General features: G+C 41.5%; 2 protein-coding genes across 4 annotated transcripts; both read left to right on the top strand.

Moving 5' to 3' along the window:
- The first annotated feature begins 378 nt into the window (after positions 1-378).
- LOC141770575 (thrombopoietin-like) lies at positions 379-9,873 on the top strand. 2 transcript variants are annotated; one of them, XM_074640252.1, is made up of 5 exons: positions 379-635; positions 2,597-2,730; positions 2,959-3,045; positions 5,204-5,368; positions 6,239-9,873. In XM_074640252.1, exons 1-5 carry the CDS (start codon positions 623-625, stop codon positions 6,422-6,424), a joined length of 585 nt encoding a protein of 194 aa, XP_074496353.1. In that variant the 5' UTR covers positions 379-622; the 3' UTR covers positions 6,425-9,873. The 2 variants fall into 2 exon arrangements, with proteins under 2 accessions (XP_074496353.1, XP_074496352.1); XM_074640251.1 differs by having other exon boundaries at positions 5,171-5,368.
- A 2,430-nt stretch (positions 9,874-12,303) lies between these two features.
- On the top strand, positions 12,304-106,690 carry LOC141770562 (solute carrier family 12 member 9). Of its 2 annotated transcripts, XR_012594590.1 has the most exons (14): positions 12,304-12,928; positions 16,783-16,917; positions 18,194-18,331; positions 19,144-19,470; positions 21,842-21,949; positions 22,034-22,145; positions 43,460-43,617; positions 57,177-57,259; positions 69,594-69,718; positions 87,961-88,153; positions 95,611-95,785; positions 99,359-99,505; positions 101,618-105,117; positions 105,161-106,690. XR_012594590.1 is itself a non-coding variant. In XM_074640223.1 (13 exons), exons 1-13 carry the CDS (start codon positions 12,709-12,711, stop codon positions 102,568-102,570), a joined length of 2,874 nt encoding a protein of 957 aa, XP_074496324.1. In that variant the 5' UTR covers positions 12,304-12,708; the 3' UTR covers positions 102,571-106,690. The 2 variants fall into 2 exon arrangements, 1 of the variants encoding a protein (XP_074496324.1); XM_074640223.1 differs by having other exon boundaries at positions 101,618-106,690.
- Positions 106,691-121,896: the final 15,206 nt, after the last annotated feature.

Genomic DNA, 121,896 nt, shown 5'->3' with positions numbered 1-121,896 from the left:
TGACCAGCTCATTAAAAAATGCACCACCAAGTGCTGAAATATAGAGAAACCCCTCTTCTTTATGCATCATATGTCATATTGATTTTTACTTTAATATTAGTTATTTCAAGCCTATCTTTAGTCTAGCATGATATGGACCAACAAATACAGATATGTGACAGATGAACCAACAGATATAAACTACACTAACTTATCAAAAGCATTATGACAGTGAGTACTACATGTCTGCATCATCATGTTAAATCTGGGTTAGTACTGTCTGGGTCTACGTGGTGCCTCTCTTGTCTTATTTGCGTTGAGGATCCAGTCAAACATTAACTTTGAGCTAAATCAAATATAAAGCCTTGCTTGCTCCAAAGCTCGCACTGCATGTCACGGTTTTGTGTGTGACCACACGTCACTCAGTGACACACCGGTTTATTATATTGACAAACCATTCAAAGAGAAAGCAGCTGAGTGGCGTTCTCACCAGACCTGGGACCTGTGATTCAGGACTTTGCTTGAGCTTTGTGCACGGAAATGGATACAGAATGATTTTTGAGTGTTCTGAGCTTATTTTTGTGAAGAAGGATGCAGGTTGCCAGACCACAGCTGAGGGACACCATGCACCCAGGAACGGGTTATGGCTTATAGCAGTAAGTTGACTGCTTGGATTTGCATTCCCTGTATTACGACTCTTATTTACAAACGGGGAAATGGTGTCACTGTGGTTTTATACCAGGGGTTCTCAGTCTTTTTAGATGCCTGAAATAAGGTCTGTGGTTAACACAAGCTTAAGAGATTTTAACATTTTGTTCTACGATATAAAATATGTCAGTAAATACCCCACTTGTGAATTTTGAAGCCTTTATGTGTCTTAAAAAAAGTGGTTGCTAACAAGTGGCTAAATGAGACTACTACTGTAAATGTCATCACGCCGACTCGTCCGCCTTTACAGCCTCGTTGTGTATACTCGCGCTCATGCGACTGTGGTGTTTTTTGTGTATAGCCTAATTTCAAGTAATTGATCTTTAAAGATTTCAGAAAATAAACAGTAGCAAGACATTGTCCTAATAAATCCTGAGGTTTAAATTTACCAGTCTAAATCTGACTTTCAGTAAGTGCTTCAACTTAAAAATAATGAACTTATTGCTGCGTGTCACAATCATATCAAGAGTTTCAGTTGGCCCAAAGCTAACGTGGGTGGGAGTAATGGACACAATATGCTGGTTTTATTGGCGCAAATGATCCCCATCTGTAGATATGCACTTCATAATGATACAGCACAATTTTATAATTTATAGCAAATTATTTGCGGTCCCCGGCCCCCACTTTTGAGAATCACTACAATACAGTAGTGTAAATGTGTCACTTAGATGTCAAATAGGATGTTACACACTCTAAAGAACATGTTAATATTAGGACTATGGCTGTGATATAATGCCTCAAACTATTAGGATATTCCACACTCTATTAAGAGCACAGAGTGACTCTTATATGACGTCATATTCTCCAGTAAAGGCTAATCAAGGACAGCTAACGTTTTATTTCTATTTTAGGACTGTCAAAGTTAAAGTGATAATAACGCCTTGACGCAAATTTGTTTTAATGGCACTAATTTCTTTAATGCATGAACGCAACTTGCAATTATTAATTGACCCCTTCAAAATCTGTGGCGGGCTCAGTTGTAAAGCTAGAAAAATTAAGATATTGGCATCATATTCAACTACAAACCCTAAGGGATCCACTGGTACCAACCATGTCATACTAGATTATCGCGAAGGAGGTTAAATAATGCTCCAAATTTACACCAAATTTTGGCGAGGAAAAACTGGCATGGCCACGAGCCTCCCCTTTACAGACATGCCCACTTTATGATAATCACATGCAGTTTGGGGCAAGTCATAGTCAAGTCAGCACACTGACACACTGACAGCTGTTGTTGCCTGTTGGGCTGCAGTTTGCAATGTTATGATTTGAGCATATTTTTTAGGGTGTCTGGACAATATTTATCATTGTTTTGTGTTGTTAACTGATTTCCAATAATAAATATATACATACATTTTGCATAAAGCAGCATATTTACCCACTCCCATGCTGATAAGAGTAAAGAGTAAATACTTGACAATTATCCCTTAAAAGTACATTTCAAACAGATAAAAGATGTGAGATTAATTTGCAATTAACTATTTTAATCAATTGACAGCCCTATTCTATTTATTTCTTTAAATTCATACCCTTATTTCCCTGTAACAATATTTTTTTCAATTAAAAAAAAAAGAGGACAGTTAACCTTTCCCTGCAACACTTTTCATTCACTAAGTTCCAATTTTCACACTTTAAAAACATCTGTGTTGATTATGTGAACATGAAATGATTAAGAGATACTTGTCAGGGCAAAACGTGGGTGGGGATTTTGGCAAGATAAGAGTGGAGCAGCAAAGAGGTGAAATACAGAACATACAGTTGACTCCATTGAGCAGGAGTTGGATCGAGGCCAATAAAAGGAGGAGGCAGACATAAAAAACCCAGACAAATACAGGTAAAAGTCTGTCTGCTGCCACAAACAAAAGCTAGATGGCAGCTGGTAAGTCATCTCCGCTGTGTGCTCCCGTAGGACTCCTGCTGCTGCTGATTGGAGTGATTTCCTCCCATCTACCTGAAGTCCAGGCCAGGCCCACTGACTTTTGGTGCAACCGTCAAGCCAGGAAAAATATGGAGGAAAGGATTGAGATGCTGAAGACAGACATGGTAAGGCATTATGCATTCATATTGATTTAAGAAAGAATTAACAAATAACCAAATAAAAACATTTAGTATCATATCACATGGGATTTCCTAATAAATCTTTACTTTTGTTAAGCAAAAGTAAATAAAAAAAATAAAAAAGAGTAGTTGAATCTCTAGTGATTGGGCTTGAACTTGTTGATTTATGTGTGATTTCCTGTGCACGTGACATAACTTTGTTGATGTACTCAGGCTGGCTGTGTGGGCGCAGACACGCTGCCCTCTCCTGTGCAGCTGCCATGTGTTTCTGTACACACCGCAGAATGGGCAAATAAAACTGTAAGTACTACTGACATCCACTGAAGCACGTACGCACACCTTCCGTTTGTCTGTCATTTATGAATTTGGCTGTCAGTTGCAAAAACAGATGGCATGTATCATTTTTTTCCCCCTTTCCTCTTCTTTCTTGGTCCACTACTTATCAATTAATACAGAAAACTGTGCAATGAACGGGTGGGCTTTTTCAATAACTTATTTTACAGTGTAATGCTTGGTTGGCATTTTACATATAAAAAAAGTGGTTTGAGAAGCAAAACATATCACATCTCATTTTCTGTTAAAAAGCTACTTTGTAACTGATCAACATGTTCTCGTCCCAACTAGTCACATACTGAGGCTTTCTCAGACCCTTTGGCGTCACTTTACTGTCACAGTAAACACATGCTTAACGTTGCATATTTAAACAAAAACACTGCTAAGGTTTAGGCAATAAAACTACTTAGTTAGGTTTAGGGAAAAAAAATTATGGTTGGGCTTAAAATGACTACATTTGTAAAGTGAAAATGAAACAACTGCGGTCCCCTGGATTAAAGCCCTGTATGTATATATATATATATATATATATATATATATATATATATATATAAACTGGAAAAACAAAGTTTGGAAACTTGTGTTTGGTGGATTATTTCTCTGTTGTTACAATGCTAATTGGCATTGTATTTTACATGGTTGGAAAGCCTGTTTATTTACCTTCGCAATGATGTCCAACTTGTAAGGATCATGCATTTGTGGGATGCGCAGCACAGCTGATTATGTCGGTAGCGCCCAAGAAAAATTTGCCAAAATGCTCCGTCAATGGTAAACAGTGTATTCTCCTGTTGGTATTGACTCTTGTTTTGAGTTGTTTGGTGGATTGGATGATTGAACTCTCTATCAGTAACAAGGAACAAACAAGACATATTGTCAATTTTACACTTTATTCATTTAATCCACCGTCAGGAGCCTCAGTAGCGGTGGAAGATCCATACGCAGCCACAACAGCCTGGCACCTCCTCCTCATGCTGGTCACCAACCTGGTCACACGTTGCTGTGGGATGGCGTTCCATTCCTCAACCAGGATTCGTTGCAGGTCAGCCAGCGTGGTTGTGTTGGTCACTCTAACACCTACAAGCTGATCCTACAAGTGTTCAGTTGGGTTGAGGTCTAGACTCTTGGTAGGCCGTTCCATTCTCTCTACTCCCACATTGTGGAGGTAGTCTGTGATAACCCTGGCTCTGTGTGGGCGAGCGTTGTCATCTTGGAGGATTGAGTTAGGTCCCAGATTGTGGAGATATGGGATCGCCACTGGCTGCAGAATCTCATCCCGATATCTCACTGCATTGAGATGGCCTTCAATGATGACAAGGCTTGTTTTGCCAGTGAGGGAGATGCCGCCCCACACCATGACACAGCCCCCACCAAAAGCTGTTACTCCATCGGTTCAACAATCAGCATAGCGTTCTCCGCGTCGTCTCCATACTTTGACCCTGCCATCCAACTTTTGCAGACAGAACCTGGACTCATCACTGAACATGACATTCCCCCACATGTTCAGGTTTCATTGTCTGTGTTGTCGACACCAGCGCAAATGGGCCTGACGGTGAAGGGCAGTCATTGCAGGCTTCCTGGTAGCCTTATGAGAATACACTGTTTACCATTGACAGAGCATTTTGGCAAATTTTTCTTGGGCGCTACCCACACAATAAGGTGTGCTGCTCATCCCACAAATGCATGATCCTTACAAGTTGGACATCATTGCGAAGGTAAATAAACAGGCTTTCCAACGATGTAAAATACAATGCCAATTAGCATTGTAACAACAGAGAAATAATCCACCAAACACAAGTTTATGAACTTTGTTTTTCCAGTATATATATATATATATATATATGCACGCACAATAGCTGCCTTATTTGCTTGCCAACTAACAGAGGGTACTCATAATAGCAGGTACTGTGAGCATGTTAGTATGCTGATGTTAGCATTTAGCTCAAGTTCAGCCTCACAGAGACACTAGCATGGCTGTAGAGTCTTGTTAATGAAGTAACTGACCATGGACTTGAACTGCCCCATGAAATACTAATCATTTGTAGTACTAAAATACTTTGTCGCACCTATTAAATCAGTCAATTTCATTTCACAGAAACATTGTGACAGTGTGTGTGTGCTTGTCCAGCTCCATCAGAAGCGTTCAGAGGTGGTTGGGGCGCTCCAGGTGTTTCGAGATGGAGTACAGGGTGCGAGGAATCAGACCACATTGGACTGTCAGACCTCATTGTTGGAGAAACTGGGGCATCACATCGCAAATTATCTGGCTATCGTCAACAGACTTCAGATACAGGTAATACATATGAACGTGAATACCTCAAAACACAAAAAGATCTACTAAAAAACTAAAACTATATTTATCCATATGATAAAAGAGAGAAATAAAAAGCGATAATTAGAGAATGAATACAAAGAGTTTGGATAAACAAATAAACAATATGACATTTTACTTAACACTAATTAACATATTCGTGTAAATACATTCAATAATTATAGATCAATGACAATTCAGCATTTGTTTCACATAATATTAACTCACTATTTTTACTACAATTGTTCTTATTAGACCTGATGATGAGACTTCTCTGAGTCTCCAACACAATTGGCGAAAGTTATACTTTCTGCATACGCAAGTATGTGAGGGTCTGTGAGGGTCCGCTAGGGTCCGCGTGACGTAAATTTCATCATCAGAGGGTGTGTGCTTAGGCTCTGTGCGGATGTACCACCAATTTGTTGTGACCGCGCAGACCTGTCCAGAACTTTCCGGACTTGTCCGTGTGGCCACTACGCTACAAGTGGTATAGTACATTTCCAAAGGACATGTACGTGGATGCGGCAAGCATAAATCACGCTTTGTACTTTTTGCAACTTAAATTTCATCGTCAAAGGGTGTATGCATAGGCTCTGTGCGGACGTCAGCATACCACCATTTGTTGTGGTGTGGAACGCGTCCTCAAAGCAGACAGTATAAACGGAACTACTACGCGTCCGTGGTGTCTGCAGCTGTCTGTGTGCTTATCCGTTTGGGAGTATAAACGAAACTTAATCTAACAACATAGACATGCTATCAGCAGCCTTAATTCACTAATGTCTGTATTGGTTCTGAAACGCACATGTTTGTCTCGTGTATATTAAATTAATTTTTACTTTTGGGCCCTTACAGAATGGCACAGTGACACCACCTCATTTTGCAGTTCAGAACTGTTCCAGCCGGAACAGTACCAGTGAAGTGCTAAAACAGTACGGAAACCTACTCAAGGGAAAACTAGAACGCCTTGCTATTGACCTCCAAGATGGTATCTGCAAAGTGGAACACAGGACAACCAATACTAAAGGACCTTGCAGCTGATTTAACGGCTGGAGAGTAGCTTATTTGTGCCGCTGAGCTGTGCAACCTCACACTGGATATCAGGAGAGGACCAGCACGTTGTGGACTGAGAGGGTCCCAAGAAGAAAGAACTGGGATTGGACTGGTGGATAGAACAGTACGGTGGTGGAAATGATCTGTGGTTTTGCCATTTACACTGGAAACAAGGATGGATACGGGCATCAACCAGGGAGTTGTTTTGAAGGCCAAAGGAGATAGCAATAGTTTTGAGTTGAATGTCATAAAAACTCACAAGGAGTGATAGTTTCTTGCAGATCTTTTCAGTGTGGGAAAGCATCTAAAAGGCAATACAAGCACTTGAAACTAAAAAGTCTTCAATGGAATAAACATAAAGGAGTTTTTAAAATAAGTTAGTGGCTTCTTAAAGGGACCGTTTATAGCTTTTTACACGTATAAATCTACCGGGTCGGTGTCCCATGCGCGCTCGCATATGAGCGCACGTGTGTGGCTACGCTGTTCAGACCGCTCCTCTGCCTGCTTGTCTTCACTCACACAACGCGCGCGTTCTCGCTCCACCTCACGTTCATGCGCGCTCACTACACACTGCAGAAGAGTTAGTTTAGCTCGGAGAATATCTAGTGAATGTAGAGTGGACGTTTGTGCAGAAATAAATGCTGCAGCTCCTCCAGACCAACAGAGGTTTTCTGTGTCTTGTGAAGTGACGGGGCTCCGCAGCGAGAAACGTTATCGTTTTCGACTGCCTGAATTGAGCTTATTTGGGGCATGACCAGAACATATGTGTCAGATCACAGGGGGCTTGTGAGCACCTATCACATCTATCATCTAATCTGTCTGGGTAAAACTTGGAGAGTTTAGCCTTACTATAATGGAGTCTGTGTGTCACCTTAAACTGTATAAAGCTGAGCCTGGCACAGCTGGAGGATGAGTTGACAGCTCTGAGGGCTTTTTCCTAGAAATTTTCCGAAAAGGTCATTTGCAGTTCCTTCTCCCAGTCGGTTCTGATCCTGTTGATGATAGACTCATCTGCTGGTGATAAGAGGTCATAGAAGTAGGAGATTTGGCCCTCGGGTAAGGTTCTGGCTTTAAGCACTATGTCCCCCCCACCCCCCAAGTCTATGCCTGTGGGGGGTGGGATCTGGGGAAACTGGGGGGAGTGAGTTCTAGCAAAATTACGTAGCTGAAAGTATCTAAAAAAGTCGGAGCTACCTAAACTGAAAGCAACGCGTAATTGATCGAAGCTGGTAAACAGGTTGTCTGTATACAAGTTTTCCAGGCAGTGGATGCCTTTCCTCTCCAGCGAGGTAAATCTAGGATCAATTGCAGCTGGTAAGAACAGATGATTATTGCAAATAGGGGTCGCCCGAGGAAGAGTAAGCCATCTAAAGCGCCGCCTAATCTGTTCCCAAATTTTTAGAGTGCCGATAACGATGGGGTTAGACGTGTATTGCGAAGGGGAGAGGGGCAGGGTGCTGCAAGCCATGGCTTGAAGTGAGGAGGAAGTGTCGGCCTCAATCTGATACCAACTACCATGAGATAGAGTGAACCAAAGCATGATCTTGTGCACGTTGGTGGCCCAGTAGTAACCAAGGAGGTTAGGTAAACCGAGCCCGCCCAGCGACCTGTTCCTCTGTAGCAGTGCTCTACCAATTCTCACGTGCCTACTGGCCCAGATGAATGAAGATATAAGACTGTCAACAGAGTTAAAAAACGATCTGGGTAGACAGATAGGAAGTACCTAGGTAAGATGTTCATTTTGATAGTCTGTACCCTTCCAGCTAAAGAGAGCGGTAGACGGCTCCACCTCTGTAAATCAGATTTGACTGTCGCCGTGAGTGCTGTGAGGTTAAGTTCCTGTAGCGAGCGGATAGATCTAGTGATAGCGATGCCTAGATATTTAAATCCTGGCTTAGATAGTTTAAAAGGTATTGACGGCGATGGTAAATCAGCAGCCAATCAGTTAATAGGAAAACATTTTTTTTTTTATATTGCCATGTTATGATTTGAGCATATCTTTTTATGCTAAATGCAGTATACCTGTGAGGGTTTCTGGACAATATTTGTCATTGTTTTGTGTTGTTAACTGATTTCAAATAATAAACATTTGCATAAAGCAAGCATATACGGTATGTTCATTCCCATGTTGATAAGAGTATTAAATACTTGACAAATCTCCCTTTAAAATACATTTTGAAAAGACAAAAAATATGCTATTAATTATTTGCGATTAAGCATGAATAACTATGGATGATCATGCGATTAAACATGATTAAATATTTGAAACGATTGACAGCCCTAGTAAAAAAAAAAGCTTACTAGCAAGAAAACAGCTACATCAAACCTGTATATCAACGCCATTTGCTTGTCAGTAAGGTTGGTCTTGTCATTAGTTGCACTAAAGATATGTTTTGCTAAATAGCCAACATTAGATGTTACTTACTCTACTAATCTCAAAGAAACATTGCGAGTTCAGCATCAAACCTCATCTCTTTACACGCCAACAGCTTTGTCCAGCGGTGGAAAGCCACGCCAATGTTTCACTTCTTTTCTTTACCGCCGAACATGGTGTCTTGCCCGCAGCGGGTGGTTGGGATGGTGATAAAGGTTGTTTGCCAAGAGCTTCAGCCATTTACTGTGTCACTAACCAGGGGCTGTACCTTCAACGTGATTGACAGGCCCTCAGGCCCTACTTCTTCGTCCTCTCATGTTGGATTGGTTGCCAGAACATTTCACAAATCTGAGTTTGTCTTTCAAGTGAAACGAATCCGACTGGAATGCAGTCTGTCTAATATTATGATGAACATCGCTTTGTAAACCACACTGCCTGTACCAGTGTTTAGTGTGGCAGTGCACTTTGTTGGTTATGCTTGCAGTGTGTAACTGTAGCGCCCTCTGTGGGTGCTGGATGAGAGGTGCTCTATGTCGAGTTCTGCAGGAGGAAAATGGGCTTCTATTTTCTTCCCCTCTTTAAAGCATTTGATGATGATTTTAATAGCTCATTTTTGAAAAGATGAAGAAAAGAAGGAATAACAACATTTGTGTGCAAATAAGATCTTCAAACATGAAACTGATACAGTTAAAGATGCTGTTAAATATTTTGTCACAGTGCCCCAAATGGCAAAATGTCCTCACAGTTCACTGTTGATGATGTGAAAGTCAACCGTGTGAAGTATTTAGATTTTCAAAACAGGGATCCGATTGTGTGCTATAACAAAATCACTGAGTGCATATTTACGTTTATCATGTTTTATTTGAGATCTTTGAGGAAATATCAGTGTTGAAAATCCAATGATGTTATAATGTATATAGTCTATGTATATATGTCTGATATTTGTTAATTTGTCTGCATTATTTTTTTTATAGATTTTGTAAATATGTATGCATTCACTTTTTTTTACGTATATGTATCAATATGTATAATATGTAATAAAGCTGCAGTATTTTTTCAATAATGTGTCATTCTTGCTAAATCACTGTAGTGTCTAAGGAAGATGTTCAGACTCTGCTAGTCAGACTGTGTTATTAGTGTTAATATATTATTTATTTACTGGAGAGGACTTTAAATTGTTTTGGGGGGGCCATAACAGCATTGCACTATTCTGTATTATTTGGAACACTTTTATCATTAGTGTTAAACCAGTCAAAACTTTCAAAATGAAAGCACTAAAAGCAATTGCATCATTCTCTGAGAATACAGAGGTGAAAGAAGATGAGGAAAATGTTTGTTTTGCTGTGATATTTTTTTCACAGTACACTGTATTTTCACAGCCACATTGATCCGTGCAATATGCCATTGTTGCCAAAAAGGAAAAAAATACAGACTTTTTTTACACTTTTTTTTTCATTAAACAAATAAAATGCATATATTGATAATAATTAAAATGGCAGTAGGCAGAATGTTTTTGGCATCATGGGGCAAAAAATTCATAATAAGCTTTCAGCATATTGTAATTCAAGTGTGACATCTGCACCTCCTCATGGCTCTTTTTCAGGCTTTAGAAAATCTAGCCCGTGACGGGAGACTTTGGCCAATCACAGGTCATTTCAGAGAGAGAGCGTTCCAATTGGCTGTTCATTCAATGGAGACAGCTGTCAATCACTTGCGAACTCTCATGAAACGGTCAAACTACGCAGCGCTGACCAAATAGTCAATATTCTGTTACTCGAATGCCCATTTCTCGCATAAAATGTTGTTTTCAGAGTCATCTTGTAGTGTACTGTTTAGCTGTAAAATTAGAAAGTTTGCTCCGGCTGGTGGGCGGTGCTTGGTTTTTCCTCAACTGATCTCAACATGGCGGCTGGGTCACAAACGTTCTCATTTTATAGCTAAACAGTACACTACAAGATGTTTCTGAAAACATTTTATGGGAGAAATAGCCATTACAGTAACAGAATATTGATTCATATTTGATCAGCGCTGCCTAGTTTGACCGTTTGATCGGAGTTTGCGAGCGATTGACAGCTGCTCAGAGACGGCAAGGCTCCAGCTCGACTCTGATTGGTTGTTTTCCTCCAGGCTGTGAAATCTTGCAGATGCCATTAGGAGCACCGGAGGACACAGAGGCACATGATTTTTTAAGATTACCTGTCTCATGCACTACTGTCAGGATATAGTGACCGTTTTATAAAAATAACTTTTATCAATCATATTTACTGCTGCTTTAAACAAATATATATTGCATGTATCAATAATAATTAAATGCATTTCACATTTAAACTTCTTTTTTTCAAGGGAAAATCACATAAAATTCCAGATTTGAAATGGTCAAGTGTGTGTGTCTCACATGATGGAGTTCCTCTCAGCAGGTGGCTGAAAGAATGCAGTGCTCTGATTGGCCCAGCCAACTTCATCACATGACTCAAAGCAACAGGCTGGCAGTAAGCGGGCTGGAAGGCTAGAAAACACAGGAAAAATCGATTTGTCAAGTTAAATACTGACAAACAGGACACAACCGGAAACTGCTGGATTTGTCTTTAAAAACAGAAAAGTAAATATTTCCCATATGTAAGTATTGTGTCTCAAGTACTGGAATGTCTCTTGTTTGTCTTGGTGAATTATTCTGATTGACTTGACTGACCAGGCAATGTCTCTTAATTATGATGAGTAGTTTGGTAGATGTTTATGGTAACTTTACATTTTTTTTTTTTTTATCCTAGCCTTTTCCATAGATCATGATTTGTATTCTATAGTAGGATGGACATATATATGAGCTAGTCAAGATGAGGAGCACCTTCAGCCACAGACTCATCCCCCCTTGGCACAACACAAAGCGCCTGGGTCAGTCCTTCATGCTGGTAGCCATCAGGCTCCACAACCAAGACTGACCCCCATATGACAACTATGAGGACTTTAAGAACTTTAAACATGCACTATCTGCAACCATCTTGGACTCTAACCACTGGCACACTTTACACTTACTTTACACTACACATCCTATTTACCACTTTATTGACTGCACATATGTACATACTACATTTATTTATTGTACATACTACATTTATTTATTGATGGACTGTACACACTATGTTCACCCATTCACTCTGTATCTTTTATATCTCTATTTATTGTTTTTATAATTTTTGTATACCTTTACCTCTCCTGTGTTTCACTCTGTTTGCTGATGTTTGCTGATGTTGCTGCTTTGACACCTGCATTTCCCTCCGGGGATTAATAAAGGTTCATCTTATCTTATCTTATATATCATGGCAAGAGGAAGAATTGAATTTGAGTTTGCTGTATATTCCTGTTGAAATACATTCTTTCTTTCCAATTTGTCTTGTAGTATTAATTGCACACATTGTTCTAGCTTCTCGTTGGCTTTTATACTGAAAGACATAACCGGAAGTTCTACTCATGATAGTGGAGAATTGACGCTCGTACATCACATGATACTCTGCTCGGTAGAGCTGCTGCTAGACTAGAAACACCCACAGAAGATAGACATGGGCACCTTGTGTGGACTTTTAACTGACTTTTTAATACTCTGCAAGGACTGCTTATTTTAATATAGAAGTTTAGTACGTTAAGTACTGTTTAATGATAATAAAAGCACCTATTTCATGCTTTGCTATGTGACGTTAGCGAGGTAAGGTAACGGTTCTAGCTACAAGTGAGCAATCAGGACGCCTCTCTAACTTCTCTAACTTCCGAGAAGAAACCATCGGAAACGTTTCTGCAAGTGTCGGAGACAGAGTCAGTGTTCATGAGATGGAGTGACAACTCGCTCTGACATTATCCGGAGCACTTTATAAAGTTTTGCAGCTTGTAAAAGAGGCAGGTTTTCACCATGACAGAGCGGACTCCTCTCCTCCACTACCGCCTCTCCACCAGCGTCAATGAGTCCGAGCCGCGGTCGCCTCCGCCAGGGCAGGTCCTGGTGGAGCACCCGGGCAGCCCCCGGCAGAGGTCCAGCCAGCAGCGACAGCCACAGAAACTCTCCATCTTCGTCGGTGTGGTGATCCCCACCTTGCTGTCGATGTTCAGCGTGGTGGTGTTTCTCAGAATAGGTGAGTGCTGATGACAACAGATGGACACTTAAATCACTGCATACCGCTTTGTGATGTCCAAATAACGGATGTACGCCAAACCCCATTCACAATATGTGAGATTTTAATGTTGCCTTGCTTGTAAGTAAAGGTTCGTGGTATATAACATGACTATGACCTTTTTAGGAGGCACTGGTGAATTCGGCATGCAAGTCATCCATCAAATCTGACTTGTTTCAGTAATATCAACTTTTAAAGTACTCACTGTTCTTCTATATAAATGACCATTGAGGGCAATATTGAATAGTGTGAACCAATACAATAAGTTGAGGTGACATTGACATTCAAACTGATATGATGAATCCATTAAAATCTTTTATCCCTTATCATTTCCTCCATAATCCAGTAGGCCAATAAAGGAGATTAAAGCACATTAAATTACAGAGGGATTTTTAAGCTTTAATATAGTCACTTTGAGTTTCATACGCACCTGCACTCAAAACCATGGTCCTATTTCCTGTGGTACCAGTGTGAGAGCTAGTCCAAATGCTACCTTTTTTGATTTGATGGGGATTCAATCACAAGTTAAAAGCAAAGTGAGTGCACTATTCTATGTCATTAAATCTAGCAGTGCATTTAGTTCAGTGACAGTATGACATGCAGACATCTTTATTATACTTATTACTAGCTTTTTACATTAAAACCCTCAACATCTCACACAGTTTTGCATGTAACCTGCAAGGTGGATGACTTGCCCCAGTGAGCAGGAGAGCTTTTCCCTCCATATTTACATTTATTGGGTAAGAATAAAATGTTTGACCAGACTTTTCTTTAGTTTTGAAAGTCATGCACAACCTATACTTTCTCTTGCAAAATTGTTCTAACCTTAACAAAAGTTTGTTCACAGCAAAAATGTGCAATTTTCGAAAAGCGCTGTACTTGCTTCTTGAGGTTTAGGTAATGATTTGATGGATGAAAAGCTTCAGACACCCAGGGTTTCAATATTTAAGTAATATAGAGTGGTTGTAACGTTTTCCTCAAAGTTTTCTTATCTGTCGGAAAGTGTAACATATTGGTTTCCACAGAGAAACTTTTTATTTTTGTGGGGTCAATAGGCTACCTTCATTTAGAGGAAGGTTTTCTGCTTTTCATCTGGAGTAATGTGTAGGTTCAAGGCTAAAATAGCTGAAATAAGTCAGTTTGTTCCACGTCAAGAGCGTAACATTTCCGTTTGCCTTTGAAAAAAAGTGCTTGTGAAGCAGAGTAATCACGATATGTCATGCAATCCACAGTTTCACATTTCTGTTGTCAAAGCATAAACCAGAGGCTGCTGACAACTGGGAAGTACCAAAACCCAGCCTTTGACATAACGTAACTCCTTCTTCTCTTCTCTCTTATCTCGTTCCAGTAGTTGTTTCTCTCCTTGTTATACCTCCAAGTTGTTTTCTTACTTTCTCTCAGCCCCCCTCCCCAGCCCCAGTCTCGTGAGATGTCAGCTGCTGTGCAGAGGACACACATAGTGTATACACACCACACATACAAGCACAGACTTCACATGCACACACATAGTACATGTCTGTGTAGGACTTAAGAACTGCTATTCTCATACAGTAACATGCCACCCTAGACAGGAACTAACTGTAGTTTCACAGTGGAATTGAAACTATCAGCTGTGAAAGCCTCAACATAGAGGAGGATAAAGACACCTGTGTGTTGTTAGGTAAAATTTTTTTAAAAATCAAACCCTCATCATACATGTAATACCATGGCTTAACATATCCCAGTAAATAAACTGATATTATTTTAGTATTTAAAATAATAAAATAAAATACTAAAAATAAAATGATAAAAACCATAAAATTTGCCATTAGAGCTAAACAAAGTAAAGCCTTTAAAAAAAATCTTTTTCTTGCCTTTACCACACTCAGCAGTCCTGTAGATGAAAGCAGATCATGATAACAGCAGCATTATGCTGTTAGTCACCGTGTATAATCAAAGATCACAGTAGTAGAAAGTGGTGGTGATGAGGAAAATGTGTGTCTAACACGGTGTAAATATCTTCTCTCACACTTTGATGACAAGCACGAGACTTTTCTTATGAAGATGTGATATTTTAGTTATTTTAATCAACCGTTTGCTAGCATCGCGACTAGTTTTGTTACAACACTTTTCCTTTTTGGTCTTTGATAAATAGCTCCTGATGTTAAAGCCAGGGTTGTTAATCATCTTCAAAAACATTTTGTTACATTTGTTGACATTTGTATTGCCTCAACGCGCCCTTGTGGTTAGACGTTTTTCTCTTGCTGGCGGAGCAGCAGGTTGAAGGTGGCAGCGAGGCTGGATCTGGGTCTGTCTGTTGAGGAATAGTTCCTTTTACAAACAATACAATGTGGTGTGCAGTTATTGTAACTGTGTATACCTGCCATGCTCTATATATTTAAACCCCAGATTTAAGGTGTTAGGAGCCTTGAGCCACGCTGGACTGGGTAGCTGTGATAACTGCACCTTTTAATATATTTTATGTATTAATCACAGTAATATTTTCCCTTTTTGTATAAATAAAATTGTGCATTTTTTGATTAGTCATGTCTCCAAAGCATCCTACAGTTGCTCTTCAATTCCTCCATAGGATTATCTCAGGCATAGCTGTTTCCCTAGATAAAATAGAAAATGTTATTTTAACTGAAATACTTTAATTTTACATAATTTTGCCTATTTTTTTATCTTATAGCCAACAGTTCTCTAACCCTTTAGCTTTAACATACTAGGAACTTTTAACTGGTTATGAAACAGTCTCAATTTAACACTGATGCCTCAACATGACCTACGTCAGTAAACGAGACCATCAGCGAGAAGATTGGCTATTTCTATATAGTGATTCTTAATGCTTGTCATCGGTGCCGCCGGGTCGGATTCCACCGCGGACAGACCCAAATCCTGCCTCACTGCCGCATTCAGCCTGCTCGATGGCGATGGAGAGCTCTGCGCCAGGCAGCAGCGGCTCGTCCTCCGGCCTGAAGCCAAGCTTTGCCTCGCTGCTTGAAGAGAAAAACATCTAATCACAGAGGCACGTTGAAGCAACGCGTAATAGCCAATCACAGCGCTGTAGGGCGGGACTATGCGGACATTTCGCTCGGGGCGAATAAAATGATTGGACGGGCTACCTGCCGGTCTGCCCGTGCACTCATTGGAGTCTTCCACAAACTGCTAGCTTGACAGCTGTTTGTAATGATAATTTTGGGGGCGTGGCTTCGGAGGGAGGCCTGAAGTGACGGACTGTCAGTGTTGTCGACTTGGTGACTTTCTCGCTAGATTTAGCGACTTTTGGAGCTAGTGCCGCTAGCTACTTTCATTGGAAAAGAGTTGGCAACACCAGGCTGGGTTTTTCAGTTGGATCATTTTTACAATCTAGCGTTCTTAAGATTACTGACTGAACCACAGACTACAGCATCACACTAAAGACACGGAGAGGAAACTGGAATCACTTTCAACATGTGATTGCAGTTTCATTGAGGATGATGAGGATGGAAATGTTGGGATGAGTCATTTTCTACAACAGTCCCTTTCATTTTGGATTTCTTATAAATGATTTTCAGAAATGTATTCATCATAAGCTACAAGCACAATTCTTCTACGTATGTCTATATCATCCACACATACTGGATGATGGTATCGGTGTGTATTAACGAGGTTCTCGTGCCACATTGAATGCTCACATCCTCTGCACTGTGACTGTGGGAGCTTCCCTGGAAAGTTTAAAATCTCCCTCTTCAGCCACACTGACGTTACTCCCAAGGCAAACTTCTGCTTTCAGCCTGCTGACCGAAGGAGTCAGGGTTTCATTCTGACTGTGTCTCTGTGTTCTGTGTGATTAGGATTCATGGTGGGCCAGTCCGGATTGTACCAAGCTATCGCCATGCTCCTGGTGGCCTACATCATCATCTGCATGACTGTGCTGTCGGTGTGTGCCATCTCCACCAACGGAGCCCTGGATGCTGGCGGGGCATATTGTATCCTTTTCACATACACACACACACACACACACACACACCATCACATGACATTTGCACGTAATAGTCAGCGTAATATCAGTAACCACATCGAGATATCAAGAGCACACACTTGTAGAACTCTTTTCTACACTAAACGAAGACAAAGTGTGTCTTTATTTGTGGTGGTGTGATGTAGCGTTGTCTGTGACACTGAATGGGAGCCTGACTCGTTCATTATCTGCACTATAAGACACTGTTTGCTCCTTTAGAGAGAGGCCAGTGTGTTTCGCTGCCAGGAATTTGGTAAATTACCCCAATCAGTGGTGTTTATCAGTCAGGACAGGTCATCTCCGTCATTGTCTTTAGTTGAAATACTACATGCATTACGTGCCTACATTAAAGAGCGTTGTCTGCTTGGCATTCAGCCTGTGCAGTAGTGGCTTATCTGCAGACGATTATATAAAAGTAATTCATTAAACGTGGATCATCTGCAGTTATATATTTACACACAGGACTTTGGAAGGACTTTGTTTTGACTGTTTTTCCTTCATTCAGGGAAGTTTCCCTTAGAGAAAGCCAGGGCCGGCTCTAGCCCCCTTAATCTAGGGTTTAGTTTGTCCGTTCTGGGCTACTGTAGCGGAGCAACATGGCGGACTCCGTGGAGAGGACCCGCTCCCTATGTAGATATGAAGGGCTCATTATAAGCTAACAAAAACACCACGATTCTTAGTTTCAGGTGATTATACACTAATGAAAACATAGTTATGAATATTATATTCTATCTTTGCTAATACATCCCCCGAAATGCTACACACTGGCCCTTTAAATCACTCAACTTTTCTCTCCTTCTCTGGCCAAATGTTAAACAAATTCCCCTACCAGCACCTGTAAAGCTCACCAATCAGCATGTTATATTTGTTTAATCCACAGAAAAACAAGTGTAAAAACTATAAGTTATGGTTTGTGGTTGTAGGTTATGTAGGGGTTAAGTCCTATAGACAGAGCCAGGCTAGATGTCCCCCCTGATTCCAGTCTTTATGCTAAACTAAGCTAACAGTCTCCTGGCTGTGGATGTAGATATTTACCGTACAGATATGAGAGTGGCGTCTTTGCATCTAACTCTCAGCAAAAAAAACAAATATTGTGTTCAACAAAATGTCAAACTATTCCTTTAACTTTGTTTGTTAAGGTCATAAACACTAATTGTTAATTGATTAATAAATAGAAATACAAACGCACACCTGTTTCACAGCGTATCCACCAAACGAGTGCACTTTTCCTGAACTTCACTCAGACATGATCAGCCGTGCGTTGGGCCCAGAGTTCGGTGGCAGTATCGGCATCATGTTCTTCTTCGCCAATGTGTGCAGCAGCGCTTTCTTCGTGCTCGGTCTGGTTGAAGCCATTGTGGCCACCTTCGGAGTGCCAGAAGGTGAGTTCAATTTTTAAACACCCTGTAAAATACTGCCAGGTCAGCATTTGTCATTGTGTTAGTGAAGAAAAAATATTTTTATATACATTTAACTTACAACATGTAACACGCATCATAACAAAGAGACGCAACATTAGGGCTGTTAATAGCCGCAATATTGCAACATCTTGCTACTGACAAGCCAACCGCCGGGGATGGTAAGCAACCGCCCTAACCGCTATGTTCACATTAATTTTGGAATATAGCTTAATACATTTTCTTACTTCTTTAGTTAGTTTACCAGGTTTTGTTCTTTAGGTTAAGTAGTGGTTTTCCATCTTAAAAAAAACAGAAGGTTCACTCCTTTAGCCAACCAGAAGGATTTAGGTCATGGAGACACTAAAGTAGTTATGGAAAGTTATGGAAAATCACGTGACCGTCCGATTTTACAGCAGGGCCCTGGTGAGAACTATGGAAACATTCATAGGGATACCATATAGGAAATGCTTTCTATGTTCAGTAACTGACTGGTGAAATAGTGAGAACATCTGAGGTGTGACTGTGAATATAAAGCAGAGAGTGTCTAGATAAAGTGGTGGCGGTAAAATAAAGCTTTAAAAATGGCCAGTTAGACTGAGGGCACAGCCATTATTGTTTATTCCTGTGAAAAGCTGTTTGTGTCTTTCAAAGCTTTTTAAATGCACCACTTCATATTGACATTCTGCTATTGAACACATTCTGTCAATCAATTATAAGCATTAACACATCTTCCCCCTTATCTTTTCCCTCATGACCTCCTGCCTCGACACCTTCACCATCTCATCCACCGCTAGACGGGTCTCTGGCCACTTCTGCCTACCAGATCCTGCCTTCGGGCTACTGGTGGTCTCTGCTTTACGCCACAGGCATCCTCCTGCTGTGCCTGCTGGTGTGCCTGGTGGGAGCCTCCATCTACGCCAAGGCCACCTTACTCATCTTCATTGTGGTCATGTTTGTCCTGGGCACCATCTTCATCAGCTTCTTTGCCGTACACCCTCGCACCATAGTCCTGCCCAGTTCCGCCGCATTTAACCCGGCAGCCAACAGAACGGGCCCCCCGTTTCCCACTACAGCCAACTTCACTGGCTTCAAGTTGGACACGCTGCTCGGGAACCTGTGGGGTGAGTTGGATGAGGCTGGAGACAGAAATAGTTCTCTCAGGATGTTTTCATACCAAGCAAGCTTGGAGTGCTTTATTTGATCTGTGGTGTGTTTACTTTTTTTTGTTCATTTTGCCGTATGACAACAATACTATTTAAACTTCAGGAATTTGCAAAATACTTGCATGTGCTGGACTGATGTATGAAACCAGAGCCTATATGATGCTTTTTCCTGTTGCCACCCATGTGCCCTTTTTTTTTTTTTTTTTTTTTAAATCAAAAGTACATCATTTTTTCCTGCAGTGTTGGCAGAGGACAGACGTTTTGATGGATCTGTAATTAGATATTGTACACGTTTTTCGGTTCTTAACGTCCATGGAAATCTATCCAAGCACTCCACACTGTTTGCAGGGATTTATATCCAAGCACATGATTTCTAAGCTAATTGGTGTAACTCGGGCATGCACCCAGGCGCATGTGAGAACTATTACACATTCAAGCTTTGACTAATCCCAAGCTCCGACTAAAGAGAAGCACACACACACACACACACACACACACACACACACACACACACACACACACACACACACACACACACACACACACAGAGACAGAGACATGTAAAATCATGATTTTACATGTGAATATTTTAAAGTCCAGAGAAAAAGGGTAATCACATGTTTACAATTAAAACTTCCAATGATGTATGAATAAGTGTTAATATTAGCTGTTAGATTATTTTCCTTCTTACTATACAATACTTTTACTTTCATTACTCAAAGAAGCACAGTAGTTTATATGATCTTTGTTCTTGTTGGAACTCCCCCAGGGAAAAATGCTACTCATTGATAGAACAAGACTTGACTATATGTCTGGACTGTATGGTCAGTCTGTGAATTTGTGGCTAAATTAGACTTAGACTGCTTTTATTGTCATTCCCGCATATGCATGAGTCTCACATACAGGGGGACGAAATTGCGTTTCACAGGGACCACAGTGCCACAAATTGTTAAACAAACAGTCAGTGGTCATGTCTATAATGTTAAATCCAGCGGTACATGTCCACCAGGTCCGGCAAGGACACTAGGGGACGTACACGATCATGGAATGCACCTGATTGGTGGGTGGTTTTCTGCTTGTCGTTTCAAACAGGAAACAACGCGGCGGCCTGCTCGTAAACTTTCTGTTATTCCGTCTAAACAATCGACCAAAATCTACTTCTGAAAACATTTAAAGCGAGAAATAGGCGATGCCACCGCTGAATCTGGTTTCATTTTAATACTAGATCGCCTTGTTTGACAGCTTGGTCCAAGTTTCGCGAGCCGGACGCGTCGCACTAGATGGGCTCATTTGCTTTAAAAAGGACTGTTCCCGCCTTTTCATTATGAAAGAGCAACGACCAATGAGGAAACTCCAACACTCGGCCGACCAATCGTGTAACTTCATCTCTCAGTCAGTCACTCACTCATGGTACATGTCCACAGCCTCCGTCCTTTCCACACTTCCCATTCATTGTCTATATAAGCAGTGGTGCAATGCATTATGGTAGCGCGGTGGCGCGATTCGAGAGACGGGGTGTCACATGCAAATCAGGGGGCGTACAGTGCGACTCGCCGCCTCTGGAAACTCCCTAGAAACTTTTAAACTAACCGTTGTTGATCCAAAATAAAGACAGATTCAGCAACTGCATGGCTTATTTTTAACATAAAACGCTTTCAGAAACACATTTCGGTGAACTATTTTCGTGATATAAGAGAATAAAGTTTCCAAACGAGCCATCATGTTGCTTCCGGTTTGAAAGCTGGGGGCAGCAGCCCACGAGGGAAAGCGTTCGTCCAATCAGGTGCCAAGTGCCTTGTGTCTAGTGGCAGCCCATCAAGCATCCAGTGCTGGGAGGTGAGGTGATCCCTCGTGATAAAAAAACGCCCCTGTGCACATGCACCATCAGTCAGTCACTCAGTGACAGACTTTTGTAGGGCTGGCCCTCTGCGGTCCAGCCAAAAACAAGAGCAGAAAGTTCTAAAGTGTTAGTTGAAGTTAAAGTATTAGTCGTGATCCATGTTATACATGTCTGGGAATGGTGATCAAAAGTCTCTTCAGTAGATCTGATATTTATTTCCAATTATACACATACAGCCATAAATACCTCAAAGCAGATTTGCTTTTTATAAATGGATCCAACATGCTGTGATTGAGTAGAAGCTGCTCTGTAAACAGCAGAAAGGATGTGCAGAGAATGGTTCTCTCAAACGCTGTAAAACATGATGAGGTTCGGTGGCGAGCAGGTGCAGAGGAGCCAACAAACCAAATTGAACTTTCCGTTGGAAGACTGATGGTGCTGATAAAAGCACAACTACAGTGACTTATCTGTTGTTATCTCTTCCCACAGCCGACTACACTGTGGATTACACGACAGGGAATATGATGACATTTGCCACAGTTTTCGCTGTTATATTTAATGGCTGCACCGGCATCATGGCCGGTTCCAATATGTCAGGTAGGTGAAGGCAACTTGTGTGCGTGTGCGTGTGTGACCTGATTACCTGTGTATGAACACACAGTAAACTTGTCTATCTACCAGGTGACCTGAAGAATCCCAGCTACTCCATCCCCCGCGGCACCATCACGGCCGTCATCTTCACCTTCATCATCTACAACCTGCTCAGCGTGCTGGTGGCCTGCTCCTGCGACCGGTCAGTAACACACACACACACACATGTTTCCATTTTCATCTAAGTGTCTTGGCTTTATACTACTTCCTGTAACACATTCAGTTCTATCATTTACATCTACAAACAAACAAAAAAGCGGTGAAACGGCCCATAATTGAATATTAATCCAGGTAATTAAACCGTCGGGTTTTAGATAAGAGTACAAGTGCTGCGCGGTGCGGTGCTGTAAGTAATAGATGTTTGCATGTTTTGTTTTCAGCAGCTGAAATCCAATACTTAGTGACAATCAGATAATGCAAACAGGGTTAATTTTCTGCTTCACCAAACTGAATTGGAGCATGAGAGTAGCCCGATTTCAAAAGCATCTATTCCGAGTGGATGTTATCCGACAACAGGTGCCGGTTAATCAATTCAAACAGCTGCAGCGTGCATGAATGGAAGTGGACAAAATAATGGAAACACACTATAGTGACCAGTGTGCCTCCTTTTTAAGCCCATTGTTGACACTGGATCACTGATGGATGAATCATTATTATATCCCCGCGACAATGTAGTCGGGGGTATATAGCGCTCCGTGTGTCCGTCCTTCTGTCCGTCCGTCCGTCCATCTGTCACACTTTCGTTTTTGGAGCAGAACTCAAAAACTATTGAACATAGGAACTTTAAATTTGGTATGATGTCTGATAGTTTGGTCTAGTTGTGCCTTTTGGGGTTAAGCTTGTGTTAACCACAGACCGTAGTTCAGGAATCTACCTAAAAACCCATTCAAAAAACCCCATTGACTTCCAGACGAGGGAACCGAAAGTGCTAAAATGCTAACTCCTTTCCGAGTTTTAGGATTCATTCCTGTAACACTTTAACGGCTCATTCTGAGGTAATAAAAACACAATTCTCATTTTCAGGTGATTTATAAACTACAGGAAACATACAGTACTTATGCTACACACTGTGCCTTTAAGTATAATATTAGCATCTAGCTTCTAGTGACATTTCTTATTTTTGAGTTGTTACTAGAGGCCTACTGCCACTCAACACTCAACACTGTGTACTTTTAATGGTATATTCCACTCGAACTCTATATTTTGAATAACAGATACTTGCTACCCCTCGGCTTGAAAAGTGGCTGTGAAAAGTGTGTTGCTTGCTCCTTTGAGGAGGATGCTAGCTGTACTCCGCTTGGATTTACGACAATTACAAAGTAATTCTATGTCGACCCGAAAAAACATGTCCAAACACATCAAAATGTCGATAGAAACGACTCATGCAGCGTAATCCACAAGCCTGTGTGACACTCAAGTATTCCTTTAATCAAGCGTTGGTGTGCAACTAACAATCTATCAGGGACACATGGATAACTTCGGTGTCTGTGTCCTCACCTTACTTCGCTCTTAAGGTTAGGACAGTCAAGTCTTTTACCTTGATGTTGCGGTTGGTATTTACTTCTTTCTATTTATTTGTCCTCCTTCCCCCGCCCTCTGTCTGTCTCTTTCTATCTGTCTTTTGCTGAGTGCCAGAGTTCAGTATCGATGTAGCTCTAAAGCGAGTGTTGCCAAGGTGCTAAACTGACATGACAGGGCTATAAAAGAGCATCAGAGATCAATACTGCCATCATTTACCCTGCCGCACCGTCTTCCCTCTGTCCACCCACCACACACACACACACACACACACACACACACACACACACACTCCCTGATAAGAGACAGTTTATTAACACACTTTCTCCACCTCTGCAGTACTCTATCTTTGTCCCTGGAGTCACACATATTACTTGTACTTTACGTTGGTGTGTTTACATATGGTTTTCATCTGTTGTAGATATCTAAAGTAGGTTCCCTTGTAGAAAATGACTTATGTCGGTTATTAATGAAGGCTAGAGGCAGTGTCAGCCCCCACTCACATGACCCAACAAAGAGGCCACAAATGTCCCTCACATGACCTGTGTGTGTGTGTGTGTGTGTGTGTGTGTGTGTGTGTGTGTGTGTGGGGCATTAAAATGTGTCTTGGTCACAAATGCAGTGGAATCTGGTCACTCAGGACACATCAAGTGATCAGTGATTCCAAACCAAAGGCACTTGTACCCAAGGGGATACTTCTGCAGTAGTCATAAGGTACATAAAAAGATTGTAGAGCAGCTCTACTAATTTGAAAACAAAATAAAATTGAAAAAGTGGGTCACTTGTAACACCTGCGCGTTGCGATTAAAGGCCTTTACACGACAAATAAATGACACGAAAATGTGAAATACTCGCCTGCGAATATTATATATGTCTAGGGCTTTTATTGTGAAAAGTAAGAACGGAAGAAGTGGATCTGGTCTGCACTGCCTTTGTCTACCTGAGTTTGCCCAAGTAGATGACCCCTCAACTTTATCAAAGGAGATTTGTTCTGTTGTGCAACATTTTTTTTACTAATATCAGTAACGGCATGTGACATCACGCCATGTGCATTATGCACGTGAGAGAGAGAGAGAGAGCTTATCGATCAGTGCACACAAGGTTGCTGTAGAAATCTGGTCATGTGTCGTAATGACTTACTGTAGAAAGGACATGTAAATTATTACTGTTAATGGACAGGATAGAAAGTGAAACATGAAGTTCCTCAAAGCTGTTTCATTATGAAACATGGAAGGAGTATTATTGGTTTCATGTCCGGGCCGTCCCTCCCTCCCCTGTCTTATCTACAGTAAGCTCTGAGTCATTTGGTTTATTGAGGCTGACCAGAATTGAGCTGATACTGTATGTTATCTTGCTGGAGGAAATGTATAATTTCTCAGAAGCGCTATGAAAGCAGACGGGGTATTTCCTTATTGTGCACTTGTTTCTGTTCATCCTCACAAAGTCCAGATGTCTGGCTTTGTGATTTTTTTTTTTTTTTTTTTTTTTTTAAACAGCTGGTTAAAGCACCAGTAGGCAAGTTTTTTTATGTGTAAAATACAAACCAAAGTAGCATATTAGGCATTACAGTAACAGAATATTAATTCATATTTGATCAGCGCTCCCTAGTTTGACCGTCTGATTGGAGTTTGCGATTGATTGTCTGCTCCTTCTGTTGAATGAACAGCCAATAGGAACGCTCTCTCTCTCTCTGAAATGACCTGTTATTGATTCCCGTCACGGGCTAGATTTTTTAAAGCCTGAAATCAGAGTCATGAGGAGGTGCAGAAGTCTAGTTTTCTCTCAGAACACTTGAATTACAATATGCTGAAAGGTTATTATGGAATTTTTGCCCAATGATGCCAATAAATATTCTGCCTACTGAAGCTTTAATGTGAGAAAACAAGAAGAATATTTAAAAGTCAAACCAGTTATTTTAAATTTGGTAGGTAGCATCATATTTCCCACAATGTGTTTCTCATCTTACTTTTAGAAGTTTATGCGGAATTTTCAGTGTTTCGTAAATCAGTCTCACTATGTGGTAATTTCTCCTCTGCATTGCAATAGCTGGCATTTTTACTGCTTTCACTTCCCTGGATTTACACAATGGTCTGAATGTGCACTGTGGGGAAAAAAAAAAAAAAAAGTCTACAGACAATATTTGACACCTAACTCACAAGAATGCAGCCATTGACTGGCCAGCAGCCACTATCAGGAGATGATAAGTGGGCCGACGGTGACAGTGACAGGTCCCACCGGTGAACAATCTATTTTAATCTTCCAGCTTTCATTTTCCAACGGAGGATTGAAGCTTCTACCTGTTTGTAAGCAGCATGCTGCAGCGCTCTTCATCTTCTGCATGTGGAAAAAAACATTTCCATTCACCGCTATTTCTGCCTCATTAAGTCGGCTCAATCCAAGAAAAAATATTACCAACAATACCTAAAGTGCATCATAAAACTTTATTGATTTTCTGTAAGGAAATTAGAGAAAGACCGGCATTTATGATGGCACAATAATTTATAAAAAAACATCCATTTACCAAGTGCAAATTGTTCCATCCATTATACGTACGAGATCACATACCTATTCAAAGAAAGCATTTTTGTGGTAATTACTCTGAGATATCTGTATATGAATAGAAGAAGCATTATGTGTTGATTTAACAAAAACACAAGCATGAGGGGAAACCATAACCTTGAAGCAAAAAAAAAAACATCTTACATTTATCTCACACGACCAATTGTACATCCTAACTCCAAAATAACACACACTGACACACAAGCATGTGTTGGGCATTAAATTATTCAGACAGACAGGCTAACCAAATGATCATGGATTAAAATATGACTGCTTCTATTAAAGTCATTCGCCACGTTACGGCGCTGCAGCACTACATGTCAGTGAAGCCCTAACGCCTGAGATGAGACTATAGGGTAACTGTGAGGATGGCAGTATCTGATTATTATGGGATGTCGCTGTGGGATGTGGTAGGTAGGCTTATGTTTGTGTGTGAATCTCTGTGATTTAACTGGAAGATAGGTAACCCTAAACCTTTACTTAAACCCCCATTATTTAGCATTTATAAGCAGTATAAAAATACTTAAAGATGACCTATTATGCTTTTGTGCTTTTGTCCCTTTCCTTTAGTGCGTTATATAGTTTTTTATGCATGTAAAAGGTCTGCAAAGTTACAAAGCCCAAAGTCCACGCCAAAGGGAGTTACTCTCTACAGAAACACTGCTCCTGAACTGCCTGAAACGCCTTGCTCGAAGTCCTGCTTTTTCTTCCGTAACGTGGTGATGTCACCAAGTAACACATTTGCACAATACCTTCCTAGCAGCCAGTTTGTCACGTCCTCAAATCAAACTAGTTAGAATGGAGCTGGAGCGGAGTCCGAAGCGTTTTTAGCGTGTGTTTTGTGGTGAGTGTTCAAACCGAGCATGTTCTAGTCCAAAACCCAAAATACAAGTATGCACCTGAAAATGAGCATAATAGGTCGTCTTTAATGAATTGTTTATAACACACTATAATGTAGTTGTAAGCAGATATAAGAATATTTTAAGTATTTATTTATATGTATGCAAGTAAGTATGTCCTAACCTCTTATCATGTATCTGAATTGGTTTATAAACAGATAATGAATGATTGATGACACAGTAAAACACATCTGTAATCATATTTAATATATATACGATTCACACATGAACACAACCATACAGTGTTAGAAAGCATTTACTGTTTATACACGTGCACAAGACATTCCACAGGTGGGCCCACTTACTAGATTTCTCCCTGATCTCAAGGCCTTCATCAGATGGTAGAGTTCGCCCTGTTGTCATGAGAACAAAGAAGTATTATTTATATATACTTCCATAAATATAATAAGCATAATGAGCATGATGAAATAATGAATGCTTATTATTTCGTAGCCATATTATAATATAATTATTGCTTGCGGCTTCACAGAAGGAGATATAGTTACAAATAGAAATTAATCAACACATAAATATGTAGCATTTCTTGAAAATTACTCAGAAATATCTTCATATGAATACAATATATATATATAAACACCTAAAGATATCTGCTTACAACTACATTATATTGTCTTAGAAAACAATGAATGGGTTACACTTTATAATAACCATAATAATCATTTAATCTATAGTTGGGATTGACTGTTAACAAACAATGAAATGATAATTAATAATGTTTACTAATTATTCATAATGCTATCATTTCTGTTATTTTATCATTAATTTGTGTAATATGAAATAATTTATAAATTCTATATTGTATCATAGCTGATGAGAGACCATAACAATTAAATTCTGAATACATTAGTAAACTATTATCAGTTTAATGTTGCACATATTATAACATGTTTTTTGCACTATATGAAGTATTTGTTAAAAATTACCAAATGATTTGTAAACCTTTAATAAATTGTTGTAAAACATCTATAAACATGACATAGAAAGATGGACCAGAAACCAATTATTAACAAGTATTAACTATCTATCTAAATATTTTTCATAGAGACTTTACAAAGTATTTATTAACCATTTAACAAGGTATTAAAATCATCAGTTGCAACTTTATAATAGCATCCAAATAATGTTTATAGATGGTTTATAAACCAATTATTAACCATTAACAAAGTGTTACAAATATGTGTTATGTTTACAGATAGATAGAAATGATATCTTAATCATTAACAAATACTTATATATAATTATATATATACTGTATATATATATATCAAATTTTATAATGTGTGGAACAATATACTGTTTAAATAACCTAAATTATACGATACTAATATTTAGTAAACATTATTACTTACCATTTTGTTGTTTGTTAACCGTAAAATAACTATTAACTAAGTTTGATTGACTATCAACTTACCATTTATAAATTATGGTTATTAAAAAGTGTTACCCATATATGAATTGTTTATATACAGCTTATAAATGCTAAATGGAAGGGTTCAAATAAAGTGTCCTTTACGACGGAAGATGGTTAAAGGTCGCAGTTTTATGACCGAATGAGTTCAGCATGTTACTAATGCTGTCAGGGTTACAGGTGTCATTCCAACCGGGCGTCTCTATGCTGAAACAATATCCATTTTCTGTTGTAGTCGCGGGAGTTGTCCAAAAGGTGGCAGTCCAACTCTCTTACCAACCAGCCATGCTCCCTTTTACAAAGGGAAGATTTAGAGTGACAAGCTAACCTTTGCATAAGGCTCTTCTAAATTGCTACCATCGGCAAATTGTAGTTCTGCATCATAGCTTTAAAAGGCAAAGCGGTTAAGATTGTATGTAAAAGTGAATGTCAGGGAGGTGGGAGGGCGGCCACTGAAAATGGTACCGCACGGTAAGGGTACCTCTTTATAACCGCCTACCTGTGTCAGCGTGTGTGCCGATGTCACAGCATCAGTGTCCTCTCTCAGTTGTGAGACGGGGAGCCGGGGACTGTCAGTGTGTGCTCATTATAACGAGGGATGAGGTCCTTTTAACCCGGGGCTGACGGCTTCAGACTGTCCACACTTGGATTTAACATGAACTATTACATACTTTAACTGAATTTTGTTAAGTCAGACAATGTGGTCTGGTGATTTTTATCACACATTTAATAAAGCATTGAAGGGGACATTCACGTTTTCAGTGTTTGTTCACCTCCATCTGGGTATCTGGAGTGCCTACCGACCCACGAACTGTGAAAAAAGACAACCCAGTCGTTTTTTTTGGGCTGCCAAGATCAGAAAACATGTGTTTCAACAAGCCAATCAGATTTGGCTCCCCTTCCTATGTCATATGCAGAATCATTAGAATATACCGCCCACAGCTTGAGAACTACCTTTGTAAAGGTGCACCATATTTTTCCTGTTAGCCAATCAGAGCAGACTGGGCATTCTCGGGAGGGAGGGTGGGGGGGGGCTTAAAGAGACAGAGGGTGAATTATACAGGTATATTCAGACTGACAGTATGATAAAAATAATGTGTTTTCTGAACATTACAGCATGTAAATATGTTCTAGTACAGTGGTTCCCAACCTATTTTCCTTGACGGCCCTCCTTACTTGATGTCATCACCCTAAAAAAATCACCCTCAAACAAATCCTCAATTTTAATAAAGTGATTAAGTGTATTAAATGTATTTATTAAATCAACTTCTTTTATGAATAGAACTTGTCAGTTTCTTCAACAAAAATAAAGTGGTGACGTCTTGACAGATTTGCCAAATGAATGCAGATCATTTATATACACAGTATATGTGATCTATAATTTAAATGAATTTGCTATAATGGTGTTAGAGCGGAAATAGATTTTTTGTTATTGTGGTTAAATAAATGTAATTTAGATTTCTGCTAGACTGCCCCGTTAATACGGGTGCGAGTAGGAGCGCAAACATTTTTTTTTTAATCGCAGTGAAAATGTTGTTTTTGAAAGGCTAACCACCAACAAATATATTGATTGAAGCAGAATATTTCATTAGATAAAAACATGTTGTGACTTTGGAAAATGATTACATCTATCTTTTTTTCAATACATTTAGACTTTTGGACTTCACAACGCTCTGGAGTTATCGGGAATGTTCGGATCACACGAGTCGGAAGCAATGCTACGCAGCCACCACTGGAATCTATTCTATAAATAGTATAATACCATAAATATTAGTGTAGCCTGATCTTTATCTGCAACTGTGAACAAATACCAGGTTTAAACAGAATGAGGCCTACTAAGTAGCAAAAGAATATATCTTTTTAAATTTTTATATACAGACTTTTGTGTACATTATCCAGTACGTGTGTTATGATTTTAGTTATACATGTGCAAAATTTAATTTTGACAACCTCAGAGCAGACGAATCCTGGTGCACCCCCTGTGATCTTTGGTACCCCCCTAAGGGTGGCCCTGACCCCAGGTTGGGAACCACTGTTCTAGTAGAAACCTAAAATGAAAATGAGCATAATACTTTAAGTTTTCAGAAGCTTTCCAGCTATAATGCAACTTCATTATGGAACTTTACTCCGGCTCCACAGTGGGGAACCCTGCGATCGATTTTGCAGATGCACTGACAGTACTGAATGTTTGCGTTTTTTTTCTTCTTTTATACAGCCGCATGAGCACATTTTCTGCTTCACAGCTATTAGTGTTGCAAAGAAAAACGTAGCTCATTTGGATGTGAAAGCTGTACAACTGGTTTCCAGGTCACTGTTAATAGAGCTGCCTTATATTTTGTCTGTTTTGAGATTATCGCTGATGATATGCCACTATGGTAAGAGGGCTGCTGATGATGGTGATGAAGGCTGAGGGGATGTGAGACAGAGGGGAATCTATTAACCTTACGCGACCAGCTAGCCAGCCATGACAGATTGCCCTGTCGCTACTTTATCAAGCTCTTTTGGTAGTGTGTGTGTGTGTGCGTGTGCGTGTGCGTGCGTGCGTGTGTGTGTGTGTGTGTGTGTGTACTGTATTAGGAATTTAAATCTACACAGAATGAGCATGACGACTCACTCTGTTGCTCCACAGTCTTTTTTAAATTTTAGAACTGGTTTCATGCCTGAATATTAACTAACTGGTTTAGTGTGTGTGTGTGTGTGTGGGGGGGCCTTGGCTTGATTGACTTCTTTGTGTGTGTGAGTGCACACGCTACACACGTGCGTTCTCCGCAGCGCTGTGTGTCAGTGACCTGTAGGCTAATCCGCCCTGCGCTATAGAAGCTTTTGTATTAATAACTGACTTGATAATTATATTAATTTGAATCTGCCGGGCCTTCTTTTGTTGTGCTATCTCTGACATGCAGCCTTGTGGATTGTGTGTGCCTCTGCCTCTGTCTCTCATCTCTCTCCTGCTGCCCCCCCCCTCCCTCCAAACACACATGCTGCGTCTAATTCCTCTCACTTTTCCAGAAAAATCACATCTTTCGTCACACTTTTCTCTTTTCTCTCTCCATCCTCCAAAAAACATGCTGAATTCTGTCTCTTGTCTTTTCACCTACGCACTGTCTATTTCCATTCCTCTGTTTTCCTCTTCTACATTTTGTCATTTTCCCCCCCCCCCACTCCTTTCAATCAAATACTTTTTTTTTTTTACTCATTCAACATTTTCTCTCCCGCTTTAGCCCCTTCCTGTCTGCAGGATCTCCTCCCAGAACTCATTCAATAACTCAAGGACCTTTTCCTCCTTTCACATCTGAAAAGTGCTTAAAGATTCTTGGCCATAGTTCCTCCTACCCCTACGAAAAAAATCCCGGTGACCCAGCCACCAGGTAGTATTTCACACAAACTACTGGGGCAGAGTTTGATTGGTGAATCACACAGCTACCGTTTTTAATACTAGCAGCCAGGGCTGTCAAGCAAATTAATCGCACATTTTTTTTACGTTTAAAATGTACCCTAAAGGGAGATCTGTCAAGTATTTAATACTCTTACCAACATGGGAGTGGATATGCTTGCAAATATGCTTGCTTTATGCAACGGTATGTATATATTTATTATGGGAACTTAATTAAAGCTGAAGTAGGGGAGATTGGAGCAAATATGATTAAAAAAAGTTATTTTTATAAAACAGTCGCTATATCCTGACATTATTACATGAAACAGGTAACCGAAAAAAACAAAACATGTGTCTCCGGTGTCTCCTAACGGCATTTGTAAGATTTCACAGACCGGAGGAAAACAACCAGGCAGAGCTGATCTGGCATCTGCTGTCCATCTGCTGTCTATGAGAGCCGGCTGTCAATCACTTGCGAACTCTGATCAAACGGTCAAACTAGGCAGCGCTGATCAAATATGAATCAATATTCTGTTACTGTAAAGCCTATTTCTCGCCTCGGATGTTTTCAGAATCATCTTGTAGTGATAGGTAGTACCTTTATTGATCCAGAGGGAAATTCTAGTGTACTGTTTAGCTGTAAAATGAGAAAGTTTGTGACCCGGCAGTCATGTTGAGATCTCTTGGGGAATACCAAGCACCGCTCACATGACCGGAGGACAGCCAATAGGAACGTTCTCTCTCTGAAATGACCTCTTCCATCACCGGCTAGATTTTTTAAAGCCTGAAAACAGAGCCATGAGGAGGTGCAGAAGTCTAGTTTGCTCTCACAACAATTGAATTACAATATGCTGAAAGGTTATTATGGCATTTTTGCCCAATGATGCCAAAAAATAGTTGCCTACTAAAGCTTTCAAACTGCATGTGATTATCATAAAGTGGGCATGTCTGTAAAGGGGAGACTCGTGGGTACCCATAGAACCCATTTTCAGTCACATATCTTGAGGTCAGAGGTCAAGGGAGCCCATTTGAAGGTGGCCATGAAAGTTTTTCATCGCCAAAATTGAGCCTAACTTTGAAGCGTTATTTAGCCTCCTTCCCAACAAGCAAGGAATTGGTACCAATTCCTTCGGTTTTCTAGTTTCATATGATTCCTTCACTCTAGCTCTAAAACTGAACCTGCGACATCCCGCGGGTCTCAGAGGGTTAATCCAACGTCGTACAAGAAAAACTGAGAGAAAACAGAATCAGGTTTCTACAACCATTGAATACCACAGCGACACAGTCTCGCTTCTCGTGCGTGAACATTTTAGCTCTTCTCGTTCTCGTCGTTTTGGCAGAAAAGACCGAGGAACCTCCTTGTCCAGACACATTGTAAGGCAACAAGTCCAGCATCCCGTCTCCTCTCATCCTCACTCCTTCCTTTTCTCTCCCCCCCTCTCGCTTTCTCTTGGCACTATCGCCCCGCAGCAGCATTCTTGGCTTCCTTTTTTCCTTTCTCCCTCCTCTCCTTGTCTATCATTCATCCATCCATCCACACAGCCGTGCTCCCTCCTTTTGTTATTCCCCCTCTATCTCTCCACTGCAGAGATTCCAGTCACTTTCGCCCACTCTCTCGCTCTCTCTCACACTGCTGTCCCTGTTTGTTTTTTTGAGTAGAGGTGGGGGGGTGTTTAACAATGGTGGTAGTAGGCCAATTCTTCAACAACATGTCCTAAATTAAAAGCTGCTGGGATTGGAGGGAGAGATACAGGGATGGAGAGCAACAGACGGAGGAGAGAAAGGGAGGATTTGGGCGACAGGTGAGAGGTTTAGATATTTTAGATATTCATTTGAAACGGGTTGGCAGGCTCTTGGCGGTGTCTGTGAAAGATATGAGGCGGTTTATTATAATGAACGAATACCTCACCTGTCGTTTATGAGAAGCATTAAACTTATATTCCAGTTCACACAAGCACTGATGAGTAGAGAGAGCGGGAGTCCTGACGTCACTGCTGGGTTAGCCACCGTCTTCTGCAACTCAGTGCAATCTCTCGTCGAGGGTGTCTTTCATCTGTCTTTCTGAAAAAAATGAAACGTGTTTCTGGGGTTTTACTATCCATACTCTAAGATCAGTGAGAATCCCAGTTCTTGCTATTATTATAATTCAAACCCTTCATGACTCATGCAAAGTTAAACGATGATTCATTTGAGATTCAAAGTTCATTTTTGACCTTGGAAACATCAGTTGAGAAAAGATTCTCACCACAACGTCGATTTAGTAGCTGTTCTGGAGCTTTTTGCACGATATTCCTCGGCAGATTGCGTTGGACCAGTTGTCTTGGAAATGTCATTGTAATTGATGTTCGAATTTCTATCTTTTGTCTGAGCACTTTGAGGACTTCCTCTTGCCCATGTTGGCTCATAAATTGAGTTTTAAAGCTGCAGTAGGCAGAATATTTTGGCATCATTGGGCAAAAATTCCATAATTACCTTTCAGCAAGTGTTCTGAGAGAAAACTAGACTTCTGCACCTCCTCTTGACTCTGTTTTCATGCTTTCGAAAATCTAGCCGGTGACGGGAGACTTTGGCCAATCACAGGTCATTTCAGAGAGAGAGAGTTCCTATCGGCTGTTCATTCAACGGAGGCAGCTGTCAATCACTCGCAAACTCCGATCAAACGGTCAAACTTTGCAGCGCTGATCTGAGTTACTGTAATGCCTATTTCTCGCCTCAAATGTTTTCAGAAACATCTTGTAGTGTACTGTTTAGCTGTAAAATGAGAAAGTTTGCTGGTGGGTGGTGCTCGGTATTTCCTCAACTGATCTCAACATGGCTACCAGGTCACAAACTTTCTCGTTTTACAGCTAAACTGCTGCACAGAGCGCTATCGCTTGTTTACTCAAAGTTTATTAATATTGAATGTTTCACGTCTTGAAATTGCACCAACCTCGACACCGCACATCCTTGGGTCCCCAGCAACACACCCACCAAGTGTGAAGTAGATCGGATGAACGGTTCTCGAGATACGTGAAGGACATACCCAAACACATACATACAGAGATTCCTTTCCCTTATAGTTAGATTACAAATGGAGGGTTTCGATGGATAGTGTTATTCTCCCATGATGGTGTACATGCATTTCCTGAGGGCTGTTTGACGCAGAATATCAGACAATAAAACGGCTGTCCATATTGCTCTGCCACATCAGTCAGCCCCTAGTTACGAGCATCGTGGGCAGATGATGGAGTAACACAAACAAGTGGCTCCAAATTGCCAGTTGGTGCAAAGAATGACTGAATAGAGAGGCTGAAAATTGGAAATGGTGAAATGGAGAGCAGCCGTAAAACAAGATGAGAGTATCAGGAAAAAATGTGATAAACATTTTGAAATGTGAACGAGGTAGACGGGGCAACGGAGAAGCTGAGATGTGCGGAGTACATGTGAAGTGTTGGGAGAGAAGAGTGACTGAGGAAGAAAAGAAGGGAGGGAGAGAGAGGAGGCGGTAGCGTGCGTGTGTGTGTGTGCATGTGTGCACAGAGGCCTTGTTAGTTATTGATCCCATTTAATAATCCTTAACCACAGTCTGCTCCCCTGAGAGCACTTAACTCTCTCCCTCCCTCCCTCTCTCCGACTCTTACAACCCCTCTTTGCCTCCCTTTTTACTTTCTGTTTGCCTCCTTTTCCTCGGCTGCTTCTTTATGTGGGTGCATCTCTTCCTCACCCCTTGTGTACCGTGGCTACACACTCTAAAAGTACCTACAAGGTCAAGGTGGAGTGAGGCTAAAGACCAACACTAAATCCCCGCAGTAAAGGGTGTAGTTCTGCGCCGGTGCATTTGTTGCTATGGAGTCGATTCAGTCGTCTTCTAAGAGGCCTGAGCTCATTCAAAGCACACCGGCGGCCAGATGCAGACTGTAAAGGTAACACGGGTTCTTTTTACGAATTGAGATCCACACGTTCAGGCTGTTATACTGTTCAGACTTCTGAAGGGTGCTCTGAGCGGTTTGCCACTGGCTCAGCTTGCCAAAAGGGTTCTTATTTGTTTTTCCCCCCTATGGCACGGTGGAAAATCGGGCCATAGAATTGTCACCTTTTCATGTCTTTCAGCTGAGGTGTTGCTTTTACGCTTTCATTCTTTAAGTTTAATTTAGGTTTAAGGATGGAGGTGCACTTTTACCAACATATTCAGTGTTTTTCATTTAAGACTAGAAACCCTGAAATAAGTCTTGGGTTTAATTCTGTTGACTAAACAATCAGCCTTTATGTGAATCTCTTGTTGGACTTAAAAGAAGGCCCTTAACGGTACTATATGTAACATTTTACATGTATTAATCGCTTTGTATTGCCAATGTGTGAACAGATTTTTACCGTAACCTAAAGACACTCTGGAGGATTACAGAGAGAGGAGATGATAGTGGCATCATCAATGTGTGCAAAAACATAAAATGTCACAGAATGATGCATGTTTTTGGGATACAGTGTAAATATAGTACACACAGCAATTTTATAGCTTTATAAAATGTTTAACTATCTTGTATGTATGGTGCTGTAATGTATGCAAAAACATACAGTCAACATACAGATTTACAGGATCTATTCATCAACACTCTGAACCTTTTCTCCTCTGTCTATCTACAAAACCCATTTATCATATATTACACTACATTGTGCTCTCTAATATGATAATATAGGCAACATTTACTAAAGGATTAGACACTTCTGAAGACTTTGATGTATATTTTACTCACTCCACCATCCCAGCAAAGATTTACTACATATAGTAGACCTAATAAAGTTTTTCTGCTGGGCATGCGGCAACTGTTGGATAATATAAGAGCTTGTCCAAATGTAATAAAATTAGTTTATATTTCATTTAGTTTGCTAATTGCTCGATAATGTAATGAACTGGGACTCGGTTCGCTACTTAATAACGGATAGAACAGGTGACAGATGAATCTTTTTGCAGGTTTATCTGGAAAATTAAAAACGTTAAAAGGTAACGTTACAAATAGAACATGTGCAAACATGTTTTAAAAGCAGATGCGCTCACAGCTGGCGGTGCCGTGAGGTGGTCAGCTTGCACGGTGCGTTTCCGTGTAACGTAACGACGGATGCCTCTCTCATTCAGCAGCCATCGCACCGTTTGTTTGAGCGACCTGTGACAGTTGCATCACGACTGTACACCCATTTGCAACCAAATAGGTTTGTCCCGCCGCATTTGTTAGCGACCCTGGTGCATGATGCCGTTCACATCGAAATCGACCCTGGTCTGACCCACCTCTCGACCTGGGTCAGTCAACGCGGGTTAACCCTTTCAGACACACAATCAACTCTGGTATTGTGTGAAGCACTTGTGTTACATTTGATTTGTATGAAAAGTTCTATACCAATAAAGTCTGATTGTTTTATTATTGAGTTTCAGTCCCCATGGAACCGAAGCCAGAGCATCTCTATTGTAACGTATCTCACAGTGAAACAGAATATTTGAGCGGTGTACAGCTACAAGAGGGATTTAAATCAAATAATTCACATTTGATTAGGCCACTAAAGAGTGGGCGAGTTTAGCTTGATTAGGAACTAGGAGCTACAGAACAGAGGACTGTTGGCTCCACACACAAACCTCCCTCACCTGTTGTTGGGTCAGGAAGAGGATGAGGGACAGATTTTCAACTGGCTGTGTGGTAACGTTACTGACTTGCGGGCAGTACATGCAGATGAACGGCGCCCGCAGTCCTCCCCCCCGCTCACCTGCCGGCACAAAACTCTGCCGGTCATTACGCGCCATCTTCCAGCGGACGTTCACTGCATGTACAGCAGCGCTGCAGTGACACAGAGTCTAAAAATAAAGTTTCCCTTGAATGAATTCGACATCAGCCACCATTGTTTTGAAAATGAAAAGTGTTTTTGCCTGCTGATATCATGGATGTACAAAGAGAACTGGACACAGCGTTGGAGACAGGGCCCCATTCATTCCTATGAAAGTTGCTCAGTGGCGAATGAAGACAAAACGGCTCGACTTCCGCCTGGAAAAGTAGCCGGATCTTGGGCACATGGAACATTCGCAGTAGCGTCCGCTCGGTCACATGACTCGGTCACGGGGTCCCAACGTCACGCCGTCGTCACGGCTTGCGCTCCAGCTCTCGGTCTGGGACTCATTCACATGAACGGAGGAAGGGAAATAACTCTGGATTTAGCTATTAGTGCGTTTTACAACTTTTAAAAACCTAATGATTTAAATAAGGGCTGTTAGAGTGTTTGTACTGGGAAGTTTATTTACCTAAAAAAAAAAATATTTTGATCAGCTTTTTGGCGTATAACAAGAGATAAATGAACAATTAACACAGGGACACATGATTAAAACTGGGAAAATATATTTTTCATTTAATTGGGTCTTTAATTAGTGCAGCTTTAATGCTTTTTATTTTAGGCAGGTCTGGCAGAATCATCAAATAGATCCAAACTTTGGGGGAGATATTTGAATAAAAATAGTTTAAATCTAAAGTTTTTTAATATAAGAGCACAAATAATGAGCTTTAATCTAAAATCAGCAGTACTATATCCGCCCACTCCTGTTTACAAACGGGAAGAGAAGGGCAAACAAAAGAAATATGCAGCAAAAAAGAAATGCTGTTCTTGTCACGTTGATGGAGAGATTCATTAGAGGGACTAACCTTTGAATTCTACAGAGTCGGAGTATTGACTTCCAGGACCATCATCATGTCCATATTGCAGAGACACAAATGGTCCCATAATGGTGCAATGAGCATAACAGTGATGTTAGCCATAAGCCAGAGCCATCTCTGTAACTAGCTATGATCCCACTTGATCATTTATTGGACATTCTGAAGCCTTTTCCTTCTGGATCATTAAACTAGATGATCCTGAATGGTTATGTTAGTCGTGATGGGGAGCGACCTCGCCCTCTACGAGAGCTGAGACGACCGGGATCGCAGCAGAGCGAGCTCTGTTTGTGATGCCAGGCTTTTTTTACGCTGCTGTTCTAATGTACCTAAACACTCCTTGTCAGCGCTTCATTTTTCATCTCCTTTTGAAAAATCACAGATAATTATAAATCCATAATGTTCGACTAAAAGCGCTGGTGAATTATCAGAAGCACAAAACACATGAAATGATGGATTAAAAGATGAATACGCATGAATACGCATGAATACACAAACGAGGGCATGAATAAAAATGGTAAACAAATGAGCTGATGGGATGGGGCGGGCCGGGAGGAGCGAGAACAAACGGCCAAACAATCTCTGCGGGCTCCTTTTAGTCCTCCAGCTTTGTTTCCTCCTCCTCTCTAAACGAGCTCCTTTAATCTGTCACTCGCTCCCTCGCGCTTTTGTTCTCCTCTTTATTTGGATGGCAGAGCTCATTTCAGCTGGATGATCTGATCAATAATTACTATCCAGGCCCCACACACACACACACACACGCACACACACAAACACACAGTGTCATATAAACATTACACTCCTGGCAATGAATACACATTAAAGGAACAGTGTGTAACATTTGGGGGCGGGGGATCTATTGGCAGAAATGGAATATAATATGTTTTCATTAGTGTATAATCACCTGAAACTAAGAATCGTTGTGTTTTCGTTATCTTAGAATGAGCCCTTCCTATCTACACAGTGAGAGGGTCCTCTTCATGGAGTCCACCGTGTTGATCCGCCTTGTTTCTACAGTAGCCCAGAACGGACAAACCAAACTCTAGAGAGAACCCTTCGCATTTTTACGATGGCTGTCAAAGTTAACGGGATAATAACACGTTAATGCAAATTTGTTTTAACGCCACTGATTTCTTTAAGGCATTAATGCAATTTGATCTTTCGGAGGTTGTAGCGGGCTCAGTTTTTAAAGCTAGAGTGAAGATACTGTCATCATATGAAACTAGATCCCTAAGGAATCCATTGGTACCAACCATGTCATACTAGCTTGTCGCGAAGGAGACTAAATGAAGCTCCAAACTTATGCTAAACTTTGGCGAGGAGAAACTGGCAAGGCCATATTCAAAGATATGTGAATGTAAATGGGTTCTATGGGTACCCACGAGTCTCCCCTTTACAGACATGCCCACTTTATGATAATCACATGCAGTTTGGGGTAAATCATAGTCAAGTCAGCTGTTGGGCTGCAGTTCGCCACATTATGATTTGAGCATATTTTTTATGCTAAATGCAGTACCTGTGAGGGTTTCTGGACAATATTTGTCATTGTTTTGTGTTGTTAATTTCAAATAACAAATATAACCATAATTTGAATAAAGCAAGCATATTTGCTTCACATCTACATAGGTAGCAGCTCCTTTTCAAGGAGTCCGTCATGTTGCACCTCCATGTTTCTACAGTAGCCCAGAACAGACAAAACCAAACACTGGCTCAAGTGAGAGTCTTTTTATGTCACCTGAAGGCCACCGTATTTCTCTGACATGCTTGTGAAACTGCGATAATGTGAGCCGCTGAGTGCAAAACCGCGGTATCGCCAGCCGCTGCCTGACTTCCGTTGCTTTTAAAGTAGTGTTATTATGGTGAGGATGGCCTCTGAGGAGGGCGAACATCGTTACCCCGGTTTTACACTCGGCGGCTCACGTTACCACAGTCTTGGAAAGGGAGGAGTGAGCGGAGGGGTGTTCTGTTGATTGCAATCTACAACCACACCACTAGATGCCTCCAAATCCTACACACTCTAAGAAACACAAAATTATAAAACAAAATATAGTTGTTCATGTTGTTGTGCACATGAATCTTTCTCTCCCTCTCTCTCTCACACACACACACACACACACACACACACACACACACACACACACACACACACACACACCAACACACCATTTGTCACCGCTGTCACCCAGTTTGCAGCGGCTTTGTTTTTGAGAGCCAGTTTGGAAATGTCAAGCTTTTTCGAGATTTATTTTGCTCCTGCTGCACGTCATAGAAATTAATAATCAGCCTATAAGTTTTGACCCGCATCATCACTCACCACACACACACACACACACACACACACACACACACACACACACACACACACACACACTTTAATTCCTCATCATGTTTAGAACCCCTTTTTTCTTTTTCTTTTTTAATGATTCTCCTTTTCACGCTGCGACTCCCCTCCAATCGCGTGCCTGCGACGTATCAGCCCAGTGAACAGTTGTTTGGTGTTATGAATATGTCAGAGAGTCTGATTACAGCAGCGGTTCATAAACTTTTCACCGCAGTGCCCACGCCACGCACACACACGCGCACGCCATATAAACAAAGTAGTTGGCATTTCCTAATTTCGAGGGCGATGTTAACTTCTCAGCAGAACCTTTGATTTGTGGTAATGCAAAAGCGCGTGCGCGTGCGCGTGCGTCGTACGTGTGTATGTTCGCTCGCGCGCTGCCCGCCTCTCGGGCCCCCGTGTGAAATAATAGTGTGCTCAGATCTTTGGATGGAGTGAACAATACTTAACAGGGCCATGATAATAAGTATTAAAATCACTGGACCTGAAAGAAAACGTGATGAGACTCTTAATTACAAGAGAAAGAGAATGGACAGTGGTACAAGTAGAAATGAAATGAGAGGGGGAGGACTGAGAGAGAAAACTAGAAAAAAAAAGCCCTTGAATGGGTTTTAAAAACATCATGATGAGGGAGATGGAGGGGATGAGGGAGGGGAATAGATGGATTGGATGTGTGCGTGTGTGTATTGAAACACAAAGAGAGATTGAGATGGATCAGGAGAGAGAGAGAGAAACACTTTGCACTCTAATTCTCCTCTCTCTAGCTGTGTTGTATTGAAAAGAGGTGGGGGGCAGGCTGCAATCATGCGCACCCTGCTGTGGTTTTTGTACTCTCTGATCTCTTTTTCTCCGTGTCTAGTGCAGCATCTCTCTCTCTCTCTCTCTCTCTCACACACACACACACACACACACACACACACACACACACACACACACACACACACACACACACACACACGCACACACACACTGGCTGGAGTGAGTCCCTTATTCCAGGATCTCATCATTAGGCACCCAAGCAGAGTAATCATCACTTCCTCTTCAATCATATTCTTTTTCATTGGACACATTTTGGCCCCCCTCAGAACAAATGAGTTTGAAATGACCCGCAACCTTTCGGACCACTTGATTTTGATCCCCCCGATATGAATGTAATAACGTGGAGAGTTTTATCTGTTTATGGCTATCGACATGGTGGGCGTCTTCTTCTTCTGTGTGGTGTTGTTGCATGTGAAACTTTTCATCTTAACTTTTCATTTAATCATACACTTCTAGGGACTCTTAATTTGGAAAACATCTAAATTAATACAGTAAATATGTTTGATTTTCAGCATGTATGTAGTCAGAGATGTCCTGAAGTGAAATAAATCCGTCATTGTCAGGCATTTTTTATTACATTTTTTCCAGCAACCCAAAAATCAAAGAATAAAGACATTTCCCTCACACATTAGTGGTATTTTCATTTTAGGATAGGATAGGATAGGATAGCACTTTATTTATCCCCGTGGGGAAATTGCAGTTGCACAGCAGCACAGATCCTAACAGAAGAAATGAGTACATACTATAAGACATGGCATACAATAAATAAGAGTAAAAAATACCCAAGCGATAAGAACACTAAAAGTTACATGTTAAAAAAAGGTAAATAAATATGTGCATTATAAATGATGTGCAGTAGTGCAAACATTAAATCCATATGAACAAGACAAACAAAGACAATGCAAAAACAGACAGAGTCAGAGACCACTGAGTTGGCTGAGACTGAGGTCATCACGGCAGTTGGTATTGTACAGCCGGATGGCTGTTGGTACAAAGGAGCGCTTGAAGCCTTCGTACACCTCGGAAGGATGAGATGATTGCTGAAGGAGCTTCTTAACCCTCCATCTCCTCATAGAGGGGATGAGATGGGTTCTTCAGTATGTTCTTGATCTTAGACCTCATCCTCCCCTCAGCCACCTCCTCCAGGCTTTCAAGGCGCATTCCTACAACAGAGCCCACCTTCCTGACCAGTTTGTTTAGTCTGTTTGCATCACCAGCCTTAATGCCACCTTCCCAACACACAACAGCAAAAAAAAAATACACTGGCCACCACTGACTCATAAAACATGCGTTTTATGCGAAATGAAAAGAGTTCAACATAGACTCGAAGCTTCTGATTAGAGCCCTACCTATACTGGATTGTTGAGGCCATAGAAATAGACTAGGAGTAGAACGGACATTGAACTGATTTCCGTGGTCAATTGACTCGTACAAAAGAAAATGGTGATTGTTGTTAGCTCTTATGGTGACAATACGTCAGTGGGGCCGTAACTAAAGCACTAAACTTTGTTTGCCAAAGCAACCCCAACCGGCTTTTTCTGGCGCTTTCAACCGTATCATATGGTCTTTATCAGCAGAGGGAATTTACTCGACTGAGATGGATCTGTTGACATTCGGAGTGTCTTTTTTGCTCACTTGATTTAGCAAAGACCTTTCCACATCTTACCTCATCTTTTTCCCCATCTTTTATGTATTTCTACTTAAAACTATCAAACGAAACTAAAGATGCAACAGACATAAACTGAAAAATAAAAAAAAAATGTCTTTGTACTTGGTTCATAGTGAAGGCCAGACCCAAACTTCCATTCATGGTTGTTAAAGTAATCTCTTGAATTGTGTTCTCCAAACCTTTACAGCGTCCTGCTTCAGAGGGATTACAGCTACCTGAGAGACATCAACATCTGGAACCCCTTCGTCACCATCGGGGTTTATTCCTCCACTCTCTCCGCTGCCATGAGCAACCTCATCGGAGCCTCACGCATCCTCTATGCCCTGGCCAGGGACGACCTGTTTGGTAGGTAGCGCTGTGCTGGGGAGGAATGTCCCCCGAAACTAATGTTAGCGTTCTTGTTGGTGGAGGGAGGCAGATGGGCTTTGGGACTGAGATGAGCAGCACTGAGGACATTTCAGTGAACAAAGTAAAATAGACCTATTTTGTATGTTTACTACATCATTGAAAGTTTAAATTAATGTTTTTTTTTTTCTGTTGAAGACAATGAATGGTCTCCTTGGACACACAAAACCATTCTATTTTAACTCAAGGTCCACTTACTAGCTTTTTTCATGGCTCAGTAGCTAAAAATACTTCAGTATAATACTCAATAAACACCAAAGAATATTAATAACTTGTATTATTCTTGGAAAATGAAAGTACTCCCAACACTTTAAACATAAAGTAAACGCAATAAATACACAAACATTGAATTTTAAATCTTTCTTTTAAAGCCAAGAAATGTCCCCTTGGAATGAGTTAAAGGATAGGTTCAGGTGTCCATCTGAACACTGAAACGGGTTTTGCTTGCTGGTTATTAAAAGATCAAAATCCACATTCCATTCAAAAATACATTCCAAAGTTTATCTGAAGTTAATATGATTTGTCAAATGAAGCAAGTTACAGAGTTACACAAGTCTTTCCTTGTGTTACTATGCTCCACTGCTTTCTGCCTTTTTTTTGTTTAAAAGGCAGGTCTGGCAGAAACACCAAACAGATACAACATTTTGTGGAGGTATTTGCACATGATGATAGTTTAAATCGAGCTTATAGTTTTGGAACATAAAGGCCCAGACACACCAACCCGACATCAGAGAACTAGCAGCGACGAAGGCCGACTGTTGCATCGCCTGACCTCGCCTTTTGTCTTGGTCAAAAAGTCGCACTCGAACACACCGCAAAGAGTACAGCCGACGGCCAGTTAGCACGTATGTTCTGCGCCTGAAATAACTCTCCACACCAGCAAGTCGCAGTAGTCTTTGTCATTCATAAAGGGAAACCGGAAGACCAAGGAGGGCGGATATACAAGCCGTTGTTATGATACGTACATGTGGCGTGTACATGTACACAACAAAGCGGCGTTTGCTGACCGTTTTCACACCACTCTCACTCACCACTTAGCTTCATTCCAGATGGCCATGTTGCTGTGAAAATATCCGTGTGTTGGAATGATCAGATGGTTCGGCCGATTCAACGCGCTGAATCGGCTGAAAGAACTCCGACATGGGCAGACTAAAGCCGACCATGCGGGACACACCGCAAAAACTAGGCCGACAGACGCTCACCGACGGCACTCAACTGTCCGACAGCTGACCGTCGGCTTGGCGTGTCAGGGCCTTTATACTAAATTTATAGTTGGTACATTACATTCTACATAGGATCTAACAGCTTGATGACTGACCCTGATGTCTCTGACTTCCTCATCTCTACAGCAGGTTTAGATAAGAGTAAGGCTGACTAGACTTATCATGATACTATATTCACTTCAAGTAAAACAAGAATACATTTTCACACACGTCTCTTTATATAATTATATTTTGGATTATTTTAAGACTTTCTCAGACAGCCAAGTAGAGAGGTAACGAGGGAAGAGAGAGATGTGGAGTTATACGCAGCAAAGGTCAGGCTTCTTCTCTAAAGCTATCTTTATTCAATCTTCTTTCCACCACTTTTACGACAGTAATGTGTACAACCAAGCGCAATATGATTGTCTAATGCCACGATCAGACTACACAATATTTTTGACAGTTACAATGGTCACTATGTCAGATTAGACGATAGAGAGTCATAAATTCTTGTCGTGACGCCGGTCCCCTGTTCCGACAATACACACTCTCCCGGCACCGCTGTCTTAATATACGGGCTTACCGGGGCTCAAGCCCCCGGGCCCAACCATGTAAAGGGGCCCACGAGGCTCCAGGGGAAAACAATAACACACAACGGTGGTGATGTTTTTTACTCCGACACAACCTAGATTGAATATCGTACTGCGAGGTCCGGCAGCAGTTACGTTGGCATCATTCTCTATAATAAGTAGCCATGTGCTTCTGTTTACAGCTGTGTGTGCGTCTGTGTACAAACATGCTAGACTTTCTGTCGCAATAATAATGCATTTAACGCAAATTTGTTTTAACGCCACTGATTTCTTTAATTCATTAACACAACCTGTGATTTTAGGATGTAGCGGGCTCAGTTTCAAAGAAAAAACCCAAATGAATCCAGTGGTATCTATCTACCACGTCATACTAGCTTGTTGCAAAGAAGGCTAAATAACGCTCCAAACTTACGCTAAATTTTGGGGAGGAAAAACTGGCATGGCCATTTTCAAAGGTGTCCCTTGACCTTTGACCTCAAGATATGTGAATGAAAATGGGTTCTATGGGTACCCACGAGTCTCCCCTTTACCGACATGCCCACTTTATGATAATCACATGCAGTTTGGGGGCAAGTCATAGTCAAGTCAGCACACTGACACACTGACAGCTGTTGTTGCCTGTTGGGCTGCAGTTTGAGTTGTTATGATTTGAGCATATTTATTTATGTTAAATGCAGTACCTGTGAGGGTTTCTGGACAATATCTGTCATTGTTTTGTGATGTTAATTGATTTCCAATAATACATATATTTATACATTTCCATGAAGGAAGCATATTTGTCCCATGTTGATAATCTCCCTGTAAGGTGCATTTTGGACAGATGGAAAATTTGTGATTAATTTACAATTATTCGTGATTAACTACGGACAATCATGCGATTAATCGCGATTAAATATTTTAATCGATTGACAGCCCTAGTAAAAATATTTTGGTTTCATTATGAAACCGTAGCGGGCCTTCATAGACTGTGGCGGGTAATTAATAAGAAACTCTGTGGGGTGCATTTTGTGGTGCTTCCTGAAAGTTTACACCTTGAGTCGTCCTGTTTGCTGTGAAGTCTTTCCCACATTCTGTCATAGACCGGCTCCTAGGCCATGACAAATACGGGAAAGGACGCAGTGATTGATTGTAAATTAAAGATATTTATTACAAATAAATTAAGAATATACAGAAATAACTACAAATGTGGAGTGTGTCAGTCAGTAACATCAGTAATGTAGATGTGGATGTGTGATGTGTTGTAAGTGGAAACTAAAGAAAAGTCAAACAAAGGCAGCCCGGCAGGTTCTGACAGGTATGAGTCCAGGTGAAGGAAAAAAGAGAGGCCTGAGCAGCACTTGATTGGGGCTTTTATACTCCGGACGCGCCAGCATCAGGTGCTCTGCATCAGTCATCAGGTGCTCTGCATCAGGCATCCTCTCCCGTGATACCTTCAAGGACACAGGGAAAGAATCAATGGCCAAATCCACACTGGCATCTCAGTAGTGAGGCAGGGGCCGTCACACCCCCCCCCTTAAAGTCGGTGTCCCAAGGGAACACCGGCATACTTTAAACCCATCCTACCAGAACAAATACCACTACTCAAAAGGACTAACTAACAAACAAAAGGCAAACAAAAACAAATAACAGAAATAATATACGACCTTAGCACTGAATATTCTTCCCGCAGCTTTCTACCCCATCATCAGCAACCCCGGTACCTGAGAAGCAATTTAAGAAGGTGGCACAGAAAGAACAGGTGTATGAAATAGTACGACAGGACAATACATTATTCTAGCCAGTCACACTAGTGACTAATCAATACAGAGGGGCGCGTGATAGCGCATCAGCAATAATGTTGTCTGTTCCTTTAATATGTCTAATATCAAGGTTGTAGGCCTGAAGAAATAAGGACCACCTTGTCAGCCTCTGGTTTGGGCATCTAAGAGAATGCAGAAACGTCAGAGGATTGTGGTCTGTATAAACCAAAGTTGGCCCTCCCGCTCCTACATACACGTTGAAATGCTGTAATGCCCAAATGAGAGACAAAGCCTCCTTCTCAATAACAGACTTTACAAAAACTCCTGTAGTAACCCACTAAACCCAAAAACCTTTGGAGTTCCTTCTTTGTTGTGGGTTTTGGATATCCAGCTATTGCCATAACCTTGGCCTGGACTGGCGCTACACTACCATTTCCCACCACACGACCGAGGTATGTCACTGTAGCTCTTGCAAAGTCAGATTTGGCCAAATTAATGGTGAGCTGTGCTTCGGCCAAACGGTCAAACAACGCACGGATGCGCTGAAGATGTGAGTGCCAGGTATCACTGTATATGACCAAATCATCAAGATACACAGCACAGCCTTTTAACCCAGACACGACACGGTTCATCAAACGCTGAAATGTTGCAGGGGCATTCTTCAACCCAAATGGCATCACCTTGTAGGAATACAGGCCAGACGGCGTGATAAATGAAGATATTTCTTGCGCCCGCTTGGACAAAGGTCCTTGCCAATAACCTTTAAGCAAATCGAATTTGCTAACAAACTTGGCGGATCCCACCTGATCAATGCAATCATCCATACGTGGCAGAGGAAATGAGTCAGAATTTGTCACAAAATTCACTTTCCTCATATCTGTACAGAATCTAGGTGTTCCATCCTGTTTGGGCACCAAAATACACGGTGAAGCCCAACTAGATGACGATGGTAAAGCAATATTATTCTGAAGCATGTACTCAACCTCAGCATCCAAATAACCACGTTTAGATGGTGCCATGCGGTAAAAGTGTTGCTTTATCGGCTTTGCATCTCCAACATCAATATCATGTTCCGCCCAATCAGTTTGTGAAGGAATGTCGCCAAACAAACACGGATACTTGCGTACCAACTCTGACAACTGCTCCCGCTTCGACTCCGACAAATGAGCCAGCAACTTGTCCAAATTACAAAGTGATTCTGAGTTTTTCAACCTTCCATACAGCAGACTATCGTCAGGTTCTGGCACTCCATCTCCCTCATGCACCGAACCCTCCGAAGTCACAGTAAGAGCTGGATGAACACCATCTTTCACCTCCTGATCTAGGTCTGTGTCAATTTCACGCCTATAGTATGGTTTCAGGAGATTCACATGGCAAAGACGTTTGGTTTTCTTCCGCTCTGGTGTTGCTATGATATAATTCAAGTCAGACCTTTTTTCTGTGACGGTGTATGGACCTGTGTACTTAGCCTGAAATGGTGAACCAATAATAGGCATAAGTGACAAAACCTGGTCTCCTGGATTGAACTCATGTCGCTCTGTACGACGGTCATACAGCTTCTTCATCTTACCTTGAGACACACACAACTTTTCCTGTGCCATACTACCAGCAACAAACAAACGATGTCTAAATCCATTGACATAGTCAACTAGGCTCCTTGGCGGCTCAGTGTCAACACAGCCATCTTTCAACACTGACAAGGGCCCACGCACAGAATGTCCAAAGACCAACTCATTAGGGCTGAAGCCTGTACTTTCCTGTACAGCCTCCCTTGCAGCCAACATCAGCCATGGAAGCCCCTCCTCCCAGTCTCTATCTAGCTCCGTACAATATGCACGTAGAAGAGACTTAAGAGTCTGGTGGAACCTTTCCAAGGCCCCCTGGCTTTGCGCATGATAGGCCGATGATTGGTTCTGTTTAATGCGCAACATCTTCAACACTTGCCCAAATAAATGAGACGAAAAATTTGACCCTTGGTCACTCTGGATCACCTTAGGGATACCAAATATAGATATGAACTGTGATAAGGCCTTAACCACAGCCTTGGTCGTAATCGACCTCAAAGGATAGGCAGCTGGATACCTGGTGGTCTGACACATTACCGTGAGCAGATATTTACAACCGGACTTGGAACACGGCAACGGACCCACACAGTCCACAATGAGATGTGTAAAGGGTTCACTCAAAGCTGGGATAGGCTGCAGTGGTGCAGGCTTGATCCTCTGATTAGGTTTTCCAGTTAACTGGCACACATGGCAGGTTTTAATGTATGCGGCCACATCCCTTTTGACCCGTGGCCAAAAGTAATGTTTCAAGATGTTCAAGTATGTTTTCCGGACACCAAAATGTCCACACTCGTCATGTGCCACTTTCAAAACAAGGGAACGAAACTTAGTTGGCACCACCATCTGGAAAACGTCATTTTTCACACCATCCTCATCAACAGGAACCCATTTTCTGAACAACAACTCATTACTTAAGAAGTATCCATTTGCAGCACTATTTATCTTAGAGCCAGGCAAAACACGTTCAAATATGTCTCTCAAAGAAGAATCGCTACGTTGCTCCTTTAACACCTCACAGTGTGACAGCGACACCGGAAGCTCAGACAGAGATGGGACCTCCAAAAGTACATCATCACTGTTGATGTCAGATGACATGTCAGGGTCTACTTTGCTCATAGCACGTGTAATCACACAGGATGAAAAGACTTCTGGTAACACCCTGGAGCTCTCGTCAGACACAGACTCAGTTGGACAAGATGTAACCACAGGTGCGGGATGAGAATCGGTCCAAACTCGGCTACCAGCCAAGCCGTTGCCCAAAATAAAATGGACACCATCAATAGGCAACGCTGGACGCACACCAACAGCTACCTCGCCATTAACCAGCTCACAGCTGAGAACCATCCTGTGCAAAGGAACAGGGAGAATTTTCAATCCCATCCCACGACTGAGAACACTGTCACCAGTATCAGACTCCTCAGACAGAGGTAAAACAGAGTCAACAATGTATGAATCATAGGCACCTGTATCCCTCAAAATCTTTATTGGGACTTTCACATCACTGTCTACCAGTGACACGAACCCATCTCGTATGAAGGGAACATAGGCTGCCAAAACATCCACTTCACAAGAGTGAGAAGTTAGCAACTCAGCAGCACAGCAGTTTTTAACAGGAGCAGCAAATGCAGCAGGTTTAACATAAGCTCTCATTCCCTTAGCTTTAACTTTTAGCAAAGGACAATCTGCCTTCCAATGTCCTTTCTCACGACAATAGTTACAGCCATCACTGCTGTTCAAGTTACCACCTGCTTTAAAGTCAGGTTTCGAAAAACCCACTCTCCTTGAACGCATCTCATATGAAACAGCATCAGAACCGATTCCTCTCCAACCAAAACCATCACGTGCCACAGAGCGTTCTTTGAAACTGCTCTTATGGAGCAACACATACTCATCAGCTGACACAGCAGCCTCAGCCGCAGTAGTGTTTCTCCGTTCTGTGATGTATGTCGCAATTCGATCCGGAAGACAATTTTTAAACTGCTCCAAAATCATTAAGTCACACAGATCCTCAAAAGAGGTGACGTCAAGGGCGCTTAACCACCGCTTAAAGTGTGTTGACAGGTCTCTTGCCAACTCCACGTATGTTTGGCCACTTTTTCTCTCCCATGATCTAAAACGCTGGCGATAAGCCTCTGGCACAAGCTCATACACCTTAAGAACAGCAGATTTTATTTTATCATAGCTAGAGCTATCCTTAAGGCTCAATGATGAATAAGCCTCCTGCGCTTTCCCTGAGAGGACACACTGAAGCATAAGTGCACAGTCAGCCTCAGGCCAATTTCTAGCCTTAGCTACACGCTCGAACAGCAAGAAAAAGGTGTCTGGATCTTTCTCATTAAACCTCGGTAACAAGCGCAAGTTATTCACATCAAAACGATTCACAGAAGACCTGGGCACTTGTCCGCCCTCATTCTCACCAGACAACACGCCATCTTTGATCATAGACAAACGATATCCCTCCATATTTAATCTTTCCGTCTCTGATTGCTGACGGATTCGCTCTACTTCAATTTGCAATTCATGTTTCATTTTGTCATGTTCAAACTGCAACATCAAAATCTCCTTCTGTTGCTCAAAAGTTAGTCCTTGAGTCTGAAAGGACATAACAGAAGGAATTGGAGAAGACTTCTCTTCATCTCCGGGCATAATTCCTATTTCGATTAATTTTGATTTTATAGGCTCTTTAATATTTTCTTTCATACGCTTGTCTCCTACAACAACCACTGAATAATGCTCGGCAATCAAGAGCAACTGCTCTTTTGTGCAGGTATCCAGGGACTCCAGAGACGGAGCAGCAATGAACGCCTCAATCACAGACATTTACAAAGTCAAAAAGCCAACTGACAACTGAGCAAATCCACCGTTACGCACACAACCGCACCAGGCAGACACCACAATGTCTACTCTTGCGCTCAAAGAGGAATACTCCTCAACACGGTTTAGAGTTTCCCCGCTATCTAAAGAAAAACCCAGCTAACTAAGCTCATCCCTAGTCTTCATGCAGCTACTTGCGGTGGGTATTTATGCACTGAAGACCGCTGGCCCAGCAGAGCGACTAGCAAGCTAGCAACCCCCTGAAACCACGGATATGCTCCCGTGAAGCATGAAAGCTTCAACCACTTTTGCCACAGCACTACAAATAAATCAGCTCAACGAACCCAAAGGGAACGTCGCTACAGCCTACAAGGGAAAACTCTGCACCACTTTGCAACAATTACGCACAGAGCAACACGCAAGTGTCATCTGGGCCAGCTGATCTAAGCGCAAACAAAGACGGTGAAACAAACTCCTCTCTCCACAAAATCCAGGTAAGAAACAACTACAAATCCAAAGTCCTATAAAAGTCATTAAATTTACCCTGCAAAGCATCCCAAATACGTTGTCCTTTCCCTCAAACCAACATTCGCGCACACAAGGTACTAGGTAACAAAGGAACAAGCCGCGCGCCGCGGGCGCTCCAAACAAACTTTACGCACGCCAAATTCTCTGAAACACCCGAACAGGCGAAGATCAAACTTCTGCTGCAGACAGTTTTTACCGTTTTAACTGACCCAAATGGTCCAAACAAGTCACAAAGAGCGCAACTAATTACCAAAGTGCCCAAAAGCACAAAAACACTCATTACCAGATCTTATCAAAAAGTCGCGGCACAAACGGGAAAAAAGCTGGACGAGCCCCCAATTTGTCATAGACCGGCTCCTAGGCCATGACAAATACGGGAAAGGACGCAGTGATTGATTGTAAATTAAAGATATTTATTACAAATAAATTAAGAATATACAGAAATAACTACAAATGTGGAGTGTGTCAGTCAGTAACATCAGTAATGTAGATGTGGATGTGTGATGTGTTGTAAGTGGAAACTAAAGAAAAGTCAAACAAAGGCAGCCCGGCAGGTTCTGACAGGTATGAGTCCAGGTGAAGGAAAAAAGAGAGGCCTGAGCAGCACTTGATTGGGGCTTTTATACTCCGGACGCGCCAGCATCAGGTGCTCTGCATCAGTCATCAGGTGCTCTGCATCAGGCATCCTCTCCCGTGATACCTTCAAGGACACAGGGAAAGAATCAATGGCCAAATCCACACTGGCATCTCAGTAGTGAGGCAGGGGCCGTCACAATTCCCACATCAAACGAACGGCAGCATTCGTGTGATTTCCATCTCTCCCTTCCCCTCTCTGTGTGAATCCATGCCGCCTGCTGCTTTGTCATTATTAATGACTGTGAGCAACTTCCTTATCCCGTCCTCTGCTCCTTTGTTAAGTCTATTGCAAATTGATTTGGCCCGTTTCTGTCCGTGTGAATGGCTGTGCGCGTTTATGTGTGTGTGTGTGTGTGTGTGTGTGTGTGTGTGTGTATCAGGGGAGGTAAATGGCTGTATTAGTGCGAGTTCCTCTGTGGAGTGATCAGACGGAGCGGAGGCAGATGACTCTAGTTCAGCTGATTGTTCACCAACAGCCGAAGGGTTAACTTAGATTAATCTCTTTAATTAAGAGTCAATGACTGTGGAGCCATAAACGTGTAATACTCTTGTAGGAGGGATGAAATGGTTAGTATGACCACACTCTATGTGTGTGTGCACTTGTTGTTGTCATTCATGCATGCTGCTCACAGCTTAACCTTGCCACTGTCCTATGCAAACAGAGTGATGGATGCGTCAATTTTCCAAACGCACACGCAGAGTATTTTTTTTCTGCCGTCCCACACATTCCTCCGTTTCTTTTCTTCTCTCTAACTCACTAATCTCCAACTCCGTCACCTCTGTCCTGCCTTTCTCCATCCTCTCCATCACTCAGTCGGCTCCTCTCAGCCGCATTGATTTGACTTTAAAGTCCCACTGATTTAATTCCCATCCTTCATCAGCTGTGAAATTTAGTCTCAAACTCGGATTCCCCCCCTCCTCCACCACTAACCGTCACCTCCCCTCTCTCCCCTTTTTTGTAGTTGCTCCTTTTTTTCCTGTCTTTCATTCTTGATGCGAACCTCTACTGCACAGATCTGCCATGGGATTCAACTCAGATCTCGTTGTCATGAGATGAAATGTCATATATGAAAAAGATGAGAGGCTGTATGTAAATGAGTTGTCTTCCAATAAACCACACAGCCCTGTAAGGTATTAAATAAAGTTAAGTGCCAGCTTAGTTTGTCTCCCTCGCTGTCTCACCTGCCCACTCGCTTTCCTTCTCTCTCTCTCTCTCGCTCCCTCTTGTCTTGAATAGACGTGCAGTTAATTACATACATTTTATTTAAATGTCAGCAACATTTGAAATTGCCAACCCTTGTCCAAATCTGATCTGTAAACTGTAACGTTATCACCGGCGCCCTGAGGTTCTGATGAGGAAACAACATGAATTACAGTAGAAGAGAAACAGGAACGCAATCCATGTGTTTGTTACTTTCAGTGACAAGATGAAGCCGTTTTCATTTTGATCGGCCGCTGCAGCACGTTGTGGGATGATGCTGCATTGTGTTGCAGCAAAAGTTGAGCCGGGTTGGCTCAACCGTGCGTACATCGGACCGCCAATACGTCATCCAGAGTAGGCTCTCATGACCACACCCCCTTTTAGGGGAAACCAATCCTGTGCCCCTCTTAGACGGGAACAGAGTAAACAGAAGAAGGTGAAACATGTCTCCAAACTTCTACTTTAAACAAACCGGTAACAGTAATAACGCTATGCCCAAGAGTTGCTGTGTAGTTGGTTGCACCGACAATAAATCCAAAAACGCTGATCTCCGATTTGTTCCCCTGCCGTGTCCTTTATGACTCCAAGCTATAGACCAGACCAGCATCGCGTCATCGCTGAGGCTGCGCTCCCTTTCGGGGGAAAGAAATGATGAAAAGCTGTTTTGTAGCAGGTTAACTGAGGCTTTCACACTGAGATCTGAGGTACATACGATACGTTAATATTCACTGTCAGTGTGGTAAATGTCTAAATGATGCTGGTGACAGTGACTAGCATGGCTAGCTAACGTTAACTTGAATAATACAGTCACACATTAACGTTAAAGCAGCATCAGACTGTCGTCTCCAACTAAATCTCAGCCTATCGATCAAACAGTTGGCTATTAACACGTTGGTTATTTACAGACATCACTTAGCCTAACGGGATTCAATCAAATATGTAGAGATGCCCGGATAAGCAATATCCGGCCACGGTGTTGGACGGGGGAAGACTGAAGGGACATGACGGCGATCAACCTTCATTTATTAAGGTTTCGCAAACGCTCAGGTTCAGGCAAGGTCGTTAAATAATTTTTAGATATATGTGTATAAAACAAACGATTTCTTAACAAGAGATGAATGCATACAAACTTGTCAAAATTCCAATCCAAACATAATGTAAAATTGTATTGAAGTCTGTGGGGTCTTCAGTTTTTTAACCCCCAAAAGGGGGCGCAGCCTTGACTTTTTGCGAAGTAGCCGTATTTGCCGGTCTGATGTATTCTTCTTCTTTTAACGGAGCCAACGCAGTGGCCCCATTGAAATGAATGAGAGCGCTGTGTTGTTCGGACATGGCCTTACACAATTCAGGTTCTGAAGTAATTTACCAAGAGTGTGCACTTACACGTATTTGACATGACATCACATTGCGTCGGATCAAAAGTTGAGACGGGTTCAACTCTTTACTGGAGCCCTCTGCGTCGGCAACCCGCTACGTCAAACACTGTGGATTTGTTGAAATGATTGAAGGGGCTGGGTTATTTCACCGCTGGTGTTAATGTTGGTCTAAACACGACTTTAGCATTTCTTTATATTATATGTTGTAGTCAAGACCGCCTAAACCAAGACCAAGTCATGAGCATGGATGTATTAAGAGAACTGGATACAGCGTTGGAGGCGGACTCCCGTTAATTCCTATGAGAGCTGCTCAGTGGCACATTAAGCCAAAATGGCTCGACTTCCGAGTGGAAAAGTACCCGGATCTTCCGGCGTTCTTCTGCATCCATTGGGCCCATAGAGCAGGCGCAGTAGTGTCCGCTCGGTCACATGGCTCGGTCACATGGTAACAGCCGTCACGCTGTCGTCACGGCTTGCTTATTCCGCCTCCCAGGCCTCGCTCCATCCCTCGGTCTGGGTCTCATTCACATGAACTGAGGAAGAGAAATAACTCTGTATTCGACTTTCACTGCATTTTACAACTTGTAGGACCTAATGATTTAAATAAGGGCGATTCAAGTGTTCGTACTGGGAAGTTGATTTAGCTCAGTCTGAGTTAAGGACGTCTGTTTCCCAGTGTAAGTCTATGCAGAAAAAATCTTTTTGGGCTCTGTGGCATCACATGACGGACATGGAAGCTGTAATTTCACGATAATTTGCTTCCTGGAAACTTGGTCATGACCAAGACCAGAGTGTTTCGAGACCGAGACGAGACAAATGATTTGAGGGGTTTAGGTCAAGTCGAGACCGAGACCATGATAAAAATACTCACTACTTTTAATTTGTCAAGTATTTAATTCACACAGGAGTATACAAAGTACCATGTGGTTATTTCATATAGACTATTGATTTATTGAATTACCAGAAAACATGCTATCATGATATATATTGTTATCCCGATTCAAAATGACCTATGTCGTTATAGAAGATTTTGGCCATATCCTCCAGCCGTAATAACCATTCATGCATAACAATGAGTTCAACATTTCAAAAGTTTTCTGTTTCAAGTCAACCTTGTTTTTTATTGTCCCGCCCCATCCACGCTGCGATTGGTCAGTTAACGAAAAAGGACATTGACGAGTGCATCGACTTTATGAAAAATAGCCGCTACCGCTTCTAGAGATTGGTGATTGGCTGCAAAAATCCAGATCAGAGCACCCTCAGTGCAGACCTCTACCACACCATAGTCTTTCACTATTCTGTTCCTTATTTCATATTCTATTTTTTGTAAGTCACTAAAAAAATGTCTTCTGGCAGCAAACTTTGCATGCCAAGTGAATACATTAATATCTCATGGGGGACTTGGAGAGTAAAGTGTCAAAAATCCTCAGGAATAGCAGTAAGTGAGGAGGAGGTGTCAATAGGGGAGCTCAAGTTAAAACTAAGTATTGACACGTGAACAGGCATCTCTGTATTAGTGACATCTGATCGACAAAGTATTTTATTTACTTCACACTTACATTCTGTCCAAAAATGTGTACACACTATGTTTCCAGTGTTGGGAGGAATGCCTGCTGACATTTAATAGAGAATACTGTGGAGGAAATTCTCCATTAAACCCAAGGACGGTAGTTGATTACATTCTTTCTTTGATTAAACCTTCGAGTCCATGTATACGTCCAGGGTTTCTCAGACGTGGGTTTTGAAGGTCAATGCAGATATTTTTATATGGAAGGTGTTTTCAATTTTCATGCCAATAATTCCCTTAAATTTGAAGGTTCTCACCAAGATTTCTTTTCATCCCTGCAGGTAAGGCGCTATCTCCGGCTAAGAAGACGTCCCACAGTGGGAACCCCTGGGTCTCGGTGCTCATCTCCTGGATCCTTGTGCAGGTTAGTGGAGATAAACAAATGCAGAATGATGGAGAGAGTCATCAGAGACATTTGATACTTAGTAAGGGTGGAAAAAAAAAATTGATTCACCTATGTATCGCATTTTTCTTTTTTTTTTTTATGATTTTGAAGTTGATTTTTTAATGCCAGAATCAATATATTTGCTTCATTTGAGTCTAGAAGGACGTTACCGTATTATTGTTGCAGTCAGAGTAATGTGACGTCATATCCGTTTTGTATCCGTCAACCAAAACAAATCGCAACAGTCCGAAACGCGAAAGTAGAAAACGGCGGAGGGTCCACGTGGATACGACCTGTACTTCACATTTACAATCCAAAGTGGAAAACAGTACACATACAATGAAGTATGGAAACACTTTGTGTTTCACACATTGCCAGGAAAAGCAGAGCTAGACATCATGGCTAAAGCTGCATAGTAACGCTATCGTATTGCGGTAACGTGTGGTCAAGCCAGCCGTCAATCTCATCTCCGTGGTCATATCGGCCGACGCTACGACTGTAGAGCACCCATATACTGACATTTATGTTAAATGCATTCACAAGGCACCGATGGAGCTGAGCATGGATGTATAAAGAGAACGGAGCTGACGGGGAGAGCTAGCGATGGAAGTATAAATGTAATAAGATTGATTAGATTATATTCACCAGAAGTATAAAACATTACATGTCCCTTATAAATTTAAAAGAAAATACCACTAATTTGTGAGGGAAATGTCTTCATTCTTTGATTTTTTGGGTTGATGGAAAAAATCTACCGCGTCCTCACCTCCTCCATCGCCGTCTGGTTCGCTGCTGCTGCTGCCACTGCCAGGGACAAGGCCAGGCTGCAGCGAGTCATTCGTGCTGCAGAGAGGCGATCGGCTGCAACCTTCCCTTCCTCCAGGAGCTGTAAGCCTCCAGGACCTTGAGGAGGGTTAGGGAAGATTGTGGCCGACCCCTTCCATCCTGGATATTGTCTCTGCCATCTGGCAAGAGGTGAAGGTCCATCAGGACCAAAACCTCACGCCACAATTCTCATTTTATTCTAATGTTTTTATTATTCTATTGTTATTTTTTACTGCTTATTTGCACCAACAAACCAAAGCAAATTCCTAGTGTATACCTGATACACCTGGCAATAAATAAAAATTCTGTTTCTGATACTTAAATATTGCAATACGTATCGAATCGGCACCCAAGTATCGTGATGGTATCAAATCGGGAGATAGACGTATCGTCCCAGCCCTAATACTTGTATCAGCAATAATCATTAAAAGGGAAATCCCAGCAAATCTGCCAGTTCAGTCATGAAATCTCAGAAGTATTGACAGATTAAATAAAAGTAATTTAATTTTGAACTGATGTGTTGTAAAAAAAAAAAAAGTCAAGGCAAAGAAAGTTGAACCAAAGTTGAACCCAAAGGGCCATAAAACTCACATTTCTTCTGCAGACACAACACTTTCACTCATTTTCTCCCTTCAAAATGGAGAGTTTTTAATTGCGCTCACTCATTTGATGTGCGATCAATGGGACTAAAAATATAGAGCTTCAAGGGTCAAGAATAAAGATGCAACACTGGCCTTTGCTCTAAATATTTTAGTGAAATCGATAAATCGGGATAAATCCCTGCTGAGCTGCAGGAGCAATGAAGCTCAGTACAAAGGGAAGGAAGAGAAGCTTCAAACAAGCTACTCTTATTTTGGCGGGGTAGTGGGACAAAAATCAGCCCAAACTCTTGTTTGGATTGTGAAGTCCTGTCATGGAATCTTTCCTCAGGCAGGAAGATCAGAAAGTCCTCCTGTTTAACTCGGGAGAATTCTTCCTTCAAAACAGAACTGATTCATTCAAAGGAGAATCTAGTTCAGTTTGATGTGTTTGTTTCCTGTGACTGCTCAATCTGCATCCAAGTAAACCTGTTATACTGTTCTTTAATCGAGACCATTTGCCTCAAACAAATAACGCTTGAATTCATTCATTTTGCTGATTAATGCGTTCCAAAAAGGTGCCTCACGACCACAAGTCTCTTGGGTTTAAAGGCTGTGTCAAGGAAATTCAGAGATTTGTTTCTAAACACATATGTGTATATGTATGTTGGAAAATAGTTACTGAAAACATGTGCAAAGACTGAACATTGTAGTACTGGATTGTGGAGTTTTGCCAATTTTGTGTTCAGGATCTTTTAGGCGAGGCTGAAACCATGGCTTGATGACGCACTGGAGCCATCCTTAACATAACCCCACCCGTCTTCAGAAACCTGGTTTTGGAAAGCCAAAATAGAAACCCATGAAATTATCAAGGGTCATCTCGACTAGCTCAGTCGGTAGAGCAAGAAACAGGGTAGTGGGTTCGAGCCCCACGTTGGGCATTTACACTTTTATCACTATTTTTGTATAGTATTTTTATGATTGTAATCCATCCCATGTCCTATGTATATTTATTATTTTTCTGTAAACTTCTAAAAGAGGTCCGGCCGCGATTCGGCGCTGGGCCCTTACCTATTCGCTTGCCACTACTGAGGGGAATCCTGACAGGCTGCACCTTCCCTGCTTGTGGGTGTGGTTTCAGCCATGGATGTATTTAGAGAGGTTTCAGGTTTCAGCGCTGTCAGCGACACGCCCTCAGCGACACGCCCTCAGCGACACGCCCTCAGCGTCTCAGAGCAGAGAATACTGCTTATTTTTTCCATGATTTTGAAAGCTAATTTTATATACTTGGTGATTTTTTTAATCATTCAAAGTTGGCTGGGTGGTTAGTAACACATTTTTGTCCTGCTAGTAACAATGATCAAGTTGGGATAAAATTAAGGCATGGGTAACATTTTCCTGGTCAGCATCCGGCATAAATTGATTTTTGAGATCAACTAATAAAAGACGACTGACTATTGTTACAACTGGGGAACCCACATAGGGACTCAAACGCATGACTCAAAACAGGCAACACTCACAACAGAGTGCAGGTGCACTCAAACAGTCTTTACTTGCCAGGTTCGGTACGCAGGTGAGCAGTCAGATAAGGCAACCAGAGCCGACGAGGGTAAGGCAAGAACGTTGTCAGAAAATAAGATAACTAACACTAGGAAATTACTGTAACGCTTGACTCAGGGGACAAAGTATATATATAATCTCTACCTCCGCATAGACTCAAATTAAGCAAATATATTGATTCTGGCATTAAAAAAATTATTTTAAAATCATAAAAAGAAAAGAAAAATCGGGATACATAGGTGAATCAATTTTTTTCCCACCCCTATTTGAGGTAGTTACTTATCCCCCATGACTGATGCAGTCCCCATCTGGGCTGGTCACTAACAAAAGTCTGATAGGAATTATAACTTAATTCAGTGCAACCATAAGATAAGATAAAATAAGATAAGATAAGATAGAACTTTATTAATCCCGAAGGAAATTCTTGTGCCAGAGATTGCTCAAAATTACAACAAGTTCAAGTGTATAAAATAAAAAGTACTATTTCTAACACTTGTGCCTAATAGAATAACAATAAAGTAAGATACATTTAGTAAAATGAGTAAACAAGATCAGTAAAATAAAAAAGGTAAAGTAAGCTAAAAAACAGAAAAGGAAGTCATATTGCAGCATGGTTCTGCAGACGCTGAAGGATCTGAGTCTCTTGAGGAAAAAACAGGCGGCTCTGACCCTTCTTGTACAGAGTCTGTGTGGTCCGTGTCCAATAAACACTCAGAATGACTTTTAAAAAGTCGTAACACGGGGAGGAGATGCATCATCTCATCAAGTTTTATCAAAGTCAGTGGTGGCTGAGAAACTGTGGGAGGAACGCGAAAATGGTTTCAAGAACAGATGGAGAGCGCTGAGACAGAGGTCAGGCATATTAAAACAGCTGAACAGATCTGACCAAAGAAGGCAAAAAAAAGAAAAATCCTGTAATGTGTAGTTTTCTCTTCTATTGTGTCTTTTATGTGGGGGAAAAAAGTACATTTAAACTGAGGGGAAAATATTGGCAGAAGGAAGGAGGGTGAGGATAGAGAGAGACAAAGAGCAGATGGAGGATCTTAGGAGCAAATAAGCCTGACTATCCCATCATTATCAGAGGTAAGCGTTGAAGCCTGAACGGTTGTCATTATTTGCGCTCTCTCTCTCTGTCCCTCTCTCATCCTCTTCTCTTCATCCCTCGCCAATCTCCAGGAGTGGAGGAGGAGCAATTAGATGGAAATCGTTAGCAGTGCCGCCGCTGCCATCAGAGATCATTGACTCTCTCGTCCTCTTTCTCTCTGCCTCTTCCTCGGCCATTTGAATGATTCACTGATGACAAAAGTCTGATTGTAATCTCGCCTTGCGCACGGCAGGATTGAAAAGAAAGTAGGAGGGGGGGCGGGTACGAGCCAAGGCTTTCTTTTATTGGACTTTTAAATAAAAATAGGCAGTCTGCAAGAACAAGGGGAGAAGAAAAACAGAAAAGGTTGTTGCTGGATAGGTGAGGTTAAAGCCCGGAAGAAATTAACGCAATGGAAAAGATGGACATTGCACGTGATGACATTGACATTGTACATATGCTGGTCAGATTTTTTTAAAGTCCCTCCAAGAACCTTGTGATTATAAGAGTTAATGCCAATGTGGCCAATACTCACGAGTATTTTTTTAATCCCCACAAACTGTTATGTAAAATCGCTCCAGCTGTAACAATACTTTACAATTTTTCCGATGACAGTTTCCCCACACATAATCAATCCAATTCAAAACCACTACTTTGAGCCGAGGTGAAGTGAAATTCAATCCTCGGAGCCTTTCTCAAACCGGACCCTCCGTCCACTCCCACTCCGTGAGTTTGTAGTCACACTCCCAGCTGAATGAAAGACCCTTCTTTAAGGTGGAGGGTATAAATACAGCTACAAGCTTTGGGACGAGCTTCCCTATCTCCGACGGAATCTGTCGTAACGTTCCGTAACCATGGTTTTGTATCAAGCTAAGGGGATGTTTAAAGGTTCACATTCCTAGAAAGAAAAAAGAATATGCAATATACAGAGAAACTAAAGATAAAAAATAAAACTTACTCCCATGCTTCTTTGGTGGCATTTCTTTTCTTTTTTTGTAAACATCTTCTCGTTTTGAACTCTCACTGCTTGGTTTTTGCAACCGTCCATGTAAATATACAACACTTTACAATCAACACGTCTACCGTTTTCTAGATTAGACGAGGGTAGAACTGATCTTAAATACAATGTAACCTTAAGTTGTTCAATATCTATTTAGTTTGAGCATTACACGTTTGTACGGGTAGTCGCACGGAACTTACATTAGTACGGAGCTTGTTCCAAGACGAACACAAAAACGCCGTTGCACATTGCCAGTAAGTCTGAATCAATGCAGGCTCGCTGTTGGAGAGTTATATAATCCAGTTCCACTCCCTGCTAATTGGTTTGGGATGGCGCTCGATATGGCGGACCGTCCATGCGAACGCGCCAACGGAGTGGAAGTAGGTAGGGAGAGTGTGTAGGGGTTAGTTTTTAGAAAGGCCCCTCAATCTCCCAAAACAAAGGTCCTGCAAAGGAGCAGTGATTCTACTCCAGCTCTTTCCTCATTTCTGAGCTCATGCAGGGGCGAGCCCAGATACCCAATGAAGAAAACTCAGTTCTCCGTTCTACCGTGATTTCATTCTTCCGGTCATTATCTAAAGCTCATGGCTGTCGGTGAGGGTTGCAACTTAGATTGACTAGTAAATCGGGAGCTCTTCGCCACACGAGCGTAGTGCAGCATCTGCATTACTGCTGACGCAGCACAAATCCATCTGTTGATCTCACTCACGAACAAGAACCCCAAGACACTTGAACTCCTTCACTTGGGGCAGTGACTCACTCTCACCCCCGAAGGCAGCGTAACATGGCCTCAGATTTTGAGGTGCGGACTCTCATCGCCACTGCTTCACACTCCGCTGGAAACCGTCTGCGCTCTTAAGATCACAGTTTGATGGGTTCAGCAGAACCAGCATGAAGCTCTGTTGTGCAGAAAAAAAGTGATGCTGTACTGGGCCAGTAAGTTTAGTCTGGAACTTGACACACATCATGATTAGCAGTCATTCCTATAAAGGTACTATATGGAGCTTTCAGGAAATCCTTGTTATTAATGACACCGGTGGCCGTTAAGTGAACTGCAGGTGTGAGCGAGCATCCTGGGCATCGTCCAAAACAGTGAGGCGACATTACATTACAATCATACATCATATTTAGAATAACGTTACTATCTGTGATGTTCCTATATTTTATTTGGACCATTTTGTTCCATGATACTAACTAGCTTGTTGTTAACAAATTACTCTATCAGCTGACGTTACGACCCGGCAAAACCATCCTGAGTCCTTAGAAATAGAAGTCCACAGACTGTTATAGGCCACCGAGAAAGTCAGGGAAGGTCTCAGTTTTGAAGTCACGTTACATCTCTGTTCACGCATTGACAACACAAAGCAATAAATATGTCAATTTTTACCTATAGAACAAATCAAAAATAAATTCCTGCAAAATGTTTTTGTTAAAAGCGCCAAATACGATATCCAGAGCATTAATATAGCAGCAAACAACTATTTGCTATATAGATATAGAGGAGAAACGTCTCTGTGTGTGTTGTAATCTGAGCTTCTCTGTGCTTTGTTGACATAGCCGGGCCGGCTGTGCATCCGTACCTTTTAGTGCATACTCGTGCGTGTGAGCGTGCCCCCACTGGCTAGCTCACGGCCGCCGCGCTGCAACACTCATACGGTGGTTACAGCTGATAACCGTTAGCGCTGGCTCGCCGTCGCCATGTTGAGAGCCGTTGAGAAGCAATAGAAATGCTCCCAATCCCATATTTATCACCTTTAAACTTTTTTCGAATTGCTTGTCGGTTAAACTCTAAAGTATTTATTTCCTGTAACTGATCGCTTCATTAGCCATGCTGTATCTGCATCTGAACCCAAGCACGCATTTAAGCAAGCAACCTGGAGACGTTTCTGGAAAAGCATTGGCTTTGTAATCCAAAGCATTACTTGACTGCTTCCACTCAGTTCTTTTTATTTAATAAAAGTGTCTGTGTGAGCCCACTTATTCCACTGAAATTTATGTCAATTTATGCACTCTGCTTTCCAGTAAAAACAGTCTTTCAAACCACCACACAAAAACATACCCGGGAGAGATTTAATGTGCGTGTGTGCACGCACGCGCGCATGCACGCGTTGTGCACGGTGACAGCAGTTGTCCATGCTAGCCTGTGTCTGAGTTAATGGCTAATTAATGCTCTGGTAGAGCCGGCTCCCAGGGGAGCGCTGGAGAGACACCCACTGACTTTGACTGCCAGAGGTCAGAGATGCTCTCTTAGCCGCTCTCTTCTTTTTTCTCTCTTCTTTCCATCTCATCTCTTCCACTCTTCTTCTTCTTCTTTCTTTTGCTCTCATTGCTCCCTCGGTTTGTCATTTTCTCTCTATCTTTCTGACCGCCTGTCAATAACGTGACATCATTAATCTCAATTGCCCATCATTACCTTCTATCCCCTCTCTCCCCTTCAGTTTACTTCTGCTTCATGGTCACAAAGTTAGCGATCACAGAGTTGCTACTTTCTGCCCTCCATGATGTGCCCTTGAGCTCGAGAAAATGTACTCCAACTCCAGCGGAGTTTCTCGCAAACCACATGATAATTGGAGAGAAAAGACTACGCTCTGTGTTTGCACAGAACAGTAGTTACCTCTCGCTCTGCGTTATCAATCGCATACAGGAAAAGAAAGCACACTTGATGATGATGATGAAACATTCCCCCAGAATTTCCATTTCATTCAGTACAGAAGAACTAATAATTGCCTTTGCCTGAAAGATTTCATGTTTATGCACACTTTGTAGGAAGGTGTGTGGCGCATGTGGAATGGAAGGATGCGATGGGGGACGATTTCAATTGTTATAACTTGAAAGTGTTGCTTGTTGGTAACGAGTGTAATTTACGCACTGAATGAATAGTTAAGCTACAGTTGTGTGATGGGCACAGCTGACCATGTGTGTGGGGATAGAAATAGTGTGCAAATACCAATATTGCATTAAATTAGGGTGCAGTTACTTTGAATGATGGACTCCAGCTGTGTGTTGGGGCGTTCATGTTTGTTTACTTTTCTCTAGATAGTCTTCCATATCGTTCTTTTTTGAGTCCAATATATCTACTTTCACAAAGAGAATCCTAGTTGTAATTACTGCTCAGATGTGAGCTGTATTTACAAGTGAGACAATGATCAGTCTGATAACTTTAATATGAGAGGAAAGCAGCATAAACCTGACTTAATAAATAAATAAATACATATCTGATTAGATAATAAATTAATTGTGCATACAGTTGACAAAACTGGGATTTCCTTGAAACTACTACAGCTCCTTAAACCTGTAAAGCTGCACCGACCATATATATATATATATATTTTTTATTTTAACAGTGTATCAAATGACTAATGTAATGTGTAAGGTGTCACTTACAGTATAGTGACCTACCCACAGAGATTTATCTTAATCTTTAGCTTCTATTAGCTTTTTTTAAGTTGTGGTTTTCCAGCCTATAATTTTACTGTTTTGGTTCACTCTCACTGCTCTCATCAACTTCATTTTCACAGCAGGAGGCTATTTTCAGTGAAAAAAGCCAAGCATAATCTTTTATTTTTATTTTATTTAATCTTTATTTACCCAGGATAATCCCGTTTGGGATTCTGAATCTCATTTACAAAGGGGGAGCTGGATAAGATGGCGGTGTTAAAGTTTCACACAAACACCACATAAAAACACAAATAACAGACTTCAAATAGGCAAAAATTTAAAAACAACACAAAACATCAATTATTTCTAGGGCTGTCAATCGATATTATTATAATGTATATTTAAATGATAAGTAAGAATATTAATCGCAAATTAATCAAAATTTTTTTATCTGTTTAATATGTACCTTGCAGGGAGATTTGTCAAGTATTTAATACTCTTGTTAACATGGGAGTGGGCAAATATGCTTGCTTCATGCAAATATATGTATATATTTATTATTGGAAATCAATTAATGAAACAAAACAATGACAAATATTGTCCAGAAACCCTCACAGGTACTACATTTAGCATAAAAAATATGCTCAAATCACAACATGGCAAACTGCAGCCCAACAGGCAACAACAGCTGTCAGTGTGTCAGTGTGCTGACTTCACTATGACTTGCCCCAAACTGCATGTGATTATCATAAAGTGGGCATGTATGTAAAGGGGAGACTCGTGGGTACCCATAGAACCCATTTTCATTCACGTATCTTGAGGTCAGAGGTCAAGGGACCCTTTGAAAATGGCCATGCTAGTTTTTCCTCACCAACATTTTGTGCAATTTGGGAGCGTTATTTAACCTCTTTCACAACAAGCTAGTATGACATGGTTGGTACAATGGATTCCTAGGTTTTTCTAGTTTCATATGATACCAGTACCTTCTCTTCTAGCTTTAAAACTGAGCCCGCTACAACCTTAAAAATCGCAAGTTGCGTTAATGCAATAAAGACATTAGTGGCATTAAAACAAATTTGCGTTATAATCGCGTTAAGTTTGACAGCCCTACTTCTAGGATCTACCACCGTAGACCCCTTGTACACTACCTGCCCAGCACCAAACAGCAAATAGACAAAGTTAGCCACTAGCTGGTGAACACAGTGGAGCATGAGAGTGAAGTTGAATCAAATTTGTCCAGACACAAGAAGCTAATGTTGATCTGTGTCTGCCTGATGTGTTAACGGGCAACTGTACGCTAACTAAGTTCACCAAAGCAGCTTTGATTGTGATGATACTGTGCATCCATGTTGTGTTTACAGCTCATTGCGCTACCCAGAAGTGGCCAAAGATTCAAACATAGTAGCTTTAAAATACAAAATTCTACTGTGTTCACATAAATATTTGCTGCTTTCTAGAGACATAATAAATGTGACTATAATTGCGGTAGTTATAGGCAGATGTAATGCAGGTGAAACAGTGCTTTCATTCTTGGCTTTCACATCTGTGGTAACCCACAGAGAGATACACACAGCCCTGTCCACACATTTCTGGTGTCGGAGATCACGGCAGGCAGCAGCACTTATAATGGGGTCGTCATTTCGCTCCTCTATTAGGAGTCATCTGGTACTCCTCAGTCAGAGAGCGAGGGTGAATCTCATGCATTATACGACTCTCCCTCCGAATCAGGCGCCGAGAATTCAGAATGTAACTCGACCCGACTGTGTTGTCACGTAGCCGCCACAGCTAACAGAGCTGACTGCATGCAGCCCAACAGCAGCCTAGATACCATCTTAATTAAGACCGAACATTAGCCTCCATCAGTGGCTCACCAAGTGGAGCCCGGGGACCACCTGCGGTGCCGCAGTGGTCCTCGGTAAAATGTAGAACAATTTAATTTTAACAGCGTCTTGCTTCCTACATGTTGGTCACATCTGACCTTCACGTCAACTCCCACCTACAGTGCAGAAAGATAATCATATCTAACAGCAGGAAATCTTCTATAAGGTTTCTATCCATCCAATATGGTCAATTAGCTGGAGATTGTTGACTTAAAAACTTTGTGGAACCTGCGGCCTTGATAACAGCTTTCTTACTGTAAAGCCCCTACGTGTAGAATTTTCATTTTTCATTATAACATTTTCAAATTATTTTTAAGGCATACATTTTTTAATTGTATAAAAATGGCAAAATATTTGTTAACAAGATTTTATCAGACCTTTTAGTTCTCGTCACTCGTCTTTATTGAAGAGAAAATGAGTTATGTATAAAGCATTCATGTAGCAGGTGTCTCATTTTTAGTTAGCTATGACGTTTCATCCATTTTTGAATGTTCTTTTGGGGGTAATATGATGCATCAAATGTAATTTTAGCTGTAGCTAAACCATGGGCTGTTGTCCGAATAAAGACACGTCGATGTGTGTTTATGCAACATATCCTCCTCATACAACAGTTCGTATGATATCTTACGAACAGTTGTTTTATTATTTTTTGTGCGCTCTTCTACGAATGTCCAGCAACACGAGCGATCAGTGCACCTGCGCTGTTAAGGCAACAAAACTACTTGGTTGGGTTTAGGAAAATATCGTTGTTTGGGTTAAAATAATTATGTTTGTTACATAAAATAACTCTGTTAGTCATGTAGTTTACGTGCCCCTTCTCCATTGTGATTGGACAGCTGGGTAAAAAAGTGACGGTGACGAACGCAGCGTTTTTACTGTTTTACCCTCTCGGTGACCAGGCGATCACGCGGCTGGTGTTTGTTGCATGGTATCCCATCGCAATGAATTAAAAAAAATAAGAACGTGAACATAACGGTTTCAGTGGTTGCTTGCCATTCCCTGCGGTTGACTTGTCAATAGTATTGCAGTAATGCTGTTATTGCGACAGCCCTAAGCAGAAGTGCAACATTTTATATCATTTTTACGTTTTAGCTACAGGATGTGAACATTAATCAGGCTACCACTAAAACCTGTAGTGTTTTAGTGAAGGAGATTACAGATTTAAAATTAATCTTGAATCAAGTTTTAGTTATTTATAACTTTAATTGCTTACTTACAAAAAGGGATTTGAAAGTATTTGGTTGATAAATGTATTTGATATTGGATTATAGGATTCAGTAAAATTTTAACAAACATCTGAGAAATCAGTAAAAAGTCCCCCTCCACTCAAAAATGTGTTCTGCTTATTGTTACTTCACGTGGATGTTTGACATTCGCTGTGCAGAGTTTGACACTAGAAAGCTGTTTTCACATTCATCTGCTGAAAGGGGGGAAAGTTTCTGTGTTCTCACCTTGAAACTTCCAGCACACGAGAGTTTCAGTGAAGTACGAGACATCTGGTGTCCAGCAGTTAAACTTTTGAAATGAAATATATTTGCATCGTCATAAATGCTGGATTTTTTCAATGAGGGAGAGGGAGGAGATGCCATTTTAAGAATCTTTAACAAGGTAATTGAACTTTTCTTTTGGAAATACCATATATTATTCAAAACAGCGTTTAGTGTTAAATGTCTTAAAGCCTTTAGCTCCCGTACAGCACATAGGGGGCATTAGAGACTGATACATGAGCTTGTGTCGCCTCTTTCCATGTGAAGATAGATGGCAGTGAGGTAAACTGTGTCAGTTACTTCTAAATCAGATGATTCATCGCCTTATTTTCACTCAAAGAGCACATGAACATGCAAATCAACTGATTGACTTCATATTTTAGGGATACATTTTTGGAGGTAGGTGGGTGCTGGAAAAGGTCATGAAAAAGGCATTAAACTGCACTCTTCTGTCCCACTTTGGAATGACACGTTCTTCTTTCTTCCCCTCCCTCTTCCTTTGTTTTGTCCTTTCTTTCCAGCTGGTGCTGTTTTCAGGGAAGCTCAACACCATCGCCAGTATTGTGACCATCTTCTTCCTGTTGGTGTATGCGGCTGTGGACTTGGCCTGCCTCGCTCTGGAATGGGCCTCTGCACCTAATTTCAGGTACACACACATACACATACACATACACATACACATACACATACACATACACACAGTTAAAGGAATACTTCAACCCTGAAATGACCATGTGTATATCACAGATAAGACTAATAAGGCACCATAAAAATGCAAGTCCATTTAACATTTACCAATTACTCGCCCCGTGTTACCTAGAAATATTGAAGAAAACTTCTCACATTCCTCCACGGTGAACAGAGAATACAAAAAAAACGAGAAAAGTCTTAGTGAATTATAAACACAAACTGTATATAAGGAGTGGACGTAGTCACCGTGACGTCACCTATTGGTTTGTGAGCTGCCGTTTTGAAGCCTTGAGTCGCCATCTTGGTTGTTTGCAACCAAGTGACACAAGAGGGAGGAGCTAAGTACAACCAAATGCTGAATAAGACATTTCTAGGCGACCAAAAAGGTCATAATTATCGTTCAAGAACTGAAAACACACTGTGAAAGGATTAAAGTTCTAAGAAGAAAACACTGACGACTCCCAGACCGGACAACTCCGTGGTAGTGACCTGTCAATCACAAGGTAGCCACGCCCTAAAGCATCCCCTGCTTTATGGTCTATTTGACTCTAAATGGGACCATAATTTACTAAATGAACACCATGCTGTATTGAAGAAGACTTGAAACTAGGCATTGAGACCATAAACTCATGTTTACAATGTTTACTGAGGTAATAAATCAAGTGAGAAGTAGGCTCATTTTCTCATAGACTTCTATACAATCAGACTTCTTTTTGCAACCAGAGGAGTCGCCCCCTACTGGCTGTTAGAAAGAATGCAAGTTGAGCTTTGGCTTCACTTTTCAGACCCAGAGGTTGCCCTCTGGTTGTAAACGGGCACAACAGCAAAAGTAGTGCTCGGATGAGTAGCGTGCCTGCCTGTTATAGCATGTCATAGCCGCCTGTTTAAGCGGAAATGCATGTGTTTGGGAAGTAGTGAGCATTCGACTGGATAAATGAGACTTGAATTTTACTGCATGAGCGTGAGAGTTTGTAAACGGATGTTTTGACGTATACTTTTGCTGTTGTTTGCTATTTACTTCAATTCAGCAAGACTTTTTTTCTCCGTTTTTGGATTCTCCGTTCACCGCGGAGGCATGCGGGAAAAGCAGTTTTCTACAAGAATTCAAGTTCAAGTAATTGATATACAAATTGTAATTTCGGGGGTGAAGTGTTCCTTTAACCTGTCATAATGAAGGCCTACGGCCGACACCCTGCGACGTGACTTTCTGCAGCACATTTTCCTCACTAAACACACTCCTCCTCTCTTTTTCTACCTCTGCCATTGTTTACGTTATGTGTGTAAAGATGTGGTTGTTTGCCAGCTGGATGCTGCTATGGTGACAGTGTACTAATTAAAAGTCATAAAACTGGCCACTGCTTATAGCCCCGCGTTGGAGAGGGACTGACAATAAAACTGTGTGTGTGTGTTTGTTTTTGCGGGGGGCGCAGCCTGAACTGGATGCTCAAGTAACAGCGCGTGGAGATGTTTAGAGATTTAAATTTACAGTGTTTGTGTGTGTGTGTGTGTGTGTGTGTGTGTGTGTGTGTGTGTGTGTGTGTGTGTGTGTGTGTGTGTGTGTGTTGTTTGTATTCCTAGGACACTTGCAATGATCCTGATTTATAAAAGCTCCCCGAAGCCATTTCCACACAACAGTAGCATAACCCGAGGACAGTGTGTGTAGTGTAGCTCGATGATTACATCACGGCGTCAGCGCTGCCTGGCTTTTCCATTCACTCTGCAACTTTTTTATGACTTATTCTATATTTTCTGTGTGAAGTGTTGATGGTGTCACAAAATGGAATGTTGTCATCCAAACCTTTAATTTATAAAAGTGCACCCCCAAATCCAATAACCTATATTGTTTTTCTAAAGACATACCCTCCTTGATTAAACTCCTCCGCTGGCTGTGAAGTACATTTCAAACATGACAACCGCAACCGTTTTTATTTGTTATGGAGGAGAGAAAGTGTTTAAACACCATGCATCACTTTTTTTGTTGTGACAGATCGCCTCCAGCGCTGCATTCCGGTGTTATATATTCCTCCGCAGTGATAGTTGGAAATGAGTCGCAAGACGTGTGAGAACATTTGCGGCTTTCCACATCAAGGACACATCAGTCACGTCTAGTTGGAATCAGCACCAGACAGTGTAAACATACTGTACATCTGGAAAACAAAATAATTATCATCCTGTAATATTGACTCTCAGCACAGTGGGATTTTATTCAACTGTGGTGCTTCTGAATACTTTGTAGGATGATGTTAGTGGATTGGTTGAATATTGGACTGCTTCCTTTACTTAGTTTAAACGTGAACACAGAGATGATGTTTGGAACAAACTTCTCTTGTCACATTTTAGTGAAGATGACAATAGAACAATATGCCAAAAACTTCAGAGCAGTCCTTTTTTTAGTGCTGATAAGACTGCATGGTGAAAGTAGTTCCATTGTGAGCTCTCGAACCATATTATGTAGGAGAAATAACTCCATGTTTTGTCTGCTAACGAGCCTTTGTAGCATACTAGTGCAGTGCCTATTTGGAACGGGGCCGATACTTGGTTCTGCTTGCAGCGTTGTCGAGAACCTTGGTATGGCTGCTTATACAAACCAAGTGTGAAGAGCGCCACCTATTGGCCAAATGGCACCAAATTTGCCATGGTCACTCGGACATTACATCTACACATGTCCACCAAATGTGGTCGCAAACCATTCAGGAGATATGAAATTTTTTTGTAATATAAGCCCTGCCCACAACATTTGAGCTAACTTAGAAAAACTGTATCCAAAAAAAGAATCCAAAGAAGTAACTTTTTCTGACTTGGAACCAGAAATGGTCAGTACCAAATTTGGTGACATTGCAAAAAGTCAGATTTGGACAAAATTCTAAGTGGCTGAAAATCAATATAGACATAATGGGCGTGGCTTATATGGATAGATTCGTCTGGACCCACAACATTTGGTTTCTGAGACTTATGGTTCAAAAGTTACAGGCCAAAGCGTGAAGTTAATTGTTATAGTGCCACCATCTGGCAAAATTGCACCAGATTCAACACCTTGGACAGACAGAGATTCCTTTCTTTATAGTTAGATATTACTCTCTATAAGAAGTGGACGTTGTCACCGTGACGTCACCCATTGGTTTGTAGACTTCTGTTTTGAAGCCTCAAGTTCGACATTTTGGCTTTTGGCCGTTGCCATCTTGGTTTTTTGCCGTCTCCATGTTGGATTTCTGCAACCAGAAATAACACGAGAGGGTGGAGCTAAGTACAACCAAATGCTGAATAAGACATTTTCAGGCAGACCAAAATGTTACAATTAACTTTCATGAACTGAAAACACACTGTGAAAGGGTTAAAGTTATAAGTTTAAGCGATCTGTCATTCACAAGGTAGCCACGCCCTAAAGCATCCCCTGCTTTATGGTCTATTTGACTCTAAATGGGATCATAATTTACTAAATGAACATCATGCTGTATTGAAGAAGACTTGAAACTAGTCATTGAGACCATAAACTCATGTTTACAATGTTTACTGAGGTAATAAATCAAGTGAGAAGTAGGCTCATTTTCTCATAAACTTCTATACAATCAGACTTCATTTTGCAACCACAGACATATGTTGCAAGGATTATAAGAATCATCATATTGGTGTGATTGTATGCATCAAAGGGTTAAATCGAGCATTTATGAAGTGCTTAGAGGATATTTGAAAATATCGCAGTATACAATGTATCGTGTATTGCGATATAGCCTAAAAATATTGCGATATTATTTTTAGGCCATATCACCCAGCCCTTGTACCAACCATGTCATACTAGCTTGTTGGAAAGGAGGATAAATAACGCTCCAAACGTGTGCTAAATTTTGGTGAGGAAAAACTGTCATGGCCATTTTCAAAGGGGTCCTTTGACCTCTGATCTCGAGATATTTGAATGAAAATGGGGTCTGTGGCTACCAACGAGTCTCCCCTTTACAGACATGCCCACTTTATGATAATCACATGCAGTTTTGATCATGTCAGCACACTGACACACTGACAGCTGTTATCTGTTGGGCTGCAGTTTGTAATGTTGTGATTTGAGCATATTTTTTATGCTAATTGCAGTACCTGTGAGGGTTTCTGGACAATATTTGTCATTGTTTTGTGTTGTTAATTGATTTCCAATAATAGATATTTACATACATTTGCATAAAGCAGCATATTTGTCTACTCCCATGTTGATAAGAGTATTAAATACTATTCAAATCTCCTTTTAAGGTACATTTTGAACAGATACAAAATGTGCAATTAATCGTGATGAGATATTTTAATGGATTGACAGCCCTAGTTAAAATGCATCAATTTCACCTGCCACAAGAGTGCGCTGTGAACATCAGTATACAGTGTCTGCTTTATAGTATTAATGCTGTAACTAACTTTCTGTACAAAACACAGCGAGTGTGCCCAGTGTTTCCTCTGGTGCCTTCCATGTACAGTGCCGCTGTGTGCTATCTGCTCATGCCTCGTTATCACTGTGTGACCGCTGGCAAAGGCTGCAGGACACAAAGTTAGCGGCAAAACTTTCCTCTCGCTGATCTCTCCCCGTCGGCCGGGGGACCCCGGAGCCCCCGGAGCTGATAAGACGGCCTGTTGTCTGGCCGGCCGCCCGCTGTGGGCCTCCTTACTGCTCCCCTGATTTGTTAATTCTGCCAGTTGCCGTGTCACCGGGCAAATTTCAACGCCAGTTGTTTGTGTATGTTTTTTTTTTTTTTTTTTGCAGCTTGCGTTCTCTGCTTCTTTCACTCCCGCTCTCTGTCTGGCTCTCTCCCACGTCTCTTTCCAGGCAAAAAGAATTAAAAGCCATTTAGCGCCGTCTCTCCCCCTGAGAACTGCTCTGTAATTAGCATAACTAATTTAGCAGAAATATTTCCCTTTCCCTTAAATTTGTTGTTGTGTGTAGGGGAGGGGAGGGATTGAAATTATGATGTAGCGGAAAAGATGTCTGCTTGTTAAGTGTGTTTGTGTTTGTTTGTGTACGTGCGTGCGTGCACATGAGTATACAACAGCAGAGTGAAGGTATGCGATTTGGAGACTGTGTTTGTGTGTCTGAGATCCAAGTCACGCTGGATGATTTTTTTTTTTTCTAATCATTGATGTGTGAGTGCATCTGTCTCTTGGACTATCTCTCTCTCTGTGTGTGTCTGTGTGTGTTTGTGTGCTTGCTTGTGAGTATTTTCCTTCCTTTATGTGTGTTTTCAGTTTTATCTTTGTGTTGTGTTGTGTGTGTGTGTGTTGTGTGTGAGGAGGCTTCTGTTGGCTGCAGCTTTATCAGCAGCGGCTCCAGCTGTGTGGAGTGTTCCTCGGGGGGTACTGTGTGTCCTGCTGCTGATGCTGCATGGGCACCGGCCACTCCTGCTTGTGGCTTAAATACGCATGAACACACACACACACACACACACACTAACCAAACACACATAAACACGTGCACACACAGTATCACGGGGTCACTGGCCAGGATTCAGGACACAACCGAGCGCTGCAGCACGCTGATGCCAGAGGATGTTTGTGGAAAGCGCGGAACTCGGTCACACGCAGGCGATGACCTTCAGTCGGAGTGGGCAGCTGAAACGCAACAACAACTGGCATGTCCAAATTACAGCAGCATTCTCTGCAGCTACCTTTTATTGTCTTTGTAATAATCTGTGAATTGACCAGCTGAACCATTAGCTCCAATAACAATACGCTGTCCTCTGCCGGGCCCGACCTTTGTCCGAATATAGGAGTCAGAGTGATGTGACAGATTGGAGTGCGTAAAAATCCAGATGGGTCATCAGCCGTGTCTGGATGGATGAGAGAAAGTAGGTTGTTAGAGGATCATTATCTGTTAATGGAGGGGTATGACTTGATGGTGGTTAAGGATTTAAGGTGCGTGCCTAAACTCAAACCACAGATTCAGAGCTGTATAGTTTGATTTAGAGCTGATACTGACCCTATTGTTTCTCCAGGTTCTTTGTCAGGTATTTTATAAGTAGACTGTATCTCAACTTGGCAATTTCACAAGCGAAGAACATTTGATTTCCGGTTGAAAAATCATCGATTTTTTTCTGGGTTAGAGAAATATGGTATCAGATCGGTGCATAGACTGGCGTACTCGCCGATACCAGAGACAGAATTTTGGGCAGTATCGGACGCACTTCCGATACCGGTATCGGTATCCGATACCGGTATCAACTCTAGTGTTTGGAGTGAAGACTGTAGATCAGACGATGCTGCCATGTCAGAGCTTGTAGGACCATCACCAAACCCAGTCCGTACCATAGAGGCCTGCAGAGACACTACACACACACACACAAGAGGCAAAACTCACGGATACCATTCACACGGACGAAGAAGAGACTAAAAAAGGATGCTGCTGTTAATAGAAGACCAAACATGATGCAGTAACCGCTTATATTATCATGACAGGAGTCCTTGAATCTGTTGGGCTGAGGTTAAAGTCCTGAGAATCATCCCATCATGCAGCTGTGTTCAGGTAGTTTTTAGGTCAAGATACATTGAGCTGAATTGGTTCCCATGTTATACCACCCTGATCCAATAACAAGTTACTTCTTAAGTTCTTAAGTGTTTTCTTAAGGTCAGTCCAGTGCCAGTGTTGGGACGCTGCCTGACGTAACGTCTCATACACTCACTGACTCCTCACTTATAGAACCTGGCAGCCCCCGTGTGTGTGTGTGTGTGTGTGTGTGTGTGTGTGTGTGTGTGTGTGTGTGTGTGTGTGTGTGTGTGTGTGTGTGTGTGTGTGTGTGTGTGTGTGTGTGTGTGTGTGTGTGTGTGTGTGTGTGTGTGTGTGTGTGTGTGTGTGTGTGTGTGGGGGGGAGTGTCAGGATAAAGTTTCTGTCCCCGCTTTCCCTCAATTATGACGTGTTTTTTTGGCTAAAGGCCGGATTCTTCATCTGTTTCCTTTGCTTAATGTCTCTAAGGACTTGATGGCGGCGATTATTTCAGGGTGCTTTTGCTGTGTCAGCTAAGTGACATCAGTCGCTGGAGAACAAGAGAGACGGCTGAGGGGGTGAGAGCGAGGCGATTGCGCGGAGGGGGACCGTTGCCGCTGATGATAGAGGGACCTCAGAGACAAAAGAGATGGGTGGGCGAGCTTTTATCGTAATTGCACCTGCTCTCCGATGGGATGGAGAGAGGGAGGAGATCAGAGAACACCGCCGATGCTAAGTGATCAAGTCTAAGAAGAAATAAAAGCAAAGTTTAAAGACAGTAGGTCAGTGCGGTGCAACACCGAGTTCAGGCTGGATGGTATTGCAATCCACTTACAATATGATGAAGCTTCCTACGGAGTTTTAACAATTCAATGTTTTGTTTAGGGCTTTCAAAGTTAACGCGATAATAACACGTTAACGCAAAGTCGTTTTAACGCCACTAAGTTCTTTAATGCAATTTGTTTTTAAGTTGTAGTGTTCTCCGTTTTGAAGCTAGATTGAAGAAATCCTAAGCAATCCATTGGTACCAACCATGTCATACTAGCTTGTCAGGAAGGAGGGCAAATAACGCTCCAAACTTGACACAAAATTTTGGTGAGAAAGACCTGGCATGGCCATTTTCAAAGGGGTCCCTTGACCTCTGACCTCAAGATATGTGAATGAAAATGGGTTCTATAGGTACCCAAGAGTCTCCCCTTTACAGACATGTCCACTTTATGATAATCACATGCAGTTTGGGGCAAGTCATAGTCAAGTCAGCACACTGACACACTGACAGCTGTTGTTGCCTGTAGGGCTGCAGTTTGCCAGCGTTTGTGAGGGTTTCTGGCCAATATCTGTCATTGTTTTGTGTTGTTAATTCATTTCCAATAATACATATATACATATATTTGCATAAAGCAAGCATATTTGCCCACTCCCATGTTGATAAGAGTATTAAATACTTGACAAATCTCCCTTTAAGGTACATTTTGAACAGATAAAAAAATGTGATTCATTTGGGAGTAGTCGTGATTAACTTTGGACAATCATGCGATCAATCGCTATTAAATATTTTAATCGATTGACAGCCTTAGTTTTATTATTATTTCCTTTCAAAAGTCTCACTGGAGAAATCACTCCACTGTGCTCTGGGAGGGTTTAACTCCACAGGTTTAGTAACACCCGCGATGAAACCTGTCCGACTCCGTCTTCAAGAGCTGATAGCCATCTAACTAATTTCACTAGTGTGACATTCAGCGGTGAGTTGAAGTGTCCCGTGTGGTCTAAACGCTGTTTCAGAGGATTTTCCACCTGGACAAGTTTTTTGCAATTTGTCTGTAATGCGTACACCTACAAATAGTCAGATAAAACTCACCAAATGGCAGAGTCAACTGTTTGAATTTCAAAGAGACAGAAATCTTGTGTTTATATTGTAGCAGGCTCATGTTAAGCAACCCAGCCGGTGTGATGCTATATGCCAAAGGATACCAAAGGGACAAGAGAGGGAATATTGCTTTAGGAGTAGGTTTTATATTTTGCTCAGAAAAGGACAACTTCAGCATGCTGATGATTCTTGCTCTCTCGGTCCTTTTATTGGTGAGATGTAAAAAATATCAAATAAACTTGAAAACTGCAGTAGAAAACAGTCTGATCTACAACAGAGATATATTGTATCGGAACGTATATAAAGTTTGTCCACCAGTGAGCACTCACAAGTAAATTTTTTTTACTTTAAAGTGTCCTTACTCAGTGCATATCTTGGTCACAATTCTTTAAAGGTACTGTTTGTAACTTCTTACATGTATAAATCGGGTTGGTGTCCAATGTGCGCTCGCGTTTGGCTACGCTGTTCCAACACAAACTACACGGAAGCACCAAAACCCGCAAAGTTATATAGGCCTGTCTTGCAAAACAGTGTCAACTCTTCCTGCTCCACCCCCCCGACCGCGGTCAGAGGACACGGGGGAGACGATGCTGTGTCTGCTTCGCTGCCTGCCTGTTTGCCTTCACTCACACACCGCACTCGTTCTCACTTGCTCCACCACTCACACGCATGCGCGCACACTACACACTGCAGAAGACTGAAGTCTGAAGCAGGAAACATGGTATCAGCATTGATTCATGGAGAGACCTTCGTCTGGTCAGCTAACATTACTGCCAAGCAGCTGAAATATAGAGTGATATTGTGGTTTTAGCTGATGCGTGTCGCCTCACTGTTTTGACTGATGCTCGTTCATGTCTATGTAGAGCGAGCAACAGGACGCTGACTTTCGTTGACTTAATGGCCACAGGTGTCACTGTTAACAAGCAATTTCTGATTCTTACATAGAGTCCCTTTAACAAAAAACTAATTTCTGGTGGCTCAGAGTTGCTTTGAGCTAAATGCTAACTCAGTTGATGGTAATGCTGGTAATGTTTACCATGTTCACCACCTGCTGATTAGCACTAAACACAAAGTACAGCTGAGGCTCATGGGAATGTCATGTTGTTTTGCTGGTATTTGGGCATAAACCAAAGCCAGAGGATCAAGTTATTACCATTCAGTGTTTCCCATAGGTTAGCTGCTGTTGGCTAAAAAGTCCCAGAAACTTTTGGTGGAAACCCAGCTTAAGTTATTAGGCTTCATCCTCTGGGGACCATGAATATCTATATCAGATTTCTTGGCAATCCATCCAATAGTTTTTGAGACATTTCAGTCTGGACCAAAGTGGTGGAACCAGCTGACAGACTGACATTGTTATCCTTAGATGAAAATGAATATCAGCAACTCTCCCATTTTGATATCTGCCTCAAAAATCCATTATTGATCTGGTTCTAAATACTAAGAATAATTTTGGCAAATGGGGCAGATTCACTGTCTCAGTTACACAGGATGAGACTCTTGAATATCAGTGCAAACGATTGGCTTTCAGCAGCTTTGTTCTTTAAAAGTATTCAGTTTCAAACCTCAGGCCGGCTCACATATTCCTTTGCCCCTCCCTAATCAAAGACTTAAACTTGACCAATAAAAGGGCTACTGGCTGTCTCGTGGCCGTCTGTTTCGATCCCTCCCTCTCTCTACTCTTTTCATTTAGTTTCCCCGGTGGTCTGACCCCCCTGCTATCCTCTCGACACTTTCACACTCTCCTGCTGCGTTGGTGTTCGGCAGCGGTTACTTTAAAGAGTCTAAATCTGTTAATGTATCCGAGGAGGAAGCCAGTCGGTCATTTGAGCCGCGTCGTGTAATTACAGCTGGGACTATTTTAATGGCTGTTTATCCACTCGGCTGCAGTTATTGCAGGGAATCTGGGGTCAATTACATGATCCTCCAAAACACGTGAGCGCTCCCGTCCCCTACGCATAGCTCCCAACTCTGAGCCCCCCTTCAACTCATTTACACTTAATTGACACACACGGTTATGAAAGTATATTTTGACAGCTCCATACATGTGCAATGAATACAACAAGGCACTTCATGCATATATGAATTCAAGCTCATGCACACAAACACTGAGAGGTCTACAGCAGTCTGCAGAGGCAGCTTATTATCCATGTGCAGTGTTTGTTTTTATTATTGCTCCTTTCCCGGCATTAACTCCATATTTGCTTTGATTCCGCCGTGCAGTCACGCATTAGGAAATTGTGTGTTTGTGTGAAGAATTCGAGTCGAAGTAATTATAGTTTGTCTGACATTGACATTCAGACATCACTTTTGGTTCAAATCTGACCTTTTTAGAACAATATTGCAGCGTAACTTTGGTTAGTTACGACAGGCCCCGGCGCACGCTATTATGACGGACCCTAGAGTTACTAGCTATGAAGCACTCACCGACACATACACACCTTCATATTGTCTTGTCACATGATCAAATAGAGACGACATTGGACGGTTACACTTAATTACCATTTATGAATGGTAAATTGATAGTTAATTAACATCGATATTAGTTATTTTACTGTTCACAAACAACTAAATGATAATTAACAATGTTTACTTATTATTAGTAATGCTATAATTTGTTATTTTAACAGTTTATTGTTGCACATATTCTAACGTTTTATATACTATGTAGGTATTTGTTAATATTTAAGATATTGGTAAACCTTAAAGAAATTGTTTGTAAAACATCTAGAAACATTACATAGATATTTTTTAACACTTTGTTGATGGTTAATATATTAGTTTGTAAACCATCTATAAACATTATTTTGATGGCTATTATAAAGTTTTAAATATTATATTATAATTATGATAATACCTTGTTAAATGGTTAATAAATACTTTATAAAGCGTCTATAAACATGAATTAAATAGAAAGTTAATACTTTGTCAGTGGTTAATAATTGGTTTCTGGTCCATCTATCTATGTAATGTTTATAGATGTTTTACAAATGATTTCTTGAAGGTTTACAAATTATTTGGAAATTACTAACCAATATCTAATATAATATTTAAACTGTTATAACATGTGCAACAATAAACTGTTAATAAATAGTTTATTAACGTAATCAGAATGTAATTGTTATCGTGTCGTATCAGCTATGATACAATATAGAATTTATAAACTCATATATTACACAAGCTAATGATAAAATAACAGAAATAATAGCATTACTAATAATTAGTAAACATTAATTATCATGTCAATTTACCATTTATAAATGATGGTTATCAGTTAGTGTTACCAAAATAATAAATTATTCCTTTAATGGGACTATTTGTAACTTTCAGAAATGCTTGTTAACAGCGGCACCTGTGGCTGTTAAGTCAACGAAAGTCAGCGTCGGGCTCGCGCTTGCTCGCTCTAAATATACATGAACGAACATCGCTCAAAAGAGGTGGAGCGAGAACGCGAGCCCGGCAGAGGAGCAGAGGCTCTGGCCACATGCGAACGTGGTGCATATGCACATATGCGAGCGCGCATATGCGAGCGTGCATGGGATCCCAACCCGGTACACTTATACGCTTAAAAAGTTACAAACAGTCCCTTTAATTGAATATTTATTAATATAATTTATTTAGAAAAAGCACATAATTTTGTTAAATATTGCTACTGACTATTTGTGCCTCTCCCCCCCCCCCCCCCCCAAAAAAAAAAAAGATTGAGAAGAGTTTGCCCTTTTTGAGGGCATACTGTATATAGCTAATGTTTATATTTATGCCCCATATCACCTGCCACATATTGTTAATACGTATTCAACTTGCAGTGGTTGTATGGCACGGTGTGGTACAATGACACCAGATAGCTGCGGCCTGGACTGCTGGAGCATCAGTCACAAACACTGTGAAATGAGACAGTGAGGTTTTTAAAAAAATCCTGATGTCAAAAGCCAAGCAAGTATTCACAAGTAGAGTCTCACTGCAAGAACAGGATGTTCTTCAAACATTAGCATTGAGTTGAATAAAGATGAGTTGGCAGTCTCAACAAAAACAGAATGTATTTGAAAGGTTTGTTTATTTTTCTAAATCTTAGTATATGTGATGCGTCGTTCCTTAGAACTTTCTCCCTTTAATTACATTTCACTATTTTCATTCCCCACATTTCTAAATAAACAACAAGATATTAAGAGTCTGAAATGTTTCCCTAAAGAATTGCGTTAAGGAGCATTTACAACATCATGTGACACTGAAACTGTCCAGTGAAACCCAGACAGATGACATTCTTCCACGGGTGTAACGGCTATTTAACAGATTCCCTCAGCGTTGCTGAAAGTTGGTTAATTTTCCAGATGGCTAACTCACTCTTATGAAATTGCTGTATTTTATATTCTTTACTTTTTTGAAAGTAAAAGAAGATGCACACGGTCTCGTATCTTCCTTTCACTTCATCAGAGCAACATGCTGATCATCAGACTTAAAAGACAAATCAGCACCACCAGAATGTACTCAACATGTACAAAGACAGCAGTAAAGATGTACTCAAAAAATCTGTAAAAGTGGAACCATGTTAATACTTCAGAACTTAATGAATGCACTACTTATCAATGGCAATACGCATACAGCACTTATCTATAGATTAATATGTTTTATTCTTGAAATGCATCACGGTGCTGTGTCACATTTTAAGATGTATTGTGACCATTTACCTAATGTGAGATACAGTAGAATTATGACTGAAATAGCGGCAGATTCATGCGTATAAACGGCTTCACAGTTATTTGTTTCTATCTAATTAACTGTTAAAATAAAGTCACACCATCTGCCCCTGGCTGCAGATTTATGGTTCTGTGTGTTTCACATCGTGCTGCTTTGAAGCATCCAGACAATAAAATGATTTCCTGAGGAAAGCATCATCATTTTGTTGAGCTTGTTGTCGTCATGCATCACTGTGATTGGCTCAGCTGTTTCAAGGCGATGAGACCAGTGATGTCGCTGTCTGAGAGAGAATTTATCACCAATCACCACACCCTCTGATCTATATTCCACGTCAGCCGGCTATTTTTGCATTCGCACTACTGCACATAGTACATGAACCAAAAGAGCAGAAGACACTCAACATAGTCCGCGCGCCCGAGACCTACCGCTTTACACTAGCTGTTGCGCTTGCACGTTTTAAAATGGCATACTAACATGCTCACTATGACTGACTATATCACTGAAGCTGATGGGAATGTCATTAGTTTTGCAGGTATTTGTTCGTCATACTTGCCAACCTTGAGACCTCAAAAATAGGGAGGATTTCGAAACCAAAGCAGGGGGTCCTCCCCCTGTTTCCTGCATTCTGGTGACTTTCAGAATTAATTCATAATAATAATGATGAATATAATAACTAGGGCTGTCAAAGTTAACGCGATAATAACACTATAATGCAAATTCATTTTAACGCCACTGATTTCTTTAATGCATTAACACAACTTGCGATCTTTAGGTTGTAGCGGGCTCAGTTTTAAACCTAGAGTGAAGATAATGGCATCATATGAAACTGGAAAAACCTAAGGAATTAGTCATACTAGCTGAGATTAAATAACGCTCCAAACTTAAGCTAAATTTTGGCGAGGAAAAACTGTCATGGCCATTTTCAAAGGGGTCCCTTGACCTCTGACCTCAAGATATGTGAATGAAAATGGGTTCTATGGGTACCCACGAGTCTCCCCTTTACAGACATGCCCACTTTATGATAATCACATGCAGTTTGGGGCAAGTCATAGTCAAGTCAGCACACTGACACACTGACAGCTGTTGTTGCCTGTTGGGCTGCAGTTTGCCATGTTATGATCTGAGCATATTTTTTTATGCTAAATGCTGTACCTGTGAGGGTTTCTGGACAATATCTGTCATTGTTTTGTGTTATTAATTGATTTCCAATAATAAATATATACATGCATTTGCATAAAGAAAGCATATTTGCCCACTCCCACGTTGATCTTTTGAACAGATACAACATGTGTGAATAAATATGTTAACTGATTGACAGCCCTAATAATAACCTTTAATTATCAGGAAAGAAAACTGAATAATTCGCCCCTCTGGCGTGAACTTTATTATTTATTATTATTTCTTTCTCTTAGTAACTCTCCATTTCAATCTCCATCTCTCACTCACTGAGGGCCCTTTCAGACACAACGTGACAGCGGCAACCACCGCGCTCTGAAACTCATTATTTCCACCAGCTTGTGCCGCGCCACGACAGGCTTTTTTTGCGGCGTCGAGCAAAGCGCGCCACCGAGCGCGGCTCAAATGAGCACCAAACTGTGTTGTGTCCAGCTCTCTTCCACGTCACACGCGTGCCAGGAAAACTACATTTTGGTGTAGCTGTATCGTTGTCCGGGTGGAAACAGTAGACTTTTAGAGCCATAGTGCTTATACTCGCTGTACAGAGCCAGAAACAGGTTGTGATAACTAAAAGGAAAAAAAAAAGAAATACGGGAGAATTGTGACCCCGGGAGGAAACCGGTAGAGGGCAATGAAAAACGGGAGTGTTGGTCGTAAACTGAAGTACTGTACAAATACATAATATGACCTGACGATTGCACCAGATGAAGAGTTGAGGGATCACTATAGTGATTACAAAGTCATCAGGATTCACGCCATGGATATATCTGTATCAAATTTCAGAGCAATCCATCCAATAGATGTCGAGACTCTTCACTACGCAACAAGCAGCAGTAATATCTATAAATCTCTCCACCCCTCTAGTAACAAGTCTCGGTCAACCACTTTTTCGTGCCGTGAAATCCTAAAACGAACTCATTCCAGCCCTTAAAGAAAGGGGATCATAAGTAGAAAAGATCATTGAGGATCTGACTAAAAAAAATCTGCCATTGCTTTCTGAAAATGGACTCAATAGCGTGGGAATAAGGTCAGCGAGTAGTAATACTCTGCCTGAAAATGTATTTCTGTGCTCTTGCTACTTCAATGTTTCATTAGCTTGTTGAACTCAGGTGGGTGGATAATCACGTTAGGAGAATCTGATTTCATTCTTCCCGTTTTTTTCACCGAAATCCTCTGTGGCTCGTCAAATCCCTCCCAGTCTAAAGCGCTGACATTTAGGAAGTGTCTCTTCAGAGGGGTTGGATGTGAGCTAGTAGCTAACAGAAGGTTTATCTTATCATATCCTCTAAAGAACACCCCTCTAAAGGACTTTTAACAAAGATGCAGCGCATATTATAACCCACATGTACTTAGAAGTTCATACGTTATTACTTAAATGACAGGTTGCAGTCAAAACCGTAGAGCAGTATCGGAAAGTCCCTCAGTTGGTCTTTGTAGATGGAGTCAGATCATGTTTACAAGATGTCAATTTGAATATGTCAGGTTCCTCAAGAAGACCTCACACTTGAAGTTTGTATAAATCACCCGGAGTGGTGGTGCCTTGTAGCTGTAGGGATGCCACGGTGAGGACATTTTCCCACCGGTTAATAAACTCGTGACAACTCCAGTGTTGCCGATTACACAGGACGTTTTACAAGAAAAGGTGACGCTTAATATAGGTAGAGAACTCACTTTGATCTTTAATGTTGGATGTCTGGCCTCTCCGATCGAGCTTCCACTGCTAGGCCGCAGGTTTCTACCTGACGCCGCTGCACGGTGTCATACCAAGAGATTACATATTGCTTCATTATTGTTACGGTTCCCCTATTAGCATTGGGTTTAAATCCGAAATATTATCAAATAGGCGCCTTTGACACCAAATTCTCAGCCTGTCTGTCAACTCTCTGTCGTCCCGTGTGTCAAATCTGACTCCTGCTACTCTGTTGCGAGACTCCGTACAGAGCAGACACTTTCACTTTCACTTTATAATTGTAGCGTCCGTCATCCGACAACATGCTTAGTATTTTACGAATTACAGGTTTGAGATAAGGACGTCCGCGTACTGCCAATTTTTTGTGAGTTTCCTCACGGCCACTGCGCTACAAGTGAGGAGATCTACTGCACATGTGTGGAACGCTTCCTCCAAGCGGACAGTATACTATTACGCATCCACAGTGTCAGCAGCTGTCTGTGTAAACGTCCGTTTGGGAGTATAACGCCTCATTTCCACAGGGTTTTGTTTGAGTTGGTTGGTTGAGTTGCATACGTACACAGAGAGGGCTGTGTGGAAACGAGGCGTAACCGAGGCTCAAGACATTTCTCTGTTAATAAGTTCAGCTCTCGACCGGACACATCAGGCCTCTATTAGCAACAATGGACAAACCTTCAAAGAGAAGTGACAGTTGATCAACAGACTTTAAAGCTGCTACCAATGATCAATATTTTTTTATATTAACATTGGCTCAAATGACATGAGTATCTTTAGAATCAGAAGAATCAGAATCAGCCAAGTAAGTGTGAATGCATACAGAGTAATTTGGTATTTTGCTGCTCTCTTACATGCACAGAAATAGACATACGGCTAAAAACGGGGACAACAAAGCTGAACAGAGTACACATACAGTAAACATCTACTATTTAGTTTGCTTCCCCTGCTCTCACCGACCTTGTTTTCAGCCGCAGGCAGCGAAAAATGTGTGATAAACCCACTGTGCCCTGCACCAAACAGCAGACTGATAAAGTCAGCGACTAGCTGGTGGACATAGCGGAGGACTTACAGTAGCTGAAGAGCCAGATATTTCCCTGAGGAGCTGGCGTATGAAAAGAGATGTCCACAGACATGAATGCTAATGTTTGTCTGTCCGCCAGATGTGTAAAAAAAGCCACTGTTTGCTTCCACGCTCGCCGGTATCGGCTCGATAAGGTGATAGTATGTCATGTTTACAGCTTGTTGCGCTGCCCCCAAGTTTAACAAATCAATGTAAGGAGGATTTTTATTTATCAAGTTCAGCACAGGGTGTTTCCTTGTGTTATTGAATGACGACGTCCCTTTTTAAACGGCAACAGAATAACTGCTTTTCACGTCTTGCAGATTATATCCCAAGTCTTGGAAACGGTACCATAGCAGTGGTGATAAGAAAACACTGTGGCAATTTCAGTATGGTCAGTAAGGACAACTTTCACCAGGATGGAAGGAGGGATGTTTTAATGCACTGTGAGGGACTGTAGGCAAAGATTATAGAAGCAAAGAGGCGAAACTCCGGTACTTTTTGACAACAGCCGCTAGATGGCGCTTCAGAAGCGCTTTTGGACTGAAAACGCCAATGAGTCCGTTGCCATGGATGTATAAAGAGACGTCTGTAAATCAGAGGATCATTTTTTTTTTTGAAGATAAATCAACTTCCCAGTACGGACACTTTTATTTTTATAGAGATTTTTATAAAACGGTCACTATATCCTGACAGTATAGTGCATGAGACAGGTAATTTGAAAAAAATCATATGCCTCTGAGTCCTCCGGTGCTCCTAATGACATCTGCAAGATTTCACAGACCGGAGGACAAAAAACAATCAGAGCCGAGCTGGAGCCTTGCCGTCTCTGAGCAGCTGTCAATCACTCGCGAACTCCGATCAAACGGTCAAACTAGGCAGTGCTGTATAGTTATAATAATAGTTATAATAGTTGAATAGTTATAATAGTATGCATATTTATAATATTTTTTATTGTTCAACACAGGATATTTCGTTAGAGACATTAAATTATGACAATAGAATAGAAATAATTTAGTTTTACTTTTGTACGGCTCTTTGTGGGCGGACGTTTTACTGGTGTCCGGTAGTTGATTTCAGTCCAAAATGGCGGAAGCATCACTTTGCTGCTGGGCGCTGTAGTTGCAATGGAACTGACTTTCACTTCTTATCAATATATGTTCTTTGCTTTAGGTTTATCTGAATGTAAATGTACTTATAACACAGAAATATATAAACAAGTGATGCTTCCACCCTATAACCTTTTCCTCTCCCGTCCTCTTCTCAGGCCAACCTTTCGCTACTTCACCTGGCATACGTGCGTGTTGGGCATCGTGGGTTGCGCCGTCATGATGTTCCTGATCAACGCCATCTACGCCTTTGCCAGCATCGCCTTCATGCTGCTGCTGCTTCTGCTGATTCACTACCTCAGTCCCACCTCCAGCTGGGGCTACATCAGCCAGGCGCTCATTTTCCACCAGGTCTGACACACACACACACACACACACACTCATATTGCCTTGTCATTACGAGAGCAACTAAAATCTCATCCCCATAGCTTTACAAGAGCCTGTGCCTCTGCCAAGCGATCGTTCTATCTGGTTTATAGTGACGCACACACACACGCACACACACACACACACATGCACAGACAGACTGATCTGTGCTGCCTCTCCCTCAGCCAAGCACTTTGCATTTAGCAGACAAACACGCTCACACATGCACACAACACTGCCTTGTCATTCCTACAGCAGCTATCTATCACATTTATATCAGGTCTACCAGACACACACACACACACACACACACACACACACACACACACACACACACACACACACACACACACACACACACATCAGCGTCTTTCCCCTCAGCAAAGCTCTCTACATTTATTACACACACACACACACACACACACACACAGCTTTACATCATCCAGCTCTCCATGTCCTCTATCTGGCGAGCCTGTTGCTCTCAAGGAGAGGAGGCCCCGTTGCCAGCAGGGCCCGTTGCCAAGGCTGCGTGCAGGGGTTATGGGCAGGGAGGGTGAGGGTGGCTGGGTTTGCCAGCAGCTTGTCAGGAGGCAGAACATTATTACAACCACTTAACTTATTGAGCTTTTCCTCCTCGTCCTCTTTCCCCCTCCTTCCTTTTTTCTGTTCTCTCCTCTGCTGTTTCTCTCAACCCGGAATCAGATTGTACCCCCCTGACGCACCCCCCCCTTTCAGAGTCAGAAGGTGATATGCAGTTGGCTTACTAGTATCATGCATACTGAACAGGCCTATACCAGGTACAGGGAACTCAATTAAACGACCATAAAGAGACTCAAAACAACCACAAAACCGCTTGCAGTCATGGTGTTTTGCTCCATGTAGGAGGGGGTGGGGGGGGCTTTTTACGGTGTCCAGGGGGCCCATCTCATAATCTGTCCATGGCTTTAGGCTATTTGGATTTACAAATAGCAGCCATTCATTGATGTCGTTTCGTGTTAGAATATTTTAAGTAGGGCTGTCAGTCGATTCAAATAATTAATCACACACTGTTCAGAACATACCTTAAAGGGAGATTTGTCAAGTATTTAATACTCTTGCTTGCTTTATGCAAATGTATGTATATATTTATGACTTGAAATCAATTAACAACACAAAACGATGACAAATATTGTCCAGAAACCCTCACAGGTACTGCATTTAGCATAAGAAATATGCTCAAATTATAACATGGTAAACTGAAGTCTGACGGGCAACAACAGCTGTCAGTGTGTCAGTGTGCTGACTTGACTATGACTTGCTCCAAACTGCATGTGATTATCATAAAGTGGGCATGTCTGTAAAGGGGAGACTCGTGGGTACCCATAGGACCCATTTTCATTCACGTATCTTGAGGTCAGAGGTCAAGGGACCCCTTTGAAAATGGCCATGACAGTTTTTCCTCGTTAAAATTTAGCATAAGTTTGGAGTGTTATTTATCCTCCTTTGCGACAAGCCAGTATGACATGATTGGTTCTAATAGATGCCTTAGGTTTTGTAGTTTCATATGATGCAGTATCTTCACTCTAGCTTTAAAACTGAGCCTGCTACATCCTAAGAATTGCAAATTCCGTTAATGCGTTAAAGAAATTAGTTGCGTTGTTATCACGTTAACTTTGACAACTGTAACTTAAAGTTGTTTATATGCCATTCATTAATTACACCGAACAAACAGTGTAACAGTTTATAATGTAGAGTTTATTATTGCCAAGAGCCAGGGCTTTACATGCATGTCTTAACACATTTTTGCTAATTTCACAAATGTGCCTCCTTTCTCTAAAGCGGTGCCCCAGTCTGACCCCCACTCTTCTAAAGTTTCTAAACCGGCCCCCTGGCGAGGAGCCCAGTCCGATTGAAACGATTACACTAATAGGCCTCGCGGGAGAAGAGGCCACGTGTGTGCGTGTACATATCTCCTACATGCACTCGTCTCCCATTTTCTGCACGCTCCAGCAGTAGCCATGTGTGGCAGGGCGCCAACTGGGTGACATTGAAGCAGGGACGGGAGACGCAACAGCTCACAACAATAAAAAAAACACACTGGGAGATAACAGGCGGCTGACAAGAGTGTTTTAGGAGAGAAAGAGAATGACGAAAAAGACAAACCGAGGCAAGAAAACGCCGATTGTATCACGGGAGGGAAAGATATAAGCAGGAAGAGGGGATGAGTGATTGAGAAACTAAGTGATGGATGAGACTGAAGCGACAGAGAAATGATGATAGCCTGATGGATGACAAGACAGGGGGAAATGGAGAGATAAAGAGAGACAGATGATTAGATGAGTGGAGGCAGTTGGACTTTGCCTCTGGGGCCTTGGGTTTTTTTTTTTTCGGTTTCACAGCAATTACCGGACGGGAGCATGAAAACAGTTATGGTGATTATGATGGTAATAATGTTGGAAATAGTTGCATCCTCATTTTTGATTGATGGCTGTATAGACACACACACAGCTTCAGGACCTTGAGCGAAGCTTGTAGCGCTAAGACAGTCATTATCAGCACAGTTTTTCTGGTTCTTTTCAGGCTAACTCCCTAAGTGGAGCGGCAACATCATTTTTCTTACAACTTCATATCATTACCTCGAGTCTATTAAACACGCCCTTAAAGTGTTTTCAAATGAAAGTCATTTGAAAGTATTTTTAGTAGGAGCTGTCAATCGATTAAAATAGATTACCTGGTAATCGCACCTTTAATATCTGTTCAAAATGTACCTTAAAGGGAGATTTGTCAAGTATGTAATACTCTTATCAACATGGGAGTGGACAAATATGCTTGCTTTTTGAAAATGTATGTATATATTTGTTTTTGGAAATCAATTAGCAACACAAAAAATGACAGATATTGTCCAGAAACTCTCCCAGGTACTGCATTTAGCATAAAAACTATGCTCAAATCATAACATGGCAAGCTCAAGCCCAACAGGCAACAACATCTGTCAATGTGCTGACTTGACTATGACTTGCCCCAAACTGTATGTGATTATTATTTCTCCCGAACTTTCATGTTACACAGTGTTACTCGCTCAACTTTAAGGACCAATCGAGTGTAAAAGCTATGAATACACAGAATTGCCGACAGTGTAAGCAGCTGTTTTAACATGGCGGACATGTCGTCATCAAGCTAATGGTCATTAATTCCAATGAGGGTATAAATTGAGTGTTAATCATTCCCAGTAGACTGTAGGGTTTAGATCTAATGTTTGGTTCCACTTGGTTACATTTCCCCAATGGTACCTTGATGCCACCTCATCAACACACCGTCAGAATGCTAATGATGCTCGGGTTATAGTGTGCATCATAATACAAACCGATACACACTAGCATTTAAGCATACAATCGTAAGCAATCCGAGGTGGGTACATTTTTACCGATCACACTTTGATTGATCCACATGTGCGTATGCATATACACATGCTGACATGTACACACAAATATATACACACCATCCATTTGGTCCCTGCCACAGTCTCGCATCCTAATGGGATGCTGATTAGAGATGTCATTTGGTTCTACATAAGAGAAGTCCGTGCAGTTACAGTACAACAGCACACGCATACATATAAGATGGAGATACACACACACACATGCACATAAGATATTCAGAGTCGGGGAATTAAAGATATGAGATGGACAGCAGAGCCGTGTGATGGCTCCAGCTTCAGCTCTGTTCGTTTGATTTCTCTCTTTTTCTCTGGATTACTGTCTCTCGTGGATTATATCGGATTGCATTATGTTATCATTACAACTCCACTCATTACAACTGATTTACAGGACATACACATAATGTGCAATGATGGTACTTGCAATATAATTTAAATAACGATGAATTATACCAATTACACTTACCTATACTTAAAATTTGATATTGTATATACATATCTATATGCAACCCACCTAGACTGATCCTTTAACCTGTTTATTATGCCTCTGCGTTGGCGATAGACGTGGCCGGAGGCATTATGCTTTCGCTTGTCCGTCTGTCTGTAGTTAGAAAAATTTGGATGTGCACAGACAAGCGAAAAACCTGCCGCAGAGAACCCCCGCGAAGGGCCGTGTGTGATGTTGTTACGTCACTTGGCTGCGTTGACATACGCGACCCTCGCAGATGCAGCAAACATAAATCATGCTTAATTGTCTCAGTCGGAATTCCAAAAGTCAAAATTTATTGAAAAAAGATGTAATCATTTCCAACACTCACAACATGATTTTATCTAACCAAATATTCTGCCTCAATCCATATTTGTTGGCAATTAGCCTTTCAAAATCAACATTTTCACTGCGGTCAAAAGACGTCATAAAAAATGACGACAGACATTCAAAGCTTTCAACAACGAGGTTGCACTGACATGAGCTGATGTGGAATCCTGACGAGGAAATGTTTGGATCTTTTATACTCTGTGCGAGTTTCTCCTCACGGCAAACCAACACTCTCAAAGCTCCTCAATGTTCTCCATTTTCTACGCACATTGAGGTCGTGTAGACACACAGTTGTAGTTGCAGTCCGAAGTCCAAAAGTCAAATTAAAAAAAAAAAAAAGAGACATGTAATCATTTCCAAAATTCACAACATGTTTTTACCTAACAAAGTAGCTTCAATCCATATTTGTTGGCATTTAGCCTTTTCAAAAAACAACATTTTCACTGCGGTCAAAAGACGTCATAAAATATGACGACAGACATTCAAAGCTTCATTTGAAAACCTCAATAGAAGCTTTGATTGTAAAAAAAAGAAGAAAAAAGACATTCAGGACCAAGTGGCTTGGTCCATGCCAATTTGTTAGTTTCCCATTTACACAGAACAAAGAGCTTGTAGACTGTGAGGAGATATTTACTGAATTTGACAAAAAGTGTATTGAATTAAAATCACAGTGTAGTGGGAAACTTTTGTATAATATAACTTTATATTTAAGTTGTATTGGCAGCATAGGTCAAACAATATTAGGCTATTTAAAATTCTATGAATCAATTAATTAATTAATTAATGTATTTATTGGCATATTTCCCAAAGGATATTTTGCCATTGATAATTTAATCTGCCGGACCACCACACGTAATACCGGCAAAAAAAGGGCATATACCGGCTAACGTAGACCCTGCTGTCCGTACATACGTTCGACCCATTCTTGTGAACGCGATATCTCAGGAACGCCTGGAGGGAATTTCTTCAAATTCAACTTGGACTCAAGGATGAACTGATTAGATTTTGTTGGTCAAAGGTGAAGGTCATTGTGACCTCACGAAACACGTTTTTGGCCGTAACTCAAGAATTCCTATGCTAATAATGGCAATTTCACACAAATATCTAATTAAAAATAAAATGATGAAGTGATGACATTTTGGACAGACACGGATGTAAACTGCAACTTGATTTGTTGGACTGTAGCAGCAGAACCCCTGATTGTATTGAACAGAGCAAGGATGCGTTTTATTGCTTGTTAATTCAACTTTTCATTTGTAAAAGGAAGATTGTGCCATTTCTTCTTTCAAAAGTTTCATCTCTGCAACTCATTTGCTTAACTGAATGTCTTGGCAGCCCGTTGAAGTTATTGAAATCATTTTCATCCAGTCCCCACCTCTGACACTGCCAGATCTGTCTTGTGGGAGCTTTTGGGGATTTGTTTTTTGCATTTGCGTTTAATCCCAAAGAAATCAGGGGATAAAAATCTGGGCATGATAAATCACATAGATATTGGGATAATGTGCAGTGACATAAAATGATAAAAAAACAAATGTATAGGGAAAAAATAAGACCAGGTGCAAACAAACATCTAAGAGCAACATATACTGTGTTGTAGAAATCTATATACTGTAAATATACTATCTCAATAAGTAATCACACTACATTATGTAATTGCCAAAGTTGATTCTGGAAACAGCAGTTGAGAAAACAATCTCACCACAAGGTCCATTTAGTAGGTGAGGAGCTTTTGATCATATCACATCATCAGCAGATGAAGTCGCTATGGAATTGTAGGTTTTCAAATTTACAAAATAAAAAAGCGCTTTAAGAAATTCTCATTTATGTTGAAGTTCAAAGTCCATTCTAAGCATTGACTGTATAAAAGAAAAGAAATGGATGTATTCACCTTGCTGCCACCCATTGGTTTGTAGACTACCGTTTTGATACCTCAAGTTCGGCATTTTGGCCATCGCCATCTTGGCTTTTTGGAGCCAGATGTGACCATATTTGGACAAGAGGGTGGAGCTGGGGAAGAATGAGGCCCGGCGGGGCGAGTTGCTTTTAGCAGAGCAGCTAGCTAGCTTGGTTAAGAAGGTGAATCTGTAAGTTAATTGGAATGCTCATTTTGGCTAGCGAAAAGCATGCTTAAAACAAAATGTACTTACCGGAAAAGCCGACTCCTTAAAGAGTCTTTTAGTACAACCGAACACTGAACAATGCCGTGGTAGCGACGCGTCAATCACAAAGTAGCCACGCCCAAAAGCCTACCCTGCTTTATGGTCTATCTGACTCTAAATGGGACCATAATTTACTAAATGAACATCATGCTGTATTGATGTTTACAATGTTTACAATGTTTACTGAGGTAATAAATATACAATACAATCAGACTTCTTTTTGCAACCAGAGGGGTCGCCCTCTGCTGGCTGTTAGAAAGAGTGCAGGTTTAAGACACTTCTGCATTGGCTTCACTTTTCAGACCCGGAGGTTGCCCCTTGATTCTAAGGCCTAAAGCTCCAAACTCCTTATGCAGATGAAGGCCATGTAATATGTTTGAACGCTCCAGAACAGCTACTAAATTGACCTTGTTGTGAAATTGTTTTGTCAGAGACATATCTGACAGGTTTGTAGTTCTGACAGGTTTGTGAATTTGTGCCCATCTGGAAAATTCCATTGTGAAATAGTTTTTTATCCTAATATTCCTATAGTGTTTCATTTGTATTTCTATTATCATCTTTGTGTTGCCATGAATTCCACATAATAAACTTCTTGAAACTGACAGATGAAATTAATTTTGATGAATTACCTTATCTTAAACCTGACTATACTATAGCTTTAGGTTGTCTTGAGCTTAACAAGCCAATTTTACTTGCTCAATTAAAATCCTGTGATTTTGCAAGCATAAGGAATGTCAAATCTGTAGGCTTACATATATTCAAAAGAATGTAAGGCAAAAAATCTCTACTGCATGTGTGTGTAAGTTACCTCACCTCCAGTCATGAATTTCAGGGAGTGGGTGTCATGTAATTAAAGTGGACTTAAGTTCTGAGCCTGTCTGAGCCTCAGATGACTGCAGACACATCTCTGTCTTAGAGGAACTCCACCCTACAGACTGTTGAATGGCACATGAGTCCACTGGTATGGACCACGGGGTTAAAAAAGAAGGAGGATGTGTGTAAAAATAAACACAGTAACAACCCCTCATCCCATTTCTCTCGTCTCCTATAGGTGCGCAAGTACCTGCTGATGCTGGATGTGAGGAAGGACCACGTCAAGTTCTGGAGGCCTCAGGTCCTGTTGATGGTTTCCAACCCGCGCAGCAGTGTAGGCCTCATCACATTCATCAACGACATCAAGAAGAGCGGCCTGTACGTGTTGGGACACGTTCAGCTTGGAGATCTCAGTAAGGACACTGACCCACTGTTAAGTCTCTGATTGGGTTTGACTATGCTGTTGTATTGCATTTACTTAAAGGGGACATGTCATGCTCATTTTCAATTTCATACTTGTATTTTAGGTTTCTACTAGAACATGTTTACATGCTTTAATATTAAAAAAACACATTATTGTTCTCATACTGTCTGTCTGAATGTATTTATAATCACCCTCTGTCTGAAACGTTCCGTTTTAGCGCCGGTCTCTTTAAGACCCCCTCCCGAAAATGCCCAGTCTGCTCTGATTGGCTTGCGAGAAAATATGGTGCACCTTTGCAAAGGTAGTTCTCAAGCCGTGGGCGGTATACATGGATTTGTTAAGAGGACTGGATACAGCGTTGGAGGCGGGGCCCCGTTCATTCCTATGGAAGTTGCTCATTGGCGCATGAAGCCAAAATGGCTCGACATCCGAGTGGAAAAGTACCCGTATCTACCAGCGATCTTCCGCAGTAGCGTCCGCTCGGTCACATGGCTCGGTCACGGGGTTACAGCCGTCACGCTGTCGTCACAGCTTGCTAACCCCGCCCAAAGTTCAAGGTGCAATGTTATGATGAATTAGTATGTCCCAATTGTATGCATACTGCATGCAACAGTAGGCACTTTGTAAGGGCAGCTGCAGTACGTACTAAAAGTAAAAACAAAAAGTATGCTGATGATTAATGCACCCTATGATTGAAGAATTAACTCCACATGGGTCTCAATATGGCAATAGCTGAGCCGGCAGCTGGCAGCTAATGGTGCTAGCAGCCAATGGTGCTAACACTACAAACTGCAAACAATGGCAACAGTGCTGACGGCATTATCAGTGGTAACCGCCGTATGAGCGCAGTGTAGAGCGGCGGCGATTTGCTAGCCATGGGGACACACAAACGTGGGCTAACATGCACGTGCTGCCGGACCTGCTACGTAAACAAAACACAGAGTGAGAGTGACTTCACTCTCTGCTCAGGTAGACATTACTCCACTATATCTATAGCAAATAGTTGTTTGCTGCTACATTAATGCTATAAATGTCGTATAGAGAACCTTTACCACTCAACAGTCAGGATGGAGCATCCTCTCACTTTGACACATTCTGATAAATCTGCTTTATCTCCTGTGAATGATCAAAACCAGACAGTGTTGACTTCCAAAGTTCTTTTTCATGACAATATCAGATCATCAGGAGCACTTGAAAGTTTACTTCTGCACCATTTCTCATCTAATCCAGCACAGTGTGACTGTGAGTGACTATTAATTATGAGCAAAACAAATTAGGGATGGTGATGGGATATAGTTTTTGGATAATTTAACATTATTATGATGTTTAGAGGCGGCAATGACAAAACTAAAAGCTTATTTTTTTTTTTACTTTCAACTTCAACATTATTGTTGAATTTTAATAGCAAATTGTTGTACTAGTCTTTCCTGGAAACAGTGGTAATATTGCCACTTTACTTAAGTGTTTTCATTCAGGACAGGTTCTAAAATAACCGCAAGGTCTTTTCAAAATATATAAGTATACGAATTAGCAAAACGCCTCCCTGTTTCACAGTGAGCGCTGCATCATTTAATGGAGCGTTTTTAGCATGCTGGACCTTTCTCCATGACATCGGCTCATCTGCTGCTGTTTTATTTCAAGGGAAGTAATCACGCGCACAATGCTCCGGAGGCGTCTCCTTTCTTTTTCTGTAGAGGCACACACTCGCAGAGTTTTCAGAAGCAGGGTCATTGATTGTTTTCTTTGTCTTTTGAGGATTTTGTTGTATGTGTTGATGGGAGACTGGGACTGGCCCTGAATGAAGTCTTCAGAATCCAAATCCTCTGAGTGTTTCACAGTGAAAACATGATATGTTCATTAGCTAGTGAAGAGCCCTTCTCTCATTTTGAGTACTGATGAGGCACTTGGTCTTGAGAAATACTGTATGAAGGAGGTCATTCATTCATATAATTACACTGAAGAGGAGCTTGTTGTTGAGGACTCCCAGCCACTTCAACATTGCCCTCCTAATGTATTTTAAGTCCATCCATATATTATCACACTTGTTTAGCAGCTGTTTGCGTTGAAGCTGAATACAAAGAAGACTCATCCACAGGAGTGTGAGGAGATCCTTACAGAGTTTAAACTACCACAGGAATTGTCTATGAAGCTTGCAGATGTGGCCTCGGGATTGCTCTCTACATCAGTGATTCACAAAGTGCGGTCCGTGGAACTCTGTCAGGGGGTCTACGAAATATAAATTCTAAAATTGTGCTGTATAATTAAAAATAAAGATGCACCGATCTGACTTTTTCAGTCCCAATACCGATAGCGATACCTGAGCTTTGGGTATCGGCCGATACTGAGTACCAATCCGATACTAGTGTTTAATGAATAGGCTGTATGCCTCACTGTGTGGAAGTGACTGGGATCATTCTTTTATGTGTAAGGCAACATCAGGCCTGACTTAAACATTGCTTTCCAAACTTTGTAAAACAAAATACGACAAATAAATACATAGATGCAGTATACATTTACTGAATTGATATTTATTATTAAAATAATAAATCGTACTTGCAACTTGGTAAAAAAAAGTGGAAACCTTGTTAATGTGGCAACAAATTGGTAAAAAACTTAGACAGCAATTAAAATTCCAGTCTATAATCTATATAGAATATAAAAATAGAATTGAACTGAATAGATTGGCTCCTTTGTCACCGATATCCGATCCATCTATTTGAGTCAGTATCGGCTCGCTATCGATCCGGTATCGGTGCATCCCTAATTAAAAAGTTCACATATACAGATGGGGATCATTTCCACCAATAAAACAAGCATATTGTGACCATTGCTACTACCCATGTTAGCTTTGGGCTAATAGAAACTCTGATGTTATGAATCAGTCACTTTGCAACAACCTGTTGCTGCTACTGCTTAGCTTAACTTATTAGCTGGCGAGCATGGAGACATATTTGAGTCAGTCCACATTGTCAAGCAAGGCTAAGCCCAAACTAGCTAAATTGAGAAAATGGGACGTTAGTAGGGCTGACCAAAATGTGTCGATGCTTCGAAGCTTTGACCGTTGCCATGGTAATCAACCTCCAAATCAGAATCAAGTTCTTTGATGTTGGCTTGGTGTGTCTGGGCCATAAGAGTACAAATGACATATGCTTAATCGGTGTTACAATTATGAGGGGGTCCATGGCAAATGTTCTCTCTGGCCCCAAAAAGTTTGAGAACCCCTGCTCTGATGGGTTTTTTTGGTTGATTGATCACCTGCCTGCCTGCTTGTGCTGCCCTGTATCTTTCTCTCCGTCTCACATTCTGTGCACGCTGTTGTTTGTACTCGCATCTTCCTCTCTCTTCGCCGCCTCAACATCTCCGCATCTTGTCTTACCTCTCACGCTGTGCCTCTAATTCCAGCTCTGTCATACTGACTTCTCTACTCTCTCTCCTTTGACTTGTATATCTATTGTTCTTGACCCTTCTCTTTCCTTTACCTTCTCTGAATCCCAACATACTTCCTATTAAACTGTCAGCTATATATCTCACCATGCCATTTTGTTTTCTTCTTCCCTTCCAGGCACTTTACCGTCTGACCCTCTGCAGTCCCAGTATGACTCCTGGTTGTCCCTGGTGGACCATCTAAACATCAAATCTTTCGTCAACCTGACATTGGCCAATTCCGTGCGTCACGGGATCCAACATCTCCTCTTCATCTCTGGACTAGGTCAGTGTCATGCTCATCACCACAAAATGTCCCAGTTGGTCCAATAAGGACATTAAAGAGTCTCCACTGATATCTGGGATTACAGCTGCTGATAGCGGAAGGCTGATTTCGTGCTGTGATTTGAGATTTTTGTCTTTTTATAATTACTGAAATGATAATCAAAGCCACTATGTGAAGTATTTTATGTGATTTTTCAAATTATAATGTTGGCAAAGGTTTTGGTTTGTAGAAAAAGGAAGCTATCCCAGTTAAAATTGGTGCAGCCAGTTAATCTCACTACGACCACTAGGGGCGTCAAAGTCATAAATGTTCAAATTCTACATAGGTGTTTTCAACTGTTAAACGTAATTTAACATTTTTTTTTTATTGAAGTTTCATTTAAATTCCAAAGTCAGTATCATACAACATATAACACTGTTGAACATTCATTGACAGGGCTCCTTCTTTTTTTTTTTTTTCAGAGTACATCTGTCCACATCCTAACATTTATATAGTCGAGTACGTCATAACTGGAGTCCATCTTTATAGAAAAATGTCCATCTTCATTTGTAATTTTACTGACATACAGTATATTCCATTGTGTAGACTTGTTTCAGTCTCTGAGTCCTCAAATGTAATTTGTAATTTATGTATTTAAGCTTAAGCTTAAATTTTCAGGCAGGAATTTTACTTTTGGTTTAGTTGATTTTAGAAAATGTTTAGTTTAGTTTAGTTTAGAAAAGTTTTAGTCTGAACGTCTTCAGACTTTTGACTTCAGCGCTGTCACTTCAACTTCATTCAGTGCTTACACTTCTATACACAACTATTATCACCTCCATTTTAACTGTCAGTTTAACTGACAGCAGTCATTTTGTTCCAACTGCCACTTCAATTTCTTTTAGTGCTTACACTTCAACTTTAGTGCTTACACACAAGTTTAACTCCTTTCAACACTTCAATTTTAACTGACACTTCAGTTGTTTTCATTAATTTTGATCCAGCCATCATTTTAACTTCTTTCAGTAATGCCGCTTCAGTTTCTTTCAGCACTTCCACTTTAACTCCACTTTAATTTCTCTCACTGAGTGCTTACACTTAAACTTTAACTAATTACAGCACTTTCATTCTAACTGCATTTTAAAGTGCCACAATTTCTTTCAGTACCTACTTAAACTGACACTTCATCTTCTTTCAACTGAAACTGTAACTTTTCTCAGTACACTTTGACTGGCTTTTCCACTTCTTTCAGAAATTCTATTTCAATTGCGACTTCAACTTCTTTTAGTATTTACACTTAAATTGCCACTTCAACTTATTTTAGTATTTACACTTAAATTGCCACTTCAACTTATTTTAGTATTTACACTTAAATTGACACTTCAACTTCTTTCAGTGCCAGTGCTTCCATTTTAACTGTCATTTCAACTACTGTCAGTAATTCGGCCACTTCAATTTATTTCAGTGCTTCAAACTTCAGGTACAATATAATATCCTTAAACATGTTCAAGCTACAGGAATACACAAACATGTAGATTAACTTTGGAGCATTATTTAGCTAGTGTGGCATGATTAGTACAAATGGATTCTTTAGGTTTTTCTATTTTCATATGATACCAGTATCACATTCACTCTAGCTTTAAAGCTGAGCTCTCTACAACCTTAAAAATTGCAAGCTGTGTTAAAGAAAATTAGTGGCGATAAAACGAATTTACCTTAACATGTTATTATCACATTAACTTTGACAGCCCTAGTTTTAACACTGACCTAATATTTGTACATCCTCTCCTCTTCAGTAGCACCCTCTCTAAACCTGTGGTTTTCCGGCTCTTTCCTTCTTATTTGCTGTCTTCTTACGTTGCTGAGAGTTGTCACTCATGTCTAACTTGGAGCGCTCTTCTTTTCTCCAGCCCTCTCTCTTATCTCTCTTTGGCTTCCCTCCAGTTCTCACTCCAGCGTGTTCTTCATATCTGTCTCTCACTTTCACTTCATCTGATAAAACCTCCATCCTTCACTTTACTACTCGAGAAATCAATGATGATGATAAAGAAACGATTTGCATTAGATTGTGAAAAATGGTCTAGTCTCATTCTTTCCCTCATCTTTCTATTCTCCTCTTCCTTCCCCTCTTTTCAGGCGGGATGCGTCCTAACACTCTCGTCCTCGGTTTCTACGATGACTGTCTTCCAAAGGACAAGCTGATCGACCCGTCGCTCTCCACCTGTCAGTCCACAGATCCCTCCGGCTCCTTGGAGGAGCTGGAGCAACAAGAGGCTCTCTTCCACTTTGCCCCCATGCGAGGATCCAGCGACAGGAAGGATGGTGGCGAGTTTGGGGACGGGAAGGTTCTGGGACCCCAGGAGTACGTAGCGATCATCGCCGACGCCATGAAGATGCTAAAGAATGTGGTGCTCGCCCGATACTTCAACAACTTTGACCGAGCCCAGGTCCTCTCGCCGCCCTCTTCCTCTCCAGGGAAGGGGGCCGTGTACGTCGACGTCTGGCCGGTCAACCTCCTGCGTCCGGACAGCTGCAGCTACGTCGATACCTGCTCTCTGTTCCTGCTACAGCTGGCGTGCATCCTCAACATGGTGAGGGCCTGGCGCAAGTCTACGCTCCGTCTCTTCCTGTGCGTGGAGGAAGGGCGGAGCGTGAGAGGCCCGGAGGAGAAGCTGGGCCAGCTGCTGAAAGAGCTGAGAATCAAAGCTCAGGTCTACACGGTGCCCTGGGACCAGCAGGTGGCGCTACACTGGCAGCGCCAAGGCAAGTGGGGCAAGAAATCCCCGGATGGTGTCAACGAAGAGAAGAAGCAGAGGGCAGACGAGGAAGAGGAGAACGACGACGACTACGTTAACAGCTTCCCGAGTAACACCACGCGCCTGTCGGACGACTACCTGTCTGCCGTCAACAAGCTGATCCTGGACCCGGCCCGGCCCGCCCCCGCCGTGCGTTTCCTGTACTTGCCCAGCCCCCCAGCTGACACCAGCCGCTACACCACCTACTTAAACCAGCTGGAGCTGCTGACTCGGGACCTGGGCCCCACGCTGCTCATCCACGGAGTCACGCCCGTCATCACCACTGACCTTTGAACTATCCCCTCATTGATCATTCCTAACTGGATGCAATACGAATGAGTGAACAGCAGATTGTTTCAGTTTTTTTTTTTTCCCCTAACGAAGATGTCCTAATCTGCTCCGTGCGTCAGCGGACAGGCAAAGCGACGTGTTGCTTGTTTGAAAAGCTGCTCGTCCTGGCACCATTTATGCAAAGTTTCGCACACCTCCAGCTTATTTTCACCGGTCAAAATCGACGCTGACAGTAACTGACAGTTGATCAATATCACTCTCTCTATGTAATAGAGAGTGACATTGCTCGTAGTATAGTTCTCTCGGTCGCTGTGTGTTAGGAGGAGGTGATGCTGAGGGCTGGGGGGTCCAGCAGAAGGTTCGCTTTTAGGACCACTTTTAGCGCAGCATCACAGTAGACCTCAGCAGACTGGGGACAAGAAAACAGCCCTTGAAATTTGACCCAGCTAGTGATGTCACTGCTGACTCATCGATACCACCTGCACTGCCTCGCACAATAGAGCTCCAGCCTATTGAAAATGAATACCAGATATTATACTTGGCCACTTGGGGATCACAAAAATCCTATCTACTTATATTTAACCTTTCTTTCTTTCTTTCTATTTTTGTGTTCACAGCTTGTAGTTGTGGTATTCCCATTGAGCTTCTGAAGGCACCATGATGTTAAAGGAACAATATGTAGCACTGACAGCTAGCATTTTTAAAATGGGTAACAGCAGTCCAGATTCAAAATATTGGAGCTATCGCCCGTCTGCTCCTCCGGTGTGATTGGTAGCATTTAGCGGAGGTTTTCGCAATTTGAGGGTTACCTTATAGCCACGACCGCGTTAGCCTCTGGCCAGCGGTAGTTGGAATCACTTCACCGGCTGTGTGTCTCAAATACTGGCTGACTTGATAACCCAGCTGCACACGGACCACAGTTGCCGAGGCTTTTCAGGTCGGGTAGAATCTAACGTTAATGTTATTTCTGTTGATCCAGTTCATTTGCTTGCTCCCATGGCTGCAGAAGTTTGTGTGCCAGTTTGCTGGCATGTGGCAACGTGGGGGTTGAAATGGGCAGTGGACGGGATCACACAGATCCAAATAAAAAACGGATGTTCCGGACCGTAATGGAAATGTCAAAGGAGAACATACTGGCTGTAGCGTTGTTGTCGGAAAAGCCAGTATTTTAATTCTGCATGTTTCCTTATCAGTCATTTTATGATTTATTACAGTAAATATATTACATATTGTTCCTTTAAACTATTAGGTCAAACTTGTCCCCATTTAAGCATGAAACAATCAGGATGGTTGAATGTACCCAAGTAAAGTTAACAGCTTTCAGACAAATGTACAGCTTACCAAACACAAGCCAAATCAGTATGAAATGGTCGGGCCCACAGGGGAAAAATAGATTGCCACCCCGCCTCTCGCGTCAGTTACTCTTTCATCTATATCTACGTTAGAGAGAGAGCCGTCTAGTTCCTGATGCATTCCAACCTGAATTTGAGGTGACTCCCCCTTGTTCCTTTCTTGAAATGTTTCCTTGGTGTGCTGCTGCTCAAATTTCCTTAAATGACCATTCCATATGCCTTCAGATCAAAAAGTGCCTCGCTAGTTAGGGAGTTCGAGGTTTGGACTCATTCCATCACGGACAGAAAGTTGGACTGCGTTACACCTCGGAGCAGTTATTTGAAAGAAATCTGCTTTTTCCATTTTAGGAGCTTAAAACAAAGGAAGCAGGTAATAGAATAATAACAACGGTGCTACTATAGAAGTCTTAAAAGTTTTATTCCAAAAAAGAAATGTCATGTGGGATCTCAGGAAGACATTCCTCTTTTTCCAAATGCACTTTGTCCTTCCTGCACCAAACTGCATGTTGTGCAACTCTCCATGTTTACAGCGCCAATAACTACTGTGATGATCCACGATATTTTATTGATTGTTTTAATATATTTTAGGTAACTTTTAGAATAGTTTTTACTCACTGGTGACCACGTTGCTTCACCAGCCTCAGTGCTGAAGTGCCTGAATGAATTTTAATATTTGCCTTTACCTTCTAAGTATTTCTAACATTTAAAGTGAAAAAAGTAACCGTACCGTTTTTTTCAAAAGTTCCCTGGACTTTTTTGTCCCTGGAACTACTTTTCGAGAAACTACAATTTTCCTTCAGCCCACTGTTGTCTGCGTTTCCGCCGCGGCCTAAAGACTTGTGAAGATCAGGCACATTAGTCCGCTGACGTATGAAAAAGCGACATGACACGTGACGAGGGCTGCTGGTGGTCACAGCGGTAAACACACTGCAGCCTGACGTTCAGTGTGTCCGCCTGTTTACTCTAAAAAAACACATAAAAATAAACCTTGTAAAAAATAAATCTGAGGTCTCGTCTCACTGCAACAACGATATTTACAGCTGCATATATTTACTGATGCACGTTAGATGTAATATACAGGGCCCCCCTAGACCACTAGGAGAACATTTTTATTAATTAGTTCCCTCAAGTTAGAAACTCGTTACCTCGAGTTAGGTATCTCGTTCTCTCGAGTTATGAACTCGTTCCCTCAAGTTAGGTATCTCGTTCCCTCGAGACATGAACTCGTTCCCTCGAGTTAGGTATCTCGTTTACGAGTTACTTCATAGTGCACTTCTTCCAATCATTCCGGACAGTCCATGCATGGCTGATGTACGGAGCCCTCCTAGATGATGTACTTCGATAAAGTTGGAAAGATATTGACAGATTCAAGCTTCCTGGATCAATAATTCATAACCAAAAAGTTGTTTAAACACAAACAATGGCTCTTTCTAACCGTAGTAAGGTAGACAATGAGCTACAACCTCATTTAAATCAAAACGAGCCGTCCTCCGAGCTGGACACGTAACATTCGTCTCTATGCACAGACGGCTGTGAGACGAGTGGTCAGGGACCGTCTACAAAGTGCAACACCGAAAAGTTATGCTATAAAAATATTCAATAACTTCAGTATTAGACAGTGTAGTACCACCAAAATTACTTCACACATCAATGGTCTCCTCATAGTTGTACTACAACACTTAGTTTGGAAAAATATGCTTTTGCATAATTTTGGTGAATTTTTAATGGGAAAAATATGGGAATGATAATGGGAACGAGTTACTAACTTGAGAGCACAAATTAATAAAAATCCTAGGGGTCTAGGGGGGCTCCGTAGTAATGACTGAAATGCAGCAGAGGAAAATGAAACGTGAAAAAGAGCGTGTTTGAATGTTTGATGATTATTTATTTGTGCTTTAGATCGTAGCCGTCGTGAAACAATCAGAAAATCACTTTTCTTTCTCTCTCTTTTCTAACGTTACCAATTACGGCTTTAACAACACACCCACTGAGTTTACTGATTTGAGAAAAAGTATTGCTTATAAACTCAACTTGGCACTTGTAAGAGGAGGCATGTGATATTTCTTCTGTCAGAAGTTACGTCATCTCACTTTAAGCATCACTGTGTTACCTAGCATTTTGTGGCAAATAGTATTATTTCCATTCCTTGACACATTGATGCAATTGCGCATTTCCACTGCACAGTACGGTACGGCACGGCTCTGCTCAACTGGACTTTTTGGTTTTGCACCAGCAAAAGTTGTGGATAGTACCTGGTACGTTTTTAGAGAAAAAGCACCTGGTACCAAAAGTGAGTTGAGTCGAACCAAGCAGTGGGAATGAGGCGTGAGATCAATGTCAGTCGCAGGTTTATTGTAAAATATAATCTTGAATTTTAAGTCTCTACAAACCTATTCTTTCAGTTTTAGATCCATCCTGACAATCTGTGATCCATATTTGAAGAAAGGCTGGTACTTGGATTTGGACTTCCCTTGATATCTTTGTTTGAAATGAGATCGATGTTTACTTGTTGATCCAATTATATCCTTCCTATTCCACGGATGGGTTCTTGTTTGGACACTACACTCCTCAACAAACCATTGACACACTACATTTCTTCTAATCTTCGTCCTGGATTTCTGCTCTTCAACTCACAGGAGTGCAAAAAAATTGATTTGTTGGAGAGATGAAATGTTCAGTGTTTGATTTCCTGTTGAAATCTGAAAGATATATATATACTTTACAAGATGGAAACTGATATGACTGAAAAAAAATAAAAAGTTTGTATTATGTTCTGTTTTTTTGTTTTTTTTACTTCCTGAGGAGATTGTTTGCGAACGCCAGATCAAATTTAACAACCGCTCAGGGCGCCCGGACTTTGTTTCATTTCGGCTGAAGACCAGTTTGTGCGTCTCAGAGCAGAGAGCTGAGGGGGTTTTCGTGTCTGCTGCACTTGTTTGTTTGAGGTAAACTTGGGGAATAGGGGTGAGATAGCTCTGCAGCTAGGACAGAGAGATACTAGAGGGTGCCAGCCAGCCAAATTACCTTGTCCTACAGTCACCCTCGCCGCCAACCAGGCAGAAATGGATTCCATTTCCGCTCTGAGGTGAACAACAGATTGGAGAAATAAGCCCAAATAACCATCGATATCTGTTCCGGAGGAAGGAGGCTGACATTTATCACTGAGAGAAAGACCCCGGCTCTGAGAGGATTTCATGTGTGTGTTTGTGTGTGCGAGGAATAGGTTCAGGACTAGGTTTTTCTGGTGTGTTTGTGTATATTCATGTGTTTTTATTAAATATTAATCTCGATACTGGTGACAAATGCATGTCCCCACTGTTGGTGACATTTACAAATGTGTATGACGATTTGTGAGTAATTTCAACCCGTTCTCACTCCCAAGTCTTCAAATATTAACGCTAGGTCAGCGGTCCTCAGCGTCTGATACCGATGCGCCGATTCACCCTTTAGCGCCTATATGGGAAGCACCGGGCTTTCAACTAACTTCAATGTAAACCCATCCGCATCATTATTAGATGCTCAGAGCAGATGACGTTGTATAAAGAGCGAGAAAGTCCACTTAGGGCGGGTAGGAGGGGAGGTTGTACGAGTCAAACGAACAGGACTTTCACCCGATAGACTGCTGATCGTGTCCTGTGTGAAATCAAGTCAACGTCGACTTATTTTACTTTAGTTTTGTTACATAACTTCAATACTTTACTAACAACAGTTATGTAACAAGCATATATATTTCAAGCCAAACCACGATCTTTTTCTAACCCTAACCAAGTAGTTTTATTGCGTATGTAAATCTAAAAACTACCTAAATTTACATTGTAGAGCTGTCAATCGATTAAAATATGTAATCGTGATTAATCACAAATTAGTCGCACATTTTTTTATCTGTTCAAAATGTACCTTAAAGGGAGATTTGTCAAGTATTTAATACTCTTATCAACATGGGAGTTTACAAATATGTTTTCTTTATGCAAATATATGTATATATTTATTATTGGAAATCAATTAACAGCACAAAACAATGACAGATATTGTCCAGAAACCCTCACAGGTACTGCATTTAGCATAAAAATATGCTAAAATCATAACATGGTAAACTGCAGCCCAACAGGCAACAACAGCTGTCAGTGTGTCAGTGTGCTGACTTGACTATGACTTGCTCCAAACTGCATGTGATTATCATAAAGTGGGCATGTCTGTAAAGGGGAGACTCGTGGGTACCCATAGAACCCATTTTCATTCACATATCTTGATGTCAAGGGACCCATTTGAAAATGGCCTCGTCAAAATTTAGCGTAAGTTTGTAGCGTTATTTAGCCTCCTTCCCGACAAGCTAGTATGACATGATTGGTTCAGTACCAATTTCTCTCTTTTTTTAGGTTTTCTAGTTTCATAAGATGCCAGTATCTTCACTTTAGCGTTAAAACTGAAAATCACAAGTTGCATTAATGCATCAAAGAAATTATTGGCTTTTAAACAAATTAACGTTAACGTGTTATCACGTTAACTTTGACAGCCCTAGTTAAGACACAAATCTTGTTTCTTATTTTATGGATGATGAAACACGCATTTGTCACTAATTTCCCTCCATACACTTCAGGCTTCAGAACTACATTTTGCATTCAAAGTGTTTCGCTTGTTAAAACAAAAAAAGCTGTAGGCTACAAAAAAAGAAGAGGTGGTGACAGGAAGGAAGGAAGGAAGGAGGGTGGCTGAGGTAGAGGAGAAGAACCGCCCACCCATAGGGGTTTTCCTAAGTGTTCCTGTGTGTGTGCGTGTATAAAATCAAAGATGGAGACCATCAGGGCTGAGTGCCTCCGAGTCTAAAACTCAGCTCTGTCAAGTCTGCAGCTCTGATCAGAGGAAACTTGTCACTACCTTGTCACTTCCACCATGTGTCATCGCCCTAACCACCGGGCACGCCACCGGGATATACACACCACTTCATCACTTATAATTTCTACCACACTTTCCATTTCATCTCCCACTCTGCATCTTCCGACCCACTTAATTCTACATGACTCCCAGATTGCCAGAGTCATCAGATGGATCGGAGAGGTGTCAAGTAGAATTTGGTCACGCCGACACCCAGATTTGATTACTAGTTAAGGTTTTGCAGAGGCCAAACAGACCCCTGGCTTTTCCTATGAATCCTGTTTGCATTCCAATATGCAGCGAGTGTGTGTGTGTGTCACATTCAGATTACAGTACGGAGGCATTTAAAGAGTTGAAAGTGCTGAAAAACACGTTAATTAAACACAGCAGTCCTACTTTGCTAAAGCGTCTAAAAGCTCTGCTGTGATTGCACGTCTACTGTATGTTTTTAGAAGCATTGGCATTATGATTGCACAGCCAGTACATGTAAGTATGTACATTTACATGCATTTCTGCCCCTTAATGGCAACGATCCCAGAGGAAAGTGGGTGCACTAAGTGATGCCATGTAAGCTTAAAGAAAAGGCTTGTGCAAATCACAGAAATAACAGCACCACTCAACCCAGTATCTCCGTCTCGCTGTCCCGCTGTTTATCCTCATTTTGCGCATGCCCATTGTTGCTTTGTGTAATGAGCATGTGTCAGAAACAATAACAAAGATGGCGGACTAGCGGCTTTTCTACGTTTTGTTAGCGCTGCTCAGACTTATTACTACATTACATTTGAAACATGTTCCAGTCACAGGAGGCCAAAGCAGGGACACATTAAACATGTGGAGGCTGAATAGCGATTGAATGTGCTTTTGGGCTATTGAAGGCGAGGTTTGGAGCACTCAGAAGGGCGATGGACATAAACCTTTTCCTCATTGATGCATATAAAGACTGGCATCTTAACACATTAAATGCGTTTTAATATTTGTCATGTCATCACGACAATGTTGACTGACGCTTCCATGCCATTGGCTGGTACTGCTAGGCCTACCCTCTTTGAAAATAAGGCCTGGCCCATGTGTATGTCGTTGTCATATGTAGCTAGTCATGTGACCTCTTACATGGAGCTTGCATCTGTTTAGGTTTCTGGCTATGTTGAGGTATGCGTCACATGACTTTTACAGTGCAATGATACTGCAAACTTTTATTTTAAATACAGGTCTTGTATTTGCCAGATAAACTTTAGTGGTCTGACCCTACTTCTAAATGTATCACACTCATCTAAATGCAGATTTAACTTAACAGGCACTTCTGTCTTGCTGTGTTGTGTCTAAGCAGGAAACTTGATAAGCTGTTTAAACTCAAACAGCCAACATCTCACCAGGTGGTGCTCGCACTTGTTTGAATAAGGGAATTGAATTAGGGTGGAGCTTAAAAAAGCAAACCTGCACTGTTTATCAGCCCCTTGGAAGGTTAGGAAAAAAAGAGAAAATTGTAGATTGTGTATTGAACGTCTTTTGAGATTGCCTCAAACCTGTGATGGGTTGTATAGATATGGTTTCATATACTGTACTGTTGATGGAGAACACAAATAAGAGACTAATTGGAAGTGGTTTATGGGCTTAGAGAGTTTAGTAATATTAATTAATGTGATATAGGTTGCACAGTAGTACTCTATAGTAGTACAGCACTGTAGTCTGAATATCATGAAATCAGTCATTTTCATGTTGTTTGTAACACCATGAGCATCATGTTGTATAAATATATAAGTTTTTAGGTCTAAGTGTTTAATTACCTTTGAGCTTTATGGCTCTACCAGGTAGTACAGGCCAGTTTACAATAAACACTGTGAGGTTTGTGTGGTTTAAACTGTCTTGTGGACACGCTAGAAGTAATCTCGCACATCTTGCACGTACCTCTCAGAGGCAGAATGGATTGATACCTTTGATAAAACGGAAGCATATCTGTTCTGTGAGTTGGGTAAATGACAGACATAAAAACACTTTATGTGGATGGGCCTCAAGAGTCTACTCTAAAGACTTCTATTCTGACTGTAGACATATTAAACGGCCCTAGAACATTACATGATATACATGCATTATATTTTAATAATCATCTATTTAAACCATCCATTTCAATAGTTTAACTTTCAATAGCCTACATTTAATACACTACTCGGCTACTGCGTCAAACTCAACCTGCCCCCCTAACAAGTTTCTGTCAGGTTAGGAATGACAACTTGTGGAAAACTACACAATCAATTACATGGCAACTAGCGGCACATCCAGTGTCGCAGGAATTGCGTTCTGTCATCAGTGCTAGTGCTCTTAGCTAAAGTTGGCGATTTTGTTGGACAGCTCGGAAGTTTAATGTAGAAGTGAGATGTATTGGTTTTCCTGTGCAGCCCTCAGTCATTTGCTGGCTTCCTAAATTGGCACTCAAGTCATCAAAACTTTGTCACTAACAAATTGTCCCCATTTTCACTACAATTAAAATAATAATATCATACTTACATAGACGTCTATCATGTTCCACTCATTAATTAATTTTTGCGCATGAGATCAGTATACAGAGAGCCAGCACAGCGCACCGCTGCAGTCTCTATAGCGAGTGATGTTAAGCGCGGTCAAGCCACATTTACGCACACAGAACCCTCCGTGCTTATGTGCACATCAAACGTGTCATTTTGATTAATTATTCTACACAGTTCCTTCTGTGCATCAACAGGCATTTAGCTCCGCTTATAATTCCCTCAGGACCGGCCGTTCCGTCTTTCACCCGGACGGTGTCTCCATCCTGGACAAAATGTCGTCTGAGCTCCACAATTCTAATTATAATAGCCAGAGATGAAACAAGTTGAAAAATAATGTACGGAGGCCCAGACAACAATACGTTTCCTCTGAGGGAAACTCTCTACAGGACTCCCAAACTGTCAGTGCGTCATGGTGGGGATGGCTCTGTGATTAAAGGGGGAGAAAGTAGTGAATGTGATAAGTCTTGATTGTCACTCACAGCCTCTAATGCACCCCCCTATAATAATGCCTTCTTTCTGATCCCACTCCGTGCTCAAATGCGCCACAGGTGCGCCAAGTAAGCCATCCTGATGAAAACGCCTATGGTGCCTGCATATTAGCGCGTGCCCGTGCGTGTGCATGAACGTGTGGTACACTAAAGTGTCCCAGTTTGGGGGTTAAAAATATGGTCACCCTATGTTAGTGGCCCTGTGAGGCTGTGCAGCGGTGCTGATGTTGACGAAATGCTAACATCAGCTTACTAACATGCTCAAAGTGACAATGCTATGTAACATGCTGATTTCCACCATATTAGAATAACGTTCTAGCTGTCTGGCAGCTGCTGCACCGCGGAGCCGCAACACACCGCACGCCGGCCACAGTGCTCTGGAGGACAGATAGACGTGTTGCTGAGGTCCGCCGTTTGAAATGCAGTTTCAGGACGTTTGCTCTCACTTTCTGTTTCTCCCACATCGCACACACTCCCCGGACCGCCTGTTTGTGTTCAGCTCACACTATATCTGTTTAAAGGGTCTCTTGAGACCACTCCACGCTGCAAATAACTAACTCCATGAAACGCGTCTATAAAGCTGGCATGTACGTACGCACACACACTCAAATCAGCATAGCTTTACAGTGTCAGCGGCGTGCCGAGTCACTCTGCGCTCCGTGTTGAGTTTCCCATCATGCTTTTGAATATGTTTGGTGAATGTGCTGGCAGAGCCACAGGTGGAGGAGCATCCCTTATTGCTTATTCTGTTTCATGTCTGACCTCCGCTGCTGTGCCATATTCTTTCATTTCCACACGCAGGTTGGACGGCATAAAGTGCATAAAAATGGCGGCCTACTGGCTGAATGTCATTACATTTTCCATTTACTGTCCCACCATGTGACTTGGCGACATCTGCTTGCTGTTGGTATGTTTTGGTGGTGAGGAGGATGCGCGGAACCGAATGCCGAGGCCACCACAGTTTTAGGAAATGTGCGCCTCTCCACTATTTATGACACAGAAAAGGTCTCATTCTAGTTTCTTCATGGCCTTGGTTCAAGTTTAGTAGTAACAGTGGGAATGCTTTCTGAAGGAGAACTCAGATATAGCTCCCAAAGTGTGTATGGAAATACGAGTGCGTGTGTCCTTGTTGATTGTATTCAGGAGCATTGTGAAAGGCCCGTGTGTCCCCGAGTAGTGGGAATGAATCGGTGCCATAGCCTTGCAGATTCTATATTAATTCCATGTAATTGAAACAGGCTGTGTAAACACACTGTGTGTGAGTTGGCAACCTACAATAGCCCTCCTCTCTATCACACTCATTTTAACATCTGTTTTCCCAATGTTTTCCCCTCATCCACTCTCCATTTATCCACCGAGCTGCTCGCTCCTTTACCCCTCATTTACTACCTGCCCTCAAAATGAATCTCCACATTTCCTCTTATTTTTTATTACCTTTTGTTCTCCAACACTTTCTCTTCTCAGTTGCCTTTTATTATAGGTGCTACGTGTTGCATTTTGACAACAACAAAAAAAATCATTACTGCATTGATTTGGGGGCATTAAGTAAATAACTAAATAAATGAGACCATCGTTTAGAAGATTTAGCTGCCTTCGCCAGCCAACTACACTCCATTTATTAGACATGCTAGCTAGCTCTACGAATGGCAATGTCGGCTGGTCGGTCCACTTTAGTGCAGACTGAAATATCTTAACAACCAAATTGGATGGATTGCCAGGAAATTTTGTACAGACTTTCATGGTCCAGAGCTGATGAAGCCTAATGACTTTGCCTCTAGCGCCACAATGAGATTGATGTTTTAGTTTTTTTTAGTGAAATGGCTTAAAGGGACTGTATGTACGTTTTTACACGTATAATGTTTTTTAATCATTTTTTTTATTGCCAATGTGTGAACAGGTTGTAAACCTAACCTAAAAACTGAGACCTTCTGCGACTGGGACTGAGTTCAATACTGGCTGGGCCTTCGATTCATGGAGGGACCTTTGTTTGGTTTTGGGTATCAAAACGGATCCCGAGCTGGCAAAAGGTAAAAATACTGTTTCTGTCAATGGAGTCTGGTGGCTTTGAGGAGAGCATATTCATTGTATGTTTTGTTGTCACCTCGGCTCAGATTTCCCTTAATCAAGAAAAACATCTGCTCCTGTTCCCCAGGTTGTGCGTGGGCATTAAAATAGTAATACAAATCATCTTAAAAGTTTGTTTGTATAACATATGTAAGTATGTTGTAGCAGTTCCTCATTCTTTGGTACAATTTCCCTTTTCCCAATTCTTTATAGCTGAATGTCACAGTTCCCCAGAGTTGATTGGAGGGTTATTCAGATCACCTGTTGTGCACGGTGTGGGGACTGGCTCCTAATTAAGAGCGGCGTGGTGCATTTCCCTTCTTGGCAAATCAGGGTGTGCCTGAATCCTAGCTGGATGGAATATTACCACTTTTCCACTAGGTTACCTGCATCAGGGCAGACCTTAGTGCTATCAGTGCAAGAGTTTGTGCTTGCCTAACAATAACGCCCGCAGGCTTTTTGTTAATTGGTTTATTTTCATCGAAACCCCCTCTAGACACATTTCCTGAAGAGGCATTTTTTTTATTATTGAAGGTAATTGTTAGATTTGTTTCTCCAAGTAAATATTTCGGTATTGTGTGGTTGGGTACTGCTTCTCATGCTTCTTCCCGATTAGCTGAATTCTGGGGAATCAGTTTACCTTTGTCAAACTAATAGAAATAAGTCATTGTAATAGCCATAAATAGATAAGATCAAATAACACTGAAAGCTTTGCAAACCAAAGTGACAAATTAAAATTTTGACCTGATGATGGCGCTAGATGCAAAGTCAGACAGTAACCAAAATCATTACAATTCATCCTGAGTGGGGCAATAATGTGTTTACAAAATGTCTTTTAATCCATTTTAATTTTACATTTTTTAGTTATGTGAATAATTGAGCATATTATAACAATAACCAGCTTTGTAAATTAAGGCTTTGTTATGGCCTTTAGCGCTGGTAGACGTACCGGGCGTTCCATTAACTATAAGGTAAACCCATCCGCGACAACCATAAATGCTCTGAGAAAGTGCGCTGGGAGTTTGGTGATGTAGTTTAAAGAGCAAAAGAGACACACTGGGCGGGCGGGAGGGGAGGTGGATGGGTCCAACAAACACAAGGCTTTCATCCAGGTGTTCATTCGACTTTCACTGTACAAACGCAGTAGTTTTAAGCCCATCCATGTAGGTTTTTCTTAGCCAAGGGGCTTGACAAAGCGGTGGTATGTGACGAGTTGGGATGAGAACGTGTTGGGGAAACACTGGGTTAAACCAGAGTCAGACTGGTCATTAGGAGCACCGGTGGGCCGATGGTTTGCCAGCATGGTTACAAATCTACTCAGCGGCTCTACTCCGGGCTTCCTCCAGATGTCTGAGCTCCTCACCTTATCTTTAAGGCTGAGCCCAGCCACCCTACGAAAGAAGCTAATTTTGGGCGCTTGTATCCGCGATCTCATTCTTTCGGTCACCATCCAAAGCTCACGACCGTAGCTGAGGGTTGGAGAGCTTTGCCTTCCGGCTCAGCTCCCTCTTCGCTACAATGGTCCTTTACAACGCCTGCATAACTGCTCATCGAACCGCCTATCCATTTTACCCTCACTCATGAACAAGACCCTGAGATACTTAAACTTCCTCGCTTGGGGCAGTGATTCACTCCCAACCCGGACGGTGCAATCCACTGTTTTCCGGCCGAGAACCATGGCCTCAGACTTTGAGGTACTGACTCTCATCCCAACCGCTTCACACTCGGTGGTAAACCGCCCCAGTGCGTGCTGAAGGTCACGGTCTGATGGAGCCAACAGAACCACATCATCTGCAAAGAGCAGAGAAGCAATTCTGAGGTCCCCAAACCGGACACTCCTCTTACTCACCACAGTAAGAATTTAATCATGCTCTGTACTGTATTGAACGCTATTAGACCTCACAACTGTGTCATTATGTCTAATGTTCCTTATCAGTCGGCTTAAACGATATTAAGAGAAAGCACACTACAGGTCATTTGGTCTTCAGTAATCAGAGCAGTGACCCAAAAGAAGAAAAAAAACAGGCGAGAGAACTCATCTGCTCTGTTCAGGCTGCTTCTTTCCTCCTCTTCTTTCACCTCCTACCTTCTCTGCTCCTTTGCCCCACCACTCTTCAGTAATTAAGATGAAATTTCCCCCCCTCCCACCTCTTCCTCCACCCACTCCCATTTGAGCCTGGTTGAATCTGGTCCTCCTTTTGTTGTTGAGGGAACAAACTAAATTAATGTCTCCTCACAAAGTCAAGACAAAAGTGATCACTTGAATGTAATCTGACAGAGAGCAAAAGAAGTAGGATGGGAAGACTGTGGCTCAGTGAAATTGGCAAATGTTATGAGTGTTTGTCTTTGTGTGTGTTTACAGCGGTAATTAGTGCATTACGCTGTGGGTAAAATGCTCAGACCAGCCATGCAGAGGAAATGGACAAGTAATGGAGTGTTACCTACGCCAAAGCACACCCACAGGGTTCATTTAACACACACAAACACACACACAAATACATGGCTGTGGGTGCATCCACTCAACACAGCAACAAAATGTCACGGAGGCTAATTGTGAGAGAGAGTGCTTTACTTAAATGATCATTGGCCTGTGTGATTAATCAGATTTCAGAAGTTGAAAGGCAACTTAAAGTCGTGTAAATTAGCGTAGGTGCTGTTAGAAGTTCAACAAGGTTTCTACAACAGCAACCTGGTCTCACTCGTAACTCATCAAATACCGCCGTTTGGTCAGTGCCCCTCGGCATCGGAAACCGACGCACAGAGGCACCCTTTAGCAACAGTATGTGACAAACCGGGCTTTCAATTAACTCCAATGTAAACCCAGCCGCTGCATTATTCGATGGTCGGAGCAAGTGACGTAGTATTAATAGCGTGAGAATCTGCTAAGGGAGGGCGAGAGGGCAGGTGGATGGGTCAAACAAACACAAGACTTTCAACCAGGAGAGCAGTGTTCGTGTCCGTGAGTCTTTGGCAAGCAGTGTGGCTAATCAACTTGCTCAGGAAATGACTCATAGAAATATGAAATATCATAGAAATGCCAAAATACACTGGAAGGGGGCTTTAGGGGGAGATTAAAATGGGCCCAACACTCAATTGTTCAACATTGTTAGGGCAAGGAATTGGCACCCAATGAGGCACCTCAAGCCTCAAATAGATACCTGGATAAAAAGGTCTTAGTAAGCTTTGCTTCCTTTTTAAAAGGCAGCTCTTTTGAATTTTGTGTTTTTCTCTTAATGATACTTCAATACAGTAATTTCCACACTGATAAAAAGAAAAATCAACAATAGGTAATCATTCAAATACAAGCCTGAAAAACAAGATTTTTAAAAAGTGATTTCCAGTTTCCAGCTTCGGATGATTTTTTTCACTCCAACAAACACAATTTACATAATGTTATTTTTGCTTTAGCAACCCGTACTGGCCGACATTGCCGGAATAACCTGTTAAGGTGTCCAGGGCTAAAATATGCTGCAGGCCCCCTCATAACCTCAATTCTCACCATGCTCTGTGAATTGTGTGCTTTATGAATCCTGTTGCCTTCAAGTTCCCAGTGCAAACCGCAGAATACACATTACCTAGCCCCATGTTTCTTTATGTCAGTTATTTTGGGATTACGTGATTGACCACAACTTAATTTAGGAATATGTAAAAAACCGCATAAAAGTGTAGTTCCCCTTCAAAACTTTTTGCTGGTGTTGTCATTTGTTGTACCCACTACACGAGAATCAAACCTATTTTGGGCCTGATTCCTCCCTCCCGACAATCGTCAGCAAAGCCCCGATATTTGATGGTTCTAAAGATTATCTTTCCTCCAGATATTCCTGTGGTGTGAGGTATGCTAAGAGTGTTTTTTACATTCCCCGGTCGGCTCTGAAGTCCATCCTGGCCTCTATGATTTCAAATCGTAAATATTGAACATGTTTGGGATCTCCTGTTGTGTGTGGGGAACCCCGAGGACAGCCGATGGCGCAGTCACGTGGGAAAGAACGATAGCCAATAGAGAACCAAGCTGACTGAAGTGGAAAAACAACCACCGCCGTCATAGCGGCCGCGGCTTATGCATGAGCTAATGCAAAACGCAAAGCATAAAGTAGTAGTAAGATGGAGCTCAGAAATGGAGGACCAACTTGTTAATTTGTGGCAACAACACAAGTGTTTATTTACATGTCTCTATGACTTCATCCATCCATCCTTTTTGAATTTTCAGTACGAAGTGCAAAAACTAACATCGCTAATTCATCCTGCCCGTCGTCCGCCATGTTTGTTTACACTAAAGTCACATTTGGTTGCTAGAGATTTTGCGAGATTTCAGTTTTTTTTTTAGTTGGGACTCTTAGGACCAAAACTGTTAAATTCAACATAACATGTCGTTACGTGTGGGCTCTCTCACATTTTCAAAATCTGTTAAGATTTGAATAATCTTTTAGTGTGGGCCAGCCTTGACCTGACTTCACATCCTCCTGATCTACTGCCCCCAATTCAGGATACACACAGTAGCCATCATGCAAACATGAAGACTTAGATAGAGACTTAATGACACCAGCATAAAATACCAATAGATCAACAGGGATGATGATTGACACGGCAATCAGACATTATTCAAACTGGGAGACATTCATCAAAAATGATGTATAACAGATTTACTCAAAAGATGTTACAAGTTTAAACAGCCAGAACTCTTTTGGCGGATTGATCCTGAATCCAGGAGCCCCGATGGTAAAGAACACGTTGATCCGTTGTTCAATTTCATCTAGACTTGTTTTTCAAATTCCATTTAGACTTGCTGTTTTTCATCTAGACAGCCCATAAACACCTCTTGTTTTCTGGAAGGAGCCAATAAAAAATATAGATTTTAATCTAGACGACTGGAACAGCCAATAAGATCCAGTCAGACTGGGATTTAACTCATGTGGAGGGTGTGGGAGCTTGACCCTTTACCATTCCGCCCTCTTTTTTTAGAGGGGTAGGGGCGAGGGGGTACACGGGGTCTTTACGGGGAGATAGTAGTATATATATATATATATATATATATATATCACATAGAAGTGGTGTACATCATCTGAAAGCTGGGAACCTGAAGATTAATTGACATGCAGCTCAGCACTGTTTATTATTCTATTCGTTAATAAGAAATAAGAATGAATTAATAAATAAATAATCAATTAAAATTAATTGTTAAAGTGTATAAAAGCGTAGAACATTTAGGTACCATTTGTTACTATGTTTTGGTGCTAAATTTAACAATTTTTTACCACTCGAGAACTAATAAAAATGATTATTAATCCATCCAAAATACCACATTAAGACACCAAGACCTTGAGGAACACCATAGAAAAAGCCATGCTGTGATTTGGTATCAAAAACGTTTTGATGTAGCCTAACTTTGTAGCGTTATATTAGCAATCTTCCTGACAAGCTAGTATGACATGGTTGGTACCAATGGATTCCTTAGTTTTTTTTAGTTTCTTATGATACCAGCAGGGTCTGAAATTAGCACCCACCACCCACCAAATGCAGGTAAATTGTTGGCAGTGGCGGATAAAATCGTCAGGCCATCCATCACTTTGGCATGCAGGGAAAACGCAGGGATGGGAATACAGAATCTGTTCCCTTTTGAGAACGAGTTCCTAGTTGCAACAGTGGCATGCAGTGAAAAAAGTTATTTCAGACCCTGGACACCAGTATCTTCACTCAGCCCGCAACAACCTCTGAAAGACAGAATTGCGGCCGGATGCAGCGTTAAGAGGTTAAAGATGCTTAAATAGGAGTAAGTCTTAAATTAATTATTTCCATTTTGGCTTGAAACGTAGCAGCTTTAAAGTGCTGTAAACCTCACTGAAAAGTTTAGGTTTCTCATTGAGTGAAAGGCTGTCAGTCAGTTACCGCATGATGGTCTCTCTCAGCACTTGTGATTTCATTCACGTCAAGACTCATTCACTCCCAAATTTAGAAGTCACCATGGTTACTTTCTCTTCACTAAAAAAGAAAATCACAAAATTCATTCAAAGTGAAATAATCACTCACGAGCTGCATATCAAACCTAGACACAGTGTTTGGTTGACGGATGAAGTCGTCGCTTGTTGAAAAATGGGAGATCTGAATATAGAGAAGCTGTGTGTGTGTGTGTGTGTGTGTGTGTTTGTGTGTTTGTTTGTCGAGGTAACCGCAAAGGTAGACTGATGTCCGCTGACACTTTTAACAGCTCAGTGTGTTTTTTAGCCTCTGTGGAAAATGGTACTGTCGTATAAAAGTCAGTCTTGCACGGCAGAGTTTAAACTGGGAAGAGGAAGAAAAGGAATTGGACATAACCGAAGAGAGGGGGGGGTGGGAGGGGGTGGATGGGAGAGCAGTGACTGGGACGCACTCCGATCTGGGCAGAGGAGTTGAGGAGCAGCAGGAAATGAGATAGGACATCTTCATTTAGTTTTAACATCTGCTTAACTCTGCGGTGCAACCTGCTCTGCACAGGCAGACAGTAGCAGGCTCAGCTTCTCACACTAACAGATGGATTTAGACTTTTAGACTCAGACGCTTGGCAATATCCGCTGCCTCAGGTGAGATTTTCGAATTTGGTATTGAATCAAGCGTATCAAATCGGTCTTGGGATATAAAAAGTTGATGCGTAAATGGGATTTTCTTTTTTAATTAGTCAATCCGCTGCCATATTTCAGGGCCCCACCTGTATTGGTTTGTGCCTAGAGGCTGTGCATTGTGTATATTTCTCAATTAACTGTCAGAGAAAGAGCAGACATAATGGGAGGAGGGATGTGACAGCAGCTGAACCTGTACTGTTGCACTGTGCTTCTGCAGAGTATTTGTACTGTTACCCCGTGTCTGTCATTTAGCACATACTGATCACATTAAGTAGTACGTTTGAATGACAGTGAGTTATGGTAGGGTGCGATCGATACGGAAAGCCAAAAGGATTGCGTTCACCTGTTCGAGCATCTGTACAACCACAAAAGCAGGTGAAAGATGCACTGTTTATCAAAAATGGAATCAGTCATGCTGCCCTCGCAACACAGTCTCACGGCAGTTCGTGAAATAGTCACGAAATTTGATTCATGTACATAAACACAAATTTCCCTTTTTTTTCGTGACCTTCAGCACGACTTTCAACAGTGTATTTTTTGTATGTTTTCCTACAAATGTCCAGCAACATGTGACGCATGTGTCAACTGTTTCAAAATAAAACAACTTAGTTTGGTTGTTTTATATTGAAAAGACTGAACAATTGACACATGATTCCGATAGGTTCAGGAATAGATCGACTTGGTTAGGCTTAGGCAACAAACTACTTAATTAGCTCTAGGAAAAGATCGCTGTGTGGATTAAAATAACACCGGAAGTGGCGTAACTTACGCACGGAAGTTACGTGACAAATAAATCAATCTTTGACTTGTGGTTTCACACGGGATACGAACACCGGTCTCCTGGGCAAAAGTCCTGTGTTGCTGTTTTTTTGCAGTTGTAGAATCTTTTAGCTCTTTGTTTAGATTTTATGGCCCATTTAAGATAAACTTAGCAGATGAGCATAGTGGAGCAATTAGCAGCTACAGAGAGGTAGCTCTGGTAGAGACCAAAAACAGAGCTAAAAAAAAAGGAATTTTGGACTTGCATTCCCCAGGTGGTCAGAAACACAACTCCAACTGACTGATAATGTTGCTGTGCCCAAAAACGCAATTGATTGCTAACATATAGGGCTGTCAAAGTTAACGCGATAATACCGCGTTAACACACGTTTTTTTCAAGCCACTAATTTCTTTAATGCATTAACGCAACTTTTGTTTTTTAATTAACCTCTTAAAAATCTGATGTGCCGGCGATCTTTCGGAGGAGGTAGCAGGCTCACTTTTGGTCCATTGGTACCAACATGTCAGATCAAATTGTCGCGAAGGAGGCTAAATAACGCTGCAAACTTACCCTAAATTTTGGTGAGGAAAAGCTGTCATGCAATTTTCAAAGGGGTCCCTTGACCTCTGACCTCTGACCTCAAGATATGTGAATGAAATTGGGTTCTATGGGTGTTTC

Source organism: Sebastes fasciatus, chromosome 7 (assembly GCF_043250625.1).
Source record: "Sebastes fasciatus isolate fSebFas1 chromosome 7, fSebFas1.pri, whole genome shotgun sequence".
NCBI classification, from domain to species: domain Eukaryota; kingdom Metazoa; phylum Chordata; class Actinopteri; order Perciformes; family Sebastidae; genus Sebastes; species Sebastes fasciatus.
Note: the sequence above shows the minus strand (reverse complement) of the source record. Positions and strands in the feature narration are given on the sequence as shown.

Excerpts from the sequence above, each read along its gene's own strand:
- LOC141770562 (XM_074640223.1), top strand. The coding sequence starts at position 12,709 with ATGACAGAGCGGACTCCTCTCCTCCACTACCGCCTCTCCACCAGCGTC. Across the intron at positions 16,918-18,193 it reads GGATGCTGGCGGGGCATATT|ACATGATCAGCCGTGCGTTG; the intron begins GTATCCTTTTCA and ends AACTTCACTCAG. Across the intron at positions 43,618-57,176 it reads GGCCAGGGACGACCTGTTTG|GTAAGGCGCTATCTCCGGCT; the intron begins GTAGGTAGCGCT and ends TCATCCCTGCAG.
- LOC141770575 (XM_074640251.1), top strand. Across the intron at positions 3,046-5,170 it reads CAGAATGGGCAAATAAAACT|AAACATTGTGACAGTGTGTG; the intron begins GTAAGTACTACT and ends TTCATTTCACAG. Across the intron at positions 5,369-6,238 it reads TCAACAGACTTCAGATACAG|AATGGCACAGTGACACCACC; the intron begins GTAATACATATG and ends GGGCCCTTACAG.